General features: G+C 34.7%; 2 protein-coding genes and 1 long non-coding RNA gene across 3 annotated transcripts; 1 reads left to right on the forward strand and 2 right to left on the reverse strand.

Annotated features, from left to right (window-relative positions):
- Nucleotides 1-2,517: 2,517 nt before the first annotated feature.
- On the reverse strand, nucleotides 2,518-31,181 carry Pgls (6-phosphogluconolactonase). Its single transcript, XM_085823179.1, has 5 exons — nucleotides 30,997-31,181; nucleotides 28,705-28,905; nucleotides 13,957-14,105; nucleotides 10,786-10,926; nucleotides 2,518-2,807 (listed from the first exon to the last, which is right to left on the reverse strand). Exons 1-5 carry the CDS (start codon nucleotides 31,154-31,156, stop codon nucleotides 2,697-2,699), a joined length of 762 nt encoding a protein of 253 aa, XP_085679305.1. The 5' UTR covers nucleotides 31,157-31,181; the 3' UTR covers nucleotides 2,518-2,696.
- A 1,196-nt stretch (nucleotides 31,182-32,377) lies between these two features.
- Nucleotides 32,378-80,810, forward strand: Bx42 (Puff-specific protein Bx42). Its single transcript, XM_085823180.1, has 2 exons — nucleotides 32,378-34,149; nucleotides 72,840-80,810. The coding sequence occupies exon 1, from the start codon at nucleotides 32,527-32,529 to the stop codon at nucleotides 34,132-34,134; it is 1,608 nt and encodes a 535-aa protein (XP_085679306.1). The 5' UTR covers nucleotides 32,378-32,526; the 3' UTR covers nucleotides 34,135-34,149; nucleotides 72,840-80,810.
- On the reverse strand, nucleotides 58,019-64,767 carry LOC118202606 (uncharacterized). Its single transcript, XR_004760417.2, has 3 exons — nucleotides 64,654-64,767; nucleotides 58,367-58,444; nucleotides 58,019-58,129 (listed from the first exon to the last, which is right to left on the reverse strand). It is a non-coding gene; the product is annotated as an uncharacterized LOC118202606 (long non-coding RNA).
- Nucleotides 80,811-144,179: the final 63,369 nt, after the last annotated feature.

Here is a 144,179-nt window from a genome sequence, read left to right on the forward strand (position 1 = left end):
TGATAATACATTCTCTTTAATTCTATAAATAGACATAATTTCTTGTTCAGTTACAAAGTTTCGCCGTTCAAGTCCTATACTTGCTGTGTCGAGAATACCGACTAATTTGTGAATCGAAATTTTTTCGTTTTCAATAACCTCTGTTACTTTCTTCGCTATCGGAAGCGAATTATAATGACGAGGAATTTGATTTAAATCATATCAAAGACGGAGTACATCGAGATGAAATACTACATTTAGTAAGGAATTATAAGCCAAATAAAATAAAAACGTCTGCCCTGAAGATAAGGATAGTGCTGACAGATCAACTTCCAATTCATTGCACCGCCGCAGCGTTAAAGATAAACAAAGGATATGCCTTTATCCATTTTTTGTAGCAATTCCACTTTTTGTTTAATGGACTTCGAAACATACTTTCGCTTTGCAGATCCTTTACATATTAGTAAATATATATCAAAAATTCTATTTGACATAATCGAAAGTTCAAGCTTACTTTTATAAAATTGCTCTAACAGTCTGCAAAAAATAATAAGCCGAATCCAATTCGAAGATTAAGGAACAACCCGTCCTTTATACATTAAACGCGCATTCGTAAACGTATTTTGCACACACGCATATTTGCAGCCGTAAAGGTCAGCCTCCGTCAATGCGACGCAAGCGCAGAAAGTTTGTAGCTTTGATATCCGGATTATGGGTGTCCGAATTAATGACTTTTGACTATATGACTTTGACATGTGGAACAAACTGTATGTTTTACTCTGATTTTAAGGATGGAACACATTCCATTATCTGCCACCATGACAAACCAAATGGAGCAAAGTAGCATCTTGGCTGCAAGAGAGCTGAAGTTAAAAGTGCACAATTATCCAATATGGAGGCTCACCAAGAGGAGCTTTTGTTTTAGGTTACAAAGGTTTCAGTTTTCAAAATTGTACATTTAGGTTTCAAATGAGTTACATTATCAGTGTTATGCAAAGATGGAATGATCTAGAAATGATGCAGTCCAGAAAAGTTATGATTTTTAAAACAGTGAGGGGTAATTACAGGGTTAATTTGGATTTACATATTCTTACTTATATATAAGGGCGAGTCAAATGAAAGTGAGCCAATGCGAATATATGACAAACAGAGTACATTATTTAAAGGTAGTCTCCATGAACATTGAGACATTTATCCCATTGACAAATGAGCCGCGTGATCCCCGTCTCATAAAAGTCCTTGGACTGTCGATTCAAAAAGTCTGTAACCGACTCCTTCACGGCGTCGTCCGACACGAATCTGGTACCCTTGAGATGTTTTTTCAGTTTCCCGAAAATGTGAAAGTCGCATGGCGACAAATCTGGGCTGTATGGAGGATGTTGCAGCGTGTCCCACTTGAACTTTTGCCAGTTGTGTCTTAACCACATCAGCGACGTGGGGACGAGCATTGTCGTGTAGCAAGATCACACCATTCGTCAATCTTCCAGGTCGTTTGTTCTTGATTGCGACACGCAGCCGATCCAGCGTTGCACAATATCGCAAACTATTGATATTCTCTCCACGTTTAGCAAATTCAATTAGTAATGGCCCCTGACGATCGAAAAAAAAAAAGTCAATAGCACCTTTCCTGAGGAAATTCCACTGTAAGCTTTGCTGGCGTGTTTCAGGTTCGTAGTGGTGGCACCATGATTCGTCTCCGGTCACAATTGCAGACAAGAAGTCGTCACCCTCATTGTGATACCGTATGAGATGAGTCAAAGCAGCACCGAACCTCTCCATCTTCTGGCGGTCGTTCAAAATCTTGGGCATCCATTGAGCACACAAAAGCCGATAACCGAGATGATCATGAATTATGGTATGAACAGAACCGTGACTTATGTTCACACGCTCTGCCAGTTCATCAATGCTTATCCTCCGTTCTTGTCTAATCAGCTCATCAACCTGTGCAATTGTGTCGGGGGTGATTGCAAGGTGGCTTTTGGCCCGGTCTTGGATCGTCTTTGCAACTTTCACGTCCTTCTCTGAACCGTTTGCTCCAACGCTTCACAGTGGCCAGTGCGATGCAATGTTCACCGTACACAGCAGTCATACGGCGACTAATTTCATGTTGGGAAACACCTTCAGCTGTCAAAAACCTGACCACACCACGCTGTTCCTCTTTTGGAGCGTCCATTATGCCACGCTACCGTCTTCAACATAGTGTAAGAGCGCCTTAAAGAACTTGAACCTCACACTTTCGCGCCACTTTCGTAAATGAAGGCTGTCTCTGTGCTACACGCATGCGCCGCAGATGATGGACCGAACCATTCTTGCTGAGGAGGGGTTGGCTCACTTTCATTTGACTCGCCCTTATATATATAGTCTCATTATACAATATGTATGTAATTGTACAATATATACGTATATGCATATAAAATATAGTTACAACTAATAAATTAGTAAAGTAGTATTGCATTTGTTATGCAAAGCACCATCACTATATTTTTGCATTAAAATTTTACTGGTAGAATTCAAGTACAACATAATAATTACAATACATTTGTTCTAACAATTTTATTGCAATAACATAACAGATTATATTAAAATAAAAAATATAATTTAGTCATCTTTAAAAGTATAAAACTTTATGAATAACCAATATCACAAATTTTAAGGCATGATACCAGAGCCAATGCTCATCTTGAACACGTCAACAAGAATTTAAAGTAAAAAGGAAATCACACAACAAATCTTGCTGTTTCCTTATCAACAATCCAGTGCAGATCCCCTTGTGTAGGACGCACAAGTGCGGCTGGTAAAGGACGAAGACCATTTCCCTCAAGAATTTCCTAAAAGAAACAATTACATAATTTATGGTATTTTAGATAATCTTATATGAGCAGAAAAATTTTGATTACACAACTATATAAATATTAATCGAAGTATAATAGCTTTTAGTATTAATTCAATTTTAATACAATACAGATCATGTTAATAAAATAAAGCCATAAGATTAAGCATCTAGAAATTTTTTGTTGTGCACGTCACCTTTTTATGGCAAAGTTTGGTAAAGAATGAATTTACGTACCACAATATTTCAATACTATTTAATCAGAAATCTAACAAATACAGCTATGAAAATTTATATTTATTTTAGATTTTAAAATTATCAGTCATATTACTATATTGGATACAAGTAATTTCGAATCTAGAATTTAGTGCCCTGCTACATATAAAAATTCTATGAAAGTAAAAATGCATACTAACTTTAACTTGAAACTACAATGTACACTGCGAAAAAAAAGGAGCAGTTCTATATCTCTTCTAAGAAGAGTAATGGGCAATATTGCCTAAGCTCTTTTCCTTCTTTTTATAAAAAGGCTACTCCTATATTTACTGGGCCGATTGACGAAATTCAACTTATGTTTTTTATGTCTCGAAAAATGCGACAAACTGAAAAAATACACCAAGATAAATTTAATTTCTCTGTAAATTTCGCACCAAATTTTACAAAAGATAATATTTAGGCATAATTTAAGTTGTAGAATCGAAATATTGAAAAAAATTGGCATGTCATTTCAGAAGTACGATTTTGTGTCAAAATACCTATATTAGAACAATGCTATATATAAATCTAATATATAGCCTAAGTTGCACTTTTGAGACATAAAAAACACAATGTGAATTTTGTCAATCAGCCCAGTAGAACAGGAGATATAGAACTGTCCTTCCTTTTTTTTTTTTTTTTTGTCATGCAATGTACCTGCACTAGTATTACAATACAGAATATAACAATAAGAAGAATGAAAATAAATGAGGTACAATTAGAATTAAATATGAGATATTTTATGAATTATTAACTTTAAATATAAATTAGTGATGTGATATTTAGATAAATGACAATTGTGATAAGTTGTTGATAGACTTGAAATTCTTCAGATGTCTGCAGAGATTTTTCTGTATCATACAGCAATCATCTTAAGGACATAAAAGTAATTTCCCAGCATTAGTAATGTTAGACATTTGGAGGTCAAAATTATCCAGCAGTTACAGCTGTGTCTAAAGATAAATGTATTAACTGATGAGATAATGTCATGCAGCTTCAAAAAATTTCCATCTGATTTCACAGCCTCCCCTAAAATATAGTGCAAAATTAACGGCTTTATCAATAATCACGGGAGAAAATCCACGATCAAACGCAACTGCTCTCAAATAATTAAGTTCATTGGTAAGCAAAGATTCAGAGGAACAAACTTTAAGCGCGCGGAATACATAATAGTAAAAAGAAGCCATTTTTTGCTTAACAGGGCGGCATGACTTAGCATGGGGTGGTAAATGTTTTTACTATTATGTATTTCGCATGCTTAGTTTGTTCCTCTGAATCTTTGCTTACCAATGAACTTAATTATTTGAGAGCAGTTGCGATTGACCATGGATTTTCTCCCATGATTATTGATAACGCCGTTAAAAAAAATAAATAAATAAATAAAATTTTCAGATTCCCATCAAAGAAGACATTCCACTGTTAGAAATAATATTAATGACCTTGTCGTGCTTCCATTTTATCCTTCTGTTAGCTATAAAATTGCACGGATTCTCCAGAAATTCAATTTTCAAGTCGTTTTCTCCCCTATTAATAAAATTCACCCTTCGATTCTAAAAGATTGCGTTTCTGTCTTAAATTCTTGGGGAATTTATAGTATATCGTGTCAGTGTGGTTTAAGATATATTGGCCAAACAAAAAGAGCATTGAAGTTTTGTATCAAGGAACATGAATCTTATGTCAGAAAAGGCGAAATTAACAAGTCTTCAATAGCGTATCATAGTTGGACATTTAACCATAATTTTGACTTTGGGTCTGCAAAAATTATCCAAAAGGCTTCTTCCATAGGTGAATTGGATTTTCTTGAGGCTTTTCACATTCACAAAGATTTAGCAGGTTTAGTTAATGATTTGAAGTCCAATCCAGTCCGTCCTGATGCCTTTAAAATTCTACTTTCTTAATTCAGTTATTTTTCCCGATAGATGGCGTTACCTCCTCGCGTTTGGTACTACCAGAGGGTATAAAAATCCGTTCAGTGCTTGCTTTCCATTATTTGAAGTTCAGATTTTGAACATGAAGGTGCATTTGCCCCTCGCTCCCTATTTTAACTTCTCTAATTTTTCTTGTCCTTTATGCTTGATCAGATATCCTGGCTCAGTAAAAGTGAGCGGCCAGTGCAACTCTGATTAAAAATCCAATTCTAACCATGTGCAGTGCTGATAAGGACCACATGTTTCTGAGACTCCTTCTCCTTTATTTTCTTCTTTCTAGGTATTTCTTTCTCCTGATAAGGAGGGACCTTTAGCTGCCCTCGAAATCGATTGAGTGTTTCATTATACTTACGCTAAATACAAGGTTGTTTTTACGATTTTGATTGTCACATTAGCGTGTTTCTCTTCTAGTCTATGCTAGGGCTATTTACCTAAGGGAAGCGACACTTTTATGGAGGACTCTTAAAAGCATAATGCATAGCTGCCATGTGCAGTGAACCTTCCGAAAGTTCCTAGATTTTTTCATGGTGCAGCAACATCATTTTAAAAGAATTTCAAATTCTTTTTATAATGCATGATTTAGAAGTTAATTAATTATTTGTATAAAAAAAATATGCTGAAAATCACAAAGAGTGCAGTTTCTTAAATTATTGAATTTAAGAAAGTTTCCATTCCTGCACTCTTTGTGATTTTCAGCATATTTTATAAATTATCATTTATTGCTGGAAAACATTTTCCTTGGTAGTTTTTTCTTAGTAAAGTTAAAAATTAAAAACTGAGAAATTTGGTGACCTATAAGGAGAACAGGAAATTTGATGAAAAACCAGAAGAATTGGCAGCTACCATAATTTACAGATTAGAAGAATTGGCAGCTACTATAATTTACAGATTAAATTTTTGTTCAATAAGAACCACAGTACAGCTTCAGCAGTTAAACTGGACGATTTTTTTCTCAATAAGCTGAGCTTAAAATTTGTCATTTCTTCCCCATCCCAGTCCTTTAAGTTCCATTTTATTCAAATTCATGCATGCTGAAAAAGTTATCCTTTATATTTTCTGAATTCCACAAACACAGTACTGAAACTACTATTGTCAAATTTTCTGCCTTTTCTGATAAAATATACTCAACATCTTAAGCGACCTTTTTTAAAATACCCTCTACATTAATAATTTTAAATATAAATACACATGAATTTAATCTTAGATTTCTTATCACAGAATCATTACACTAATTTTCTTTAAAAGCTAGGAAGTTAGTAAAATTTTTGAGGTTGATTTGTTTAATAAAACTTTAATATTCACTTTTAATTAATTAAATGTAAATTAAAGTTAATGAATTAACTTTATTGCATTAAGAATTAAACATCTGCAACTTAATTTTAACTTACTCGGAGATGAGTGGCAGTCATTTGCATAAGAATCATATAATGATTAATGTTTAATGAAAATATATAAAAATCCAAATATTTCAATAAAAAATCTGATTTTACAGGGATTATTTTTCTATGCTAGGCTTAACTGCAAAATGCACTTTAGTTCAGCACTCCAAAGTCACAAGCACATGGAGGAACCTCGTTCTTCCTGCACCAAGAGCAAAGAGGCTAAAGAACATCCAAAGTGATGTTTTATGAGATTTTGCAGGTAAGAATACCAAAATATTGACATAAAAATAATACAATACTTATTCTGCTTTTTAAAGCGTATCAGATGTCATACGGTAGAGTGCAATTCTGGATTTTTAAGCTATTTAATGTTATTTTATGAAGGATATTTAATTTTAACAGTTTTTTCAACTACTTAAAATATTATCTATCGTATACTAAATTTATAAATGTAATATCTGAAGAAGTATATAGACTGCAGCTATTTCCTCAGAAAGAAATAACTTGTGAATGCGAGTTATCAAATCAATTATTCCAGGAAATTAAATTTTGATTGGATAATATAAATAATAAAATAAAATGAAATGATTGATAAATTCTTTCACAATGCACAATTTTTAAAGTACAGAAAAAATTCCTAATACAAGATTTTAGTTAGACATACATGTTTTTAGTTTGCCAGGTTCTTGCAAGTGTTTTTTTTTTTTTTTTTTTTTTTTTTTTTTTTTTCCCCAAAGTGCAACATCTTTTCATGAACTTCTAATTTTTTTAAAGTTTTTTTTATTTTTATTTTTTTATTATTTATTTATTTATTTTATTTATTTGAGAATTTCTTATATTTGTTTTGAAAATAGTTCCATTTGCACAGTTTAAAAATTGCAAATCTTAAGGGGCATAGCTGTTTGTTAATCTGGATTTTTTTTTTTTTTTTAAGCACATTCATTACTTTAATTATTGAGAAGGACAGAAACACTTATTTTACAATTACTAAATTGTTGACTGATGAAAGGATTTGAAATTCCCCTTCAAGAATCGCTTTAAAATCATTTCATTAGCTACAATTAACTCATTTATGTTAATTATTGTATTTACATAAACTTTCATTTGCCTACATTAATTTTAATCTTGGCCTCACACTTTAAGAATTTGTTTTTCTCACTCCAATTTGACATTTCCATCAAAATTTTTGTGCTGATTATTGTAATTTACTTTATGATATACATACAAATATATATAAATAACTTTTTTTTAAATAAGGGGGGGAAGAGAAACACACACACATGATGTATATCAGTTAAAGTACACCAATGAGTAAGAATTTATTGCTGTAGGTTATTCAATTTTTAAAATACTAAATATTAAATAAATATTTAAATTTCAGTTCTTTTGAGTATACATTTATTAAGCCAATGCCTTGTTAGTGACAGCTTATACTGCAAGCTGTTACTAACAACATAAATTACTTTATTATTGAGAACTAATCAATGCATTTGCAACAAATTTATTTCTGTTCCTATATTACATGACATAAATCCATAAGGAAATAAAAGAACTGATAGTTAGGTGAAATATACAATTGATAATTTGCACATTTATACTATTATTATTACTAAACCAGGGATTATAATTATGTTACGAAGATGCATTGCTATGTACGTTATGCATTTATATCTAGCAGATATAAAAATGGAAAAGTAAGAAGATAGATTAAAACAACAGAACATGTTTATTGTAATTAAGATAGTTTTGGCTGCCTATTCAATAATACATAATTTCTTCAGTAAAACATTCAGGCTGGACTTTAGATTCCCATTTATGTTTTATATATATATATACACTGCTCGACACTGAAAATGCAACACCAAGAAGGAGTGGTCAGAAATGTATGCAAATTTTAGAGTAGACACACATCACCGAGTTATGCGAATGATGTGAAATGCGCAGCTCTCCGATGCACGTGAAGTAAGGGAAGGAACATGCAGAATGGGCAATATTCGTGTCATTATTTCTGCCAGACGAATTATCAAAAAAAGTTGGCTTTTGTCCTGGAGGATACGTGTAATGAGAGTTTGTATTCTTACAAACTCGTTCTGTCATGTAGTATACTTTCACAGTATCTTATCTTAAAAACTCATTATTGCTTTACCTTGCACAGCTCTGTCTGCGGCGCGTCTTCTTGTCTGGCCTAATTCCTAGGCTTGCGGCATCTTGCTTGCCCCCCTTCTGCCTCACCTCATTCTCTTAACTCCTACCACGTCAGACTTCCTACCGTCATGTGCCTACTGGCTCTCCTCATGAGCTGGAAACAGCGCGCTTCGCGTGCTACTCCAGCCATACTTGTTCGGATCGGATACATGTAACAGGAGAAAATGCTAGGCCGCCGTCAATGAAGGCACTTCCAGCAGATAGACGATTTTATGAGGGGTATGGTGATCAGACTGAGAAGGGCGGGTTGGTCCTTACATCAAATCGCAGCTGATACCCACATGGATGCGAGCACAGTGCATCGGCTATGGCGAACACGGTTGAAACAAGGAAATGTGGGAAGAAGGAGGGGTGCAGGTGCAGCCAGAGTGACGTCAGCACACGTGGATCGATGCATATGCCGACAAGCCGTGGCGGTCCCGCAAGTCATTTGTACCATGATTCTGCAGCATGTGCACGATACCATGGATGTTCCTGTGTGGACCAGAACCATTTCCCGTCGATTGGTTGAACGTGGCTTGCACTCATGGCATCCGTTAAGAAGACTGCCATTGACCCCACAGCATAGACGCCAACGTTTAGAATGGTGCCGGACTAGAGCGATGTGTATGACAGAATGGCGAAACGACATGTTCTCAGATGAGTCATGCTTCTGTTTATCCAGTGACAGTCGCCGCATACATGTGTGGCGTCGACGTAGAGACAGATCTAATCCGGCAGTAAACGTGGAATGCCCCACCGCGCGACAACGTGGCATAATGGTTTGGGGCGCTATTGCCTACGATTGCAGGTCACCTCTAGTTTGTATTCAGGGCACTATGGTTTGGTTTGGTTTATTGAGATTATGGCAAAGCACACTAAAGTTATCTGCCTAAGGGGAGGGATGCCTTCGTGGAGGACTTTCTAAGGGGAACTGGCTTATATACACATTACACAAGGGGGTAAACCACAAAAACGCCCATGCAGCCAGCCCGTTCGTGGGATTCGAACCTCGAACCGAGCTACCAGTGTTCAGCGACTTTACCGCTCGGCCGCTGGTGGGCTTCTCAGGGCACTATGACGACCCAATGATAGTTGGATAATGTACTGTGGCCGGTGGCAATCCCCTACCTTCAGAGGCTGCTTAAGGCAATTTTTCAGCAGGATAACATCCGACCACACAATGCTCGCATCTGCCAACATGCTCTGCAAAGTATACAGATGCTTTCCTGGCTACCATATTCTCCTATCCTGTCACCAATCTAACATGTGTGGGATGTGTTTGGACGCCGTTTGCAGAGTCTGCCCCTGCCTAGTTCAGAAGACGATTTGTGGCAAATCGTTGAAAGGGAATGGAGAGCCATCCCTTAGGACACCATCCACACTCTTATTGACTCTATGCCTAGACGTGTTTTTTCGTGCATCGCTGTCCACTGTGGTCCTACATCCTACTGAGGCGATGCCGTTCTCGCTTTGTATTCTGACTATCATTTTGAAATAAAGATCAATTATTGCTACTTGCTGTCGCTGTCTTTTTTCTAAATTTCATCACTTTCTGACCACTCCTTCTTGGTGCTGCATTTTCAATGTTGAGCAGTGTATATATAAAAGATAAAATGTTTACACAGTTAAATCATTTTATTATTATAAATACTGTCTTCTACTCTAACCCAATTAGCCAACAATGGGTTACATCAGTTAAATTCACGATCGAATTTTATACATTATATATTTCACATTTTTTATACATGGTTTTTAAAAATTACAACAGTTTTTGCAATTGTAATATAGAATTTGCACTCGACATCGACTACATATAGCAGTATCTAGCGACCTGAATGCTAGAAAACAATGTGTTATATATTTCATTTTCTAAAAAGTGCTTGCTGTGGATCCAATTCAAAGAATTAATTTCTACACGATACAGTTTACCTGATCACCAAAAAAGTCGCTCACTGGAATTTGTTCAAAATTGAGTCAATTTCATTTATAGGAATACAAGATTTCAGGGTTGTACTACAGACCGTACTGATTACAAAATCTGGTACTTTGTTTTCTGGTTATATTATACAAGTGAACTGAAGTACCAATGAAACATGACCATATTCATTTTTTAAAATCCAACTAGTGTTTATACTGTCATTTAATGTGTATTATAAAGAGTAAAAATCAAATACCAATAATGTTATTCTAAAATATAAATTACTTATAAACTGTATGTACATACTTTAAAAATTTCTGCTTTAGATTCTCCAGTTGTAACAAATACAACACATCTAGCATTGTTCAGTACGGGCAAAGTTAATGTAATGCGGCACGGAGGAGGTTTAGGAGAATCATCGATTGCAGCAACCCATTTCTTTTCTTCCTACAATTAAAGTATATATTGAATTACTTTCTTAAACAATTGCTCCAATTTTTCTTTCAATACTAATCAACACAGGTTACATACTGACTTTCTAATTAAATAATAAACAATTTTTAAACATTAATCTAATTTTCTGTCAGTAGTGGATCTTGAGCTTGGTGCTTTAGCAATGATTTTCAAATGGTATTTTACAGAACTTAGAGCTCTACAATATAAAGTGCCCAAAAAATAATTCAATAATTTAACAAAAAGTATGCAGTAAAATATTTTAAAGGTATGCCGAATATATTTGACTAGGTTACTTTTAGTGCATGATTTGTGCACTAAACTTGTTTTGCGATTGTCATGCAAAACTTGCATTTTACATTGATGATATATTATAACACCTAGGCAACCTGAATGCTAAAAATCGGTATGTTATGGCTGTAATGAGATATTTCACTTTATAAAAAAAGCTTGTTATGGATCCAATTAAGAAAAATCAAAGAATTAATTTCTGAATTATATATTTTACCTGATAACCAAAAAGGTAGCTCAAAATCGAGTAAATCTCACTTACTCATAGATCATCCCTCAGATGTAATTATTACAAGTTATAAATAATTTCTACTTGGCATCTGAATCAGATATCAAATTTAACTTCTTTTTTATCACTTGGGATACAATAGTTGGTCAGCTAACTGGAGGGCTATTGAGAAAAGATATCCAGACAGAGGCAAGAAGAATTTCAAAACTAGATTAGAAAGCGAACATTGCACTGGACCAAAGACAAAGAACACTGCTGATCCTAATAAAAAGGCTAAGTAAAATTTTCTTTCTTTCTTTGAAAATTAATTTAAGTTTTAAATAAATTATGTTTTGAAATAAATAATGGTAAAGCAAGTAATTTGTATTTTAGATTTAATTTTGCTAGGACTCTGGACAGAATTGCAATCTTGTTTAAAATGTTAATTGTGGTTTTAAAGTATTTATAGGTGACCTGTGATTCAGCATGTTGCCTGAAATAAGATAAATTGGTGAGTAAGAGAAGTGCAGTGACAAAGGGCTCGTAAGGTAAACTGTACAAGATATGTGTTTATAAAAGTCATCGGTTCCAGATCGAGTTGACAAAAATGTCAGCGAAGAACTTAATTTCTTAAAAGATAAAATGAAATAAAGTAACAATTGTAAAGGGACTACAATAAGGTTAAAAATTAGGCTGAAAACTTTTCATAAAGTCTGTTTAAGGACCAAGTTTCAAAGTATTTTCCTCGAGAGGGTGCATGTGACAATTTATATATTGTTTTATCCCTCCAAACTTAGTCACAAGCTCATTCTCTCCAGACAGTTATTCAGATTTTGAGAAGAGTGTAGTAATTTAAGCAGTTAACTGGAACTGACAGTCGGTCAATAGGTCAGTAGCCTGCAGTTGCCTTATGTCGGACAGGCCAAGTTCTAAACAGCATCATTCAGTTCTAAACATAATGACAATGAATAACGAAATTTTCAAAGATGTCAAAAGAATACATAAAGTCATTAAACATATAATTAGTCAGCAGAAAAACAGAAATTCACACAGTACAGGACCACAAGTTGTGCAGATTCTAGAGTTTTGTGGATTTTAAGGCATGCCCACTGTCATAAAAATTACACTAAAAGAGAGAGAATAGCATGAAATTAAAGAATGCATATAAAAGCAATTTCTTCATGACACGTTAATTCAGCAAACAAAAAGTGCATAAAAAAGAAAGAAGGATAAAAATTAGCTATTTCGAAAATGGCGATGCACTAAGAATTCTATAAAAGAACAATGAATAAATAAATTTAAAAAAGCAAGAAACATCCAAAATTAAACGCTTACTCTTTTTTTTAAAAAAAAATCCTTATGCAATACTTTTTTGCTGCTTATTCTCTCCCATGTACACAGGATCTGTTTACACTTAAAAAAAAAAAAAAAAAAGAAAAAAAAAGAAAAGAAAAGAAAAGAAAAACGAATTGCACACCTTTTGTTTCAAACATTTATCAAGGTAGATTTGGAAACAGAAGTTTTGTGGTTTCGTGATCATATTAAATGCGAATTTCGTTATTTACATTCGAAAAACTGTATGGAGTTTGGAGGTTAACAAGTTTGTGGTGTTTTACTGTTATTGCAAAGAAATACATGTTGCATTTATAATAAAATATTTTTTCATACTTTTCTTTTTGTTGTTTTATAATGAATCCTTTCTTTTAAAATGTAATTTTTAAGGTACACTACCATACTTCATAAAATATGATTTTTCTATTCATATTTTTCAGCAAAATGGGAACAAAATTGAAAAAAAAGGTATTTTCTGATTATTTGCACCCATATCGAAAAGTTGCAAAAACGTATTCATGTAGCACGTTTGTTTTGGCCAATGTGCAATGCAAGGTTGATGGATGTCGAGTTTGTGCAATTCATTGATGCTATTTGAAGTGAAAACAGGTCATTGTGTATGTTGGGAGAAAAACACAGCACAAAAAAGGCCTTCTTGAAAAAGGTTAATGTTTCTTACTTTGTTACTTTTGTTGATTGGTCACTCTTGCATGGAATTCTTAGTACACTACCATCTTGAAAATGGCTGTTGCCTTCTGAGTATTAGATTGGCAAAATATTAAGTTGACGAGTTCACAAATACTCTGCAAAATAGACTGCAACTTGTTGGAGAGGATGCAGATAATCAAAAAGAAAAGGAAAAACAAAAAGCCTTGATTTTCAGCCTTTTTGTCCCATTTACTTATTTTCATCATGAATGTAACAAAATGTCATTCATCCTTCTCTCACTTTTTTTTTTTTTTCTTTCTTTTCTTTTAAGCAATGAATTCAAAATAACATCTAAAATTAAAAAAGTTTGAAATTTCCTATTTAAGCATACTAAAAGAACATGTATAAATAAGGAAATAGTTCTCTAGGTTTCATTGCACTTACATAATGTTCATGTTTATCATCAATTTCAACCGTATCATAGCTAAGTTATGCCTTCATTTTGATATGATTATTGTCACATGTGTATTTAAAATGTACTTTACCTTTAGGAGTGGGTGATCAGGAAAGAGAGAACATGTGTGACCATCTGGACCAATGCCTAGCAATAAAAGATCAAATTTTGGAATGGCTGATGATGAGATTCTGAATTCTTGTTCAATTTTGTGAGCATAATCTTTTGCAGCTTCTTCCACTTTAAAAAACGAATTATACAAAATTTATATAAAAACATAAAATTATTAATTCATCAGTACAATAATATTTAATAATGCATAGTAATAAAACAGCATTAATTTAATAGTAAAAATAATATGGAATTTGAAACATTATTCTTCCAATAGCAAGCAATGACTAACACTAGACACTAGATTAGGTATAAAAGTTAAGATTCCATTGCAAAATGAAAAATAATGAGACAGAATTTTGTATATTTTGGCAATATATTATAAATCATCATAAAAATAATAAATAAAGGATTATTAAACATATTTTTAAACTTGCATCATAATTACTTTTTTCAGCCTACTTTCGCCTACCTTATTTTCAATTTGTACGAACGACATCCCACACAACCCCCCTCACTACACTAGCATTGTATGCAGATGATACTGCGATCCTCCACCAAAATGCGTCTATGACCACAGTCGTACAAACACTACAAGAACATTTCCATGCATTAGAGTCCTAGATGATTAAATGGAAAATTAAGATCATCAAAAAATCTGAAGCTGTCTATTTCACCATCAGAAGAAACATCAACATAGACATCATTCTAAAAATGTACGAGATCAGCATCCCCTGGGCAAAGCAAGTAAAATACATTGGTGTCATTTTAAACCAACGAATCACTTGGATCCTACACTTACCATATATTTTGAATAAGTTTCGAGGTACTAAAGCATTACTCAACCCTTTAATTGCCCGAAACTTCATTTTATTTCTTCAAAATAAAATTCATGTATACCAATCCATGCTACGTCCCATCATAACATACGCCTGTCCAATTTTGGGTTTTGTATGTGAAAAATTCAGCAGAGTCAGAATATTATGCTGAGAAGAATGGAAAACTGACCCAGGTATATCAGTAACAATGTTATACATAAAGAGATTAATATAGAGAAAATGACTGTATGCATAGCCAAAATTGCCACAAGATTTTTTAGAAATATTGAGAAAGTTGATAACAGTTCGATTCCAAGTATGAATTATGACTATGCAGACAACGGAAATAGGAAAAGACCCGCAGCAGTACTTTGGCACTTAAATGAATTCATTGTTTGAATCAACAGATTGAATTGCAATTTCTTTTACCCCTGAATCGCTTTACTTTGCCCAGTTAACTTGCCTAACTTATATATATATATATATATATAAAACTGCATTATGCAAGTTGTAATACTCTTCAATTTATTTTACTCTCATTCCCCTACAATAGTGTTTACGCCTGCCAAATTATTTCGTTCCTAGATCTTTTTACTGCAGATATTTCATTTTAATATTTTATTCTTTTTATTAAATCTACCTACATAGATACATAAGATTTGCACTTGCCCTTCCCCCTGACCAATGCCTGATTAGCAAGATTGTAACGTCTTAAGCTATTCTATTAATATAGCTGTAACATCTTAAGCTATTTTATCGACCACCACAAAGTTCTGAGAAAAGGAATGACCACCTCGAAAGTTCCCACAGACAGAGTATTTCTTAGCGAATTCTCGGAAAGAGGAAGTGACCAGCAGTCACAAAACAATCCCAGTTCTTTTGTTCCTCTTATAGTTGTTCGAAAGGAGACATTGCTCAGTTCCCTTTCATCAGTTTTTAGGTTCAGTGTCACAGATCCCCCGTTTTGAGACCCCCAGTTTTTTTTTTTTTTATTTATTTATTTTTTTTTATTTAAAGAAAAAGAAATCCTCGTGCACCACAAAGTATCGCACGAGACTTACAAATCGTAAGTGAAAAAGGCAGAATAGTAAGTAATATCATCAGTTTTCAACAATACAATGAAATCATAACAAGGAAAAAAAAAAAACACAAGTAAATACAAAAGTATAAAAATGTATAAAGAAATCATTAACAGTATTTAAAATAAAAGTCAACAAAATCATTGAAAGCTCGGTAGGCCGAAATCGAGGATACAAAATCATAACATTTCGGCGGCCAATGAATTCCAATGAATTTCAATCTACATTTCAAAAGATTTCTTGCTTTATCAAGCAGTGGGCAATCAAAAAGCAAGTGGAAAACACTTTGCTCTATGCTAAGATTGCAATTACACAAATTGGAAGATATCAGCTTAAATCGTTCAAGATAAACATTAAACTTACCATGTCCAGACAAAAATTGCGTAACTTTAAAATTGAGCAACAAGTCCTTACTTTTCAGTCTTTCAAAAATAGTTGGGAAGGATGCTTTTGTAACAGATCCCTTATCAGAAGAGATATAATCACAGTTCCACTGCTCAATCATTTTAGCTTTGAATGTTTTTTTTAAATAAGATTTTGGAATATTTACATCAACGTTAATATCATTTTTAGTTGCATTCTTAGCAAGCCAATCAGCTCTCTCGTTTCCATAATTACCCGAATGATCACGGACAAATGTAAAAAACACTGAAATACCCCTCTTCTCCAGATCTCCGAGAGACTGCTGTATATTGACAATAATATCATTACATAAAGAGGTATTTTTAAGAGATTCCAGGGAAGAGAGTGAATCCGTACAGATTAAGTAGCTGGAACCACATCCATTCTGGCTAATTATCCACTTGATTGCAAAATTAATACACAGAAGTTCAGAAATATATACAGTACATTCATTTCTAATGCGAAATTGGTGACACTCAATTTCAATATCATCTTCAAAAATAACATAAGCAAAACCAACTTTATCATCAATCCTACTACCATCCGTATACAGCACAAATGAGAATGAATTAACATCAGTGTCCGTACTATCCAGAATCTGTACTGGTTGTCTTACAGAAGGATGTGGTAGAACAGACAAGGGCAATAAACGACCAAAGTGAGAATTGGAGTAATTTGCAAGACTATTCTTATAATCTATAAAAGTCAGAATAAACAAATCCAGTGGTGGAAATCCGGCAAGAGAGAAAACAGCATTGTAACTAATAGTTCGGTAACCGCTTATAACTCGCAGCAAAATTCGTCTTTGAACTCGAAGCAGGCGTTTAGAGTTAATTTTCTTTTTTAGAGACAATCCCCAAGCTCTACATCCATATGAAATAAGGGGTACAATGCCTTGTTTATAAATAATTGCGCTAACATTCGATTTAACACCAAAACTATTACAAGCAATTCGATTCAGCCCACGCTGAAGTCTCTCACATTTATTAGAAATGTAGGAAATATGCTTTTTCCAGTTAAATTTGCTGTCCAAAAAAAACACCTAGATATTTAATTTCATTCACCCTCTCAAGGGGATTGTCATTTAAAAGCAATTGATATCCTTCATAAGTAGTATTTTTTCTATCAATAAACATGGCCTTGGATTTTGCATGGTTAAACTTTAACTTAAAATCTATTGACCAATGATAAATGAAATCTATAACATCTTGGGCGAGACGAAAAGCTTTTTGCATTTCTTTTCCTTGAATACAAATCAACAAATCATCTGCAAAGGCAATGACTTCACAACTGAAGAGATCAGAAAGTTTCTGTAAGAGATCATTCATAATAATAATCCAAAACTTGGGACCGGAAACAGAACCTTGTGGACAACCTCTTTGAGGTCGGCGAACACTTGAGGTGCCACCCAAAGTAAGCTCGACCGTCCTGTCTTTCAGCAAATCAGAAACAACATTAAACACATTTTGAGGTATCTTCATTTCTTTTAGTAAATTGAGAATAGCAGGCCACCATGCATTATCAAAAGCTCCTTCAATATCAAGAAAAATTAAAATAGTGTACAAACCTCTCATCTTACCCCTCTGTACAATGTTGCTAAGACGCAGAAGTGCATCCTCAGCACATTTTTGAGCAATGAAACCATATTGGTCAGCACTAAGAATATTTTCTTTATGTAGATGCCAAGTAATTCTGTTAGTAATTAGTTTTTCAAAACATTTACCTAAAGAAGAAAGAAGACAGATACACCTAAGATTATTCACATGTGGAACAGTGATACTTTGTTTCTTGGGTATCACAATAACAAGGGCGTTCTTCCAAGTTCGTGGAAAAGCACCAAGATTCAAACATATATTAAATAATCTATGAAAAACTGCAGGAAAAAGACGATGGAAGTATCTTATGGTTTCATTGGGAATAGAGTCCGGGCCAGGAGACCTGCCAAGCCCTAAATTACGAATTACATCATCAACCTCGGCCTGCGAAAAAGGAGGATCAATCTGAGACGCATAACTACTGCGAGCAGATGAGCGCCACTGAGTATGAAAGTCATTATCAAGTCTCACACAATCAGGAGGAAAAGCTTTATCAAGAATAGCATCGATAGTTTCCTCCAAGGAAGACGTAAAGTTACCGCTTGAAAGCTGAAGGCCCGAGATCTCAATCTTCCTCAAAAAATTTTCTTTAATACCATAAGTGTAAATTTTTTTCCACACATTCTCATTATTGATATCGGAAAGAAACTTCCTCCAAGACTCTAATTTGGCCTCAATAAGCATTTCATTGTATTTTTTCCTTAAATCAAAGTATTTCCGCTTATACAAGTCCCTTATATCATTGCTAGTAGTCCTCTGGAACCTCCGTCTAGCCGCGTTGACTTTCTTTCTCATAATGGAAATTTCCAATGACCACCAAGGTACTTTTCGCCTACCAGTCCTTCTAATAGGCATAGATTTAACACATGCCCGAAAAATAACTGAAGTCATAAAATCTACAATCGCATTAAGTGAGTCAGTGCTCGAGCAAGAATCCAAACCATTAATGATCAAAGAAATATACTGTGAACAATATTTTTCAAAATATCTCCAATTTGCTTTTTTTGTATTAAACAAAATTCTACTGACAGCAATTAAAGAAGCATCAGAAACAGATAAGTTGAATTCAATCATTGCATGATCTGACAATGATTCACAGTCCGAGAGACACCAGCGGGTAACATTTGCTAGCAAATCAGCTCCCATAATTGTGACATCTATATAGCTTGATCCCTGTTCCGAACAAAAGGTAGGGCCACAGTCCTCATTGATCACATATAAGTTATAGGAGCTGACAAAATCTCCAAGCTTGTTTCCTCGAGCATCACTGTGGGGACTAAACCACAGTTCAGACTTACTATTGGAATCCATACCCCAAATAAGCTTTGCAAGATCCTTAGCCTGGAAGACCCGACTTATTTTATGCAAATCAAATTCAATACATCGGGAGGGCTCAAAGTAGTATGAAAATAGAAAATATTTAGTATCTTTAAAAATAATATCAAGAGTCACCATATTATAATCCAAGAATCTCAAATCCAAAAAAGTAGGTAGAAATCCAGCTCGAACAACAATAGCAGCCTTTATGACCTCTGAGTTAAAATCATAGTATAACCTAAAGGAACTTGGAAAGCCAGGCATAAGACCATGATAAGAGTAAGGTTCTTGAATAAAAGCAACAGAAACATTGTTTACCTCCATATTCAAAACAAGTTGCTGAGTAGCAGCCTTACATCTATGTAAATTAATTTGAACAAATTTTAAAATAAAATTATGACTATTATCCATAATTTGTTCTTGCTATATTTTGACTTCTTATAAATTCATGACAAGAGCAACTTTCAGAAAAAGGCAAATGGCACATTTAATTTTTTTTTCTCATCTTTTATTTTTTGATTGCGTCTAATGCAATTGATACAGACTTTCAAATTCTTATGTGGGCAATTTTTACTTTCATGTTCACGTGCACAGAAATAACAAGCACGTAGATTTTTACAGTGTTCAGCACGGTGATTATATCCTAAACAATTAAAACACCGATTAATCACGACAAAATCATCCACCGTACAGATGCTCCAAGAAATTTTTAGTCTACATTCCTGTAAAATACCTCTACGCATGTCTGGATGCACCTCAACAACTAAATGTCTCGTATTTTGAAATTTCCTTAACGTAAATCAAATTCGAGATTCACTCCATTTATTTTCAGAGGCGATAACATCTGGATTTTGATTTTTTAAAACATCGAGAACATCCTCATCCCTTATCTCATTAGGGACATTTTTTATTAAGATCGTAGGATTCCTTCGTTTAGAAGGAAAGGTAGTTAATTCCGGTGATTTTACTTGAATTTCAGTTTGTATCCTTTTTAAATCATTTTCAGAGGGGCATTCTATCAATACCTTGCCATTTCCAATATTTTTTAGATTGAGAATACCCACTTTTTTCTCTACAGGATTAATTTGTAATTTAAGAATCTTCTTAATATCCTCTGACGAACGATTTTCCGAAGAAATGACAAGACCACAACTTAAAGAATTTTGTTTTGCATTCTCCACAGGAGATGGCAACACAGCACTAGCATACGTTGGTTTTACGAAAATGTCTTTAAGACTTTCCCTACAAGCTTCACGGTAACCCAACGACTTAATACGTTCAAAATTCTTAGTAATCAAACACTTTATCTCACACATTGCATGCCTTGCCTCTTCACGAATATTCTGGTTCATATTACACTTTGACTCAATAGCCGTTTCAAGTTTATCATAGCAACATTTAAGCGCACTATAAAACACATCATCGTCTTCGTCCATCTTGGCATTCTTTTACTTCGTAGCACTACTCAAAGAAGTAAACAAATCGTTAAGCTAGGGTTAACCATACCGAAATTTTGCAAGAGCCATAATATTAACAATACTTCTTTTAACTTGAAACAAATTGCACAAATATAAAGCAGAGCACTTGCACAAATAAAATTATACACAATAAATAGTTTACACACATTAATTATCGCAAAATAAAGATGAAAATCAGAGCTCAAGAAAACACACACAGCAATGGTGCGAGCATGCGCAGTTCCATCTGAGAAGTTTTTCCGACACGCCCATGACAACTTGAACAAAATCATGGAACGTAGTTCCAGAGAGAGAGAAAAAAAGTGAGAGTTAGTTGCAGTAAGTAGAGAGATAAACCTTCTCTCAGGTTTTGTAGCTTGACCACGAGCAAATTTTTGCTTTGCTCTGTGTAGAGTGATACTAATATCTCTGCGAGAGATTTACAGCGATGTAGCCGGGTTCGCCGCTACCTTACGAAGAGCATCCTGCTCGGACACAGCTCAGTCCGGCAACCACCGGCTTAGATATTTGATTTATTCAAGACAGCCTCATTTTGAACTATTTCCAAACAAGAACTTTCATCTAAACAGGAACTTATTCACCCTACTGTGAGAACAATATTTTTATTTTTTTGCATATAGCCTAGAAAGAACCGAAATAAAATCAGTTACGCTACCTCTTGTCTTTTGAATTCGTCACAAGATAAAGCACTTACTTTCCCATACTTGCTAACCTATGACACTCAAAAATCAGGAGATTTTTTTTACGAAATCAGGAGATTTTTCACAATGTTAAAAAGACTTTTTAAATGATAAAAATATAGTTTTAATAATGAATTAACTTTAAATAGTTAACAATTCTTAAATGCAAGCAACAAAAAAATACCTTACACAAAAAACATTTTTATTACTTGCATCGTTTAAGGGGGGGAACCCACTTTAATCAGTTTTCGTACAAATATTATGAACAGTGGCAGATTTTCTTTCATTAAGAAAGAAACTTCATAATTTTGTTCATAGTAATTGGCCATATAGGCCTGCTTTCGCTAATAAAAGTTTTTCTAATGTGTCATCACTAATATTAGATCTAAATTTAGTCCTCGTTTTCACAACAACACTGAAAATACTCTTACACTCTGTGTTACTATTTGGAGCTGTCACAATCGCTAACATAATTCTAGACAGTTCACTATATTTTAAAATTCCATCAGCACCTTTCAGTTTTCCAATCAAACTCCACTGGGTGTCCTAGCTGATTTTATAACTTCATCCAAGTTTTCTAATTCTAAACTCCAAAATTGCGACTGCAACATTATCAGTGGCAACATCAATATCATCTTTCATGACTAAATGAAGTAACACAGGAAATCTGTTCAAAAAGTACCTTATATCAGAAAAAGATGCATTTGCTAGAGCAGAAATATCAGCAACTTTAGCATGCAAAATCACTTCATCGTTGACTGGAAATTTATGTAGTATGTAATCACATACTCGACAGTAACTTCTAACATGAAGATAAAACTTATTTTTGTCTTCTTTGAGTTCGTGCTCCAGTGAAAAGGTACGTGACGATTGACTTATCGTGATGTCGCTATTGTGGCTTGTTTGATAGAGCCGGATACGCAGTTCACAGGACTGCATTGCCGACAATAACCTGCCAGTCAGTCAGTAAAACAGCAGACGACACATTCTGCATTAATAACTTTTTGGTCCTTTGTTTCCGAAGAAAAATTTAATTTTCGTTTCTTTCAAAACTACTTCTGTTGTCCTTGTGTTTTTGTGAACGCACATGTTTAAGAACATCCGTCCATCCACCATTCGAAATCGAAAAATTGCTACGACAGACGGTACGCAGCACAAATTTATTACATTTCCTTGAGGAAATAATGGAAGGAAAGTCAACTGTGTATGATTTTTGAAACGTACACGAGTATTTCACCTTTCTCACAGACATAACAAAAGATAATTTCTAAAACTATTTCCCGAAGGCACGTGTACTCACACAACTCAGGACGAGATGAAAGAAATAACAAAACTAAGAACATCCAATTAACAGCCTTGAGCTTGCTTTGTGCTCATTGGCTAATATACACCAGATGACACGCAGTGGAGCTCGATGCTCATTGGAGAACTGGAGAACGACGTTTCTGGATATGTATGCTCTCACTCACAAAGCAGAAATTCTCATCAGATTCGCAAGATTTTGGTTTAGATATAATCTAGAGAAAATTCAATTGCTTTCAGACGATCAAAATCATTTTTTTTTTTTTTTTTTTTTTTCATATAAAAAAGTATTAAGCCAAGTTCCATAAAAATCATGAAAAATTTTAAGAACAAGAAAAAGTCGGGAGAAATATATTGTAAATCGGGTTGGCGGGTGAGCAGTCGAAAATCGGGAGTCTCCCACCTAAATCGGGAGAGTTGGCAACTCCGCTTTCCAGGTACACAATTGGACCACGTGACCCAGTAGCTCCATCCAAGTCACCAGAGAACTTCTACTGTCATCCTTCTTCACCCATTTGGGCGCCAGCCGCCGTAAAGGTAGCTTGCGACATCCAGGATATGCTTTATTGCGACCGTTGCCATGACATTACTGCTTGAAACATCTCGAGACATAGGAAGAAACTGACTTCAAGACACAGGGCTCATCAATGCTTTTCACGAGATTTGTCTCATTTAAGAACTATGCCATGTTATGTTAGGGAAGTCATGTCACTCCTTACGGCATTATACGCAGGTTGAGGCTTAGCCCAGGAGCCTGACACAACGTGCACTGCACCTGAGCTTTCTTTCAGCTCTACTCATATATACGCCCTAAGATCACCAAATGTGGCGATATATATTCTGCGCTGGTATTAAGGATGGTGTTGTTTGTATGGCAACCCTTTTGACGTTGAAACTTAACTCTTTTGCTGCATAGGTTTAATTGCTCATTGGTTTGTGTCGTGCGTGTTTTGAAATGGCCTATGTTGCAATGATACATGTGACGGCAAGATTTCAGTCACGTATTTTAGATTGTGTGGAAAGTAAATTTAGTATTAAAAGGTACGATGTTGGAGTTGTTAACGAGTCTTTTGTTCACGGGTTTATGAGGATCGAAGTGTATTTTTGGAATTTCTGTGGGACTTTTAAATGGAGTCCAAAATGCAGAGCTGCTATGATAACTCGGACAAAGAAGGACGTTTCTGATAGTTCTTGTGTGGATTTGCAGTCAAATGGTTGCTGGTAAAGTATGTGGCTGTCAGCGGAGTTTAAGATTTGGATTGTGGTTTTCATGTGGCAAGTTTCTATCGTTATTTTAGAAATTTTGAATCGCAGAGAGACATGTGATATAGCAAAATTGTTGATTTGTGCACAATGCCTAGATTGTGAAATTCATAAATGTTTTTTTAAGTTTAAACAGGATCCTGTGTACATGGTATGCTTTGAAATTTATCGTTGTCATATTAATTTATTAAAGCGAGCTGTGCGTAGTTCATAGATTCTTTTGCTGCCTAGACTGTGCAATTCATAAAAGTTTTTTTAAGTTAAAACATATTGCTGTGTACATGGATTTTTGTCAAATATTTTTGGTTAGAAACATTACGTTTTTTCTATCTAAATTTTTTGTTTTTGTTTCAGATTTTTAGCTTAAATTGTGTGTTCAAAACGTGGTTTTTGCATGTGCGAAAATTGCATTTTTGGAAACATTTCAGGGTTAAAGTTCGAAATGTAGACAAAAAATTTAGATAATAATATGGCAGCGTGAAATTTCTTCTTTTTCACTGGACATATATAAGAGTAGTCCCCTTCTTGGCTAATCTTTGGAATATGGTAACAGGTAGTTTGGCGACATTTTGGTAAGGCGATAAAGGTTACTAGCTAGGGCTTTAGCGGTGTACATGGATAAAGTCAAGAGCAATGCCATTTTTGTGCAATTCTGGGATTTTTTTTAAGTGAAAATAGGTCGATGTGTACATGGATACCGTGTATGTGCAGTTCTTAAAAACACGGCAAGCAGTGGGCGATTCTGCACTTTCTCCCAATTTCGCACCTAATCTTCGTCATGATTAAGCACTTTTGTTCCATAAAAGTTCTAGCATAAGCGTAATTCAGCTAACAGATTGTTGGAAAAAAATGTTGGGGTAGAGTAGACTTGTATTATGGCGAAGTTGCTTGATTTATCGCCAAGTTGTTGTTTTATTTATGGTAGCCTGAGTAGTTGAATGTTATGGAAAACCTACTGTGACGTAATTGGGTGCATGATTCTGGGAAATTTTGAATCATGGGATGTTTTGTAAGCGTTTTTGTGGTGTGGGTTGGTTTGATTCTTTAGACGGTAGAATGACCGAATGTAGTAAGATTAATTTTAAGTTTCTGTAGAATTTGGAGCAAAAGGGGAAAAGAGCTTTAATTGACTGGTGTGTAAATGAAGGTTTACTTAGTAGCCATTATAAGTGACATGTATGTAGGAAGGATATGCCTTTAGTCGAACGTAAAAACCGTTTTGATGGATTTGAATGGGTTTGTAGGTAGAAAAGTTTAGATGGTCACTATGTGAAGCGTTCGATCAGAAAGAGTACCTGGTTTGAAAAAAGTCATTTGAGTATGATTGATATTTTGATTTTTATGTGGCTCTGGGTGTACGAAGCGAACTCGAAAATCATGGTAAGTGAATATTTGCTTTTGGTAGTGCTTAAATGTATAACATGTTTTTCCTTTTTTATGTTATTTTATTGTTTTGTTTAAAATGTATTTTATTGAGATTATGTATTTTTTGTTTGCCTATATTGTAGAATTTTGTGCTCTTTAACTTTTCAAGTGAAAATATATCGATGTGTACATACAAAGTAAAGGGAGTGCGCAATGCAAGTTTGTGCAATTCTGGGATTTTTTTAAGTGAAAATAGGTCGACGTGTACATGGATAAAGTTAAAAGAGTGTGCAATGCCATTTTTGTACAATTCGGGATTTTTTTAAGTGAAAATAGGTCAACGTGTACATGGATAAAGTCAAAAGAGTTTAAAATGCCATTTTTGTGCAATTCGGGGATTTTTTTTAAGTGAAAATAAGTCGATGTGTACATGGATACCGAGTTTGTGCAATTGTTTGTCTTGTTATTTTGGCTTTGTGTAGCGGCGATTTTTGTTTCAAAAATCGTCGTTTCGCAAGCCAAAAAAATGAGTCAAAGAATTGCACAAAATCGGTATCCATGTACTGCCAAAAATCGCCAAGAGGTACCCTAAACTATACTTTTACCAAATGTTGATTAAAAAAAAGAAGAAAAATGCCTTTTCTTCGTGAAAACAAAATGGCATCCAAAAACAAACTAGCAGGTTGCTGTAGCAGGGTTGGTCACCAAAAATCGCCAAGTTAAAATAATCCAAAGATTAACCCCCATCTTTCCTATTTGGATGTTCATACTAATGCAACTTTCAAGAGAAACAGAAAATAATCGAGCGGCTTTTCTCTCACAATTTCCCTTTCTTTTTAAATGATTGATGTATAAACAATATTTACATATTCGGCTAGAAAATATGACTATTCATACTCTAATTCTTTATATACAGTCAAAAGTTATTAATCCGGACTCGTCGGGACTTTGGCGATTCCAGATTGATTTTCCGGATTATAGATCATCAGTTTAAATCTGGTAAGATGGCATGCAGAAATTATAAAATTAAAAATATGAAACCGTAATTTATGAAATAAAGAACAATTATGGGTTGATCTTTGGAATATGGTAACAGGTAGTTTGGCGACATTTTGGAGGCGATGAAGGTTACTACCTAGGACTTCGGGAATAATGTGAGAAGTACTCAGTTCCGATTACGCATTATTTTGTGTGAGGGAAATGAGAAATCATGAGATATGTCATGTGACATTAATGGACGAATCACTGTTCTTTAATGGGAAAAGGGTGTAAATTTGTTAAAATATCTGCTGTACAGCATTAGTTGCATTCTATGTTCTGTGAAACAGTGTTGTTTAATATTTGGATTCCATGGCCCTATATAAAGTAAATCCGAAATTTTTATTCCATTTATGTGTAATTGAAAAGAATTGCTTAATTGCGGATAAGTATGAATGTCCAACATGTGGGTATGAAATGAGATTGTGTGAAAGGAAGGATATTACAGATAGTTTGAATGGCAATGCAAGAAATCTGGTGAAAATGGATATTTTGTGATCCGCCATGCACTCAAGATTCTGTAGAAGATTAGGTAAGTTAGTATTTTTAATTATTTGAGGATATTACTTTTTATGCTTTGTTCTAAATGTAAGGAGTAAATAAATTAATTTGGTATTATTGGAAAATTGTTATTAGCAATGATTTAGTTTAAAGTAATTAGGATTGTAAGCTAATTTTTATTAATTTGATATATGTGCTTATTTATATTTTAAGTAGTGTTTTTTAATTTAATTATATTTTAATTTAATGATCGTGATTTTGAGAGTTATATGTTTGTAGTATTTTGGAATACGTTTGAGTAGAAGTAAATGTGCATGGAAAGAATTTAAGTATTTGACACTAAGTATTTGGAACCATTTTTAACGTTTGCGTTAGAAATTGGTAGGTGAGGTTTATAATAGATAATTTAGAGGGAAAAGTTTTTGGATATTTTATTTATTTTATATGTGCAAATGTTCATCCTTGGAAAGGGTATGTACTTTTTCGCGATCAGGTAATTTCATATATGTCCTTTTTACCGAATTTAAAGATTTACAAAATTTTCATGTATTTTCGTGAAATTTTTCGAATTTATGAGAAAAAAGCAGTGTACATGGATATAGTGAAGAGTGTGCGCAATGCCATTTTTGTGCAATTCTGGGATTTTTTTTTAAGTAAAAATAAGTCGACGTGTACATGATACATGGTTTAATTATATTTTAATTAAATGATAGTTATTTTGTGAATTATATGCTTGTAGCAATTTGGTAAACGTGTCAGTGGAAGTAAACGTGCATGGAAATAATTTAAATATTTGAGACTAAGTATTTGTAACCATTTTTAATGTTTTGTTATAGATTCGTTGGTGACGTTTATAATAGATAATTTCGAGGTAAAAGTTTTTGGATATTTTATTTATTTTATACGTGCAAATGTTCATCTTTGGAAAGGGTATATACTTTTTCGCGATCAGGTAATTTCATATGTCCTTTTTACCAAATTTAAAGATTCACAAATTTCGTTAAATTTTTCTAATTTATGAGAAAAAAGCAGTGTACATGGATATAGTGAAGAGTGTGCGCAATGCCATTTTTGTGCAATTCTGGGATGTTTTTTTAAGTAAAAATAAGTCGATGTGTACATGGTTACTGTGTATGTGCGATTTTGAAAAACGCGGCAAGGAGTTTGTGTTTCTGCACTTTTTCGCAATTTTGCAGTTAATATTTGTCATGATTAAGCAGTTTTGTTCCATAAAATTTCTAGCATAAGTGTAATTCGGGTAATAGATTGTTGGAAAAAGTGTTGAGTAAATAAAAAGAAAAGAAACATGTCTTTACTTCGTAAAGACAAAATGGTGGCGAAAAAAAAAAAAACAGAAAGTTGCTGTAGCAGAGTTGGTCGCCAAATTTTCGCCAAAATTCGCCAAGTTACCATAATCCAAAGATCAACCCAATTATGATCTAAAGGGTATCAAAATTTACAAAAAGAAAAAGCTTAATATTTGTTTGTTTACTTTATTAAACATTTCTTTTAATGTAAGTTGTTTAAGTTGCTTCTATTCATGTGATAATACTTTCTCTTTAATTCTATTAAACAGACGTAATTTCTTGTTTAGTTACAAAGTTCCACTGCTCAAGTCCTATAATTGCTGTGTCGAGAATACCGACTAATTTGTCAATCGAAATTTTTTCATTTTCAATAACCTCTGTGTCACTTTCTTCATACTATTAACTATCAATACAATTTTAACATTCATAACTTTATTCATGATATTTAGAAAAATATTCGTATACCACTATCATTAAATTATTCATAATAATACATTATGGATAATTTAATGATACTGGTATATACATTTTATTTCCATTTTAAATGACACAAATAAAATAATAATAATAAATACAAACATACCTGGCAAATTTGGATTTATGGTAATAAACTGATCTTCAGAAATAGATAATGATGGCAGAAGATCTCGCTTATAACTCCCAAAAGTACTTTCTTGATGATCAAAGGGAACAAGTCTTTCATCACAGAAAAAAAACTGCCATTTTTGCCATGTGGTGTTTATAGTAGGCAGACCTTTACATAAAAATTTGATCAAACTCCCACCTATTTAAAATAGAGCAAAGAATTTATTATAAGACAGACTGCCAAATAAAATCCTATCAGACTATTTTTGTGTAGGGACTGATATAACACACTCTAGTTATGTTTACGTTTTTAATTATTTCACCAGATAGGAAAAAAAAAAAAATCTACTAAACCTACAGATTTTAACCTTCAACTGCTGTGAGCGGTCTCTCAGACAGCGAGACATTTTCCATTAAATACTTCCACCCCTTAGAATAATTAATGGGTATTGCCATTCCTAGTACCTTCCTAAATCAGTTGTCCAAGGTCACATACCAAGTTGCATTTAGGTAGCTATATTTCTTCTTTCACTTTTTAAAATTTCCCCCCCTCAGCGGTCTGTGGGACCAATCACAGCAGATACGATTCAAATTTCGGCCGATAAAGTTCACTTTTTGTTGTTGTTACATATTTCGCTTTTTTATAAATATTCTTGAAATGGCTTCAAATGTGTGCAGAAAACTTTCTAAATATGTTACCTAAGACCAAATTGAATACATAGTTTGAAACTGGTCTAATTTAGAGTTCTCTGATGAAAGTTCCCATAATGAAATTATTGAGAACGACCACGACACAACTTCAGAAATATCTGCCGATGAAAAGGAAAATCCATGTTCTCCTTCTACAAGAGATCTTTTTATTGGAAAAAATTAATTCAAATGGTCTATTCAAGAGCCCAACAAGGGAGTTCGAACTCGTAGTCACAATATTGTTCTTCGTTCAACCTATTCAACTGCTCGTCGAACCCAACGTTAACCTATGGCAATATTCTTCAGAAACTTGGCTATCTGTGCAACAAATGCATTCGTATTATTTCAATCTTATCCCATTGGCTCCGAAAATGAAACGAAAAGATTTCATTAGCAATTCAATTGGTGCAGTCTCATGTAAAACGGAGGATAACGTCATCATTTTTACCTAAAGAACTGAAACTTACAATAAGAAGATTGTAAGTTTCGGAATAAATGATGATGAAGGAAACATTGCGATTGAAGACGATAAATTAGATAAAAAAAGAACGTGCTATATTTGTCCACCGAGCAAAAAAAGGAAAACAGCTTACAAATATATAGCATGCAAAGAATCAGAGTGTCTACAAAGCAGTAGAAAAGAGTATAAAATGCAGCTCGAATTATAATTTCTAAAATAAAAATTAATTTTCTATATTCTTTTTAAAGCATTCTTATCACAAATTTTAATGCAAAATAAAAAAGTTGAATTTTAAAATTTACTTCTTCCATCCAGATATGTAAGCGAAGGAATTATTATCATAGTACATATTTTATTTTAATGAACTGATTTAAGTATAAAAATTGCTTTATATCTTCATGAAGAAGTTAAATTTATGAAATTAAATAATATTTATTCAAATAAAAAAAAACAATATCTTATTTTGTTTTTATCAAAAGCGGTCTGAGAGACCGCTCACAGTAGTTATGCGACAATTTAAGTCACAGTAGTTAAAGGTTAACGATTTCGTAAAATCAGTTCTATCTAGCAGAACCTTTTAAAACTTCATTAATACAATTTAATCTGTTCCTAAAATAAAATCAAAACACTTCAGGTATAACTGGAAAAAGCAAGACTAGTCATTTCTTTTTTTTAATTTATAATATTTCTTTACAAGCAGTATTAAAATTTTGAAGAACAGCTCTGTAACTACGAACTCGGCGTGCCAAAAATTATTAACAACTAATTTAAGTGCTTTAACAGTTCTACTCTGTGAATTCAACATACATGATTCGCACTCCAAACTTCTTTGCTTCGTTTAAGGTATACAATACGCAATTATTATTATATTTTTAAACTTTTAATAACTGTTTTAAGAGTATAATACAATAATGGTCAACGTTAAGTTAATACTAAAAATTACTGAAGCCTCCACACATCGGTATCTTGAAATTTAAATAATTTAACAGACTACTTAATAATAATGATTTAGAATAATATGAAAAGAGGAAATGCAAGTATCATCTTATACTACGCATTATTTGTAAACAAGTCACTCCTTAATACGGTAATCAATAATAATAATTAATAATATATGAATCTTGGGAACAAAAATCATACCCGATAAACCAACTCTAAAACAATTATTTCTGTGTATGCTTTCAACGGCTTTGCTCTCTATTAGTTTGGACAGCGAAGTTACAACTTCAGATTCGTTGGCGCATACACTCACTTCAACAGGTGCCATGTTTACACAGTTAAGAATTTGATTTTGGGTCATCAAAAACAACTGGATGCAGCCAAGATATCCCGCCTAGGACGGCTCAAAGAAAACTCCGCCCACAACCAAATATGTACGTATGATTTCAAATATGTGTCATATGTCCAGAATTCTGCTGAGTATTTCTGCATTTTTATATTAAAAAAAAAGTATTACATATATAGTTTATTTTCATTCCAAATAATATACCTTTATCGTACTATTCTGTTTCGAGGGCCGTAAAAAAATTGCAGCTTAAATGTACGCGCAAAAGCAGCAAATCTAGCAACGCGCCCATTTACAGTGCGCCAAATCTAGCGTACGCGCTGATTTCAGATTGCGTAAGTTTAATTAGTTCTATATTTCTTAAGACGCCATTGAAATACTAGTTTAATTTTTAAATCCTTTTTTGATATCCTATGGATTTAACAATTTGGGAATTCCCCATGACAAAAAGTCGGCAATAGAATTTTGGGTAAAGTGCAGAATCACCCACTGCTTGACGCGTTTTTAAGAATTGCACATACTCGGTATCCATGTGCACATCGACCTATTTTCACTTAAAAAAATTTTAGAATTGCACAAAAATGGCACTGCGCACACACTTGACTTTATCTATGTACACATCGACCTATTTTCACTTAAAAAGTAAAAGAAAATTGACAAAAATCCAATTGTTTTTACCCTTGTAAAAAGCGGCAAATAAATAAGTGAGCGATTCTGCACTTTACCGAGAATATTTTCAAAGAAAAGGCATCATTCATTACAGAAAATTACGTTTGAACAACCAACGAGATGAAATTATGCTTTAGCGATAAGTCGGTAGCGAAATAGCGATGCAGCCATCCATTCTAACCGAATGGAATTTAGCAATTTTTATATAAATTATAATAATGATCTGAAATAGTTATTTACTCTTATGCTTCCATTTAGTCATGTTTAGACTTTTTCATATAAATTATAATAATAAAAAAGTATTATATGAAATTAACCTTTCATCTAAATTAAAACATCAATTTTAAATAGCTATTTACTATTATACTTCCTTTCTTGCCGCAATTATTAGGGTTGCCGCAATTATTTTTGGCAGCATTGGCATCAACAATAGTTTGGCGATTTTTTACGCCCTCGAAACCGAATAGTACCTATTTTATTTAAAATTCTCTGCAGCAGAAAAATGATTGCGGCAGATATACCTATTCCTTCCATATATCATGACTTTGGCTTCAGCCCCACCCCGCCCCAGGAAGTCGGAAATTATTCATCGCAACTCAACATGGCGGCAATAGAAGTGAAGTGAAGGTATAGTTGAATAAATGGCCATTGTGTTTTTCATGGGTGGAAGGGTTTATTGATTGCATCTTAATGACTGCTGTTTCCTAATAGTTACTATGACTTCTCTAAAATCTATATTACCTGCACCTGCTAGAACATTTGGAGACAGAGATGATATAGAACGTTTTAAGAAACGGAATTCTGCATCCAAACAGTTAGTAATAACATCTCGATCTGCTCCTCCTTATGGAGCTAGGAAAGGTTGGGTTCCCCGATCTGAAGAAGATTATGGTGATGGTGGAGCGTATCCAGAAGTTCACGTGGCTCAATATCCGTTGGGACTTGGAAAAAAGAAAGAGAAAACAACTGCTAATAATTTACCTCTTCAGTTAGATGCACAAGGCAAAATTAAATACGATGTCATCGCGCGTCAAGGACATGGAAAAGATAAAGTAATATACCATAAATTTCAAGATTTGTTACCCACTGAGATCACATCTGAAGATGATCCATCATTACATAAACCATCCGAAGAAGAAGTTAAAGATACTACTGAAGCAACCCGTTTAGCTCTTGAGAAGCTTACCCATACTAAAATATCTGCAGCAATGCCTGTCAGAGCTGCAGAAAAAAGAGCAGCAGTTCAGTATATAAGATATACACCATCTCAACAAGGTTTTGCCTTTAACTCTGGAGCTAAACAGAGAATAATTCGCATGGTTGAAGTTCAGAAAGATCCCATGGAACCTCCTCATTTCAAGATCAATAAGAAAATTCCAAGAGGACCACCATCTCCTCCAGCCCCTGTCATGCATTCACCTACTCGTAAAGTAACAGTTAAAGAACAACAGGAATGGCGAATACCTCCATGCATATCAAACTGGAAAAATGCAAAGGGTTATACTATTCCTTTAGATAAAAGACTGGCTGCCGATGGTCGTGGCTTACAACAAACCCATGTTAATGAAAATTTTGCTAAGCTTGCAGAAGCTCTATATGTTGCTGATCGCAAAGCTCGAGAAGCTGTAGAAATGAGAGCTCAGTTAGAAAAGAAACTTGCTCAGAAGGAGAAAGAAAAGAAAGAGGAACATCTTCGTAAATTAGCTCAGCAAGCCAGAGAACAAAGAGCTGGTATAAGAACAACCACTGCAACTGAGAAGGATGAAGAAGTTCGTGAACGAGAAGCACTCCGTTATGAACGACATAAGGAACGACAGAGAGAGAGAAATATTGCACGGGCTGCTCCAGATAAACGTAGTAAGTTAGAAAAACAACGAGAACGAGACATCAGTGAGCAAATAGCTCTTGGAATGCCTAATCCAAAACAATCTAGTGAACTACAGTTTGATCAGCGATTGTTTAATTCCACTAAAGGCATGGACAGTGGTTTTGGTGAAGATGAAGATTATACTGTATATGATAAACCTTGGAGATCTCAGCAAGTTGTGAGTCAAAATATTTATAGACCAAGGGGTAATCAAGACAAAGATATGTATGGAGAAGATTTTGATAAGCTTATCAAAACTTCACGATTTGTACCTGAAAAAGAATTTGCTGGAACTGATCGTACAGTTAGACGTGAAGGTCCAGTTCAGTTTGAAAAACAAGAAGAGGAAGATCCTTTTGGCTTAGATAAGTTTTTGACCGAGGCCAAAAAAGCAAGTAAACGCCCACAGGATGATAGAGATTATGACAGAGATAGAAGCAAGCGAAGAAAAGATTAGATGAAAATTAATGAAGTAAGTTATTAGGGAGTTTGTTAAATTTTATTAATTTATATACGAGCAAAAAATAAATATAGGTAATGAGCACGGTTGGCAAGTTGCTCATGCAGTGGAAAAACCAGCCAAGAGATTCTTCCACTTAAGGGGCAGAAATCAATTTTCGAACCTACTTCATATCACCCCCCCTCCTTTTTGGCTAATAAATTTGTATATTATTCATGTCTAACACTACTGTATTACTAATTAAAGTACTTTCTTTTTTCAGCATAACTTGATTCGCAAAAGCCTTTTCTTAAGTAAAAGTTGCAGTAAATTTAGTGGCAATATAAATAATGTGAATAAATTTGTAATCATTTCAGAAAATAAAAACTAAAAAACTAGGGCTCAAATGCAGAATCATCTACTTATATGATGCGTATCAATGTATACATAGTGAAGGGAGTGCGCAATGCCAAGTTTGTGCAATTCTCTGATATTTTTTCAAGTGAAAATAGGTCGATATGTACATGGATACCGAGTTTGTGCAATTCTTTGACTTGTTTTTTCAAGTTGGTCGATTTTGACAAACGTGCAAAGCAGTGGATGATTCTGCACTTTCCCCAAAACTGGTACTGTAAAAAAATATTGCCAAAACATAAATAAAGAAAAAGGTAAACCCAAAATATGTGTTGCATACCTTTACACCTTTATTGAAGGGATGGGTGCTATGAGAATATGTAGCAAAAAAGCTATATTTTTTAATTACATAATTAATGGTTCAATAAAGCAAGGCGGTTTTAAACAATCTTACAATTCAAGCAGCAGGAACTAACTGAATTATTTGGCAGTTGGGTTTAGCACTTAATTATACAAATGAAATGTATATAAACTAAAAAAATATTTGCAAAATCTTAAATTGTAATAACTTATTGAATTCATTGGAACCAAAATGTATGAGGAGGGAGAATTCAGTAAAGTGAGTAAGAATTTTGTCATCCTTTTCACTGGATTTTTTTATTTTCAAATAAGTGAAAGTATTATTAGTAAAATTATTCCCTTTAGCATACCCATGCATCATTATTTCATTCTTTCCTTTCCCTCTTATTTTTTCAAATTTCTTCCATGTTCTGATAGAAACCCAACCCTAGTAATAATAAAATTGATAAGAGTTAATTACTGTATTTGCTGGCATATAAGACACACCCTCTTTTTTATACTCATTTTTGAAGAATAAAACTTTATTACTGAACATTATAATGGATTTACAGTATTTTAAATATAAAATAATACAATACAAAGTAACACTTTATGCAAATACCCAGGCTCTAGTGTAGAATAGGGTGCCCCTTTGATTAGCAACAATTTTTTGTAAAATTTTGGCAATGAAATCTCATTTCTGGTTACCATGATAGTTTAACTTTGCTTTAGCTTCCTGATTTTTTTAAAAAGAAAAATAGATTGATGTGTGATCAGTGCGCAATGCCTAGTTAGTGCAATTCTGGGATTTTTTTTAAGTGAAAACAGATCGGTGTGTACATGGATAAGAGCTTATGCAATTCTTTGACTTCTTATTTTGGTTTTGTGTCACGCCCATCTTGAAATTGTGTCTTCCTGGCGCCAATCTTGGCGTCAAAAAGAATCACCAATAAACAAGGGGCACCCAATTGTAAACTTTTACCAATACCCAATATATCTGGGAAAGAACACCTTTTAATCTTCTTCATCAAAACCCACACACTCATGTCCAAAGCTAAATGAAGAGTTACTTGAAACCTCCTTTAAAGCAGCATCTGAGTTGTCATACAACAAATTGTCCTCTGTACAATACAGTGCATTACTAATACAGTCAAAAGTCGTTAATTTAGACACCCATAATCCAGAATGATCTATAATCCGGACCTCAAAGCTACAAACTTTCTGCGCATAGGCGTTTACTTGTGCGTGTAAGACCTTTACGGCTGCGAATATGCGTGTGCGCGTCCGCATATAACGTTTACGCATGCGCGTTTAATGTATAACGGACAGTATAAGCTAAGCTAAAATTATCCAATTCAGTTAATGTTGCAGATTGCATTGTTCCTTAATCTTCGAATTGGATCCGGCTTATTATTTTTTGCAGACTGTTAGAGCAATTTTATAAAAGTAAGCTTGAACTTTCGATTATGTCAAATAGAATTTCCGATATATATTTGCTAATATGTAAAGGATCTAAAGCGAAAGTATGTTTCAAAATCCAAAATCTGTTTATGAATTTCACGCTGCTTGGCGGGGGGAACGCCGCGGCGCGCAATGAAATGGAAGTTGATCCGTCAGCACTATCCTTATCTTCAAGGCAGATGTTTTTATTTTATTTGGCTTATAATTCCTTACTAAATGTAGTATTTCATCTCGATGTACTCCGTCTTTGATATGATTTAAAACAAGTTTCTCCTCATTATAATTCGCTTCCAATAGTGAAGAAAGTGACAAAGGTTATTGAAAACGAAAAAATTTCGATTCACAAATTAGTCGGTATTCTCGACACAGCAATTATAGGACTTGAACAGCGGAACTTTGTAACTAAACAAGAAATTTTGTCTGTTTATTAGAATTAAAGAGAAAGTATTATCACATGAAAAAAAGCAACTTAAACAACTTACATTGAAAGAAATGTTTAATAAAGTAAACAAATATTAAGCTCTTTTTCTTTTTGTAAATTTTGATACCCTTTAGATCATAATTGTTCTTTATTTCATAAATTACGGTTTCATATTTTTAATTTTGTAATTTCTGTGTGCCATCTTACCAGATTTAAACTGATGATCTATAATCCGGAATCGCCGAAGTCCCGACCAGTCCGGATTAATGACTTTTGACTATACCACACTTCTTAAATGATTTAACCACTGCATCTGTTTTCACAGCATCTCATGATGCTTTGACCCATACAAAAACTTGCACTCTCTTCCTTCTTACTGATGGTGTAACCTCAAAATTTGAAGACTGTATCCAACTGTTCCACTTCTTTATAAATCTCTTGTATGGTTTATTAATGCTGACATCTAAAGGTAGAAGCTGACTAGTTAGGCCTCCTGGTAGTATTTTCCTTTTAAAAATCAGTAGTGGGGACAATTTTGTCCCATTAGAGCAGAGCAGGAAAAAACCGGGTAATTAGGTTTTTCAATACCTTTGGAATATAGAGTTTTGTGTGAGGGCACATCAAAATTCAGGTTCAAAATTTTCTCTTTTTCATGCATTAATGATGAATCAATGAAATTCAATAATTTTCCCCTTCATTTTCGTCTGGCATTTTTTGCAATATTTTTGTTTTATTCTGCATGCATAGCTGGTTTCTCTTAATAAATCCTGAACACCATGATGTTGATCCAGTAAAATTAGCAATCTCTGTATCAGTTGCTATTGCTTTCACTTGATGAATAATCATTTTTGTAGAGACTAAAAGTCCCGCTTTTCATTGGTTTAAAATCTAAATATTCAGCTCTACTTCAAGTTCAGACCATTGCGCATTTCCCTTTCGTAGGTTATGTTTACTGTGAGTTGTTTTTTTTTAGATCCTCTTCCTGATTCTGCAAACTTCTTATCATTTTCTCAGTTGGGGGGGTGGTGTGAAATGCCTCTCTGCAGCACTGTTTCCATGTTCTTTAGCATACGCAATCACGCATAGCTTGTTTGCCATGTTATAGTTTAATCTTCGGATTATGGTAACTTGGCGAAAATTTGGCGACCAACCCTGCTACAGCAACCTGCTAGTTTTGTTTTCACAAAGTAAAGGCATGTTTTTTTTTTTTTTTACTCACCATTTTTTCCAACAATCTGCTAGCCGAATCATTCTTATACTGAAACTTTTATAGAACAAAAATGCTTAATCATAATGAAGATTAGATGCGAAATTGGGAGAAAGTGCAGAATCGCAAACTGCTTGCCACGTTTTTAAGAATTGCACATACACTGTATCCATGTACACGTTGACCTATTTTCACTTGAAAAAAATCCCAGAATTGCACAAAAATGGCATTGCACCCACTCTTGACGTTATCCATGTACACCGCTAAAGCCGTAGCTAGTAACCTTTATCGCCTTACCAAAATGTCGCCAAACTACCTGTTACCATATTCCAAAGATTAGCCGTTATAGCAATGCCATTGTTGATTTTGAGCCATAACTTGCCAATAAATTTAAGAAAATTGGAAAGTTTAAACAGAACCAATTGTCGATGACAGCGCAAGTGCATGAACTGTAATAACTAAACTCTATGTAACTGTAATATTTCCACACTCTGCAAGGAAACAATAAAAAAAATGTAGAAAATGTATGTATGTCGAATGTAGAAAATTTCCAGAAATGAATGTAATCAAAAACTGAGTATCGACGTATAAGACACATCCCGTTTTTCAGACGTATTTTCAAAGAAAAAAGTGCATCTTATACGCCGGCAAATACAGTAATCATGTTATTTTAATTGTGGTATTTTATCCAAATTAAAGTTGATCCCTTCATTTTTGTTTAATGTAATGTTATGTGTTGTGAGGGTCACTCTAGTCTCTTCCATCATCAGTGCGCTTCTCTAGATGAATTTTCCAAAGATTAAATGTATGTCTCAAGTTATTCATTTCTTGGAATTGGTGAAAAAAAATGCATTTATAGCCTCAACAATGTCATCTTCGGAATGAAAACGACATCCACGTAAGTTCATTTTTAGATAAAAAAATAGCCAAAATTCATACGTAGTTTGACCGAGTAACTAGGGGTGGATGTTCTTTTGCTTTGATGTGTTTTTGTTCAAGAAACTCAACTGTTAAGTGTGCTGAATGAGAAGATGCATTGTCATGGTGGAGCATGGGTTCTTTAACATTCACTTCTTAAGGAATTTCTGGAAGACATTTAGTGCTGTGACTATGTTCTGTTATTCCAGCTTGATGGCTTTGACCAGTCCTGTACTTCTGAAGAAAACAGCATACTTTACTTTTTCATGGCACATTATCTTTTTACCGTGGTGGGCGTGGGAACATAAAAAAATGGTATTTACGTTTCATCACCAGTTACAATTTTAGAAATAATGCTGGGGCCAACATCTTTTAAGTAATGTAAGGGTTTCTTTACTTACTCTGACACATTCTTCTTTTTAGTGGTCAGTTAAATTATGGGAAACTTGATGGCAAACTACTTTTTTCGTATACATTTCTTTGACTCTGACACATTCTTCTTTTTAGTGGTCAGTTAAATTATGGGAAACTTGATGGCAAACTACTTTTTTCGTATGCATTTCTTTGTGAATAATTTTACGTATGGCCGCAGATCTAATGTTAAGTTCCTTCTGTATCATTTGGTAGGTGTAGTAGCGATTATCATTGATAAACCTTTTCCGTATGGCAGACATATTATCCAAGATCACTGCTGACAACAGCCTTCCTATGTGTTCTTCATCCTGAAGAGAGTTGCAATATCTGTGAGATTCTGTAAACCATCTGAATATAGTAGTATGAGATGGATCTTCTTTTCCAAATGCTAATTGCTAATAATTGTATCTTATCCAAACGCTAATTGTAGATTTGAATACGTTCTTGATTAAACCTACGGCTAATCTTTGGAATATGGTAACAGGTAGTTTGGCGACATTTTGGTAAGGCGATAAAGGTTACTAGCTAGGACTTTAGCAGTGTACATGGATAAAGTTAAGAGTGTGCGCAGTGCCATTTTTGTGCAATTCTGGGATGTTTTTTTAAGTGAAAATAGGTCGTCGTGTACATGGATTATACCATGTATGTGCAATTCTTAAAAACGTGGCAAGCAGTGGGCGATTCTGCACTTTCTCCCAATTCTGAACCTAATCTTCTTCATGATTAAGCACTTTTGTTCTACAAAAATTCTAGAATAAGCGTAATTCGGCTAGCAGATTGTTGGAAAAAAATGTTGAGGAAAAAAAAAAACATGCCTTTACTTCGTGAAAACAAAATGGCATCCAAGAAAAAAACTAGCAGGTTGCTGTAGCAGGGTTGGTCGCCAAAAAATCGCCAAGTTACCATAATCCAAAGATTAACTAAACCCACTTTAAAATCGTAACATGATAATGTTCTCATGCTATGATTCTTCCTTCTACCTAAAATTTATTCTACGCTAAACTGCTAACAATTGGCCAATAAAAAATTATCTGCTATGTTAAAATAGTTCACATTTTCAAATCTAATCAGTAATTTTTTTCTGTCACAGATCATAACTGTGCACATATCTCAAAAATTTCAGTGACCTATGTATAATGATCATAATGTGCTTTTTTTTTTATGAAAGAAAATTATTATAAATTGTTATTTTTTGATATTTTTATCTTACAATTTTTAAGGAAAGTTACATATTTTATTATTGAATTGAACTAAAGCATGATTTGACTTTTCAACAAATGTAAATTTTATAATATATATATGTGTGTAAGACAGTGTTCCCATTCATCTGAAAACTTTTAGAAAGTTAGAGTAAATATAAACTTTTTCAAAAAATTAGTGGTTAAAAAAGACATGTAGATTAATTATCAGATAATAAATAGTTGATGTTTTAATAGTGACCTGTAAAAAAAAAATGTCTTTAAAAGAGAGCAGATGCAGAGTTACTGTAATCTTAGTTTTTCCTACATAAAGTATTTTACGTAGTTTAGATTTGAAATAATTTTATCAATTCATAGCTTTTTGTTTCACTATTTCCAAGAGTTCTTCATGCTTTTTAAAACTATTCTACTGTCTCTTTGTTTTAAGTATAATTACCTTCCAGAAATGAATAATTCAATTTAAAAACTACTTCTCTGCTTGTAAGTTATAATAAATCACTAGTATGTTATATTTTGTACTTCCTTGTTATAGCAGCCCCTAAGATTGAATCGCTAATAAGCCGAGATACTTCGCCACATGTTTTTTTACTAGCATCACGTTTTATTTTAAGATTTTCAAATTCACATTGTTTTTTTAAAACTTTTCTTTTTGTGTGTGTGTGAATATGCAGTTAACAGTCTTTAATTTGTCAAATAAAGAGGTGGATACCATATAATTTTTTCAAGAAAGATATCTTTTACTTGACAAACATGTATACAATAATATCCACCACAGAAAACTACAGAAAGGTGTAATGTTAATAATTGTGAAAAGAAGGGCCTCTATGTTGGAAATTAGTTTAGTGGTTCCAGAATATCATTGGTCACTGCTATCAGATTAATGTATTCTTGAGCAGATGAGCTGACATCTATCAAATAGTGTGACAAACAGCATAATATGTGTGAAAATACTGCAGTTGATTGTAACATTTACCCACAGGAAATGTGTTCTCTGCATCTGATGGAAAGATTCAATGGGGGAGTAGGCAGTTCCAATAAAATAGTTCAGATTGATGACAGTTTTCATGTGACTTAAGAACATCAGCAGCAGAGTACTCCAACAGCAGTTCATTTTCGAAGGACTATGATGGGAAAATGAGAGTGCATTGTTGTTCAGATCTTGTCACCTTGTCTTGTTCAGATCAACACATAATGAATAGATCTTGAAGAAGCTCATTACAGTCACTTTAGTAATTAGTAAAAATATTCTTAGCAAACAGCATCTGGCAATTGTTATTATAATAGGTACTTTTCCGTTTCGCCGACGCAAATCTCGCCAAGCAGACTTTGTTGGCAACAACATACAGTATACGCATAACAAATGTTAATTCTAAGAATTTTTTATTTTGAAGGCATAAACATTTTAATATGGTTTAAAATTTTGTAAAAACCCAATAAATTTGTAAAAAGACATTAATTTAAGAATTTACTATGCTTTCATGGTTGAAAATCCTGATTCTCTGGTTCTTATCACATGACCCCAAGTGATCTCATCTCACGTAAACTACGCTACAAGAATTTTAATTCTCTCAGTAATTATCTGCATTAATTTCAAGTTAAATCTTAATTTGGAATACAAGTTTAAATGCAAAAATTATTTCAGTTCATACAAATAGCTTACGCAGAAATTATGTAAAACTGCAATGCTTTACTTCGCTAGTGCATTCTCATTATAATTGATGAATTTAACACTTGATTTTGCCTTTTCTATGTTTTCAGCTGAGCGGTGTGATTGCATTCTAATTGACTTAATTTCCACGAATTATCTTAGGGAATAAAATTTAATTATCTTGTAAAAATTCTATGTAGTTGTATGGCAGTATTGAAAGAAAGAATCAATCTGATAAGGAATGGCTGCGACTTGTTTTGAAACTGAGGCGTAAAAGGTTACCAGCGAAGATACTCCATTTGGCATCAGTTGTACCATTACTGATGACTTTATCGTTTGCACCAGCAAAAAAGAAAAGTACCTTACAATATATTATGTCATTTTATTTTTACATTAACAGTTCACAGGGTTTGTACAGTCCTTAAAAGTCCTTAGATTTTTTGGAATTGATTTTTGGTTCTTAAAAGTCCTTAACTTGGGCCAAAATCAGCAGAAGGTCCTTAATTTTAATCATCTGAAATTTCTGTCTGTTTTTACGATTGCCATTTTGAGTGTGAATTAGCATTTTGGAGGAATATTTTTGGTGATTTACTGACGTATATATGGTTATCTTTTGAATGGGTTCATGAGTTATAATTTCTTTCTATGTCTTATATAAATGATGAGATACTTGAGTTTCTAAGCAAGAAGTGAAACATAAGCATTTTGAAATTCATTTTTTCTAATAAAGACCTCTTTAATATATTTTCTCTTTTGGGGATGTGAATTCTTTTTTTAAACAGTTCTAAATTTGGCGATTTTGAGATTAGTTTCTATAGAAACTTTAATGCCGAGATCTGAGAATTTTTTAACGATTTTTTTTAAAACATCCTAACATTGATTAATTTCATTAAAATAAAACATTTTTATTTTTCACTGTCATATTATAAAGTTTCATTTTGGCAACTTATTATACAGTATTTTGAATCTGTAAACTTGTCTAACTTTGAAAGAAAAGAAAAAAACTATGTATATAACACGCAAAGATATTACAGAACATAAATTTACTCAATTTTATTGGATTACCAAAGGAGGAAAAAATACTCAGATAACTCTCTTAGAATTCTTAAACGCTAAATTAAGAATAAATTTTATAAAATTTTACTAATAAATACAAGTATTTTAAATAATAAATTTTTCCATCTCTACATATACCACGTTTATCGGAGTGTCGCATTTGACTTTACAATTAAGCTCCGAAATTTCCTTGCTGTAGATTGGATGATTACCAATATACTTACAATCCTAATGTAACCAGGGCCACTATTAGGGATTTTTGCTACTCAGTACATTATCTGTGGCTCCTACCACACGCCACCAGTGGCCGAGTGGTTAAAACTACTGAATACTGGAAGTTCGAACTGGTTTGCGTTCGATGCCAGACGAATCAGCTGGTTGCATTGTTTGTTTTCACCGTGTGTAACATGAATACAAGCCAGTTCCCTTCAGCAATTAGGCCCTCCCGCGGTACAGGAATTAAATCGCTGAACACTGGTAGTTTCGACCTGGATTCGAATCAAGGCTAACGGGCCGGCTGCATGGATGTTTTCATAATTTTCTGTATGTGTAACGTGTATGGGTTGTCAATTTCTCTAAGAAAGTTCAACATGAAGGCATCCTACTGTGCTTTGCCATAATAACCTAATCTAAGCCTTCAGAAAATGACTCCACGAAGGCCTGCCATCTTAAGAAGGTAACCCTCGTGGCTTTGCTACATTCAAAGAGCCTAACGCAGTTCTAGCAAGCGAGCCGCCGAACACTGGTAGTTCATCCGGAGTTCAAGCCTCGATAACGAGTTGGATGCATGACCGATTTTGGTGTTTTCCAAATTCACCTGCTTTGGCGTAATCAAACTCTATAATTCTAAACAAACTGACGTTCGGTTCGGCTCCAACGGCTCTAGCACCACGTTCCAAATTATAATTACAGTTCAACAAATAAATGTCTGGCGTATACATTTGAATAACCTAAGTAAAAAACAAAAGGGGGCTTTTTAATTTCTTCCACAACCAAGCATGCATGCACATAAAGCGAATAAAGAAAAACTTATGGAGTGCAATAGGGTTCTAATCCATAACATATTTAGTTAGTGATCGCCATCATTGGGAGCTATAAATATGCTATATTGACGGGAAGGAGAAAATTTTACTTCCTGAGTGAGCTAATTCAGAACTAGTCATTATTTCGTCTGTCATCTTAAATTTAGGATGTCAAATTACGTGACTAACAAAAACCTAGTATTTATATGAAGCTTGATAAAAATCAAAGTTTTGAAGACGGTATATGTGATCATGTTCGGTTGATTACCATTATGATCAGCAAATAACAACAGCAATTTACTGATGTCTTTCTTATCTTTATATTCAGATGTAGTTTTCAGGGCAACTAGAGAAAATTTATTAATTACTTTTATTATTTTTGATACTTTATACGTACGAAGATACATACTTGTAGGAAGAGAGATATAAATATCATATTTGAACAAATAAAAATAAATCGTGACGTGAAGACCCTAGAGATACGGCTTCTGATTGCTTTTCAAATTTTTACCATATTAGTAACGATATAATCGAATAATCTTTCAAAGGTTATTGTTTACCGATTTTAGGTAACAACTAGAAAACATTTTTTCGAACTTATCCTCAAACAAGTTTGCTATTGGTAATGAATACTGCTGTATCATGAATCAGGTACGGCGCTATGCATTTTGCTGACTTTGTACGCAATAAATTCTGTTGTCAAGTGCCCTTCCCACAAAATTCTAAAATTTTATTGCTTGATGCTTCTCTGAATTTTACAATTTTGCTGTACCTAAATTCTGCCGTACCGGCAGTGATCATGATTTCAAATTCCCCCTCCCCGAGATTTACTGTGTTATCTGAAAAACAGCTCACAAGTTGCTAAAAATAGCTATAAAACTGGTTCCACAGCTTTTAGCAACGGCCTCCCGTTGTGCGTTTGGAAACTCAGCTTTTGAAAGAAAAGGAAGGGGAATAATTTCTCTCTGACTACAGTATAGATGAGGTCCGTGACTTTGTTTGAGCTACTGCAGAATGTTCTGAAGTACACTTTTTTCTGTTTCGGCAACATTCATCTTGAGAATTCAACACTTGTTCATTAGCCCTTAGTAATTGACAGAAATGCTTTTAGAAAGTAGTGGGTTCATTGATACCAACAAAATGGTTGGTATCAATAAACTGGGGATACGTTAGTTTCAGTTGTTGGGTTCAAATGAACCTTTCAAATACTAAAAAAGTCCTTTTGCATAATCGAAAGAATTTCATCTGAGAATAATTTTTCTACTTAAAAATGAGTTTTGCAGTACTTTTTAAATACTACTTGTATTTTTATTTTTTAAAATTTTCATAAATATTGTAATTTATTATTTCCAATTTTAATAACTCGCAGAAAAAACACAATTTTCAAGAAATTTTTTTATTATGATTATTCAAACTTATACTAATATACAGCATCTTTTATATTCCTTATACATTTGACACTGCATGCTTCAACCTGCATGTAAGTTTCTCTTCCTTAGTAACTCCTGACCCAGAGACGTCTGAATGAAAGCCAAATCATGCACAAAATTTTCACCTGAAAAAAAAAAAAAAAAAAAATGATAAAATATTTTTAACACCATATTCTCGACCCCCCTCCCAAAAAAAAGAAATTGCAAGAAATACAAATTTCTAACAGAAAAATGCATTTTCAAACAGCTGAAATTGTTTCACAAATTAATAATGCAGATAGCAAATGTAACATATGGCACTATTGCCACTCAGTGCAAATCTCTGCATATCCTAAATTCTGCTGGCTGATGTCTTCGTAAGTTCTGAACATTTTTTTAAATTTTGCTGCTCAGTGCCCTCTGCTAAATTATAAAATTTTGCTATGCACTATTATCTAAATTCTAAAAATTTTGACTACCACTGGTTGCACAGGCCCTGATCAAAGCAAAGAGGCAAGATGCTACCTGCTATTGATAAACTGCCTTATAAATACCACAAATCTAAATAAATATCAGTTTTATTTCCAAAACAGAATTATCTCACAGCTAAAGCATTGCCTTTGCAGAAAATCTTCTAAATGGAAATAGAATTGCATCCACATTACATGTGCAGAATCCCAATAATTCATTATAAACAGTTCCAAACCATAGTTAGTCTTAGAACTCACAACAGTATTCTTCTTGGAAGTCTTCCTAAGGAAATGGTAGTATATTCAGGGAACATGTGGGCAAAATCATGACAGTATATCACAAGCCTAATTCTTGACCATACATACTAGAAAGATCACAGAAATTCCTCACAGGAAGCTAGATTCATATAACAAAATTTCATGCAAAATATGGCATATGGGAAAAAGCAAGGACATTATAATCACTAGCATAGTTTATACCCAAATGAGTTGCAGATGGTGCACTATGTGCTCACAGCTGATTATCACTAATGCAGATATATATTTACTAATGTTTAGATGATGTCAGAGGAATGATGAAGTATAGCAAAATATACAAAACATTAGTCCTTAAATCCAACACATTTTCTGATTTTCATACCATCTAGAATAATAGATTTGACGTTAGGTACAGTATCAGAATTTTGGGTACATGAAATGTGAAATGGTTTTTTATTTTCAGTCACTGTTTCTAGTAATTTGTTCAAAAGTAACAAATAAGCTGGTTTCAGTCTGTCAATGAAATGTTAACTTGTCTGTCCTTAATTAAGACTTGGAAATATTTATCATATTTTTTCACCACAAAAAAATGGTCCCTCAATAAGCAACTTCAAGTACCTTTTTCACACGATCAGTTCTCACAAACACATGAGAACATGATCTGAAGTGTTTATGCATAAATATTTTATGTTTGTTAGCAGTTGATAAACTGGTGCTGATCCATAAAAGACAGTAAATTTGTTACAAATGGTTCAGGTTTAGTTTTAGTGGTAGGTAGTCGAAAAACTCACATGGTAACCTTATTTGCATAAAATATACCATTTGAGCTACAGAGTGATTAGTATCAGGACATATTGCAACTCTGAATCCTAGAAGGATTTCTGTCCATCTGATGTTGCTGTGAGCCTTTATTGCATTTTTTTAAGTTCTGAGAAACTGCTCAATTTTCCCACTGCAATGTGGGTGGTATGGAGTGGAACGTAAAACTTTAGCACCACATACTTTTGCAAGGCTCTTGAAAGGCTGCGACTCAAACTGTCTTCCTTGATCTGAGATTATGGAACTAGGCACAACAAATCTGCTAAATCCAATGATTGTAAAATGCTTTGACAACCATTTCTCTTGTGATATCTGGTAAAGAAACTACTTCTCCCAACAGGAAAAATGGTCAATAAATGTCAGATAATACGTCCTACCAGCAGATGGTGGTAATGGCCCAATCAGGTCAACTTGCACAATACTTAATCTAGCATGAGATGCTTGGAACTCGGCTATTTTAGATTTTGTATGCCTGTTGACTTTGCTCCTTTGACAATTAACAGGACTTTAAGTCTATTCGTGAATTTCTTTCTTTATATTTGGAAAGATAAATTTTTCAGTCATCTCGTTGACAGTTGTCCTGATACCAGAGGAGCAAAATTATGAATTTGATGAAACATTTGTTGTCTAAATTGCTTTGAAATAAAAGGCCTGATACTGGTTGTTGGGCTGTCACATCTTAATGTTTTCCAAAATGCTAATGTAGATGATTTAAATTTCAGTGAAGCACTACCTGTCATTAAATATTGCAATTCTTCATTATATTCTTGAGCATCTGCTACTGCTTCATAGCCAGTAACTGAGACTACTTCAACTGCAACTAAATTTTCTTTGGCATCAATATGCTGAATATCAGTTGAAAATTCCGATATATACTGAAGTTGGTGTTGTTGTCTGGGTTATGCCTCCCCATTCTTTTGCTTCTATGCATATGACAGTGGCTTGTGATCAGTAAGTATGATGAATTTGCGTCCTTCCGATACATGTTTAAAATGCTTGACAGAAAGATATATTCCTAAGAATTCTCTGTCATAGGTACTATAAACCTTCTGTGCATTATTTAATGTTTTAGAGTAGAACACAATAGGTTTTCAGTCTTGTTCTTGTTCTTCCAATTGCTGCAATACTGATCCTATAGGAAAGTCTGATGCATCTGCACACAAAGGGTAATCCATTGGAAAACACAAAAGGGCACCATTGACTAAATCAGATTTGCACTTCTCAAACTGGTGAATTCCTTCATCTGTGCAGGCCTACCAGCGGCAGAGCGGTAAAATCGCTGAACACTGGTAGTTCGGTCCGAGGTTCGAATCCCGCGAACGGACTGGCTGCATGGGCGTTTTTGTGGTTTTCCCCATGTGTAACGTGTATATGAGCCAGTTTCCCTTAGAAAGTCCTCCACGAAGGCATCCCTTCTCTTAGGCAGATAGCCCTAGTGTGCTTTGCCATAATTAAATACGCTAAAAACCTTCATCTGTGCATGGAACTTTACAATGATCTTTTTTTATCACCCTTTAACATTTCGTGTATGACTCCTTGAGTTTCTGCAGCATTTTTCAAAAAGCATCGATAAAATTTTATCATGCCCATAAATGAACAAAGCTCATGTATTGTCGGTAATTTACATTGCAGATTACTTCAACCTTTTCTGGCAGCGAACAGGAACCTTCTGTAGTTATGAGGTAACCCATAACTTATGTTTAATATGTAATACATAATGTAATATCCCACCACATTACCCATTTCCAATCCTCAGATGTCCAGTGTCTTTTCTCGACACCACTGAAAATGAAGTCTTGCATGTCGGCAGAACTGAGTGATTTTCTTACAGGCACCAAAACTATGCATTCCTATCCCTCTGCAATTCGCTGCGCATAGTTCTAGCTGAAATTTGTTGGGAAGAGCCTTGGTTGACGATTTGTGATAGTTGAATCCGCGTTCTGCCGTACAATTCATCGGAGATACCGCCGATCACTGTCTTTGAAAACTATGCTCGAACTGCAGTTACATTTTTTAGAGAAGGATTCGAAATCGATGCCCCCACTAAATGTGCACCAACAATAAGCCCCTTTTTCAAATGGTGAACGATCTGCCGCCTTTTTTTCCCCATTTTACTTCATTCATCATGAAAAGCACTCTTACACCTTATTTATACTGGCATTTTAACCAAGTATAATCCACATCATAGAAAAAATTTGGATATTTCATCCCTAGCATGCATTCAGATGAAAATCTGAAAGGTTTCTTATTGATTGGCCAGTGTGTGTATTATTATATTATGCAACATGAGGCAGCATTAACATGTGGAGCTGGGAAGGCTTCTAATGATCACCTTTCTCTCTTGTGAGAGCAGGATGCACTGAAATTTGATGTCCTTATTTTTTAGCAGAGTTTTGTAGACAAGTGGATCATTCCACGTTCAAGATATAAGCAATCATCTTTCCACGATACTCAATTTTGTATGTCTTCTTCTCAAATATCATTGTATGGATGTCCTTCCAGCTGAATCAGGAGTCCTGAATTGTGATAGGATTAATGCAAGCCACTTGTTTGGTGTAGCAAAATCTATCTTGATTCTCCTGGGTTGCATCGTTGTCAGTGTACATGTCAGGCTGGGTAAGTAAGAAAGTAAGTTTTAGGCTTCCCTGCTCCGTGAACTAAATCACACTGCAGGCCTACTCCCCCTTTGGGCACGTCGTGGAGGTTCAACCTCCACTATTATCCTCCAAGGGAGCAGCGCACCACCTAGATAAGACACCAGGCAGCACCGGTCGTCTAATGCTCCTACCAGTCGCTTGGGCGAGCCCGTCGCAGCGGGACATTACCCAGCGAACCTGGGGGAAAACCCCCGGGCTACTAGTACCACGCTGCGCTAGGACGTGCCAGACTCCGAGGCCGGCCAATAAGTGACCTTTCCCAGAGCCTTCAGAACCACTAAGTTCATAAATTTTATACCCCCGTGGCCGAGACTGCCTAGGTACAGATCCTAGCCAGTAGCTTCGCAGAGTTCTCTACGTCAACCCCCGGGGGGGGAATGTCAGGCTGGGTACTGGCATTTCTATTTCCATCAGCTTTTTTGCAGCATCAAAAACCTTCATTCTCATGTTAGCAGACACTTTCCTTACTCTTTCTGGCTGGTGACAAATAGTTTTATTTCTTCTTGGCTCATTGCCGGAATCTGAACTTCCGCCGATCGGCTTATAGCAGCTATCATCATTTAAATTTTCTTGCCTGCGGGGTCACCAGATTTTATGACTTTCATCATCCCCAGGTTGCTGTTCAATGCTATCCGCTTGCTGTGAAGAGTTTGGAAACTTTCATCTCTGGATGCTCATTTTTGCTTTTGCAGGAAATCGTTATGAGCAAGCATTTTAAGGTGTTTGAAGAAATCAAGGTCACATTCTTCAGCAGCAGTGAGAGGAACCAGTACTTTCGAATATATATTCCAAGTTTGTGATCTCAGAAACAATAAACTGGAAAAAATTCCTCATTAATAATGCAGAAATCAGTAAAAAATTCAATAAAACCATATGGCACGCTAGGCCTTCCTACAGTGCTCCTAACTGAAGTTGGTGCACCAAACTACTATAGCAGTATCAGGCGAAACACAAAGCGAGGGGAACTAGCAACTTAACGCTCACTGTCTCGGAGTCCTCTCCGCAAACGATATCTATACCCTCTTAAGCAATGTCCTTGCCTTATAAAGCACATGTTGTAGCATACAGGAAAGTCCCTCATGTCCAATAGAATTCCTGTAAATCCAACGTATCTTTTTGCTTTATAAAGCACATGTTGTAGCATACAGGAAATACCCAATGTCCAATAGAATTCCTGTAAATAAAACGTGTCTTTTTACTCAGTACAATTGTAATTTCACTTTCGATGCCAAGTTATTAATTTCCAATACTTTCAAAAATTTCTGAAGCCTATCAGAATACACAATGTAAATAATTGTATTGGAGATCTTTCTTTGTGGAGCTTTTCCTTGGAGAACTGGAGTTATACTGAAATTACTGATGAATGAAACCAAAATATTTCATTGCAGACAATGTTTACATTGAAAAGTATAACACTTGGTGTAGAAAATGCTCACAACAAGTTAGCAGCTATAAATGAAAGCACACAGGAATATTTGGAAGCATAACTGGATGAGGAAACATTCGGAAAGAGATATCTTCTGCAGTGGGAATGAGCACAGGATATGTAATCTTCAAAAGTTGATTACTGAAATAAGGCAGAGTTCATCAGATGCATTTTTTTACAGAAACAGTGACTTTGTGGAGGTCATTACAGAAATGTGGTTATACTTAAATTACTGATGAATAAAACCAAAATACTTCATTGTAGGCACTGTTTACTCTGAGAAAAACATGGTGCAGAAAATGTTCAAGTTAGCAGCTACGGGAAAAGCACACAGGAATATTTAGAAGCAGAAGTGGATGACAAAACATTTGGAAATGAGATCAATTTAATTTTCTGCAATGGCAGTGCAGCACTGGAGATGCTCTCTTCAAACATTGATTACTGAATTATGGTACAGTTATCAGACACATTTTTCTACAGAAGCAGTGACTTTGTGGAGGTCTTTCTTGGAGAAATGGAGTTATACTGGAATTACAGAAGAATGAAACCAAAATACTTCACTGCAGGCATTGTTTTACATTGTGAAGTGTAACACGTGGTGAAGAAAATGTTCACATGTTAGCAGCTATGGAGAAAGCACACAGGAATATTTAGAAGCAGAAATGGATGTGGAAACATTCGGAAAAGAGATCAATTTAATTTTCAGCAATCGCGTGCAGCACTGGAGATGCTCTCTTCAAACATTGGTTACTGAATTATGGTACAGTTATCAGACACATTTTTCTACAGAAGCAGTGACTTTGTGGAGGTCTTCCTTGGAGAAATGGAGTTTTACTGGAATTACAGAAGAATGAAACCAAAATACTTCACTGCAGGCATTGTTTTACATTGTGAAGTATAACACGTGGTGAAGAAAATGTTCACATGTTAGCAGCTATGGAGAAAGCACACAGGAATATTTAGAAGTAGAAGTGGATGTGGAAACATTCGGAAAAGAGATCAATTTAATTTTCAGCAATCGCGTGCAGCACTGGAGATGCTCTCTTCAAACATTGATTACTGAATTATGGTACAGTTATCAGACACATTTTTCTACAGAAGCAGTGACTTTGTGGAGGTCTTCCTTGGAGAAATGGAGTTTTACTGGAATTACAGAAGAATGAAAACAAAATACTTCACTGCAGGCATTGTTTTACATTGTGAAGTATAACACGTGGTGAAGAAAATGTTCACATGTTAGCAGCTATGGAGAAAGCACACAGGAATATTTAGAAGCAGAAGTGGACGTGGAAACATTCGGAAATGAGATCAGTTTAATTTTCAGCAATCGCACTGCAGCACAGGAGATGCTATCTTCAAAAATTGATTACTGAATTAGGGCAGAGTTCATCAGACATATATTTATTTCTTGTATTCAAATTAAGTATATGTAGATGTACATCACTTAATGGCTATCACTGTTTACAAGCAGGTGTATACAGTATGGTGGAGAAAATGTTCACAAAAAGTTAGCAGCTGCACAGAAAATATACAGGAATGTTTAGAGAACAAGCATATCAGGCCACGAGTACTAGAACAAATTCAGAAAAGAAAAGATTTTCATTTTCTGCAACGGTAGGGCAAAAGAAATGATGCTATCTTTAATAATTAGTGGCAGTGCAGCACAGGAGACTATCTTCAAAAAATGACTGCTGAATTATGGCAGAGTTTATCAGACTTGTTTTGCTTTCTACAGAGGCAGTGACTTTATGGAGGTTTTCTTTACAGATATGTGGTTATTCAGAAGTTACTGATGATTGAAACCGAAAAACATCATTACAGGTATTGTTTACATAGCGAAGTATAACATGTGGCGCAGAAAATGTTCACAAGTTAGCAGCTATCGATCAAAGCACACAAGAATACTTAGAAACAGAAGTGGATTCGGAAACGAGATGACTTTAATTTGCTGCAATAGCAGTGCAGCACAGAAGATGTAATCTTCAAAAATTGATTACTGAATTGTCAGAATTCATCAGGCTTATTTTTCTACAGAAGCAGTGACTTTGTGGAGGTTTTCCTTGGAGAAATGGACTTCTATTGGAGTTACACATGATTCAAACCAAAATACTTCTTTACCGCAATTATTTAAGTTCAGAGGTATAACATGTTGTGCAGAAAATATTCTCAACAAGTTATCAGCTATGGATCAAAGCACACAAGAATACTTAGAAACAGAAGTGCATGAGGAAACATTCAGAAAAGAGATGACTTTAATTTTTTCCAATGTTAGTGCAGCACAGGTGATGCTATTTTAAAAAATTATTTATTGAATTATGACAGAGGTCATCAAACTTATTTTCTTTTTCACAGAAACTGTGACTTTATGGAAGTCTTCTTTGCATAAATGTAGTTTTACCAAAGTTACTGATGATTAAAACCAAAATATATGATTGCACGCATTATTTACACTGCAAAATATAACATGTGGTGCAGAAAATGTTCACATTAGAATGAGAAGTGGATGATGAAACATTCAGAAAAGAGATGCAATGGCAGTGCAGCACAGGAGATTCTAGCTTCAAGTATTGATTACAGAATTATGGCAGAATTGATCAGACGTATCTATTACTGAAAGCAGAGACTTTTTGAACATATTTTTTTAGAGAAATGGGGTAATATTCTAATTAGGTATGGATTTAATCATAATGCTTTGTTGCAGGCATAGTTTTTATTCAGACGTAGAAAATGTTACGGTGTGCTGGCTTGGCTTGTTACTGATTACAAATCAAAAATAATTTTTGGTTTCCTGATTCTTTTCTCTCCTGCATTCTTTCTAGGAGATGAAATAATTTTATCTGCTTCTGAAATTTCAATTTCTCTTTTTTCTTGTGTTTGTTTTACAGAAGCAGTGGCCTGTTTTTGTTTCTCATTCTGTGCTCTAGCATCAACAATATACTTCGGTTCTCTAAGAGACATTTTTCTTGGTGCTCTTGGATCAACAAGCTCAGGAAGAATACAATTCACGTAAAATTTTTCGAGTTTTGGAACTAAACTAATCCAGAAAGTTTTGTCTTCGGGTATTCTTAATGTGATTGCATCTTCTCTGCATCATATATATAAATCACACCAATTCCTCTCTGTTATGGCTAACTGCCCTTGAATTTGAAAATAATATTTGTGGCTTTTCGGTAAATAAAGATTATTATCAGCATCCATCCGAAGACCAACAGAATTAGGCTTGCTGAAAAAGTCTGACAAGTCTGCTGAGAATCTGGCTGTATAAGGACATTTTATTTCAAGTAATCCATCTTCGTCTATCAATCCATCTGGCGAAGTACAAAGAAAGGGATATTTAGGATCAATAAAAAGGCCACAACGTCTGATGTTTTTCCCATGTGCTTTTCCTTGTATTGATTTAAGGCTACTGCTTCGTTAGACAAGCCATACTTTAATGCTTTAGTTGAAACGTTATCATTATATATGATACGTTTCACTAAAGCAGCACTGAGTGTTGTTGGACGCCTATCAGCAACATCTTTGAAAAAGGATGATGATATTCTTCTTGATCTTTCGTGACACCATCTTTCAGATGATGACTGTCCACGTGTTACGGCCTCAAGAGAATCTTTTTTTGGAACTTCAATTGATATAAAAAAATTTTTAGCTGCCAATTCATATGCTTCATCTGATAGGTCTGGTTTCTCAGGAAAATCACCATAAGAAATATCCCCACCTTGCTGAATATGTCCTGCTTTCCTCATATTTCTCTTTTTCTTCTCAGTGTCAAAAAGTCTACGTCTCTCAAGGCGTTTTACATGGCGCTTATTTCTGGAAGCTAAGAATTTCAAAGTTGGAGTCCTGGGGCTACTTCCTGTTACAGCTTTTTGTGCATTTTTTTGCCACTGCTGTGCTGGATTTTGATAGGCCATGACAGCAATACTCGCACGCCTGTTCATGCCACCAGCTTTGGAAAAATCAACTCTTTTTCCACCAAATGTTTTACACAGTTGACTCATGAAGCTTTCAGCAGGATTATTTGTGGCATTCCAAATAAGAGTACTGCTACACGATATCAGTACTCTTCCCACTTCTGCTTCAATAGCTTGCAACATACCTGAGGAAAAAATTTCATTGTATGTGCTGTCCAACTCTGCACCTTTCTTTGCACAAAAAGCACTACAAGCATCATGCTTGCCAAATACATGATGTGGCCCATTTCTCAAGTCAGATACTAATGCATCAATAGCTTCTTGTGTGTGCTGATAATGGCTAGGTAAAGCATGAGCTTTTATAGCTACTCTAGCACCTCTGACTAACAGTGGCATTATAATTTTCAGCAATTTACGGGCAACAATTCCTTTAGCCCCGGGGAAGCGCGCAGTATTTTGCTGAAGTTTCTCAAGAGCTCTGCGATATCTTCGAACAGCATGGTTAGCACATTCTACTTTGATCACCCGTCCTCCATATGAAACGCTTTCTTTCACTTTGGCCATTGTGTTAGCATCTCCATCTCCAACAAGTCGAGTACATCGTATTTTGTGAACACACTGGAGATAATTCAGACCTTCCACAATGGCACTGCTTTCCATACCTGTAGAAGGCCCATTCCAATTTCGCCAACAAAGGTGCACTTTATTTGGCATCTTGCCATCTTCAATAGCACTGCATATAAGGCACACTTTGTTGCGAATTCCAACAAACAAAATTTTCTGGTTGACCATGCCTATAATACCAGATATGCCACTTGAAGCATTGTAACCATGCCCATAGCTTCTTTTACACCAACCTCCATCAACAATGACAGTTATACAGTGATAACCATCATTATCTTTATCATTGCGAAGTTCTGCCTGCCTTTTCTCCTCTTCTATAGCAGCACACATAGTTTCCTGTGCACATCCCTGTATTATTTTGCCAGTAGTTCGCTCACAAGAAGCAAAGGTCGAGTTGCTCATATACGGAATTTCCATGATGCTAAACTTTTCCTCCTCTTGTGAAAATCCACTGCCAGTAGATAACGCACCTAATACTGCAAGCTGATTTAGGCTGCTTTTCTCCATATCAGAACAAATTGTTGCCATTTCCCCACATAAAATTTTATCACATACATAGTTATATGTAGTGACAAGACCACGTCGAATCACTTTGTTAAAAATAAATGATCCAAATTTACAATTTAGGGAATGTTGCTCTAATGTCCTAGCCTGCACTATTACAAAAGACATATTGCAAATTGTTCTGCCAGATGGTAATGGATTTGCCTTTCGTTGATCTTCCCTTTCGATAATTAAAGGTGAATCAGGACACAGAAATTCATCATTAAGGTTCTCCTGAAGAGGCTCAGACTCCAAGCTAAAATATATATATATATACACACAATATATATACATATATATAATTAATATATATAAATATTACAAATTAGGTTTAAATTTGGCTTATTTGATGACAGCAAAGCACTTGATCTTCCTAAGAGGAGGAATGCTTTATGGAGGACTTTCTAAGGGAAATGGCTCATATACACGGGGAAAACCATGAAAACGCCCATGCAGGCAGCCCATTCGCAATTAGGTTTAGGAAATTTAGGCAACAGATAGCAAATAAATTAACAATAATAATACACTGGATTACCAGTATATTACTACAAGAAGATGAGTCATCTTCACAACTGCTGCTTCCATGCTCGCAGTGTCATTTGCTCGTGCAATATTAGTCAGTACTTTGTGTGCCGGAGGTTTCACATGAAGGGCCTCTACACCTGAGTATAAAATGTTCATGTTCCAGTAAACACTGAATTCAGAGGGGCAAGAATAACTCTTTCATGGTGGATAACTCAGTTACCAAATGGCTTTCTAAGGCTCTATTCAAGCCGTTGTATAAATGTCATAATTCCCAACTAACAATGCTTTGTAGTCAGACCTTGCTATGTCACAAAAACTAGTTTGGGCATTAAGCTTGAAGTTTTCAACTTTGTGCCGACTTGATATAAGAGTCGGCCATTCAGAGCATATACATAAAACCTATTGAGAGAGAAAGCTGTAGACACATACATGCATGCACAAATTTAGCTTCTCTAATTGGCTATGGCTTAGACCCTCTCTCGCAGGTGTGAATGGAACTCCCACATTTTGTGCCTTATGATTATGCGTCTATGACATTTATACCATCATGTGAACGGAGCCTTAGGATGGCATACTAAGAAGATGCACTGTCTTGTGGGGATAAGCAATTTATACTCCTAAGCCTAAAAAAAAAAACTTGGAAAAAAAAAGATCACGACTTAAATTTGTTGTCTAATTGCTCTAATTTGAGGCACATTACGAGAGGAAAGCAAAGGTAGTAATCAGAATTATTTAAAAAATTTTATCCTTATATTTTTCTTAAAAATTCTGTAAAATAATAAAATTTTTGGTTTTCCTCAAATAAATATATATGGAAAAAATAATAGCCACATAATCACAGATTTCATTTTGTTATATTTTATTAACAAAATTTAAATTATTAAAAATCTCTTTCATGAAGGGAACATAAAACATCATGAAAACAATGAAAAAGAAGCAATATTTAAAAAAGATAGTAGGCTTATTGATGAGGCTCCCATCAAAAGAATCAAACCCCAAAATATTTTCATTTGCTTCAGTGTCCCGTCTGAAAATTTCACTGATTTCAATGAATATATTTTTAAAAAAATCTTTTATTTTCAAGTTCTTTCATGCAAAACGTCCAAATTTGGTACAAATCAAATTCATCCCCCTCTTTTTGATAGCTACAATATTATATTTAACAGTTTCAATAGCTATCAGTATGTAAACAACATAATGTAACACCATAAAAGAAAAACATAAATGATGACATTTTAATTTTGGCATAGAGAAATACATATTTACCCCAAAAGAGAGCTTGTATTTCTACCTTCTACATCAGAGTCAATAACTGAAATGTCCAGATCAGAACTGAGAAGAAAAGAACCATAATTAGTTTAATTAAGATACAATAACACACCGACCAAGTATTAATTTGAGAGTCAAGCAACAAAAATCAGCATCATATTTTGAAATATTCACTATTTGAAAATATAATGCTGATGTTGGTTGCTTGACTTCTAAATTAATACATAATTAGTTAACCATAATTAAGTAACTGTAATATCATGCACAGCTAATATCTATTTTAAAAATAAACCAACTTACCTCAGGAAAGCCTGGTTTATCTTAGGAACATTAGCTGTAACTTCTGGCGTAGAAAAGTCAAATTTTTCACTTCCGGACCTAAGAATGAAAGAAATAAACTGCTATAACATAATTAAAAAAAAAAAAAAAAAAAAAAAACATGAATAAATAAATAACACATAACAAATTTAAGCATTAAGCTATGTATGACTACCACCCATCTCAGACAGTGCGACAGATATTGCTGTATACTGTTTCGCCATATCCTGTGTAGCTATTATATCATGCTGTATAACCACAGTTTAGAAAAATTACAAAATGTGTTATTTATATCTATCTAAAATGGTACATTACTACATGATTTGTAAGAATAAATTAGAGGGCTCTGCGAATGAAATTCCTTCCAATTAAAAAATGTAGGAATAAAGAAAATGCAGAAATGAAAAAGGGATTATATTTTTTGTACAGAATCCAGATGAGATATTTTTCAACATTTTAGAAATTTCAATATTAATTTTAGGGGCATAAAATATTAGGCCCCTAAAAGCAGAATATAGTTTTTAAATGTTCAGATAATCTTCCTATGAGAAGAATTCCTTTGAGAAGTATGGAAATTTCCGGTTATGTTTTTACCACCAATCCTCGAATTCCATATCACAGATTATGTTCTTACTGCATTAATATAATATTAACAAGACATAGTGCACAATAAAAATTAAGCTTTATTTAGGAACTTCGCGCACACTGCCCGACAGCCTGCCTGTTTCGCTCTGCTCGCTACTCGTAAGAAACTTCTCCTCTAGGGTTGCCACACTTATCGGAATGCGCAAGGCGCGCTCCTTATCGCCATCACCACAGAGTTTCCCCCCAGTTCCTTTAATGGCTATTCAAAGGAACGACATAGGTTATGAAATTATCTCAGAGTATCCGTGCTGTCGGGTATTTTTTTTATGATTACAAAATTAGAATATAAAATTAGAAAAGATCAAAATGCAATTCAATATATAACAAGGTATTGACACATATAATAAACATGAAATAACAAGAAATATGTTAAGATATGAATTTTAAAAAAGTGTTTTAAATTGTTACGTAAGAAGCAAGTTTCTTAGGGAAGTGAACATGTCTTCCTGATCTGGTGACAGTTTGTGTCTTAGAGAGTTCGTTTGCAGATTTATTCTGCTGAACTGTCTTTAAGTCTTTATTTGTTTTCAGTTCAGGCAAATTAGAGTCCGAAAGCAAATAGGCTGGTTTCACACGGTCTATAGACACAGTAGATTTCAGACCGTTAACATCTATTGTGAAAGTTTTGTCCGTTCTAGAAAGGACTTTATGCGGACCTGTGTATGGTTGGCACAGAGGTGGCTTTACTCGATCGACACGTAAGTATACATGCGTACACGACTTTAAGGTAGCACTTACGTAACATTTTTCTTGGCAATGTGCAGATGTTGCTATTGGATTCAACTGTTGCATTCTATGCCTAAGATTCGTGATAAATTGTGTGTCATACGGAGATATCTTAGATGACGTTATCATATCACTAGGCAGCTTGAGAGTTGTGCCGTACACCAGTTCAGCACAAGATGACTGTAGATCTTCCTTTACGGCTGTCCGAATACCAAGCATAACAACTGGTAGTGTTTCAGTCCAGTTATTGGTCTCGTGAGCCTTGAGAGAAGATTTTAAATGTCGATGAAATCGTTCAACAATGCCGTTTGACATTGGATGATAGGCTGTTGTTGTGATTCTGTTCGTACCCAAAATGCGCGTGAATTCTGCAAAAAGTGCGGATCTCATTTGAGAACCTTGGTCTGTTGTTATGATCGATGGGCAGCCAAAACGAGATATCCAACAGTTGAAGATGGCTCTGCAAATGGTTTCCGTTTTCATATCCGGGATGGGAATGGCTTCAGGCATTCTGGAGAATCTATCTATTAGAGTCAAAAGGTACACATTGCCTTCTGATGGAAGTAACGGTCCGATGATATCCATATGGATTTCTGAAAAACGTGCATCAGGAAGAGAGAATGTGCCCAGTGGTGCTTTAGTATGCCTAGTAATTTTCGATTTTTGGCAAGATTCACAGGATTTCACCCAATTTTTGATATGACGTTTCATATCGGGCCATACATAACGAGAACAAATAAGCTTCGTAGTAGCTGCAATTCCTGGATGTGACAGATTATGCAGATGGTTAAAGATGAGTCTGCGAAAGGAATTCGGAACAAATGGACGAGGAATGTCTGTTGATATGTCACAAAGAATATTACCATCAGAATATTGGCACGGTTTAAATTCCAGTTTCAAAGATGATGTGTTGTTTTTGAGAAGGTCTTGTACCTCCGGATCATGCCGTTGAGCTTCCGAAAATTTTTTAAAATCCAAAAATGGAGATTTTGTTATGGAATCAATTTCGATTCTTGAAAGAGCGTCAGCAACGATGTTTTTTGAACCTTGCACATGCCTAATATCAGTAGAGTACTCAGAAATAAAATCTAAATGTCGCAATTGTCGAGGTGAACATTTATGAGGGTTCTGTTTAAAAGCGTATATTAACGGTTTTTGATCCGTATAAATTATAAAATTTCTGCCCTCTAACATGTGTCGGAATTTCTTAATTGCAGAATAAATAGAAAATAATTCCCTATCGTACGCGGACCATTTCTGTTGACTTTTATTGAGTTTCATAGAGAAAAATGCTATAGGTTCCCATGTTTGTTGAGACAACTGCATAAGTGTGCCGCCGATTGCGACGTCTGAGGCATCTACCCAGATGCTTAGCTGGGCTCCGGGAATAGGGTGTCTCAAAAGGGTAGCCTGAGCAATGGCATTTTTTGCAGCAATAAAGGCTTGTTCAGCATTCTCGTTCCAATTTAATTGTGGGGATGAATCCTGAACACGAGAACGAGATTTCTTTTCATTAATATAGCCTTCTAACAATTTTATTAAAGGAGAAAGAATATGTGCTGCTTTAGGTATGAAACATCTATAAAAGTTAAACATGCCTAAAAATCGGCGAAGCTGAGTGAGAGTGGTAGGTTGAGGAAAATCTAAAATACATTTGACTTTGTCAGGAAGAGGTTCAATTCCGTTTTCACTAAGGTGAAAACCTAAGAAATCAATAGATGTTTGACCAAAGGTGCATTTTGAAACATTTATGCAAAGTCCATATTCCTGAAGTTTGGAAAATAAAGCTTTCAAATGCCTGCAATGTTCCTCAGAATCTTTAGAGGCTATGAGCAAGTCATCGACAAAAGCGTAAACACCTTCTGAATCCCGCGTGACTTCATCTATAAAACGTTGAAAAGTCGCGGATGCATTGCATAAGCCGAATTGCATACGGATACTTTCGAATAAACCGAATGGTGTGCATATGGCGGTTTTGTGGATGTCGGCTGGGTTAATTGGTATTTGATGGTATGCCTTAATCAGGTCGACATGACTAAAAATTTTAGTACCGTGCAATGCAGCAGTAAAATCGGCTAAACATGGAATAGGGTATTTGTCTTTTATTGTTTGAGCGTTCAATGCTCGATAATCTCCTACAGGTCTCCATTCCAGACTTCCCTTTTTTGGAACCATGTGAAGTGGGGATGCATAATTGCTGCTCGAAGGTCTCAAATGCCCCAATTGCATCATAGTTTGAAATTCTTGTTTTGCTATTTTTAAGCGATCTGGAGCTAACCGACGAGGTTTTGCAACCACAGGTGGACCTTTAGTTATGATATAATGAACGGTGTTGTGTTTAACAGGTTGGTTAGGATCTGGTAATCTAGTAACTGAAGGAAATTCTTTTAAAATTTTGTGATATGGTGTATCACTAAATACAGTTTTTACTGAATAAATGCTTGCATTTTTCACGCAACCGACGGTTTTAAAATGCGTTTTTAAATCTTTGAGACATTTGTTTCTGAGATCAGGCACCAATTCAAAGAAATGGAGAAAATCTGCTCCAAGAATGGGTGTACTAACATTTGCTATAAGAAAAGTCCATGTAAACTGTCGTCTTAATTTGAAATCCAAAGAAAGTGTTTTTTGACCATAAATATGAATAGTAGAAGAATTAGCAGCGAAAAGTGTTTGTTGGGACGAATTCCGTTTTTGAGAATTATTTGCTGGAAGTAAGGACACGTCAGAGCCGGTATCGACCAAGAATGAAAGGTTTGTTCTACGGTCACGAACAAACAGGCGACGTGAAACTTGAGGCAAAGAATAAGTCGCCTCTATTCTTTGCTGGTTTCGTTTCCCTGCCATGAACAAGGTTTTGTACATTTGTCATCTCTACACTTTTTCCCAAAACGTCTATGATACCAGCAAACAGAATAATCTCTCCTTTTGGAATTGCTTCTTTCCTTATTGCGATCTCCGCGATTTGGCGAGCGACCACGAGAAAGAGAAATGCGATCAATATGTTTGTTTAATTTTTCTATTTGTTTAAATAATTTATCCTCAAGAGACTGATCGACTGTGCGAGAAACGGCACAAGTCCCTGGGGTTGGATTTACTTCTAAAATTCTGTCGGCAATTTCTGCAGCTTTATCTACAGTTAAATTGGAAACCGCTGCCAAAATAGACTGAACAATCGAAGGCAAACGTTGAAGGAATAATTCTAACATTAAGTTATCAGGAACATTTAAAGATTCTGCTCGACGTTTCATATTTCTAAGCAAATCGGAAGGTTTTTGAGAACCTAATTCTTCTCCAGATAATAATTGGCGAATTTCTTGCTGAGAAGATTCTCCTGAACGATTTATTAACTCAGTTTTGAGCTTTGTATATGGATCAATAGGGTCTGGTTTCATAAGTAAATCCCGTACTATTGATGCAGTATCTGGAGGAAGATGAGCAACTATATAATTATATTTAGTAATGGATTCTGTGATAGGTTTGGGGATGGCAAGAGCAAAGGTACTTTCACACATAATAAACCATAAAGATGGGTCTGATCGGTTATAAACCGGAATTTGGACGGCATGAACATCAGACATTGTGCAAGGTTTTTAAGCCAAAATAAAAGCAAAAATTTTACTAAAGAAAATGAAATTAAATGATAAGTAGAAAACAGAATTATAAAATGATCTATAATTACTACTCATCTGTGATCCGGAGGACGAAAATCGATGTAATCCATTACTTCTGGTTTGGAGATCTTGAGTGATGGCTTGTAGTCAAAACCGAAAGTGCTTGAGAACTGTTCATACGATTTAACACAGTCCGGGTTACCATTATGGAAATTTCCTGTTATGTTTTTACCACCAATCCTCGAATTCCATATCACAGATTATGTTCTTACTGCATTAATATAATATTAACAAGACATAGTGCACAATAAAAATTAAGCTTTATTTAGGAACTTCGCGCACACTGCCCGACAGCCTGCCTGTTTCACTCTGCTCGCTACTCGTAAGAAACTTCTTCTCTAGGGTTGCCACACTTATCGGAGGGCGCAAGGCGCGCTCCTTATCGCCATCACCACAGAAGTACACATCTGAACCACAATTAAAAAACATATACAAGAAGCTGAGGACTTCTGTTTGCAGAAAGTCTGTCACATAACATATGAAAAGTTTCTTATTGGTAGATTTTTGATCAGACAGATATTTTATTGTTATACAGAGAAAGCATTCACTCCCTTTATACTGGAGATAATTCAATTTGGACAATGGCAAAAAGGCTAAGCAAGCCTGAGCGTATTGGTCCCATTCTTGGCACTAGTTTGGTTTACGCTCAAAATACACAGCAGATATTTTCTAATTACCTGCATCCCAATATCAATTCAATTCAGCTTTTGGTGGAATTTACCATTTGTGACATATTTTTCAAAAACTACACTTCACAACATGCATACATGACAAATACACAGAACCATAAATAAACAAGCAATAATATATATTTATATATAAATTTTACTAAATGATCATAAAATGTTCCAACGCTAAAAGAAAGTTTTAACATCCAAGTAAATGACATAATAAAAAAAAGCAAGTTGAACAGCGAGCACATGAATAAATGTGCATACACCTGTAAAAATATACCATAGGTAACTGACAAAGCATTTCGTAGCAAACATATGACTATAAAATTTCCAATAATACATGTAATGATGGTGAATTCAATTTAGATCGCAAGAACATGCTCATACTTTTGAAAAGATTCAATTATTTCAGCAATACCTTGTGAATTGGAATTTACCCTTTCAATATTTCCCAACAATTTAGTGTGAATGGAGGAATAAATTGTTATAACAGAATTGAACAATTATTAGCATCCCCTCATACACACACATACAAAAAAAAAAAAAAAACTTTGTAAAAAAATCATCCGGGCAATGATTCTCCTTTGACACAGATCCAGTTGTATCAATAATTTCTGACCTTCAATAAAAAAAATACGCATATTTTACTTCGGAATTAACTTAAATCATAAACACGGGGTAGTCGATATAAAGAATAAATTATTTCTCACCTTTCGAAAACATCCGCTTGTTCGGAATCTTCCACGTCTCGGGAATTTAATTTCATATTTTTTTCTTGAGCTCGACGTTTATGCTGAATTCTGGATCTTTTATTAAAACCAGGATGTTTTTTCGGTCGTCCTTAATATTTTCGCATATTTTTTGCAAACTGACCACAGTACAAATAAATGTAAACAAAACGAGTGCGGAATAGCAATGCAATAGGGTTGCCGTAAACGTCATTCTGCTGACAGCTGACAATGTTTAGTGAAAACTGTGTATAAAGGAATATATGAAACGCTTCTAAATATTATTTAGAAAAAAATATGAGGTACTTTTCCGTTTCGCCGGCGCAAATCTCGCCAAGCAGACCAAGCGACAACATACGGTATACACATAAAAAATGTTAGTTCTAAAAGTTCTTTTTTTTTTGAAGGCAAAAACATTTTAATATCGCTTAAAATTTTATAAAAAGCCAATAAATAAAGACAATAAATTTGTAAAAAGACATTAATTTAAGAATTTACTATGCTTTCATGGTTCAACATCCTGATTCGCCGGTTCATATCACGTGAACCCAAGCGATCTCATCTCACGTAAACTACTCTACAAAAATCTAATGCTCTCAGTAATTATCTACATTAATTTCAAGTTAAATCTTAATTTGGAACACAAGTTTAAATGCAAGAAATATTTCAATTCGTACGAATAGCTTACACAGAAATTATGTAAAACTGCAGTGCTTTACTTCGTTAATGCATTCTCATTAGAATTGATGAATTTAACCCTTGACTTTACCTTTTCTATATTTTCGGCTTCGGGTAAGCGCTGTGATTGCATCCTGATTGACTTAATTACCGAAAATGGCCTTAGACATAAAACTGAACTACCTGATAAAAATTCTATGTAATTATATGCTAGTATTGAAAGAAACAATCAATCTGATAAGACAAAGCGGCGACTTGTTTTGAAAATGAGGCGTAAAAGGTTACCAGCGAGAATATTCCGTTTGGCATCGGTTGTACCATTATTGGCGAATTCATCGCTTGCGCCGGCAAAACGGAAAAGTACCAAATATGATTTATAACTGATATCAAAATCAATTACTTCATGAATTTTTGCAGAAATAAGATTACAATGTTAAATTTTAACTCGTAGCGTCATCTATTGATGGCTTTCCAAACTACACATTAAAATTACGTATTTCAAACTAATTTTTTTAAAATATAATATTTAAGTAAATTTCATTTCAAACCTGATTCTAACATTGTGATTCGAAAACTGACCTATTGCTTTATATTTCTGCCAAATTTCACGCAACATAGTTTCTTAATTAGCGATTCTGCGTGTAAAAAAATTTTTAGTATTGTAATGCTGCTGTAGTAGACCACCTTAAAATATTTTTTAAATTCTTCAATGATCTTGCCACAGTTCAAAAAACATAGCATAGATATTTAAAAGGCTGCTTTATTTCAGTGTGATGATGTAAAGTTTAGAGGAAGCAATAGACGCAGATGTTATGGAAGCAGTAAACATCTCTAACCAAAAAGTTGTAATCAGGGCAATTTTTACATCAACTGGTTATCTAACTGATTTCAAATATTGTTGAGCCTCCACTAGGAAGTGATTATCGCAGAGGTTGCCAAAGTATTATAGGGCACATATTGCTAGAAAGACCAGTTTCACCAGCATTAATAAATTTGTTCTGGGGATAACTTTTTATTACTAATGACTGATGAATTTATCTGCATTTTGTTGAGCTACTTCTATAATGGTGGAAGCTTTTTCACCTGAAATTTTAACTGCTTTATGGCACAGCAGTTTTAAATTAACTGGCCTGTCAAACTTGTGTTATTTTTTATTATTATTTTATTTCCTCGATTATTGTGATATGAGCTATTTATTAGCATTGAACTTATCAATGAAATGCTTTTGCTGTGATACTCTTTCACCCACTCAATTCTTACTTTTTGCATTTTTCAGAATGAAGTAAATAATACTGATAATTCAATTTTGTTTGTAGGCAGGGTGGCAAGGGGACACAGCATTCATGGGGTGTCATATGTTACACAATTTTAGAATAAAATATTTTCCATTCTTGGGAAGCAGCAGGGGACATGTAATCTTCAGTTGTCCCCAAGTGCTGAAAACCCTAGCTATGAGTCATCCCTGTAGGTACATATGAAACTTTCTTATAGAAGAAAATAGGTTATTGTTAATAGTAATAGTGGTTAATTGTCATGTTGTCATTTGTAGGTTAAAGTGAAAGTAGGTTGGTGAAATCGTTGTTACCTCTTCGAGGAAGAAGTGAGTACAGCATGATAAACATTTCTGTAACAGGGACTATAAAAAATTACCAAAACATTGATTTCAATGATGCCAAAAATAATTATGGTAACCCCAACATAAGAAAGGAATCATAAGTAAATAACTATCTAAGATGATTATTGTAATTTAGATGAAAGGTTAATTTCATATAAAACGTTTTTTATTAAATGCATAAAAGACAGCTAAGCATAACTGAAATTGAACAGGAGGCATAAAATTTTTTGTCTTCCAACTTTGCAGAGATTTTTTTTTTTTTTTTCCCCAAATGACTCCATATAAATCCAGACAGATAAGAATTGAAGGGCTGTCGAACAGTTGCCCTATGCCATTTATTACACTATTTAGCACTGCCTGACAGCTGCTTTTTTGTGTATGACACCCATTTTCAGGGTTAACAAAATTATAGTTGTGGCTGATTGTAAAACATTTAAAGCGGTATCTCGCAATTCATCTGACTTATATGTTTTCCGGGAATCAGTATAAATAAATGCTGTCTTCTGCAATATTTTCCTTTATAATATTTAATAAGTTTTTGCAGATTGATTTAGAACAGCAACTAAAAACATACATTTCATTCTCCTCACAATCCACCGAAAATCCATTGTGGTTGAAGAACATGTTTAATGTTGTTCTTTCTTCTAGTGAAAAGGCTTTCATCTACATCAATAATCTTGACACATCCGCTGAAAGCCAAGCAATTAAAACTATGGCACATACCTCGCCCGTATAACTGTGCCAGATTACAGTTGTATTGCTGTTCATCTTCAGTGGGACTTCACAAAATTCAGCAGTTGTCATCTCCTGACACCAAAAATATATGAACTTTGCGGCGATAAGGAAGGGGGTTTTTGATCTTTCAAACTAATTTTGAGTTCTTAATCCTTTTTTCTCATTACAGGATTCTTTCCTCCAGTGGTATTTCACTGTTAAGTTATTCCTGAAAATTAGTTTCATTTCGTGGTTGTTTGAGCCTGGAAAGCATATAATTTTTGGCTAGAGTAGAGAGAAGGGTAGCCCTTGTATCATCGTGAAGTTGGTTCATTTATCACCAAGTTGTTTCATTTATGATAGCCTGAGTAGTTGAATGTTATAGAAACCCTATTATATTATAATCAATTGCATGGCAGCAGTAAATTCGTAATGGCTTGTGGTGTGTGTTGGTTAGGAAGTCTATTGCTTGTTTCGTGGTTTAGACAGTAAAATGGCCGAATGTGGTAAGATTAATTTGAAGTTTCTGTACGATTTAAAAGAAAGGGGAAAAGAGCATTACTTGACTGGTGTGTGAATGAAGGTTTATTTAGTAGCCATTATTAGGTGTCCTGTTTGTAGGAAGGAAATGCTTATGGTCGAACAGCGGAAATGCGTGCGGTCGACCGTCGTTACGGAGGATATTTTTTACTTTGTGAATTTATGTGGCGATGCCACTATACAGATTCTAGTTCAGATAATTTTAGGAAGTTTTTGGATACTGCTAAGGAATTTTGTTCGACTGAAGAAGTGTTAATTCGTAAGTAAGGTAAGTGGTTATTTCCTTTGTGTAGTGCAAAGATGATTTTCCTTTTTTATGTTATTTCATTATTTGATTTAAAATATAGTTTATTGAGATTATATATTTTTTTGTTGGCTGCTCCTTTGACTAAATCAAGGGAGTGCGCAATGCCATTTTTGTGGAAATCTGGGATTTTTTTTTAAAGTGAAAATAGGTCGATGTGTACATGGATACCGAGTTTGTACACCACTACACAAGCCAAAATAAGAAGTCAAAAGAATTGCACAAACTTAGTATCCATGTACCGCTAAAAATTGCCAAGTATCATCTAGGGGTACCTGTAAATATACTTTTACCTAATTTTCTATCATAAATGATGCCTTTTCTTTAAAAAATTTCTATCACAGACTTTTCATCATTAATGATTTTTTAAATTGTTAGATCCACAGTGTTATAAAAAAATTAATTTAGTGGCATTTTTGAAATATAGAATTATTTAAATTTATGCCATTGCTGCAGTTTTGTAGAGTTCCTATAACAAAATTTTACCAATAATTACTTGCATGCAATCATTCTAAAATCTGCACAAAGATATAAGATCACTTGTACATAGTGGAAAACCTGTGAAAGCAGCAACTGTTTTTATGCCAAAACTTGAAATTTCAGTGATGAAGTCGAAATGTAGTGAATCCTATAATCCTAATCTTGTTTGTGAAACAATAGGTTTGAAACAGCTTTTGGATCACTTGCAAAACTATTTTATGCCAATGTTATAAAGAGTAAATTTTTGTAATATAAAATTATAGTAACAAATACTCATTAAAATTTATATGTTTGTAAATATATATGCGAGTTGATATAATATATATACTGTATTCACTTGCATATTTTTCTCCCAATTTTTTTTAAACAAGGTTCTGAACACTTTTTAGTATTCATGTTATTTATTCTTTCCCTAAAATGTTCATTGAGTTGATACAATGTAGTGTATTTACTTTTATATTTTTCTCCCAAGCTTTTTTTAAACAAGTTTCTGAAAATTTTTTAGTATTCATGTTATTTCCCTTTCCCTACAATGTTCATAAAGTGAGCTTTTTTAAATTTTAAAATATCGCACAAGGTTCTGAAATTTTTTTCAAGTGTTCACATAATTTTAGAGGCACTCCTTGTAGAGAGCTACCCTAACTTTTAAAACTGATCATTTTCGTTAAACAAATTGATGTGTATACTTACACATTACTGCAGCCACCTTAAAAAAAGTCACCAAATTTTCAGAATGTGCCAAATTCTGGCAACTATGCACATAACATTGCTTTAGTTTAACAATATCGCCATTTTCATATGGATTGTTTTTGTTATATTCTGAGTTCTAAAGGTTTTTATGAACAAACCATGTTATTTTTTGTCTTTAAACTGGACTTTAAAATGAGCATTTCTGGACTTATCAACAGTCCTGATAAATTGACTGGAAGCATGAGCAGTCATGGCTTGATGATAAAGAGGTTTTTAGAATTAAGGACTTTTTTAGAAGATGTAGATAACCCTAATGTTTCACTAACGGAAAGATGGAATGATCTTGCAGAATTGGAAACTCTTCTTTCTACACCATATATAGCCACAAAAAAGCTGCAATCTGAAGAATTGACAGGAAGCGAGAATGGAAGAATGGGATGTTTATTCTGTCTGAAATGGAGGGTTTATTGCAGAAAAAATCATTTCTTCAGTGAAGAAAATAGAAACTAGTTTGCTAGATAGTGAGATCTTGCTGGGTTCAATATGAAGATCCAAACCACCAAATTTTCTTGGATGACAAACAAATTAAAAAGGCAAAGAAAGCCACGTATGAACTTTCATTAAGAATGAAATTTTTCTCAGAACAATTGAAGAATTCGAATCAGGCCAGTCAAACCGCAGACATTGCAATTGAGTCTCTATCATCCTCTTCCAGCTTTTTTGTGGCTACGTATGGTGTAGAAAAAAGAGTTTCCAATTCTGCAAGATCATTCCATCTTTCCGTTAGTGAAACATTTGGGTTATCTACATCTTCTGAAAAAGTCCTTAATTCTAAAAACCTCTTTATCATCAAGCCATGACTGCTGATGCTTCCAGTCAATTTATCAGAACTGCTGATAATATATTCTGAGTTCTATGAGATAATATATTCTGAGCTGATTTTATATTCTGAGTTCTAAAGGTTTTTATGAACAAACCATGTTATTTTTTGTCTTTAAACTGGACTTTAAAATGAGCTTTTTTGGACTATCAGCAGTCCTGATAAATTGACTGAAAGCATGAGCAGTCATGGCTTGGTGATAAAGAGGTTTCTAGAATTAAAGACTTTTTTAGAAGATGTAGATAACCCTAATGTTTCACTAACGGAAAGATGGAATGATCTTGCAGAATTGGAAACTCTTCTTTCTACACCATATATAGCCACAAAAAAGCTGCAATCTGAAGAATTGACAGGAGGCGAGAATGGAAGAATGGGATGTTTGTTCTGTCTGAAATAGAGGGTTTATTGCAGAAGGTATCATTTCTTCAGTGAAGAAAATAGAAACTAGCTTGCTAGATAGTGAGATCTTGCTGGGTTCAATATGAAGATCCAAACCACCGAATTTTCTTGGATGACAAACAAATTAAAAAGGCAAAGAAAGCCACGTATGAACTTTCATTAAGAATGAAATTTTTCTCAGAACAATTGGAGAATTCGAATCAGGACAGTCAAACCGCAGACATTGCAATTGAGTCTCTATCATCCTCTTCCAGTGATGAATTAGATTTTGAGAAGTATTTTTGGATAATATTGAAAGGCTAAAGCAAAGCGAAGGAAAATAAAGAACTGAGAGCCTTTAGATATAAAAATGACAAAATACAAACAAGATTTCTACCCGGCCTTTGAGGAAATAGAGAAATATGATTGCACTTGCAAGACACTTCTTTTAGAACTTACAAAAATCTATCCTGAAAAGTTAAAAGAAGTAGCCTTAACAGTAACAACTCTTCCTCCTACTCAAGTTAGTGTGGAAAGACTCTTTTCAGCTCTGAAGTTTATCAAATCAGATCTATAGCCCTCCAACGAAGAACATCTTGCCGAAGCTATACTGTTTCTTAGAAATAACTAATGCCAGTTTTTCCATTTCATAATAAATGCTAATTAATATAAATAATTTGCTATGCCATCAATTTTTTTGTAGCATCTATTATTTATTTTATATTAAAAAATAAGCTGTAACGTGAGGAAAATACATGAGGAAGTCGGAGTCGGTCATTTTCTCTACCGACTCCACAGCCCTGTCAGCAGTATAAGGAACTGTGGTAAAATTTCTGCAGGAAATACAGAATCCTCGTGCCAAATTTCTAAAGGGAACAACAATTTCTAAAGAGATGCATTTAGTAGATAGGAGATATTTCCAAAGTTTGCACATTGGTGAGTCTCTGCAGTTTCAGACTTTTTTTCATTTTTAAGTGAAAACAAATAATTTGTATTTGGGGAGAAGAATAGCACAAAAAAAATTAGAGAGAGATTTGGAAATGACTGTTAATTTTTCTTTTCGTGTGTTGATAATATTTCTTAATGTATGATAGATATTGATAGTTGGAAATCTTGTCATATGAAAAAGTAGTGTGAACCGCAACTTGCACCTGATATGTAACTTTTAACTTTTCATCTCTAAAACGTCACCAAATTACACCAAAGTGGTTGCATTAATATGTAAGTACCTTGATTTGCTCATGGATTTCGGATGCATGGCCTCTGACTAATGAAGCAATAGAAGTGAAGGCTTCACTACTATTGCTTCATCTTCAAGTTGTATCAGATGACACAAACAACAGTTCCAGCAGCTTTAAATGATTTGAAGTCTAGGAAGTAGCAGTGGACAGAAATAAAAATGAGAGAGAGATTCAGAATACAGGGAAATGAAGCTATCTAATTAGATATTTTGATGTTAATCTTACTATATATTCATAATGGAATAGATTTCTTTTAAATAAATAATAATTGTGTTAACTACCAGTAGTTTATCCATAAATACTTGTGTTCTTATTGTAATCGCGTCCTTTGAAATTAAATTATTTGCATATTCTTCCCATCTTGGTTTTCATATGATAAAATTAGTAAGAGAAAAACCAGGGCGTAATGAGTAAATATAGTATTTGGAGCTGTAAAATTGACTAGTAGTTTAAATTTTTATCTAACTCAATTATATTTTTTATTTTAGGTTTGAATTGTGAATAAATTTCATTTATTCACCTAAAAAATGGTGGGCAAGATTACTTGCCATTTAATGTACTGGTTTGTAAGAATATACACATGAATGATAGAAGTACTGGCAGCAAGTGCCTTGCTGATTCATCAATGTGGTAAAAATGAAAAGGTCATTTTGACATGAACTCTATAACGCAGTGTATACTTTCTTTTCTTCTTCTCTCTCTCTTTTTTTTTTTTTTTTTTTTTTATTCTTCCCAAGAAGTTTTCTTTGAACTGATGTTATATGCTGTTTTGTTATCAGTGCAGGTTATATCAGAAAAGCTGCACTTATTTACAACTTTCTGGTATTTAATTGAGATGTAAATAAAGTTATGTGTTTTATTATTGTGTTGTTGATCATTTAAGTGAATTTCGAAAATTTCCTGTATTTCTTATAAATAAAAGGCAACAGAAGAAGTTACAAGTTTTGGTTACAAGTTTCCTCTGTTGCTAGTAATTTTCAATCTTCTTCTTTTTTTTTTTTTTAATATATATATATATATATATTATTATTATTATTATATATGAATTATAATTTTGGTTCATCTGAAGGAGAGGTTTTTAAAAAATTAATTTTTCCACACCTACAGCTTGCAATATGTAATGAAATACAACATATCTGGCATAAAATCACTCCCTCTTTTTGTTGTTGTTTTAAATTAAAACCAGTAATGTTATTCAAGTTAAAAATTATCTCGTGTTTTTTTTTGGGGGGGAGGGGCTATTTCTGTTGAAATACAAAATTATTTTAACGTACCAAATGTTTTAATTATGGAAAATATTCTGTTGTATGAAACATTAAATGTTTCCAGTTTATTTTGGTGCATGTTTATGATAAATTCTTGCTTCTAACTCAGTTTTGAATAAGAACTTACTGAAGTCACTATAAATAATAAATTTTTTAAATTTTAAATGTTCATCTGCCAAAAATATATTTAAAATGCTTTAAAATACAATATTTTAAAGGATTAATTCTTAGATACAACATTTCAGAATTCTAACAATTATTTTATTGGTACTTTTCTGTTATGCACCTGACATGCATTTTGGCAGGTTTTTTTAATTATAAACAATTTTTAGTTATAAGAATAGTTAATAGATGGCCACATATATTTATTTCGTGTGTAGCATTTGCATAGCAATGTTACATTATTATAGTAGCATTTATTATTGCAAATAATTTATTTCATTCTCAATTACTAAAAAATAAGTCATTTTTACACTAATCTAAAAATTACTACTCAGAAGCTCAAATTTTATTTTAAATCGAATATCAATTTGGTTTCTGTGAATTGGTTTCCAAATGGGCTATTATTAGTTCTTGGCATATGTGTGGCTCTCTTTCACAGGTGCCTAAATGCATGGCAGGTGCATAACGGAAAAATACCCTTTTATTATACAATTGCAATAATGAAAAGGTAAATTAATTATAAAATAAACGGTTTTATTGTAAAATTACTAATATGCAAATATGTTTTTTGTGTCACTTATGTTATTTAATATTTTATTATTAAAGTAGCTACAGTAAGAAATTATTTATTTTGCACTTTCACTGGAGCTATTTATCATTTGTTCAAGTAAATGATTTTTAACTGTGTTAATATTTCTGTAGTAACGAGTTATTTTGATTTTTGCTCATAGTTTATGTTTGTATTGGCTGTTAATTGCGATTGTTTAAGAAAGAGCCAAATGATTTTAGTTTAAGCTACAAATGCAGGATGTGCTCATCTGTCAAATGCGTCAAGTAATGTTACTGTAATGTATTCATTGCAGTAACATTACTGACTATATATACCAGATTACTGTAATGAATTTTTGAATTGAAAAGTGCCCTAAAGTTTTTCTTGTAATGATTGTAAATACATTGGTTTTTAATAATAATGTTGTTAGCAGGTTTGGTAAGTTTTTTCCCTTTAAAATCTTGGAGATATAATTCATTTGTCTGTTTAAAGTTACATTTAGAGTTTCTGTAGTGGTTAAGTGAAGGAAAGAAAAATTAGCATGTGTACGATAAATCTTTGTTAAATTGAGGAAGATTTGATATTTTTCCGAGACTCAAGTTCATGTCCTTAATTATCATTTGTATCAAGCTGTGTTCCAAGCTGTTCTGGAATGTCAAAACTGTTAGAAAGTACATTAACCAGGAGTTCAGCAGTGAAACAGGTTCTGGCTACCTGGCATACATACTTTTAGTTCCATCAGCAGATAATATTGTGGCTTTTTTTTTTTTTTTTTTTTTAAATGCACTTTTTATTTGATTACATTTTTACAACTGCCCAAATTTGTCTAATCCAGGATAACCGCTTATATGATAGTTGCCATTAAGTGGAGGCATATAAAAACTGTTGTTTGGGAAAGTCATATTATTTCTGTAAAATGTTTTGCCTGGAAAGTACTGGTTAGGATCTGTACCTAGCAGTCTCAACCATGGGGGTATAATAACAGACTTCACAGAAAGCCTGAGGGTCCTCGGGACAGAGTAAGGCTCGGCAGGGACCATATGGGTACTGCCTTGTCTGCCCTTGCTCTGTGGGGTCACCACATGGTAGATTGATTTTGTGTGGGGTGGTGCTAATCTGAAAGGCCAATAGCCAGGGCGGAGCTGTCTTGCACTACGAGTTGCATGCATAAGTCACAAAATATAATATTATGTTAATTATATTGCTTTTTTTAAGTTAAACGTAGTATACATATTGCATGTATTGAACTAAAGTAGTAGTACAGTATAAAGTCCAGCCTCGTCAAGACTTTGCCAACTCTGGATTTGGGATTTTTCTGGATATTAGATTGTTTGTTTAAATTTGGTAAGATGACATTTAGAAATTATAAAATTAAAAATATGAAATAGTGGTTTATGAAATAATGAAGCATTTATGACCTTAAGAGAATCAGAATTTACAAAAAGAAGAAAGCGTGATATTTATTTGTGTGCTTTATTAAACATTCCTTTCGGTTGTTTAAATTGCTTCGTTCTTTTTACTAATACTTCTATATTATATAGATAGATATAATTTCTTGCTCAGTTATAAAGTTCCATTATTCAATTCCTGCAATTTCTGTGTTGAGAATTTCCATTAAATTGTCAATGAAATATTTTTAAACCTATATCATCTTCATTTATTACCACTTGTCCATCTTTCTTCTTAAATTCCATCATTTGAAAATTTTTCTTTTTGTTTGCCATGTCCGAAAACCTTCAAATTCATGGCTAAGTTCATCATTAGCATCTATCCATACATACATGCATGCATATATACATTTCTGAATCTGGTTCCAGTAACAGAAGATTACCAATAATTTTTATAGTGTTTGTAACCACTCAGAATTACAGATATTTAAAAATCAGAAGTTTTATTTTGAATATATAATTGCTTAGAAATATTTTTAAAAACAAAGTGAGATTACTTTAATGGTTAAATGTTAATTTTAATGGTTAAAAACTTTAATGGTTTTTTGGTTAATAAAATAGGTTATAATTTAGTTTATTAAATTAATTTTGGTTAGAGCGTTAACATTTTTCAAAAAAGTGTTTTTAATTTATTTGTTAATCTACAGAATTACACGGCAACAAGTTCTCCTTTACAATCATAAACCAGGGGTTCTCAATCGGTGTACACGTACCACTGGTGGTATGCAAAGAAGCAAAGTATTAACTATTAAATTCAAAAATTAAAACCCCAACATTCTGATTGTGTTTTTTCTCTAACACTCGTAAATTTATGTGATCTGAGTTTTGTTCAAGAGTGGTGGTGGGAGTAGTACTTTGTAGTGGTGGTACTAAAGGTTTTCAATTTTTGTTTAGAGGATAGAATAAATTCCTGTATTGAACATTAGTCAAAAGCTTGAGAACTGCTGTCATAAACCATTAATATTAATGTTATACCCTGCACTAAGTAAAAGAAATAGTCCGTAGCTACATTTCTTCTGGTGTTATAAAAAGGCTCAATCAGCTGATAAATGGCATACTCCCCAACAATCTCCTTAACTGATCTGCTTTCATCTTTTCTTAAATAAGGATATCCAATTACAAAGTATTTCATTTTTACATCAGCTAGAAACCAAAACTGTATGCCAAATTTTTCAGGTTTTACAGCATGTACTGAATAAATTGGCATCTTCCCTTCATAGAAACAATTGTTGATTACTAGTAATATTAATATCTGCTTTCTAACACCATAAACAATTATTAATAAAGTTATTCCATACCTTTGAAGCAAGATTAAGTGGATCAGTTTGTTATCTAGTTGAATTCAACTCAAAGTGTAAATATTTCATTATTTCCAAGAATCTATCCCTGGGCATTGTTTCATTGGGTCCCAGGACTAGGACAATAACCTCAAAATAGTAAGCCCTTTGGCAGCCAAAGCACCATAAGCATTTAATAAAGCAATAAATGTGTCTAGCTCATCAAATGACCTTGCCTTCAGTGCATTTCATTGATAAGAGTCTCCATGTGCTGTTTGTGTTCATATCAGTTACTTTTCTCTAAGCAAAAGTAGTTAGCCCACCTGCTTTGTGGAAAGCATTTTGAAGAGGAAGTCTTCTAAGTGAATTTTCTGAAATAATTTCCTTTTTCTGTATTCAACCATCATTTATTGTTTCTTTTTTTTTTTTTTTTTTTTTTCTCTCTCTCTCTTTTTTTTTTTTTTTTTTTTTTATTTTCTTCATTTTCAAAACATCAAATTTGCTTTCTTTGTCATCTTGTACCACTCATTTCCTTTTCCTTGACTACATTTTTGTTTAAGGTTAAATCCTTAAATTGTACAACTACCTTTTGTTAGAATTTTATTTTTGGAAATGATGTAGGAATGCCTTGTTCTTCCTAAAGAGCAGTGGTGAATTATTATGTCATTTTCCTTTTGAAGGAATAACAGAATCGTCATTTTTTGGAACAGATTCACTTTTAGTAGTTGGAATAATCCAGTTGTCATCAGATGAAATAGAATAAATTCCTGTATTGAATTCTTAATAGGAAAATTGTCATTAGATTACTCTTGTAAAACTTTTACCAAGTCTTCTGATAAATATTTTCTTCTAATGGTTCTACCTGCAAGAAGATCAATAGATGGATAAAAAAAAAGTGGGCTGCAGCCTCAAACATCTGGTGCAAATAAATAAATAAATAATAAAGCCCATAGAAATGCGGTCAAGATGCTGCTACACCATGCTGAGTTAGCGTTTTACTAAACAGGGTAGAAAAAATCAAAATGATTGCTAACTGTATCCAGGTATATAGAGTTACATATTAAAAAATAATCATTTTAACACACAGGCCAAATAAATCATTTTTCCTTGGTATACATTTAGGAAAAGTAAAAGAATATTAAAATATTAAAAAATATATGAGCAGTTTAATTTCAGTTGTGGTGAAAATAACTGCTTCTGTAATTCTAGTGTTTTGTCTGGGACATGAGTTTTTCTTCTCAATGGTTACTGCTCTGCTCCTAGTGGGCCTGACTTGATAGAATGTGATAATTTCCAGTTTTTGTAGGCTGCACCATGATGCATTTGTTCAGTTGGAATACTGTAGTTGTGAGATTTTTACAGAACTAGTTGTTTTTTTTTTTTTTTTTTTTTTTTTTTTTTTACAATTGATAGGTGGCAGTTGACTTGTGCTTTTTTTTTTTTGAGGAGCAAATTGATAAATTTGTAAATTAATGGAAGATTAATATCATTAGTTGATTGAGTTTTATTCCAAAAGGATTATCAGTTGACTGTTAGCTGACCATCTTTGAATAGCTTAAACTAGTTGTATTTAAACTTTATGGCAGTGTCACCCCATAAAGATGCAAACGACCCCAAAAGAACTATTTCACAATTCCAATTTCAGATACTGTCAATTCGGAATTTTTAGGATTTTTATCCACATTGTGATTCTACATCCAACTATAAATTTTCACGAGCTCAAACCTATAGGCTATAGGTCAAGACCTGCAGTTTAAATACCATTCATAACACTGTATGATCTACAACTGATGAGCGTAGTTTATTATACTGTACAAAGTCCGTAATCTGAACTTTCTGGATTAGGGGTTTTTCCGGATTATAGATCATCAATTTAAATCTGGTAAGATGGCATGCATAAATTATACAATTAAAAATATGAAATCGTAATTTATGAAATAAAGAACAATTATGATCTAAAGGGTATCAAAATTTACAAAAAAAAGCGTAATATTTATTTGTTTACTTTATTAAACATTTCTTTCAATGTAAGTTGTTTAAGATGCTTCCACAAAAAATTCAAAAAGTTCCTTTTTCTTGTGTCATATATAGTGGACTTTCCAATGCCATACTTCTCGCATAATTTTGAGGTGGATAGGCCTTTATCCATTTTTTTGCAGCAATTCCACTTTTTGTTTAATGGACATTGAAACATGCTTTCGCTTTGTAGATCCTTTGGCAGCTCCAGAATTATGTACGTCCTGAAAAATATGATAGAAATTTATTGTTTATTAATTTCTTCCATTAAAAAACATGCACAGTTAATGACTAGATAAAGATATGCAGGCTGTTGACTAATCACAATTGAAAGGTGCTTTCAGTGAGATTTCTTCCGAAGGCCACAGCTTTTACTCAGTATAAAATTATGTTGAAAATTTCTTGAAGAGGCAATGGACAGCTGAAACTTGAAAAAAATTTATTGATTTAATATTTGTTTTAGTTATTAGCATTTCTATGGAAACATTTTAAATTGATCCCATATATGTACAATGGGTACATACGTACTCTTATAACCATCTTGATAGAAATAGCCAAATTTTCGGAAAGTGCGAAACTGGCAACCTTGTGCATACCCATTCTTCTTCTGATAACCATGCTCATAATAAACATTTCAGTCAAGGAACGTTTTAAAATATGTGCTTATGGAATTCGTGAGCAGGCGGTAATACAGGATTTTGCTGAAATTTTGTAAAGCGAACAGCCAGGAAATGCATTTTCTAGGTAGTCGCTGTTGCCGAAGATTATACAAAGCCGAATCTCCACAATTCTCTGATGTGTTTTAAAGTGAAAACAGATCACTGTGTACTTCGGGAGAACAATAACCGGGGGGGGGGACAAGGGAATTGCAGAAAGATTCGAAGAAGTATGTAAGTGTTTTATTTTTTTAATGTATGTCGTTATTTAATAACTCACATTTGTATTTTAAATTGCTAAAATATGTTTTCTTTTCCTATGTTGATATTGTTTTCCAAACTTATTATAAACATTGATAGTTTGGGAATCTTTTTAAAAGAGAAGGCGTGAAAACCAAAGTAATCCTAAGTAACTTTTGCATTTTTATCCGTAAAAAATCGCCAAGTTGGTTGCCATAGTACTTGAGTATCATAAGATGCTATCTATAAATGTATTTAATCTAAATTAATGCATAAGCATAATTTATAATTAAGTAGAAAGTTTTTTTCATTTCAAGATCTGTTAAGCTAAAAGTTTACTAATGATTTGCTTTTTAAACAAAGGAAATAAGAAACACTACCAATGTCTCATCTTCAGATGTTAGGTAAAGTTTTAAAAAGTTGCAAGAACATTAAAGGTTAAGGGAGTATGCACTAATTTTTTTATTTATGATAACTATCGAAATACTTGAAATGATGAATCCATTTATATAATATTAATAGATAATTTTGTCAATAAAAAAATTGTGTGCATATAAATGTGTTTATACATTTTAAGTTGTTGAAGGAAATTTAATTTTGTTTAATGTAAATTTTAAAATGTTTCGAATGATTTTATAACAAGCATTTCTTTTGTTTTATTATGAAAGTGTAAAGGGCTATATTAGTTTACTATTGTAAATATTTATCAGTGTATAAAGGTTCTGTTTTAGTTAGCTTTTCTCTGTCATAGTTTAAATAATTACTTAATTGTAATTTTAGATTTTTATTTCAAATGTATCTTAAAATATGATTCATGTATTGATGAATAAAAAATATTCTAAATATTTTGACTGAGCAAATTTTTTTGTGATTTCATTGTATTTATTCTAATTTTAAAGGCATCTTCATGTACAAAATTTTATAAATTTAAAAAAAAAAGGATATAAAAGGCAGTCTGAGTATGGTCTTAGGCTTTGACGTGCCTTTTTATGACATAATATTGGCTGCGCCTCTTTCTAAAGACTAGTTATGGTGTAATATGTGGAAAGTTTGAATTATATTTTAACTGAATCGAAATGTTAGGTGTATAATATTACTGAGCGAGATTTATTTTATAATAAATTTACCTTTGTGTGCAACTTTTAACATTTAATGCAACGAGTTACCTCCAAAAAATGTGTTTACAGTACGAAGTCCGTAATCCGGACTCGTCGGGACTTCGGCGATTCAGGATTAGGGGTTTTTCCGGATTATAGATCATCAATTTAAATCTGGTAAGATGTTTGTGGCTTTGAGGTCTGGATTATAGATAATGTTAGTTAAAATAAATATAAACCTTACATTTACCGCTGCCAGAATTTGGTAAACTTGGAAGCAGGTCCTAGAAATGACCTGTTGAAAAAGTTTCCACATTCTGATCTAAAACTCAAGAGCCCCGTTTACATAAAACAAACTGTTTCCTCAAAAATTACAATAATTTCTTTAGATGCATAAAATTATCATATCTTCTTACAGGATCCTTTCTGGTCTTCAGCAATCAATCTTTTCTCTTCCCTCCAGCATCTGGAAGGAATAAGTATCAGTATCGTCTAAATACACTCATGTCCATAAATTAAGGATAATTCGGAGTCACGCGGAAATCGAACTCTAAAGTAAATATATCACCTGTAAAATCACTACACACATCTTCAAGAATCATATGCAAATTTTAGGAAGTAACCACATGACACCGATGGTACGTCACAATAACGAGAGTGTAAGAGAGTGATATATAAGGAATACAGGCAAAGAAGTAAAATTGTTCGCAAGCGCTTTATAAGCATTTCAGTGCAATAACCGAATAGTTATGACACAATGGGCGCATTTGGATGATTTTTTACGTGGTAGAATTATCGGCCGTCTGGAATGTGGGTGTACCCAACTGGAAGTATCAGACGAACTTGGAACTGCCCAGAGTATCATCTCCAGGCTTTGGCAACGATTTCATTTCAAGATGATGGTAATGTAAGTAGACGTTACAGCACATGTCGCCCCAGAGTTACAACGCCGAATGAGGACCGGAATTTGGCAGTTGCTGCCAAAAGAAACAGTTGGAGCACAGCCTCAGACCTGTCTCTTCAACCACTGGTACGTCAATTTCAAGGCAGACCGTGCAAAGACGCTTAGAGCAGATTGGTCTATATGCTCGTAGACCTGTCAGATGCGCTCCACTTACTGCAACTCACTGTCGCCTGCGGTTACCCTGGAGTAGGGAACATGCATTGTGGACACCGCAACAGAGGGCTTGTGTGATGTTTTCCGACGAGTCCAGGTTTAGCTTGCAGTCTGATTCTCGTCGGACTTTCATATAGAGAGCTCCAGGTACCCGTTACCATCAAGAAAGCATCATTGGTAAAAGTGTGATTACACATCACACCGTTACGATGGTGCAGGAGTGCTCGTTTGGGGTGGAATTATTCTGGGTTTCAGAACTGACCTGCATGATAAAATTGGAACCATGACAAGCCAAATCTATCGGGACGTCATTCTGGAACAACATGTACGTTTGTTTCGGGGCGCCATGGGCGCACAATTTGTGTTTATGGATGACAACTCCCATCCTCACCTTGCAAACATCGTAAGCGAATGCCTTCAATCGGAGGATATCACCAGTATGGACTGGCCAGCATTCTCACCGGACTTGAATACAGTAGAGTACGTGTGGGACATGCTTGGCCGACGAGTTGCAGCCCGTCAACCTCCTCTTACATGTCTACCGGAACTTCGGAGAGCATTGCTTTTGGAGTGGTGTAATATCCCCCAAGATGAGATCGAAAATTTGATACTCAGCATGACTAGGCGTTGTAAGGACTGTATTGCATCGTCTGGGAGACATACAATGTATTAACAATCATACTAACCATGTAATATTGTTTTTTTTTTTTTTTTTTTTTTTTTGTAATTTGCTCCAAGGAGAAAAAATCGCTAATTTTTTTTAATATTATCAAACATATGGCATCTTTTTTTTTTTTTTTTTTTTTTTTTTTTTTTTTTTTTTTTTGCTCTTTACCTTTTGTTTAATAAAAAGCTTTACAAATAAGTCAAATTTGTTTTGCTTCTAACTCTTCCTTTGCCTGATTTTGCATTATCCTTAATTTATGGACATGAGTGTACATTATGATTTACACTTTCTTAACACTCGATAAAGTTTTCGTTTTCGATTCTTTTATTTTCCTTAATTAACTGCTTAATTCACATCCATTCAATTATTCAAACATGAATTTAACTTTACCCTGGTTCTCCACCATGTATGGTGTCAAACGAGAATCTTCGTGTTTTTGCATTACAACACTTCCCCTAACCACAATGATTTGTTAGAATTCCAACAACGAAATATGACACACCTTAATCGACATACTGAAACTCGATGAGCTATATTTAAGATTCTTAAAATTCAAGTGTAGGTGGAGAACCCTACAAAACGCATTCATTCTAAATTCCCCCTCATTCATCTTTAGACGTGCAGGCTTTCGCTCTAAAGCATGATTTTATCTACAGTTTAATACTTAAATTCATTTCTTTTGAGCATTTACTTTTAGCATCTAATATTTTATGCTTCTAGACTAAATTCTACTTTTACATAACTTTCAAGTATGTACCTATATTTACGAGATTCTAATACATATGATTTTTACAATTTACTATAAAATGAATAAGTTAAAAATAAAATTTTACTTCACGCTTTCTTCGCCAAGCTGGCGGCACTGAAACTAAATTTCTTATTAATACAAGAATACGAAGTTATTTTTATCTTCGGCCAAATTTTGGCTTTAACATAACAGAATTAGTCTTTCGACCAACAGAAACTTCTTGTTCTCAGATTTTATACTTAAAGAAAATAATACTTTTGCCTTAGCTAAATAAAGTAAAACAAAACTAAGTCTCAACCGAGACAAATTGACTTCCGTCAAAACATAGAACTTCGTATTTACGCATAACATTTCGGAACAAAAGAAAAACATTTTATAGAAGATTTTAACTTATCTTTGAGTTTTCGATTATTGGAACTCCGACATCCTCTTCTGTCAGAACTACTCCCACGATATGGAATTCATCGACGTCAGTCGTCTCCTTTGTGTCCTTCGAGTGTCGTCCATGTTGATATTTCTTTTTCGCCCTCTGCATGCTGGCCTCTTGGAGTGGTAGTCGTCGGGTTGCTGTCTTTTCCGTTTGGCCCCTGGACGACTGGTCTTGGCAGCTTCCGGTCTGGAATCTTGCTTGAATGTTTTCTGTTGGTGGCAATCTTTTCGTTCCTTCTTCTGTCTTTTTCTTCTCGTGAACGGCGGCCTTGTTGCTCCTGACTATCTGGTCCTGGAAGTGGTTTCCTCGACTCAGATTTTCTACTGGGGGACGTTGTAACTGGTCTGTTCCTATTTACGAAAGATTCTTTACGCGGCGGCGTTGATTTCCTGCATTTCTTGAATGCTGGAGTCTGACCATTTTCCTTCCTTCTTTTGGGGACCCTAGAATGACTCGTAGAAGGGCTAGGTTCCTCTTCTGTTCTCTGCTTCTTGGGTGGTGGAGCGGGTGGCGTTAATTCTGGCATTTCCACTTCTTTTGCGCTTGAGTCCTGCAAGAAACTTTTAAGCATTTCAAAATCATTTTGATTATAATATTTTTTCACCTGGTCGGGACTTGCTTTACAGATTCTCCCCTCTCTCGTTCTTAAGGTACAATACGACTCCTTTGATTTCTTGTATTACATAGGTGTATGGTGTTGGTGTATTTAAGTATGGCAAAGCACACTAGGGCTATCTGCCTAAGGGGAGGGATGCCTTCGTGGAGGACTTTCTAAGGGAAGCTGGCTCGTATACACGTTACACATGGGGAAAACCAATGTATTACATAGGGGACTTCAAATTTTGGAGACAATTTTGCAGTGATATTATCTGGGGCACTTGATAAAGAAAATTTCCGCTTTAACACTTTATCCCCAACTTTAAAATCTGCTTCACGGCGTTTTCTATCATAGTAAAGTTTCTGTCTATTTCTTGCCGTATCCGAACTTTTAACCGCCTGATCAATGAGTTTCTGTATATCTTTTTGTTTGAATTCTTCCTCTCTTTGTTGCACAAAGAATAATTTATCTAGTGGCGTAATTAACTTCCGTCCTAAAAATAATTCTGCTGGAGTTTTTCCCGTAGTATCATGATTTGCTGTTCTTAAAGCATAAGCTAACTCATTTATGTAGCCATCCCAGCGCTTGTGATGTGTGCTAACATAACTTCGAATTATTTTTACAATATTTTTATTATTAACTCTTTCTGCGATGTTTGCCTGTGGTCTATACGAAACCATTTTGGTATGGCGTATGCCAAGTCCAGTGCAAATGTTTTCAAATATATGGCTAACGAATTGTTTACCGTTATCGCTAATGTCTTTTATCGGTGCACCGTAATTTAAAATGTATCTCTGTAAGAATGCATCGGCGACTGTTTTGGCTGACGCGCGTTTAAGTGGAACAATTTCTGTCCATTTTGAAAAATGATCTACAATTACTAAAAACGATTTTTATTTAACTCACTCTGGGGGAAAGGACCAAGAAGATCTATGCCTAAAATTTCATTCGGAAATGTAGCGCGAATGCTATTTAAGTACCCGGCCGGGCTGTAATTAATATCATTTATTAACTGACATTGATTGCAGGACCTGACATACGCAGTTACTATTTTGTATAATTGCGGGAAATATACCGCCTCGCGTACCCTTTTTAAAGTCTTTCTGACCCCTAAATGACCCGCTGTTTTCGCGTCGTGTAATTCCTTCAAAATGCTTAATCGAAGCGAGGCTGGAATGACTGGTCTATATTCGAAATTTTCGTTTGTTGCTTTCGTATAAAACAATAAATTATCTATTATTTCATAGTGTTCTGCTCTACTTCTTATTGCATCGATGTCTGTGTGTTCAAAGCTTTCGAGGTCTTTCAAATACGCATAGATACTTTCAAATTCAGGATCAGCTTTCAATTCAGCAATAATTGTTTCTCTAGAATCTAAGATTTTTGAAGTCAACACGGCGCATTTGAGTTCATTGCCTTCATCGTCCAGTTTTATTCGAGATAGTGCGTCAGCAACATTGTTTTCTTTACCCGGTTTATATTTAATTATTAGGTTATACTCTTGAAGTTTTAAAGCCCGTCTTATTAACCTGGGCGTTAGGTTTTTCCCCGAGTAAAGTCTATTAACAGCCGCATGATCCTAAAAGACTGCTACTGGCGCTTTGCCGAAATAAACTCGAAATTTGTGTACAGCCATTAATACGGCTAATGTTTCTCTCTCTGTAGCTGTATAATTCCTTTGCGTAGAGTTTAAAGTTTTACTAAAAAATTGCAAAAGGATGGCCATTCTGCATGAGAACCGCACCTACGGCATAGTCCGACGCATCTGCTGCAATTTCCAGGTTTTCGTCCCCTTCCGGGAATATCAAAACAGGGGCATTGATGAGTGCTTCTTTTAACCTTTCAAATGCAGTATTTGCTTCTGCTGTCCACGTAAACTTACTTTTCTTTCTTTTAATTGCTAACAACGGTTCAACAATGTTCGCGAAATCTTTTATGAACGACCGATAATAAGAACATAACCCAAGGAAAGAAGAAAGTTTCTTGGCGGTATTGGAAGGTGGGAAAGTCTTAATGGCTTTTATTTTTGAATCCTGAGTTTCTATACCCTTTTGCGAAATTTTATAACCCAGATATTTAAGTTCTTTAATCGCGAACTTGCATTTTGATGCGTTAATTGTAAGACCGGCCTCTTTTAATAATTTAAAAACCTCTTCCAAGTCTTTAATGTGTTGTTCCAACGTACTACTCGTTATAATTATATCATCTAGATAGATTAAAGTCGATTTTCCTAGGACAGGCTTTAGAACAATGTCCAAAACTCTGGAATGTTGACGGGGCCCCACACAACCCAAAGGGCATGCGTAAAAAAGCATAAGTGCCCGATTTTGTTATAAACGCGGTTTTATGTATGTCTTCGGGTCTCATAGCTGTTTGATAGTAGCCAGACGTTAAGTCCAACGTAGTCATGTATCTCGTAGACTTAATCTTTCTAATAATTTCCTCTATAACCGGCAAAGGGTAAACTGGGAACTTAGTAACTCTATTAAGCTTTCTTAATCGATAGCAAACCTCCAAGCCCTTTTATCCGAAGGAGGGAAATCATTCTTTTTCCTACATAGTATGACTGGACTCACGTAGTCACTATTTATGGGCGTTATTATCTGGTTCTTCAACATTTCCTGAATGTGTTCTTCAATTATTTGTTCTTTCTGTTTATCATACCGGTAAGGTTTAGTCCTACAGGGTTTGTCGGCAGTTAATTGTATATCATGCGTAACAATTTGACAATTACCAGGCCTTTCTGAAAACAAGTTCGAAAAAGTACTCTCCACTTGCTGGATGGCTTTTCTTTCATGGTCATTCAAATGGCTAAGGTCCACTTGCGGTTGTTTCACTGGCTCCACCACCCTCCGATCCATTTCCAGCATAATCGAATTCTCTTGAAAATTTAGCTTGGCTTTCGCGGCCTTTAAAAACTCCATGCCTAAGATGACTGGATTCTGCAAATTTTTCACCACAAAGATTAATACTTTGAGGCTTTCATCTTTTACCTGTGTGACGAACCTGCATTTATCCATGGCGGCCCGTAGAGCAATCACAAAACATCCGATGGTTCAGTTTTCTAATGCTATTTATTATTCGTTATATTTACATATTTACAACTGTCCTATTGTTAGGTGGACTACCTTCACAGAAATCATGTTGCCTAATCAAACGACATTTCGTTTCTACTTATATGCATTACGCTACTGCCAAGCAGCGCCCTCTACTTCTTTCTTTACAACACTCCCCACCTGTGAACTCTTTAAGTTCACACAAACCGAATACAAAATAAACCATAATTTCTAAATCAAGCACAACATTTGAATACTATATAAACTACATCAAATTACAAATAACAATTAAGTAATGTTTAAACACGTTAAATCAACTTATAAAGTAATTACTAAATAAAAAACATTATACTAAATCAAAATTCGCAATAATTATATAAAGTAAACTACATTTAGCAAAAATCAATAAAGATATTCAGAAGATGATATATGTGCAAACAACAAATTAGATTATTACATTGTAACTCTTTACTACTAATTATGCACTTCAAGGTTGTACAGCAATTGTACTGGTCTCTTTAGATTACCTGTTTGAGTTTATATTAGACAAGAGCGAACCTGACCATCTCTGCCAGGATAAGTTTCTATTATCTTATCTAGTGTCCACAAATTCCTAGGTAAACGGTCGTCATGTACAAGGACTACATCATTAACATTAAAGTAACCAGACACTTTAGTAGGTGGACATAAATTCACAGATCTTAAAGAAAGCAAGTAATCCTTCCTCCACCTATTCCAAAAGTGGTTTAACAAGGTTTGTTGATGTTTATACCTTTTGATCAAGGAATATCTAGACCCAATCAAGTCTTCTCTGCACACACTTGTAACTGGAAGAGAAAGTAAACGTTTACCAATTAAAAAATGAGCAGGAGTTAGCGGTGAGGGTTCTGAAGGGTCATTGTACACATACGTTATGGGTCTTGAATTAATTATGGCTTCGATTTCTACGAAGACTGTTTCTAGCTCATTCAAACAGAGACTAGAACGTCCAACTATTTTCCTTAAACAAGTTTTGATCGTTCTAAAATGCCTTTCCCAGAACCCTCCCCACCATGCTCCTTTTTCCACAATAAACTTCCATGTTATACCGTGGGAAGAAAACAAATTTTCTACAGATGGATGTTGAATACACTTCCAAATTTTTCGCAACTCGAGATCAGCACATTTGAATATCTTGGCATTGTCAGAATATCGTTGAACACAATCCACGACGAGAAATAAACCTGCGAAACGCAAGCATGAAATTCTCCATGCTCATAGAAGGGACAAGTTCTAGATGTAAAGCTCGAGTTGTAGCACATGTAAACAAAAGCAGATAATGTTTATTCTTGCTGTCCTTTGTAAAAAAGGGACCAGCATAATCCAGCCCTGTTACAGAAAATGGAGATGATTGAAGAACACGATCAGGTGGTAAAGGAGCGGTTTCCTGTGTACCGGCACGCACCTTGTATCGTTTACACAAAAAGCACTTACTTAACGTGGACTTGACGAATTGGCGTCCTTTTATGATCCAAAACTTTTCTCTAATATCGGCTAAGGTAGCTTCGACTCCAGCATGAAACAATTTGTTATGAGACTCAAAAATTACTAGCTCACTGTATCTATCTTTATAAGGTTACAGCCATGGGTGTTTTTCTTCGAAAGCAAAGTCTGAGAATTGAAGTCTGCCCTTTAAACGCAGAAGACCATGGGTATCCAATTCTGGGTTAAGTGAATAAATCGACGATGTGTTTTCTAAGCATTTTCCACTTGATAGATGTAGAATCTCTTTCGCAAAGTATTTTCGCTGTGTAACTTTTACCCAATAGAGCTCAGCTCGCGAAATTTCAACAGAGCTTAATGGACCTTTGACTTTCACTGAATTTCGTTTTATATTGTTGGCAAACCGCATAACATAAGCCGTAATTCGATACACCTTCAGCAGCCTGCTGAATCGCGTTAACTGTAGTAATGCCGAAGATTCTACGTCTTGAACAGAAACATGAAGAGATGTTTGCACCCTTGCTTCGTTCTGAACGCTCTCCTCGTCGATGTTGGTCTGTTGATTTACTGGCCAAACACTTTCAGGGTGAGACAGCCAGCTAGGTCCCTGTAACCAAAGGGAACTTCTCACAAGATTAAAGGCATTTTCTCCTCGAGATAAAAGGTCAGCAGGGTTTTCACTCCCACTGCAGTGAAACCAGCATTCAGGATCCGTGAGTGACTGAATATCAGAAACTCGATTTGATACAAAGGGTTTCCAATTTCTTGCACATCCCTTTATCCAGTAGATAGTTATTTGGCTATCACTCCAAAGAAACTTTTGATGACACAGTTCAGGAAACAGCTTTGTCAAATACATAGACAATTTGGCGGCTACTAAAGCAGCCATCAACTCCAAACGAGGTAAAGTCATAGTCTTGAGTGGAGCTACGCGACCCTTTGCGGTAATGAAACTGGTGCAAATAATGTTTTCTGAATCAAGGTATCTAAAGTATGCTACTGCGCCGTACGCTTTAGGGCTAGCGTCAGCAAATACATGAAGACTAACATTAGATTTTTCACTACTACCAAAATATTTTCTCGGAAGAGAAAAATCCTCCAACACCTGTAATTCAGCTTGCCAGCGACTCCAGTCCTTAACTATTTCTAATGGAAGGGTATCATCCCAGTCCACACCTAATGTCCAAATTTTTTGTAACAGAATTTTCATTTTCATCACAAAGGGTTGAAACACACCAATTGGATCGTAAACTTTGGCCACCCTTTGGAGAATAGTCCTTTTTGTGGCCTCAGCACTGTCATGGGATAAATTTCCTAAAAATTCGAAATTCAACATGATCTTATCTGCTTCAGAGTTCCAGATCATGCCCAAAAACCTTGGACTTAACATGAGTCGTACGATTGCTACAAAAACTCTATGAATTGATGATGGGTGTCTTGATCTGTGACCTTCTTTATTATCTCTCTTACCCTTTAATTCCTATTGGGTATCTTTCCAGATGCTCTGTCTCTAAGGAGGAGAGGGAGGGCGGGAACAGACGTGTTCTGTCTGGCGCTGTTAAAGGGCAGGTCTTTATATAATGAGCTGCGTCCGCGAGGCTTCCGCTAGTGCCGCAGGCACATCTAACTTTCTTCTTGTGGAATCTTACTAAGTATGCTGGGAAGTTACCGTGATTGCTTAGCGCTTGATTTTCGTAGTAATTACTCTTTAGTCTTGTTGTTGAGACTTTGGGGAAAATCTTATGTGTCATTCGACCTGTTGTACCCTCTTCCCATCTTGCCTGCCATTGTGATAGAGCTTCTTTGTGAAGTCTGTTCTTTGCTACTTCCTCTGAGAGAGAAACATGCACGTCTACTACGCTCTTTCATTACCTAGCGTCCCTTGGTGGGCTTTCACCCAATTGAGGGACACTTTGTGCGTTGAATGGAGCGTGTTATGGATCTCTCTTAAGCTTTGTATGCATCTCTTTGAAATTTTGCCGCTGTTAAGGCTATGTAATGTACTCTGACTATCCGTGAAGAACGTAATCATGTTGGAGAAACTTGCGTTCTGTACAATCCAAAGCAGCGAGCTTCTGAGGGCGTGAACTTCCGCTTGAAATACTGTGGCGTCATCATTTAGGCGTATCCTTTCTTTGTGGATTTCCTGTCTGTCTTTAAAGATTACCCATGCGGCCCCTACTTTGTTGTTCATTTTGGAACCGTCTGTAAAGACTTCTGTGTGTCTGTTCATTGATGGGTCCTTTCCCCATTTAATTCTTTTTGCTTCGGCTGGATGGTTTTGTATTGTGAAGAGCCTATCCTCTATCTCATTGTTCCAAATTGTGGTATCACCCATACATATGTTTTCTTTGTAGTGGATCGCTCTGTAAAATTGAGCCTCCATGTCTGCTTTGATATCCAGAGGGATAGTCCCTGCGAGTATCTGAAGTCCTGCCGTCGGGGATGTTGTAAAGGCCTTTATGATACACAAAAGAGCTATCCTTTGTATTTGGTTTAATTTGGTGTTTACTCTTTCGGTGCCGGTGTACTAAATCGGGCACCCGTATAATATCATCCTTTCTATTGCCCTTATGTAAAGAGACTTTAGCAGGTTCCCTTTAAGGTTCCATCTGTGCGAAACCATTCTATTCAGATTATTGATTAGTTTGAGTGTTTTGTCCTTTATTTCTGTCAGATGGGGAATCCATGTTAGTTTTTGGTCTAGTGTGAAACCTAAGTATTTTAGGTGTTCACATCTAGGGATCGCTATGTTTTCCCATTTGATTCTTGGTGCGGACCTCTGTAATTTATTCCCTTTTGGAAATAGAATTAGCTTTGTTTTCTCGATGCTAAAATTAAGCTTGTATGAGTTGCTCCATTCCTTTATTGTACTGAGAGCTCGGTGCGCTTTTCGTTCTATTACTAGCCGGTTCCCTCCTGCTATTATTATTATGAAGTCGTCGGCATATGCTTGTATGCTTACTTGTTCTTCAAATTCTAAGTTTAGGGCGGTGTCTGCTATTAGATTCCATAAGATTGGTCCTAGATTGTACCTTGGGGAGCTCCTTTGTAATACTTATGGGTCACGCAGACCCCATCTCTATTATATGTAACTATTATATCCTGTAGGTAGCTTTGAATTAGCCCAAATATATTAGAGGGGCATTTTATTTCTTGTAGTCTTGCTAGTATCCCTGGCCACCGCAAATTATTAATTGCGGAAGCCACATCAAGGGATATCACGCAGGTATGAAGATTGTTCCTGTTGTTCTCTTGGATTTGCGTGACTAGACTTCTTAGCGCATCTATTGTGCTTGTATCTGGTGTGAACCCGAACTGCTTTGTATTGAGTATTTTATTCTTAATTAGGAAGAATGTTAACCTCTTTGCTAAGAGCTTGTCTTGGATTTTGCCCCAGGCTGAAAGAAGGCAAATCGGCCTGTAGGCTCCTGGTGTCTCTCTGTCCTTACCCTCTTTATGTAAGAGAACTAGATTAGCTTCTTTCCATTGTCGGGGAAAATAGCCTCTTTTGAGACATTCATTAAGTATTCTTATAAAGAACTCCTCATTTGTGAGAAATTGTTCTTCTACTATATACAAGGATAATTCATCCTTACCCGGGGCTTTTCCCTTTTTGTGCTCTTTATTAGGTGCAGTACTTCTTCTATTGTGAACTCTGGGTCGTCTCCCGAAACGGGGGTTGCCTGCTTTATTTCGTATAATTGTGTGGATCTCGCTGTCATCCTCCACCCTCTCCTGTGGGAAGTGATGTTCTAAGATTGCCTTTATGGTGTCTTCTAGATTTGAGGTCCAGACTCCCGGACTTTTCTTTATTCTAGAGATCTTAAGGGGGGAGTATGCCTTGCCCTTCACTATATCGTAAAATGTTCCAAATGGGGAGTTTATCCTTAGACTTTCCCAGAAGTTTTCCAAAGAGTCTAATTTAGCTTTGAAAATTTTCCTTCTGTAGAGTGCCGCCTCTTTGTTAAAGTCTTTCTTTTTATGTTTCCTTTGTTCCCCCCCCTTGAGTTCTGATATTCTTTTCTTAATCGCCTAACTTTTGTTCTCTGTTCTGTGAGGTCTTGTGTCCACCACGTTTTACTTTTGATAGCCCTTGGGGATGTTAGCCTTTGTCCCTGTGCGTTTCTTAGGGAGGGCTTTAGGTATTTGAGATATGCTTCTCTTAATTAATCCGTGATTAAGTTTATATTGCTATCTATGTCCTCATTCTGAGTGATTGGGATATTTTCTTTAAATATCCTATTGATAATTGTTCTTAATTTGAGCCAGTCGGTGTTTAACATTTTCATCCTAAGTCCTTTTGGGGGGCTTTCTATCGTTAAATTTATTTCAAAGTTAACCGCTCTGTGGTCACTTAGTGTTTCTCTCTCATCTACTTCCCAATTTGCTTATGGAAAGGGTACTTGTGTTCCTGGCGAGTGTGATGTCAATCCAAGAATTGCCTCGGGCTCCTACAAAGGTTGGGGAGCTATCTGACTTGTTTAGCATTTTGGCATTAATTGAGGCTGAGAATTCAGCTACTTTGTTCCCCTTGGGTCTGTTGGTCCTGGGCCCCATATCGTGCTTTTTGGGTTGAAGTGCCCGTAAATTATGGAGGGGAGTTCGTCTTTTTGTTGAATTAAATGGGCTATTTGCACTAATATTTCATCTATTTCGTTGTAGGGGGAACAATAAACTGTTATTAATATGAAGGGGGAGGCCCCATCGATTTGTATTGCCACTATCTCTGGTGACGAGACTATCTCTAAGATAGAAAGTCCTGAGTCTTTGATTATGATGGCCGTCTTGGCTCCTTTGTCGCTTTTAAAGATTCTATACTTTAGTGGGAATCCGCAGATCTTGTCCTTTATAAGGAACGGTTCTTGAACACACGCGATTTTAATATGATCTCTATTTTCTAAGTCTTGCCTTAGTTGTATGCTGGCACTCCTTGAGTGCTGTAGGTTTAATTGGGTTATAAGAACTTTATCCATAATTTATTTTCTGTTTTATTAACTCAAGTTCTCTTTGTTTGCACGGACAATTCTTATCATAACTTGTATGATGAGTGTTTAAATTTAAATTAAACTCTTGGTTAGCCTTTCGGCAGTTAGCACACCTTTCTTTGCTATTGGGACATTCTTTCTTTGTATGCCCTGTTTTGCTGCATTTTGTGCATCTCTGGGGTTCTTTACACGTTCTCTTCGTATGGCCTAACCCTAGGCAGTTTACGCATTGGGTGACTTTGATAAATTCCCTTAAATTTTTTCTAATCCCATTTATGTTAACTTTTCTAGTTTTCATAATCTTTTGAAAGGCTTGGGGGTCTAAAGAGAGAACCCAATTCGTCCCATATTTTCCCTTCATGTTAAATTTGATTTCAATGTATGCTTCTTCTAGCTCATAGTTTTGGGTCATTAAAATTTTCTTTAAGGAATCCCCGTCTATGTCTTCGTTTACGTTATATATTATAATCCGAGGATTAATCATTTTGGGCCTTTGAGGCGCCACTAAGTCCCTTAATTTCTCGTTCTCTTTGAGTGCGTCTTTTAAGATTTTTAAGTCATCTTCTTTGACTGTTTCTATGACTACACATCCCTTTCTTATGTTTCTTACATTTTTTACTCATATTTTTAATGAGTTAGGGTTCAAATTTTCCATTAATTTATCTTTAACTTCTGATGAGGTTGCCCCATCATCCTTAGGATATACTAACAGGACGTGTTCCTTTTTCTTTACGGATTTAAATCTGGATCTTTGTCCTTTACTTAGATTCTGATTATGCGATTTCTTTAATTTATCTGCATATGTATCTTTGTTCATTTTGGTATCAATTAAACCTGCTATATAGTCCTCTACATTTTGAGTTTGCTCAAGTTGTCCTTCTAATTTAGCAATTTTAAGATTTGCTTAGTTAGGACTTTCAAAATATTTACAAATTGTTCTTTTATTTCTTTGCTCACTCTCTTAGAGATTTTCTCTTTATTTAATAGTCCGTCTAGATTTTCTAGACAATTATGAGCTTCACTTAAGAAGTCTTCTGAACAAAAAGTGTCCTCACATGTCTGTGATTCACTACACTGTCTTTGAGCCGGGACCTTCCGGTACCCTGGACTTTCGGTCTCTCTTGCTCGTGTTCTCCTGTTGCAGTCATAGCACTTTGTAATTGTTAAACGTGCTATGAGCGTGTGGGGGATGGAAGCCCTATTCGGAAGCCACTGCGTGCACCGTTAGGGGTGCAACAAGTGCAGTGGTTGCTCTTCGCGGTGACCGGTACCCTGGGGTTCTCACCGATCACCACTACTAAGCTGTGGAATTAGTTGGACCCTCTTTCGAGGGAGCCCCCAGACCACGGCAAGGTCAATTCCACTGGAAAGCGATTTAGCAAATAGATCACCCGTCGACGACGTTTAAACTCAGATAGTACTGGACGGCACCCGACGTTCTTTCTGAGATGCGTCAACAGGCTCAAAAACTTCAACGTTTCCGTTTCAATCAAAACTACTATAATCGCTTCCCCCTGGGGGATGAAAAGGGCAAGTAATGCTTGCTATATCTGTGATGTCAGCACTTTCATCAGCTTCTTTTGAGAATTCTGTAGAATTTATATATTTTTCTTTTAATTGCAATCATAAAACAATAGCGATTTCGGAAAAGTCTTTCGCTAACATGATGGCTGACAAATTAACATTTTACTTGCTTGGCAGAACAAAAACGTTCAGAGACTTAATTGAACAATATTTAATACTAGAAAGACTGAAACTTAGTATATACCTAAATTGCCCCAAAGCAGTCAAAATGACTGCATTGTGAAAGAATAACTAATGTGTAAAGAAATTTGTTTTAAATTAATTTTTAATATTTTTTATATTATTTACTTATTAGTAAGTATTAACAACAAAAAAATGTACTTCACTTGAAAAAAAAAATTATGCATTATTTGTACATTTTAAGCAAATGAAAGTGGAAATCGTTTTATGTGTACGTCTTCCGCAAACATACTCTTGACATTTTTCACGTATATTATTTGTTTTGTTATTCTTTGTAAAGGATCCAAGCATTTATAGCAGCCACAACTGCAACTTATCATGTATATGCCCAAATCGACAATTTATCATGAACTTGTATGTTATCATGTGACGGTAATAAAAAAAAATATACATATAAACTTTTATTCCAATTCAGAGCCGAACTGGGCATATAAGAAATTTTCCAAGTAGTCAAAATGACTGCTTTTGGGCAATACAGGTATAACACACATATATATATATGTATATACAGGAAATGAAGGAGGGGAGAGGCAAGTACAATGATTAATAAACGCATTTATATGTTGTACAAAAAGTCACAAAATTATAAGTAGCCGTGTCATTGTATACATAATTATTTTTCTAATTGAAATTAAAAAGCAGTCGAAATGACTTCCTTAGGCAATCTAGTGTTGAGGAATTCACCATCAATAAAAACGAAGTAATTTCAGCGACGTCGAGTTGCTACTAGCGTGTGTTAATTGCCAGTAGGTAGTCCAGAAGACGTCATCTGGATGACTTCACTCGGGGTCACATCAATGGGAAATCAGACGATCGAAGAGTGACTAGTGTGGTGGAGGATTTCGGGATCACCGATCACTCAAAATTTTCATTTCACGAGCCTGAAGAGCATTTCAAATGACGGAAACAGCTGCTCGGGAGTTCATCAATCGTCATTGACGAGAAACTGCGGTGGCGGACTACCGGTATATTCACCTACAGACGACAAACAACGGGAGAAATTGCAGGGCATATGCAACAAATTACTGGACGTTTGATATCACGTTTTACAATGGCCGGGAAGCTGCGCAAACGTGGTCTATATTCACGGCGACTTGTGTAATGTATTCCATTAATGCCTGCTTATATGAAATACCGTTTTCTGTGGTGCCCGGAGCATAAGAGGAGTAGAATCGAGTGAACGAGAGCCGATTTAGTCTGACGAGCGATTCTAGACGTGTACCCATATGTAGAGACAGAAGGGAACACGCAATCACCCCTCCAATATCATCGAAAGTGACCGTTTTGGAGGTACCAGAGGTCTCGCTCGGTGTGGTATCATTCTTGATTGCCTTACTAACTTCTAGATCTTCCAAGTAGGTTCTGTCCCAGTTGTGTCCGCTACTGTACTGAGGTTCTCTTACCTCACGTGTGTCTGTTAAAAGATGCTGTGGTTCCGAATTTCCTTTTCATGGAAGACAACACTTAGTGACTGTCGCAGAGCTATTGGAGTGTGAAAATACTCAGTGCACATGGATTATGTAAAGTCCCCGGACTTAAATCCAATGTAACACGTATAGGACTTATCGGGAGACGGTTGGCAGCACATGTCTCAGCAGCTCCATGACAACTTTGTACTTAGCATGAGCAGTTGTAATTCCTGCAACGCCGTCAAAATCCCCTTTTAAAGACTGATTTTTCTTGCTAGGCCCCTGATACATAGAGGTTTCTATCTTCTCTCTCCAATTGAAGACTTGGCTAATTTTCAATAAACTGCATGTTTGGATAATTTTGCTTACTTGTCCTACATTTTTAGACCTTGAGAATCTTATGGTATGATGTAGAGCACTTCTGCACTACATTGCATTCGAAAAGCCATCTCGTGCTTAAATTTTACACACTAGTGTAGTTCTGATAGTTTTGTAATGATCTGCGCTAATTTGCTTGAACTGCTGCTTCAGTGAAGAAAAGAATGTTGTTTTGTAAGCCAGATTTCAGGCACTAGCTTTTCTTTAATTTGCCTTCCAAGATTTCAAATTTCACTTCATGATTCGTTTCATTATGGTAACATAGATACCATTCTTTTGGAATTAGCATTCCTTAATTGAAAATAAAAATAATTTTATTGCGCAGAACTCAAGAAAAGTACATAATTTTCCATCTGTCTTGAAAAACACGTGGTAAGTTCCCCACTTGATATGCGATACGCTCTTCAACTGTCTCAAAAACCTATTCACTCATTCTGAACGAGCGATCGGTCATTCGACCAAAAAATATTCCTTCGAGAGCTTTTCTTAGGAGCATACCCCAAGAAAGTTTGATTCTTATTTTAATCCCTCTCATCCAGGGGGTTAGTTCTTAGATTGAGTCGATTGTTCAGATCGTACTTCTCCCTCGATTCTTTTCACTCTTGGCTCCATCATCGCATATTGCTCTTGATGATTTCTTGTTTCTGATCTAATTCATCAAGTGGTGAGTCGTAAAAAGACATGATTCTGTTCAGTGGGCGAAGGGTTCCGATCTGATCCCATAAAAGTGCGGCTTTGATTCACGTGGCTTGACATAAAAGTATGTGGTATATCATAAAATTATGAGGTGTTATGTCCAACATCATTCTTTGTATATCTATATTGCTTTTAATCCTGTTTTCATTAAGTGCGTAATTATAAGATTAACAAAATTCCAGTTAATTTACTGTGCTGTTTCCTTTATCGTCTGCTCTAATAGCGACTCTCTGACAGGAAAGAGGCTCACTCTGGGCGAAAGGATACGACCGCTGACTATCGGTAATTCGACCCAATCCTGAAACCTCGCAAAGAGACTAATTATATGGGCGTTTCTTCATATGTAATAAAATTCGAGGCAGTTTGCCTTAAAATGTTCCCCGCAAAGTCATCCCTTCCTTTTGCGTAGTCCCCCTTGCGTTTCGCCCTAGTCATCAATTAATTAACGAACGGTATGAAAGATTGTCTTCATTATCATAAACTCATACATAGATGTATATATATAATTTATGATTTGGAATATGCAAAGTAAAATTATCTTTAAGTTGTAAAAACCCTTTAATTGCTTTTTTAATTTTGTCATTTCCTCTGTCTAGTGTAAAAATAGTAATATGCTTTTAATAAATCTTTCTGAACTGTGTCATTTGAAAGGTAATCTCTGTCATATGGTTTTTATATAACGCAAATATTTGCGTAATGGTACAACCGAGGCCTTCTATCCAATAACAAGATAAATGTGACACCCAAATCGTTTAGTATAGAAATAGAATGGAGCCATGACTTTGCTACTCCTAATTTAATATCAGTACCGTAATCTTCGTATTGTTGTCTCGTCTACTTGTGTCCTGCTAACATGTAGTTCCATCCGCCTCTTTTTCTTACTCTAGTCCTGAATGCTGAATTTCTTACTTAAATTATCTATGGGAATACATAAAATCCACGTAAAAGCACGCAAGTGACGCTACTGAATAATGGACGCTCTAATTTAGCTGTGCACGTTTACTTCAAGAATTTCCAAAAATAAAAAACTGTATTAACTGGTCATGACTGCACTTACATCTTTTATGCATCAGTCTTGTCATCATCATGTTCTTTGTCACCGCATAAAATTGTCATTATATAGGGTGGGGCAAAGTAACCCGGAAAACAGAGTAACTCCAAGCCACTTTTATTTGCCCACCCCTTGCTGCACTGTTAATCGCCTTTATCAAATTATATTTTAGTAAAAATTTAAAAGGAAGAAAGGGTCGATGGAAACCAAATATAACTGATAAAAAATAGACTCGGAGATTGCGCCGATTTAGTTGCGTTTGCATTAAAAATGTTTGTTTACATCGCTTTGTCATGAAATAAAAATTGTTCAACTGGCAGTGTACTGCGAAATCTGTATGTTCCATGCTATCATAATCTAAATTATACGTATGTAAGAAATAAAATATGTAAATAAAAATTATAACTTTAATTTGCAATAGCCCCTCAACCCTCTTTTAATTTGGCTATTTTTCCTTTTCTGTCCTGAAAATAGTAACTGCTAATAATAAATCTTTCTAAACTGCGTCAGTTCAAATTTAATCTGTGTCAAATGATTCATGAATAACCCTCGTGACGCAGATAATTACATAACGTTTCAGCCAATGATAATTTCAGAAACCAATCATTAAAGCTAAACGAAATCATTATGAAGAGGGCTTTTATCTTACATATGTCGCATTCGCTTTCTGCTCCTGTAGCTAGTCAGAGGTGGGTGACGTATGATCGAACATAACCATCCTTGTTGGCCATCACATTTTTTGAGAGGCTGGCAAGTTGCCAGATTTTAGCTATGCTGAAAAGTTGTCATTCGTTCAAGTTTTGCAGCAAAGTTAAAAACTGTATGGATTTTCTTATCTCTGTACATGACGCCCCGGAGATTAGACGAAGAAACTTATTTCATATGATCTGAACTTTCCCGATATCTTTTTTAGTAGCACTTGCCCAGGGTCGGTTGATCGAGGTATTGATCTTCTCACTTGGTTTTCTGAATAGGTTTAGCGAAGAGTTCTTATGTAGGGTTGTCTTAAGTTTAAAGATAAACCCTGCGTCTACTTTCATTTAAATATGAAGTTTTTATGTAATTCAAATTCAAGATTTTCCGAACAATGTAAGATTATTATTTAATTTCTCGCAATATGTCTATCGCCTTATAATGTAAAAGGTACGATTTGTCAAAACTAATGTTGTTTTTCGCATTTCTTACGCCACTCCTCGACTGGGAGAGCGATGATTTTTTCTTGGATTCTTTTAGTAAAATCCGAAACTCTGGACTTAGCAATAAGTGCATAGCAGGCTAGGGGCTAATTCTGATCATGTCTATCATTAGAAAATCATGCACGAAAATTAGATGTGCGATAGGGTCCGATAATGAGCTTTGTAGTACTCAAACATTGATTGAGAACTTTCCAGAATTTCAAAGTCCTTGCCGTAAATAAAATTTCCTATTTTCCAAGAAAGAGTTGATATACTCACGCTCAGAGCCCATCGCAATGAGTTTGTGAATAATTTTCTCATAAGAGACTTTAAAATGAGAAATTTACTAAATTTATAGTGCTGCCATCTATTGGTTAACTTGGTAATTGAAGCGAAGCATTGTAAGTCAGTTTGTTTAGTACCTGCCGGAAAGACAATTTTGAACCATTTCGTTGAATAATATGATTCTAAAACAACGTATGAATTTGATGTAAATTAGTATTTATTACATTATTATATGTAATATAAATACATTCTTCACGAAACGTATTACAAATCAAATTGGAAAAGTCACACGCCAATGAAAAATAAAAAAAGTAGGCAAAAGAGCACGTACCAGACTGTCGTACATCTTGAAAATTCTATCGATTTCATGAGTGATCAGACGTAGTGCCCTTTTCTTCAAGTATAAAATAATTTTAGTTCTGAAAAAGAAGGACATTTATCTGAACGCCCTTGAAATTGATACAGATTTATTTAAAATTTACGGCAACCTGAGGCTGCTTTTTAAGCTACCTTATAAAGTATCTCGGGAATTGATGATACATTAATTAGCTCGGTTATATGAATTAGGATTACGCTTATCAGAAAAAAACCCTACAGAGTAAATTTTTCCTCTGTGTCGGAAGTAACTAATAAATATTTCTATTCATTAAGTAATTTGCTAATTTCAGATTTAATGCCTTTTACAAAACTGCAGTATTATCAGAAATTCAACCGCATACGTTTAAAAAAATCGGTTTAAAGCACGCTAAATACTGACAAGTTCTTTCTTACTGAAAGAAATGTCTACAGATTACTGTACTGTTTACAAGTTAACAATAAAATGAATTAACCTGATTAATAAAAGAATTTATATGAGTTACAATCACTTTTATCACAGAACAATTATGATGTAAACTATTTTTGTTTTGAAGGAATGATAATATTTACTTATTATTGAAAACATGTGTAAGTAATGTAAATTTAATATGTAAAAAATATTTAGAATCATTTTAGGAAATTGTATATAAAATTTCACAATTACTTTTGCTAACGCAAGCTTCCAGTTTAGTTTTTTAAATCGAGGAGTGTGTGCTGCCATCTGGTGGAAATAGGTTTAGGTAACAAACTGTAATTTTAATTAAAGTAATATTTCTGAAGCTACGTGGTAAACTGAAATACTATGTAAATAATTTACGTTCTGACTGACGTTTTAAGCTATAAATAACAATATAATGATTACTGCCGAGGTACTACAATAAATGCAGTGAAACCAGCACAAGAAAACTGACTGACTATCCATGATTCCAGATGTGTTTGTTCTTTTCTGAAGGTGGTCGTTTTAGAGATAGATATATTTCAATACCGAGATTTATTTTTGTGAAGCTTTCTTCCGCAGGAAGTGGTTGCAACGAGAGTGATATATTTCACTATAATATTTTTTAATTCAAATAAAAAAACGCTGCTTATTGCTACAAAATGTTTTGTTTATTTGCTACTGTTAGATTTAATTTTTAAGGTAGGAGAATTAAAAAGAGCTCCTATAGTTTAGGTACATATAGTCTTATCAAATAATTTTTCTTAATAACATTAACAATATAAATAATTAAACATAACTTTTGACAACAATAATTCTTCTTTTTTTTTTCAAATAACAATTAAATTACTTCATGAAAGTTGCAGTTCAGTCAGCACTGCCGTTTTTTTTAACCGAGCAGTGTTTTATTTGTATATTGTGAATAACATATCTTTCGGAGCAAAGGACAAAAATACTTTCCAGAAAAATTTTATTATAAAGTAGTGTTACAAGCAATTACTCAGCCTGTTTAGAAAGGGAAACTCTTTTGAAAAGAATTTCAAGCTTATTATTTTAAAATATTAAACAGCTATTCAGAATGAACATGACAACCTTAATAAATTTATAAAGATAGTGTTTTGGGCAATGTAATTCGGTATCTGGGTAATTATTTCGTTATTTGGGAGCCTACGCTCTTATTATGCGCTATCTGAAATTTTAGATGAATTTTGTAGAGAAAGTTATTTAATCTCTTGGGCTCATGAAATTATATGATGAATTAAATTTCTTCTTTTTGTTCATTAATTATTTTATAAGTTTTATATAAAAGCTTATTTAATAAAAACCCTTTTTTTTTACCTTATTATATTTTTATATTTTTAGTCTCGGTGATGTTGCCAGTTAAATTGTTCAGTTGTTACGTCAAATGGCCAAAAATATCTTGCGATTTCCGAAAATTAGTCAAAAAAATCAGAAATTTCGCTAAAAATTTCATGTAAACTTCATTTAAAAGATTTTTTTCTAGCTCTATGACATCGGTCAAAGAGAAAAATTCTGAAAGTTTTAGCTTGTTCATTAATCGAAAATACGTGCGAAAAATCATTTCAAGTCGAATTTCGAAATTCAAATCGTTGCATTACATTTTGTTGTCATCCATATGTATATGCAAAATTTGAGCTGGATAGCATTTGGGGAAATAATTTATAAAAAGACCATGGCACAGATTTTGGCCGAAGCGACAAACACCATGAGCGAGTGAAAAAAAAAAAAAGTTTTATAAAAATGTGTCTTGTTAAAAATAATAAAGTTTTTTTTTAATCATTCTCGTTTTAAAAGAAATTTAAAGTTTGTTTTATAACGTTTAAAAATTTTCGATCTTTATAATAGATAAAGATTGAAATTAATAGATAAATTTTTGAATGTTAGGATTTTAAAGCCCCAGAAAAGAATGTTAATACATTCTAAAGCAAGGGTTCTCAACCGGTGGTACGCAAAGAAGCAAAATATTTTTAACTGTTAAATTAAAAAATTAAAACCCCAACATCCTGATTGAGTTTTTTCTCTAACACTCGTAAATTTATGCGATCTGAAGCTTTGTTCAAGAGTGGTGGTGGTAGTAGTACTTAGTAGTGGTGGTATAAAAGTTTTCAATTTTTGTTTAAATGGGTACGGATTAGTCAAAAGATTGAGAACCTTTGTTCTACAGCATTAAAAGGGATGCACCAAGAGGATATATCCTAATGGGACTAAAATAGGTAGATGTGACGTACACTGCGAAAAAAATGGGACAATTCTATATCTCCCGTTCTACTCGGCCGATTGACGAAATTCAGCTTGGTCTCAAAGGCGCGACTTAGGATATGTATTAGATTTATATATAGCATTGTTCTATGGAGAAGCATGAAGACAAGCAGTAGAAAGGCGTGTCTTGTGCAAAGAGGTGTTATCTTCTTGGAATATAAGCCAAGGGCTGAAATGCAAAACAAGGGCGTAAAACCTCGTCAATGTACCGCCGTTCTGTAGGAGTGTCACAGATTTGACAATCAAGTGAAACAAAACCGACAGGTCCGACTATCAAATGAAATGGCGTATGTAGCATAAATCTTCGTTATCGAGATGTGTGGCGAACGTGAATATCGCATCGCTGTCCTGGAAGTCTTCAGACACATCCTCGCTGGTCATTAGGTCTCATTTCGAAATGGGACTCATCGCTGAAAACAATTTTGTTCCAGTCCGTGAGGTGCCAAGTTGAATGCATCTAGCATCAGTGTAAAAGTGCCTGGCGGTCACACGGGGAGGGGCAATCGGCGCAATGCGACCATCACTCTGTGACCTCAGCACCCGTTCACTGAGTCCACTATCATTAGAGTCATTGGCGCCCCGGCTACATGTTGGATCGTTAATAAAGAAGAATCAGAGGGTGTGAGCACGGATCGGACGATGACTCTGTTCTCGCATTCTGTCTTCGCTCTGGGTCGAACGATACTTTCCTGACGGTCTGTATGGTCATGGTTCACGTATGCCTGCCAACATCGTCGAATCGTAACATCGCTCCGACTTAAATGTCCATCGATCCTGCGATTTGACGATTCTGCTTCATTTAGACTAATTTCATGTCCTCTCTCAAGTGATGATAACGGCTCATAGTGTTCGCGAGCCCATATATGAGGTATTGGTACGTTCCACGTTGTTCGACGAAACAACATTCGCATGGAAGTTATACCTTAGCAATGGAATGTCTTCTGTTTATAAACCCTCCGGATACTCCGTTGCAATGCCCTGAAGCTCCACCTAGATAATGAATTGCAGCCAAAAGTTAATCGTCTGCATATTCTATCCTAAAGTATGGGCATACTCAGTTTCGTCTTATTTGGTTGACTCTTTCTTGGTGTGTCGCTTTTTATAGAGTGTACTGGAATAATATTAATAAAATCAACTTTTAACCTGAAATCACGAGACAAATGAATATAAATTTATGAAATTCAAAAATTAAAAACCGCCCAATAGAATTCATGCCATATGATTTTTAAACATTAATCAAGGGTCTAGTTCTTTTCGCCTTGGCCGTTTCGCCGTCAAGACATATTTTTCTTTACATGACTGTATTTTATCTTGCCGTATTATACTCGCATTAAATTTATTTAGTATAATAATTATATTTACCTTTTGTGTACTTAATAAAAGTTATTTATGAGATATAAAGAAATTACACATAGTTGGAAAATTATGTCAGTATCAAACAGAAATGGGGCTAAACTTCTGACATAACAGAAGTTATGTTATCGATTTTAAAATTATGCGGGTACAATATTTGCATGATTCGTCAAAATTTCTTGAAATTTGAATCGGCTAGTTCAGAGAAATCATTCATACAAGCAGGAAATTCACATTTTTATGAAATCTGAATGGAAAACGGAATTACTTTGGAATCTTGTGAGCATCTTACTCTCTTAAAATTAATATGTAACGTTTTATTTGTATAAAACTGTCCACAAAAAAGTTTTATATACTATTTTATATAAAATGCTTATCAAATTAAATTATTAAACTAAACGGAGCTATTAGTTTAAGTCAACTTACTATAATACGACAAGCTATAATATAGTCATGTAAAGAAAAATATGTCTTGACGGCGAAACGTCACGAAGGCGAAATGTCCCGACGACGAAACAACCCGACGTCGAAACGGCCACGGCGAAATGGCCACGCCAAATAGTCCCATTCTCTGGTGAGAATGGTATAGATCTAATATAAAATTCTTAAGACTTCTGTGGCAATTGATAAAGATAATTTTTATTCCCATACTGGCACATTAAAATCTTGCAAGAGGATGCTGAAGCACAAATGTAATTCAAAATACATGCGTTTACTAGGTTTTAGAATTTCAGTCATCCGATAAAAGTATTCCTAAATAAAACTTGTTACTTAACCAACATTATTGGACATTTCCATCTTCTTACCTAGTGGAAGCAGGATTTAGTCAAGACAATAATTTACGACAGAAAATAAGAAACAGGTTGAATATTCTTGAATGAAATGACTTGAAAATTACGTTAAGCATATCCAAATATATATATATAAAAAAAAAAAAAAAGTTGCATCGATACACCAAGCGCACACACCACATTAATTAAAATTGAATTTTTGTGCAATTTGTGTTTAGAAAACTTGTTTATATTTGTAAAATTTAAAATAATGCAAAATATTTTTTCCCAATGGCGGGCACTTGCCTCTAACGGCATTGACCACTACTAGGTTCAGAAGTGGTGGCCATTTCATTGTGGAGACACCTAAATAGGCAGCTACAAAATATAACAGGGGGGCCGGAAAGTAATATCGTTTCTGCGCATGTCGACAACAACATGCTAAGGGCAGAAGTTTAAGCAAATTCATGTCAAACACTCTTAACCAACCTTGGTCGACCATCCAAGAACATTTAAAGCAGAATGGAAAAATAAGAAAAGCAGGTGTTTGAGTCCCCCATAATCTGTCCGAAAAGAAAAAAGCCAACCTATCCATCCCATGCAACGTATTGCTTCAACGGCACCCTACAGAACCGTTTTATGATCGTTTGATGAGTGGAGACAAAAAAATAAGTCCTATATGATAATCCAAAATTCATAAGGCAGTTTTAATAGGAGTTACAAAGGGCTTACATCCCGAAAAGGCGCTTCTGGGTGTTTGATGGAGTATTCGCGGAGTTGTTCATTTTGAATTGCTGAAACCTGGAAAAACTGTTAATGTAGACCTTTTATTGTGAACAATTGGATCTAGTGAACCAATCTTTAAAATCGAAAAATATCTGGCGATTGTCAAGGGAAAAGACGTCATTCTGCAACACGACAATGCAAGACGAACAATGGAAAAATATAATGAATTGGGGTGGGAGGTACTGCCTCACCCACGCTATTCACCCGATATCGCACCCTCGGATTTCCATTTATTCCGATCCCTACAACATTTTCTTAGTGACAAAAAATTTGAAAATTTGGATGATGTCCAAAATGCCATCTCGAGATATTTTACTCAAAAACCAATTGATTTTTATCGGTCTGGGATTGAAATCGGCATACTAGATGGCAAAAGGTTGCTGATAACGAGGATGATTATATTATTGATTAAAAATAAAAACTTGTTACAAATTTATTCCTTTGAATTTAATGTAAGAAAGCGACATTACTTTCCGGTCCCCCTATTAATAAAGCTTAAATCTGATAGATTATTTTTTAAAACTTTTGTTCATATTCTTAATGTAATTGCTATCTTTAAGTCATTTATGTGCAATTATTTATATTGTGATTTTACTGTTTATTATAAAAAGAAAATGTAGGGGTTCAACGAAGAAAAGCATTTTTTAAAAGGCGTTGATGCCAAAAAAATGCTGGGAGTTCTTGCATAATGCAGGAATCTAAGATTTTTATGTATCTAATAATCTAAGATTATTATAAATTTACAATCTAGTATGATAGAGTTACTTCATGATCCGATGGATTGAAACGAACACCGAGATTGACGAATTGGCTGATGAAACTATTAGTATTGATTTGAGATTAGAATGAAGTTATTTTTACCCAAACTGACGTTTACCTGGCAAATTTTGAATGCCCAAGTTTATTCAGTGGTAGGCAATCAGAAGCTAATTTATTAGATTTTATTTTTTAAATATTGTGTTTCGATTTCTATTATTACAAGTTTTAATTCCTTTTCTCTTCTCTGCTCTGAAAGCAGTTTGTTAGAACCCTTTTCATGCTTCAATGATAACTCAGTGTAGATGTGCTAGAAAGCTATCTGTGGAACATTCTGAACCTTGGCCGATCGAGATAAAAGCTGTAATTCTGTGCATTCTGTGAAGAGATGATTGAATGCGGTCAGAAATCAAATACGACGCGTCGATTTATAGAATGATATCGAATGATAAGTAAGGGTAAAAGCATTTTGATGCGATAAAAAAAAACATACTCCTGGAAAACACATCTTACAGCTTCGTTTACGACGAACAATTCAAAAGCCTGTTAATTAAATTCCTACCAGCAAAAACGAAAATTTACAGTAAGTAATTAAGAGAACTGTAAGTCGAAACGATTAAGAAAACGTTTTAATTTAGAACATCATAAATTAAAGTTTAAATTAATGAACCCGAAAAATTAAGTTCTTCATCAACGTTTCTGGATGGATAAAACCATAAACTTTCAAGAAAGTTTTATGGAGTATCAAAGAGATTTTACATACAATATTTATTCTAATTTATGGTAAATTGAATAAATTTTTTGGAAAAATTAAAAGATATGTCTGTTAAGTATCTGCTTGCCTATTAAGTATCTATCTGTCAATGTAAGTTTTGATTGTAATTACTGTTAACAAAAGTAGTTACCAGATTAGTGGATCTGGGCTTGAATTTTGAGAAAATGCTTGGCATCGTCGTGCTATACTGAAATGGAACATGTAAAATCGGTTTGATTGGCGGTAAAAGAATACATCCGGATAGTATTCGTATCGAAACTGAAACCGAAAGAAAAATCGTCTGCTGTTACCATTAGTTTTTTCTAATAATCTTTGCTAAAAATCAATAAACATTCTCAAAAATGTTTTTAAATGGGATTAATGAAATGTATAAATACAAACTCGAGTTAAATTTTAATTTATTGAAAACAACCTGGAGCTGCTAGATGGTTTTATAATACTTCGAGTTAAAAAATAACGCGATTTAATTAAATTAAAGTTAATAATTTCAGCATTTTAAATTAATTAAAATTAATAAAAGTAGAGAGCTGGTAATTTTTATTTCGATTTTACTAATTAAGATGTAAGGATTTAGTCAGCAAATGAAAGATCCATAGTTCGAAATTTTAACGAAATCTCTGCTGACTTTTCTTGTTTTTTGATCGAAAGGCCTCGTAGTCTCTACAGAAAATACAGAAAAAGAAAAATTATTTATTCTGTTTCCAGTTTCTAGTCGCGTTAACTTTGTTCATGTGACTTTTGCACTTTTTTAATTCATTTTGTTTTGTTTACAGAATTTACATTTGAAATAAATCATTTTTATTTGATTTTCTTGTTTATTATTGTCGATAAGAAGTGCCGAACATATTTTATGCTTTATATTTAATCGCAAACAATTATTATTTGAGCAAAAGTAACATGTTTCTAATACCCGAAAAATGTAGAAAGACTTTAAATTACTGATTTTCTTAATTCTATATGAAGGGAGGGCCCCCCAGCCGGTATAGCGGTTAGTTACCCTGACTGCTGTAGCAGAGTGAAAACTTCCACAGTGGGACGGTGTTTCTGGACACCTAGGTACCTAGGCTAAAAAACCTTACCCCGTGTAGAACATTAATTATCTTAATTCAGAAGTCAAACAATAAAAATCAGCGTTAATTTACAAAATTTTCACAGGACTAGTTTCGATGGTTTTACCGAACCATCATCTTCAGCTGCAAAACCGCAAATGAACAAGATAGGAAATAATGTTTAGATAAGATAAGAAAGCCTGGACAAGAATAAGCAAGTGGCGCCATCTGTTGGCGAAACCAGAACTAAAACATAATTTCTCTAAAAGCCGAAGGCAAATTTGGATTGGAATTAGGATCGTTAACTAGAACAGAAAGATTTTTATGAATGTGAAATGCCTCTAGAAAATCCAGTTCTCCAATCGAAGATGTTTTTTGAATAATTTTGGCAGCAGAAAAATTGAAAGTGTGATTTTCGGACCAACAATGTTGAGCAACAGAAGACTTCTGTGTTTCCTTTTTTCTAACATATGCCTCATGTTCTTTGACGCGAAATTTTAAGGCTCTCTTAGTTTGACAGGGGCTTTTCACCCAACATTATTAATCAAGCAGTTAAAAAATTCTCATCTCAACACACTAAAAGCCACACTCTTATTTTAGGAGATTATAAAAATTCTGTTGTCATTCCCTTCTTTCCATCAATTAGCTATAAACTTGCACATATTTTGCAGAAATTTAACTTTCGGGTTGTTTACTCTCCCATCAATAAAATTCCAACTTCTATACTCAAGGACCCCATTCCGGATATGAAATCCTGGGGTATTTATAGGATTCCTTGCCAGTACGGTTTAATTTACATTGGCCAAACTAAGAGAGCCTTAAAATTTCGCGTCAAAGAACATGAGGCATATGTTAGAAAAAAGGAAACACAGAAGTCTTCTGTTGCTCAACATTGTTGGTCCGAAAATCACACTTTCAATTTTTCTGCTGCCAAAATTATTCAAAAAACATCTTCCATTGGAGAACTGGATTTTCTAGAGGCATTTCACATTCATAAAAATCTTTCTGTTCTAGTTAACGATCCTAATTCCAATCCAAATTTGCCTTCGGCTTTTAGAGAAATTATGTTTTAGTTCTGGTTTCGCCAACAGATGGCGCCACTTGCTTATTCTTGTCCAGGCTTTCTTATCTTATCTAAACATTATTTCCTATCTTGTTCATTTGCGGTTTTGCAGCTGAAGATGATGGTTCGGTAAAACCATCGAAACTAGTCCTGTGAAAATTTTGTAAATTAACGCTGATTTTTGTTGTTTGACTTCTGAATTAGTATTTATTCGGCGTGTTATTGTGTCTTAATTAATTATCTTTTCGAACATTATTAGTGAATAACAGGTAAAAGGTTAAGTTTTTTAATTATTTAATTTAAGATAAGTTTTTTAATTATATATATATATATATATATATATATATATATATATATATATATTTGTATTATTAAATATTTTCATAACTTTTTTTATGTAAGGTTAAGTGTGAGTAATGGCATCTCGAATCCATGATAACAAATATAAGAGATTAAAGGAAATATTACACAATTGTTATACAAGCATAGTTAGAAAAAAAAGTTTCGGCAGAAGTACAGAGGCATGGGTTACAATATAAAATAAATTATAACATTTATTTTATACTGCAACCCTTGCCTCTGTACTCCAGGGGTTGGGGATGGCCAAAGGACGGTTAATGTTAGCAAGATCATTGGGGTTGTAGTTGGCAATTTTAATAGCAGAGTTGTTAATGGTTTTCTGTTTGGCATAAAATTTCTTGGCAATTTTATAGTAATGGGATCTAAGTTGGCAGATCCTTAGCTCTTCGTGAATGCGTTGATTTCTAATGTACCATTGTGCATTTGTAATTTGTCTCAGTGTGCTATTTTGAGCAGTTTGCAATCTTTTTCTACCGTTACTATTAGAGTATGCCCATACAGGGCAAGCATAACAAAGTAATGGTCACAATACGGATTTATAAATGAGCAACTTGTTATCTATAGACGAAACGCAGTTTCGAGCAATTAAGGGGAAGAGCTCGAAACTTCTGTATAATAGCTGTGATGTGCGGGGTCTATGAGAGAGTTTTAGTGAGGGTCACCCCAAGATAAGAGACTTGCTTGGCCCAGGGGATTGAAGTTCCATAGAATGAGACATTTTTCTTGAATTTCTGTTTCCTTGTGAACATGATGGCCTGCGTTTTGTCCACATTTACTTGGATTTTCCACTTAACGAGCCAAGTCTTTAGTAAGTGTATGTAACTTTGTAACCGTTGCATGACTGAACCAGCAAATACACTTTGGGCAAGGATCGCTGTATCATCTCCATACATTGCAATGGTTGTGTCATGTGTTGTAGGGATGTCGTTCACATAGATATTAAAGTAGGTGGGCTCTAAAAGGGACCCTTGTGGAACACCGTAGGCCAGGTAGGACTTGGTGATGTTTGTGATGTAGTCTGGGAATCCCAGACTGTGTAATTTGTAAACGAGGGCATCCAGCCACACCCTGTCGAAAGCCTTGGATATGCCAATGAAGATTCCTCCTGTGATGATGCTTTTGTGGGTTCTTTCAGAGATTGTCTCTACCACTCTATATAGCTGGTTGGTGGTACCCGAATTGGTGAAGAGCAATCAGGTTGCTGTTGTCCAGGTGGCTATTAATTCTCTTGAGTAGAACTGCTTCAAAGATCTTGCTTAGGGATGATAGCAAGCTGATTGGCCTGTAGGAGTCAGGTTGGGATGGAGATTTATCATGCTTGGGCACAGGGATGACCTTTGCTGTCTTCCATGGCTCCGGGAAGTGCTGAAATTTAAGCATCACATTGGAGATCTTGGTGATGAGAAAGATCAGTTTGAGTGGAAACTTTTTTAACATTGAGTTGGTAATGCCGTCCAGCCCAGGACTTTTCTTGTTCTTAAGTCGTTTAATATAGCCAGAGACTTCCTATGGTATGACAGGATCTATGTTGTCAGTGTATGTATTTGTTATGAAAGTGGAGTAAAAGTTACTAACAAGGTTTTCTGTTGTAGTGTCATGTATGTTGTTAGTGCAAAACTGAGCTTCCAGTAGCTGGGCTAAAAGTTTGGCCTTCTTAGTTTCGGTGTAGTGGATCCTTTGGGGGCCTCTAAGGGGCGGAATTCTGTTGTGGCATTTGGTATATCTAGAAATAGCTCTCCACAGAGAGTTATCATCTACAGAGAGTATATTCAGGTGGTTGGTCTAGTCTTGTTGTGCTTGTAAGTTAGTGAGAGACTTGACTGCGTTCGAAAGTCTGTTGAGAAGTTACTTATCCTCCCTGCATCTGGAGCGCTGGAATTGCCGCCTGGCGGCGTTTCTTCGCTTGATGAGAGTAGCAAGTTCTTTATTTCTTTTCATTTTTTGCACTTCTTCTTCATATCTCCTTCTGTGCATTTTTGTATGCAGAGGTGATGTGCTCAATAAAATCCTGAATGTAACTATCAATGTCATCCCCCGAGTGTATCGTGGGAAGTGAGTAGTGAATGTTGTTGAGAGCATTTACAAATTGTTGCCAGTCAGGGCGAAAGGCTCTGTTGTCTGGTGTGGTATAACTACTGATGGCCAGGATCATCCTGACCGTATTATGGTCAGAAGAGAGTTCATCCAGCACAGAAACACTCAGTGGAACACTGGTATTTCTGAGCAGGAAGAAATCCAAGATCCCTGTGGAACCGGTAGCATACCGTGTTGGGGTTTTAGGAGCTGCTATGTGTAATCCAGCCGTATTGGCTAAGTTGAATATTACACGTCCATTGTCATTTGAGTTGTAGCAGTTCCATGCGCGGTGTCGAGCGTTGAGGTCTCCATCTATGATAATGTGTTTTCCAAGTGAAAGTAATATCTGTAAGTCAGCCAGGACTGCAGGAGCATTACGTCCTGGAGGTATGTAGGTGGAGACAAAAATGTAGGTAGTGGATGTGTTTTTAATGAGTGCAACAGCTGAGGCCTCAACGACTAAAAGCTGTGGTGTTGTGACTGAGTAGTGGGGGATGCAGCGTCTGATCAGGAGTGCAGTGCTTCCACCTCTTGGATGATGAGCAGTAGGAGGCCTGTTGAATCTATGGACTGCATAATTTTAAACAAATATTGGAGAAGAGGGCCCAAGCTTGTGTTCTTGTAGGAACATAAGATCTGGGTCGCGCTCATTTATAAAATCCCGCAGTTCATTGATCATACGGGACAATCCATCTGCGTTCCATGTTCTTGTTCTTAAGTCATGTTATGTTAACATAGTTATTTACATTACTCATTTTTTGCATTTTCAGATGAACCAAACATTTCTTCAAAAATATCAAATACAACAAATAGTTTATCTATAGGATTTTCAGTAGCCTGGAGTGCAGGCAATTTAACAGATATTTTTTTGAAAATAGACATTAGTGAGATACCTTTGAACAGATTTGATATCTCTTTGAAAAACTTAATAATTTCAAATAGTCCATAAGTCCTGAATCATTACTATTGTTGTTAGAATTATTAATACCATTAGAGTTACTGGGAGTAACTATTCTACTCTCAGGCTTACGTGAAGGTTTTTGATTTTTAACACTGTTAGCATATGATACACATTCTTTTGGCGTGTTTGTGGATTTCCCACTGTCCCTCTGTGAGACAGGAGAAGGTTTGTTTACATTAGTGACAGATTTAACACCAGTAATATCAACATTAACCGTAGTATTAGCATTATCAACATTAGTATTTCTATTGTCATTACGAGGAAATTTAGGGCACCCACGGTAATTCGCTGGGTGACCTGCTAGTTGACAGTTACAACAGCGAACAACTTCTACACGTTTACTCGAACAGTCAGCCGTCCGGTGCGGTCCCGCACACTTCACGCACCTGGGCTTTAGCTTACAGGTATCGAAAGAGTGATGGAAGTGTTGGCGTTGTGACACTGCACAACACTTCCATTTACAATATATTTTTTAACAGTAACATAGAAATCTAAGAATTTTGTAACATCATAAATTTTTTCAACCCCTGAGATGTTCTCCAGTTGAATCTGAAATAGGGGCATAGGAGCCCTAGTTTTGACCCTATGCATTGCGCCACACGACGAACTTTATAACCAAGCCTATGGAGTTCTTCATGTATTTCCCCTGATGGGTGGTCTATGGGTAAACCCTTAATAACAACCTTAATCGGATTTTTCATTTTTGTAAGCAAAACATAATGGTCAACTTTTTTTGCGATCCAAGTATTCAGTAATTGCACGGTGATCATTTTCCGTGCCGGGAAATATCTTTAAAAATTCTCCATTGATTTTTCCAGCAAATTCACATTTAACATCTTTACGAAGGACTTTCATAAAGTCACTGTATTTTACATCAGGTTTGACCATTACGGGTCTAACTTTTTTAACAGGTATTTGCACAGTATCAATGGTATCCATGGCATTTTCGCCTAGGATCACTGCTGTAGCAATGGAGAAGGCATGGTTATAACTGTCCGTCTCTCCTTAGGAGGCAACAGTGGCCGCCTATTAGGTGCTTCCATAATAAAATGGCGACCACTTCCGGCCGTTGAGTTAGTTTTGGTTCTCAAAGCATTTTGATTGCATAGTTAATATTGCTGTAAAATTATTATTGGCTGCTTGAGTTTTAGTTCAGTTTATATCACCAGAATTATGTATATGACATATGACATAGATATATTACTACTATGACTATGACATAGAGTCATATGACATAGATTTTTCTCGAAATGACGCAGTGCAAATAGATGTTGCTATTTTTAGAATAGAGAGGGGAAATTACGCTGCTAATTTAATCTTTTGCATATTCTTTAGTTTTCTTACACGTATACGAATTAAATATTTCTGTTCTAACAATACGAAAGATAAAAGTAATTGAATAAAAAGCGGTGATGTTCCGGGTCATAATGAAAAGATTGGCGACCACTGTTTGTCCACCTCTAGCAGAGAATTTAAACTGGGTCATTTGTCATCCAGTGCGTTCATTTTAAAACAGGTACGAAACAAAATTATTATATAAGTCTCGTTTTTCTGTTATTTCATTTTATAGTTCAGCTTTTCCAATTGTTACAGTTTTTGGAGAAAGGGAAGAGTAGAAAATTAGGTATAGGCGAGAAATACAGAGTATTTGTAACGTACACGTGTGACAATGAACAAAACTAAACGATCAAGTCAGAAAACAGAAATATAAGTGTCAAATAATGATTTTATTCTTAACTTGTTTTAAAATGAACGCACTGTAGAAATGAATATATTAGGCATTAAATCTGTAATCAATTTTAGTTTCTGCTGCCATCAGTCGGGATCTTGAAGAAGATGATGTAAACTGTAGACAAACCTTAAAGTTAATAAACTACTTTACCTACATTCACAGCAATAACATTCTGCTGTAGAAATAGCAATTACACTTCTCAAATCTAGGATAATAGCGAGCGTTCATATTCGAATTAAAATGGTAAAAATGAAATTTAGTATTTCAATTAAGGTCATTCAACAAAATTTTGGTATTAGCTAATTTAGCTATTTGAAACACAGAGCTAATTCTCGGAGCAAGAACCTGCCAAGCATTTTCGGGTCTTTTAAAGACTGAAGACCGTCAAATATTGTCCCTTATGCAAACTAAATAGCTCGCAATCGAAATAGCAAGTGTTATCACCTGCTGTCTCAAATCGAACGGGTTCTATCTCCGAGTTCACTTTTCCATCAACTATCATCTTTAACCTTCCGCAACACCACTCGTAAGTCAGCGAGGTGTTGTCAGCTCTGTCTGACCTCTGACACTGCGCGAGAAGAGGATCCGCACTTGTGTTTATACATCGGGACATGTTCCAGACCGATTTTTGAAAGTAAATACGTGACGGAGTACTACGATAAATATAACTTTTATGATTTATGGTCATGATGTCACAAAAATGAGTTGCTGAACCTTTCCCCTCTTTTTTCTTTTCATTTCTTATATTGCGCAAAACTTGCATGCTGCGGAAGGCTTGCGTTGCCAACGTATGCTTTAGAAAAACCGACTTCCTGTTTAGTATCTTGCCGTATTACACACGGTTTCTGTTGGAATATAATATGAAAAATGAAAAAATGCTTTGTGCACTGTACGGTAAGGTCCTCACAGTTTTTTAATAATGTATTTCTGAATCAGATTGAGCAAATAAACTAGGCATTAAAGCTTTTGACATAAATACAGCGTATCTTATCGAAACATAGATGCACAAATAAACATACGAACACAGTTCTTGAAGAACTCAAAACAAACTTTCTATGTTGTCGTCATTGGCGAGGTTTTATATATATATATATATATATATATTATTCTGATATTAGTCTTTGTTTTATGTTGAATTTTACGATTTACATGTACGTACATGCAATTGGTTAAAACGCTGTTACAACAGTAAAGTATAATTACAGTATAAATTTTTTATGATATATCATTGTATCATTTTTAGGTATCTGAATTTTGTTTAAAGATTTTTATAAAAAATGCGTTTTATTCTTTATATAAGCATTTTTACTGTAAATTTTTCAAGTAGATGGTCTCTTATGGGAGTAATAGTGAAATTTCGTAACAGAAAAGTTATATTAAAGTTAAACCATCAATGTTTTAGGCAATATATACACGGCACGTATACAATTTTTACATATTTCTAGTTCAGGTGTTCACCAAGTAACTTTTCTCACATCTTTCTTCTTAACCAATAATTTTTTATTTGTTCTCGATTGCAATAAATTCTTCAGTTATTTCGAGTAGTTCTTCCTGATTATGAGTTATTCTTAATTTGTCGCTGAGCTTACAGGTAGTTCTTTTCATTCTATTGCATAGTCCGTCGACTTTGTGCACATTTTTAGATACGAAAATTTACTTCCATATTGAAGACAAAAATCGTTTATTTTAAATAGGATGTACCGATGGTCGCTCAGCGACTCTTCTTCACAAATCTTCAATTTGCAGTTGTTAGCATTTATATTTTTTGACCCTATGACTAAATCAGTCCATCCACATCCGACAGATGAGTAAAAAGTGGGAACTGAATTAAAATCCTTAAAAAGCATTAAATCATTGGCAACGATAAAATCAAAAACTAAAACACCTCTTGGATCCTATCGACCAGCCCCTCAGCTAAAATGTTTGGAATTAAAATCACCGAAAATTAAAAACGTAGAATACGAGTCAAAAATATTCTCTAATCTGTACAGATGGTAAGCAATGTTGGCTCTAGGTACTGTTGTTTTATCACAATGCGAGAAATATACGTATGCAGATTCTTCATTATTTAACTTCTTTAAATATAACATAGGCCAGTGGTGCCCAACCTTTGGCCTATCGCGAGCACATTTCCAAAACATCAGCATTTTAGTTAAACATATTTCCAATCTTATGTGATACATCTGAAATATTAATTTCGGCAAATGGGTTTGAGATGAATAATAATATTGGTTGAACTTTATGGAAATCAGAGAAGCGGAGTTCAAAATTATTTTTCAGTGCATTTAGTTTTTCCGAGTATTTCTCTGTTTCAATTTCCTTATGGTTATTAATGTGGCTTGATAAATTCTGAAAATGGGTGAAAGGTTTTTCTTTCATCTGACTTATCCACAAATTTAACTTTATCTGAAAAGCAGTTACACTCCCAGTCAATTCAAAGAGGTTTTTTTTTTTTTTTTTTTTTTTTTTTTTTTTCTTTTCCCCAGAGATCTTCGTTCAGTTTGTTCAGTTTAGCTGTTATATCCGTGAGAAAATACAGATCACATAACCAATTATTATCGTTCAATTCTTTATAACTTTCGTTTCCGGATTCCCAAAACTGCTTTATTGGCGAAAGTCTACAAATCGTTGTTCTACAAAAGTTCTACAAATCGTTGAAGTACTTTATCCCTGTTGAGCTATCTAACATCGGTGTTGGGAATGGCATCACTAAGCCAACGAATCAAAAGCTAGATAGAGACTGACGTCATGGGACGCCAGAGGAAAACGAACAGTTCCGGTTTAGTTAGCTAAGAACGATGTTTGCATGATGTGGCTAGATAGATATTGTAGCTAGATAAATATTTTATATTCTTTTAACTTGTATTTATGTGTAAATAAAGCCTTTTGCTTAAGTTTAAATGAAGTACTCCATTTATGACAAGATAGCTGTTAATTCATCGGGTAGATGACTTACGAATCCCTTCTGAGCTAGCCATTGTTCGAACGTAACGCCTTACGTAACATAACATTGTGGCGCCAAGACGTGGGGCGCGATAACAGCTAAAATAAATTGAAAATGGAGCTTACACAGCTGAAAACCGAAAGAAAATGTCTAAGAACTTCCTTTACCACATGTGCAAACAAAATTGATGCAGAACTGAAATCAGATATTCCTGATTTGAAGCTACTTTCGATTCTGGAACAACAGCTTAGAGACAAGTTTAATCGACTTGAAATTTGCCAAAAGGAAGTAACGTCACTAATTCTACAATCTAAAGAAGCTGAAAAGCTATATGAAGAAGATTTTATTTCGTCTGAGCCTTATAGAGATAAATATTTTGAACTGTGTTCTCAAATCGAAAAGCTGTCGAAGAATCCTTTAGCTACTGAATTACCAGAGAAGCGGAAATTTAAACTGCCGAAGATCGAACTAAAGAAATTCAACGGCGAAGCAAAAGAATTTTTGACGTTTTGGAGCCAGGTTTCGAAGATCCATGAAGATCCGACGATTCCAGATGAAGATAAATTCCAGTACCTCCTGCAAGCAGTTGTTCCTCAGTCCAAAGCCGCACGGGTAGTGGAGAGCTTTCCGGCAACGGCCTCGAATTATCCGAAAGCAATCGCTCAGCTTCGAGAGAGGTTTGGAAGAGAAGACTTACTTGTGCAGATATACGTCAGAGATCTTCTAAGCATGGTTATGCGTAATGCAAGCAGTGGACGTGTGAAGACAGATCTTCCCACTCTCTACGATGGTTTAGAAACCAAGATTAAAGCTTTAGAAAGTCTTGGAAGAACGCAAGAAAAGTATGGTGATTTCTTAACGCCTTTAGTTGAATCCTGCCTGCCCGAAGAAGTATTAATTGCTTGGGAGAGAAACAGAAATTTAAAAGAAGCACCTCAGCCTGATGACTGATGCCTTGAAAATTTGATGAATTTTCTGAAACAAGAAGTGAAAGGAGAAGAGATGGTCGTGTTAGCCCGCACTGGGTTTGGTTCTAATCATATTTCTAAGAAAAAGGATACACTAAATAAAAATTTAGATTTCGCCACCGCAGCTGCGTTAGTAAGTACATCAAATTCTGAGAGCCCAGGTAAGCGCAATTTTAACTGTCTCTTTTGTGAAAAACGGCACCCAACTAAAGAATGTTTTTCTGCTAGAAATATGACATTAGAAGCTAAGAAAAATATATTAATTAAAAGAGGGGCCTGTTTTGGATGTTTCAGATTTGGACACACTTTTAAAACATGTCGAGTAAAAAATTCTTGCATGTACTGTAATAAAAATCACCATTCTTTAATGTGTCCCAATCGCCAAGAAAAAAGAGCAAATGAAAAGTCTAAAAGGGACGTAACTGAAACCAGTACATTAACTAATAACTGTAAAATAGAAAATGTTTATTTAATGACTCTAATAGTTAAAATTAAATTTAAGAATGTTGAGCTTAAAGTACGCACATTACTGGATACAGGTTCTCAGCATTCGTATGTCAGTAAAAAATTAGTAGAGAATTTAAATTTAAAACCATTAAGGCAAATTAAATTGAAGCATTCGTTATTCGGTGGAAGAGAAACGCGAACGCAGATTCACGATGTTTATAATTTGTTGATTTCGGCATTAGATGAAACTTTCTCCTTTCAAATCGAAGCACTTTCCGAGAGCAAAATTTGTGGCACAGTGCCAAAAGTGAACGATAGTAAAATTCTTAATGAACTGAAAGATAGAGGCGTAAGTTTGTCTGATTTGGGTTCTTCTGATCGTGAGATCGGTCTGCTTTTGGGAGCAGATATTGTGGGCAGTTTATTTACTAATAAATCTGTTCGGTTGGAGTCAGGGTTATTTTTGATTGACACTTGTTTAGGACATGTGTTAACTGGGAAACATGAGTCATTTGGAGATAGCAATGATGATACCGTTTTGAATGCAATTTCGTTGTATGTTAGTAATTATTCGATAAAAGATTTGTGGTCTTTAGAATCCATAGGTATTTCAGATCCCATTGAAAATAATAGAAAGAATTTAGAACATTCTAGAGTTTTGGAAGAGTTTAAAAATAATGTGAAAATTCTTTCAGACGGTAGATATGAACTTTGTTTACCTTTTAAATCTGATGTGGCCGATTTGCCGACAAATAAAGATTTAACTTGGAAGCGGCATAAAAGGATGTGCCAGCGAGCACAAGATAAAGCATTTTTAGAAGAATATACTACGATTTTCCGGGAATGGGAAAAATTGAATATAATTGAAAAGGTAACTGATAATATTGAGACGGGACATTTTTTACCTCATCGGCCAGTAATTAAGGACAGTACCACTACAAAAATCAGACCTGTCTTTGACGCGTCAGCCCGAGAAAGTGGTAAATGCTCTTTGAATGACCTTTTGTATAAGGGTCCGAACTTACTAGAAATAATTCCAGAGATACTTGATAGGTTTCGAATTCATCCAATAGGATTATCTTCAGATATTGAGAAAGCATTTCTGATGCTAAGTATAGCCCCTCAACATAGAGATTTCTTGCGGTTTTTTTATCCGTCCGAGAGTGATCAGATTGTTTACCGACATCGCAGAGTAGTATTTGGGTTAAAGTCGAGTCCATTTTTATTGGCAGCCTCAATTACACATTTATTAGATAATGTACCATCTGAATTTAATGCTATAGCACAAAAACTGAAACATTCTTTTTACGTAGATAATTGTGTTTGTGGTGTTGCAAATATTGAGGAGCAGGAAGATTTTATTGTAAATGCAAAAGATATTTTGTCACGGGGTTGCTTTAATTTAAGAAACTGGGAGAGTAATGTAAAATGTAAGTATGTTTCTAATAGTACTGGTGTCACGAAAGTATTGGGAATTTTGTGGGATTTTGATAAGGACACTCTTAAGTGTAATTTAAACTTTAATCTTGTAAGTGAAGATCAAAATTTTACTAAGAGAATCATTTTAGCTACAGTTCACAAAATATATGATCCAATAGGTCTGTTGAGTCCTGCAATCTTACCACCTAAGCTTTTACTGCAGGAAACGTGGAATTTAAATCTAAAGTGGGATACTCCCTTACCAGATAGTATTCAAATGTCTTTTAAAAGATGGTTTAGAGAAATAGATGCATTAAGAGATATCGAAATCTCACGTTATGTTGAAATAAATTATTCCACTGAGATGCATGTTTTCGTAGACGCGTGCAAAGAGGCATATGCCACCTGTATTTTTTTTAGAACGAGAACCTCTCAAGGGGTAAAAATTTACTTTGTTAGAGCAAAAACCAGAGTTGCACCTTTGAAGAAAGTAACGATCCCTAGGTTAGAGTTAATGGCTTGCTGCATTGGTGCCAGGTTGGCATATTCAGTGAAGCAGGCTTTAAATGCCCATGAGATTAAAACAATATTTTGGAGCGACTCTAGGGTAGCTTTATACTGGTTAAAAGAGCGTGGTGATTGGACAGTTTTTGTCTCGAACAGAGTAAAAGAAATAAATAATCTGTTTCCTAATAATGAATGGCGACATGTGCCAGGGAAAATGAATCCCGCTGATCTGATTTCGCGAGGGTGTTCCCCTAAGAAATTGTTAGAATCCTGCTGGTGGAAAGGCCCGGCATGGTTGTTGCAAGCAAGAGACAACTGGCTTGACACCGAAATATTGATAACGGAAACACCCGAAATAACACTTGAAAGGAGAAAGGTTAGGTTATGTAATATTAATTTGTCAGAAGAGAGAGTCCCGTGGTATGCCATTAAATTCTCAAATTTCCATTCAATAGTTAGAATGGTTGCATGGATATTGAGATTTATCAGTAATGTAAGATCGCATCATGATACTAGACGGGGGGGGGGAGAACTTCTAACGCAGGAGATTGAAAATGCTGAAATTCTGCTTATTCGTAATGTGCAAGCTCAATTTTTTCCTAATGAAACCTCTTTTCGGAACTTGTGTGTTTTCAAAGATGTGAACGGAATTATCAGAGTTAAAACTCGAATTACTGAACGCATAGATAAGCCTTTCTTCATTTCACCTATTCTTCTTCCTGATAAATGTATCTTTACTCAAAGACTGATTGAATATTTTCACCGAGAAAACTGTCATGCTGGAACCCAGATATTACTAAGCATATTGCGTGAAAAGTACTGGATTACAAGAGGAAGAAGAGCGATACGTACTGTTCTGAAGGACTGTATTAAATGTCGACGATACAAAACTAAATCTCATCATTCAGAAATTTCTGGGTCACCCCGATCTCCGGACCCCACTGATGTTTCCGATGTATGTGACAGTTCTAAGACTATAAAGACACGAGCTGGTAGAACTGTTAAGATGCCACTAAGACTGAACTTGATAGACTTAAATGTTTTGAGTAGCTATCCAGCAACTCAAAGAGGGGAGGATGTTGGGAATGGCATCACTAAGCCAACGAATCAAAAGCTAGATAGAGACTGACGTCATGGGACGCCAGAGGAAAACGAACAGTTCCGGTTTAGTTAGCTAAGAACGATGTTTGCATGATGTGGCTAGATAGATATTGTAGCTAGATAAATATTTTATATTCTTTTAACTTGTCTTTATGTGTAAATAAAGCCTTTTGCTTAAGTTTAAATGAAGTACTCCATTTATGACAAGATAGCTGTTAATTCATCGGGTAGATGACTTACGAATCCCTTCTGAGCTAGCCATTGTTCGAACGTAACGCCTTACGTAACATAACAATCGGAATGAAGCAATAAGATTCCATGTTCGCTATCAAGTTCATTAGTCAGCAATCAATTATTTTATAACGTCTTGCAGGATATCTCTTGTGACTATAAATGCTTACCATATTTTAACAATTAAGAAATATAAATGAATGGTTATTTTAAAAATATTTTTTGTTCATAATACCTAATCGGGCTGGCGAGCACATACAAAACGATAGCCGAGCACACTTGTGCTTGCGAGCACAAAGTTGAGCACCGCTGACATAAGCCATAGGGCGATAATATTTTGTGGCAACAATATAGATAGCTCGAGATAGCCCTCGAGTGCTTTGCCGTAATCTAATAAACCAAATCAAACCCTCTTTGTCTATTCCAGGCGTACTGAGTACCTTTTAGGCTTGCTAAAAATAAAATAGCACTTTTTGCATCGCTTTCTCGTCTTCCTCGCGGATTCTTCGCATGAATTTAAAAAATGTTTTTTCTTTTCTGATTTTCTTACTTCACTAGGCAGATTCACAAAACGGACGGACCCCGAAACGGACCGCAAATTCACTCACCGCCGCACGAAAACAAAACAATGAATATTTGCGCCGCCGTCAACGTGTTAATTTAGTTATTGTTAACTGATAGTAAATTAGTTTGTTCCCCTTGACAAGTCAATTAATCTGCGATCAATTTAACAATTTAATATTTGGAATTTTTACGGTCAAAGGATTTTTTCTTTACAGATTTTTAATGGTTTTCACTGCAGTAAAGATCTAGATAATACTAATTAAAAATACTATTTAAAGTACTGACTAATTTTTTTATAATAATTCAAGATTTTTAAGGAATTTCTGTTCCTTGGGATAAACGTTTTCTAACAATAAATTATATATAAAAACACAATAAATTATATATGAATAAAGAAAGCGAGGAAAGCAAATGCAGACCTCGTAATACAAAACTTGTTACGAGGACCACTTCTCAAATTCAATCTATTGTGAAAGAGATAAGCGATTTCGAGGAATTAAACAAGCATTCGTATTGATAATTATTTTCTGTATGACGATCACTGCAAATTAAGATCAAATTCATTTGGTTCGTGGTTGGCCATTCTAAAGAAAATTGTGAATTCTTTTGGATATATAAATGAAGGATATTACTTTTACGAGTTCCTTCGAGCAGTATTTCGTGTCTTCAGTGTATTGCTGAAACTAGAAAAAACTGCACAGATATCGCTTCTCAGTTAAATTCAACAGCCCTTTAAAAACAAGTTGCAACTTGTTTATAAAATGTTACTGATTTTAATTTTTTAGTGTCTGAAATCACTAATCAAATATTTAAACAGTATTTATTTACTGATTAGAAAATCTTACTTATTAAAAATACAGCTCATTGAAAGATCAAAATTACATATCCATGGACGATATCAAAATTTAAAAATAATGAAATACACAGATGCTTTTCAATGTACAAGCACTAAAGAGTACTTAGACCTATTATATATTATTTAGATTATGACTCATTATGACTCAAAATAAAATTTTAAAACTGTTCTAGAATTCCAGTAACCTTTACGCAATCCCCTAGTGAGCAATTAATCGTGCTTGACTCACGAAAACTAATGTGTAGAACTCAACTTTGCTATTGTTACATTTTAGCATCTTGTCAAGTCTCACCTCAGGGCCGTTATAGATATCGAACGCTGAATTTGTTTATTGATATACAGTTCAAAAGACAACGCACGAGTAAGCCACGCGAAAACTTCACAAAGAACATCCCTCCGGACGAGAAGCTACTCTCTTTGCTTTTTGTCTTAATCCCCACCCTTGACCTTAGAATCTTCCCAAGAGAGAGTGTTGAAGAAGCAAGCGCTACGTGCGGGATAAAAATCAAGTACAAAGTTCTTCCATTTTTGACCACATATTAAATAGCCGGATTTACGTAACCTTGTGAAGGGCGCTTCCATTCAGGACACGGTCAAATCGCAATCAAGTGAGAACTCTCGGATCGCATTTAAACAGAAATAATGAAAATGTGACTTAAAGGATTCCATAATGCTCCGTTCTTGTCCGCAGTGGAAGACACAGGGTACAAGCACTATTAAGGTTGTAAAAGGATATGAGAAAGAAGGAATTGATATCAATTGCAAAATTATTCGATGCAGGTCTTGCGCGTTTAGAATATGTTTAAATAATCGAAAGCAAAACCGTCTTCGTAATATGTATCATAATGCTCTCAAAAAGCTATGTAATTTCTTACACTGACATCAAGTCCCCCCCCGAACACACGTAGTCATCCACCCGAACATGTGCACCTGAGAGCCTGAATTTTGAATGTCGAATTTGTTTTTTAATTTATTTCATATTTCATACAGATTCAATGAATTTTTTTATCAGCAAGCTTAGAGATTTGCAAGCGAGCAGTGGCACGCACCACTGTTCGAAATAAAACATTTGTATATCCAGCGCGCGAGACTTGGCATTCGGAGAAATGTTAAATTATTCGTCAAATGTTTGGGAAAATATTTTAGTTTATTTTATTGCACGCTTGTGAGCAAGTGCATGATCTTGTGTATAACAACGTGCAATATTTACACATATCGTTTCTGTGGCTATTTTCTCCAAGGAAGGTTTATTTGGCAGGAGAGTCCTGCGCTGATGAAAGATAGCTGAAAGTTCTTTGTGACGAATCGTGCTGGTTCAGTTACTAGCAGGTGTGGTATCTGGTCAGATGAAATTCAGGATCTTAGCTTCTGGCTGGAAGTAAGAAGAGTGATAAAAATAATAAAGACGTTATTGGGTGGTCGGGGGGGGGACTCTTTACAGAATACTATACAATTTTGAACGGATAGCCGAATAAGTGTGGAAAAGGAAATTAGAGATTATCCAAGAAAAACGATAAAAAAGCGTTAAATCAAGGGGTTGAAAATGGTATAATTAAAAGTTAAGCATCAGAATTTTAATGTTTAGTCTGAGTATTGACAAGTTTCATTCATGATTTAAAACAGGATGTACATTCTGTCTTCTGGGTCCTCGCAATTTCTGAATTTAGGCATTGATTTTTTTTAATGGTTTGGATCATGAAAATGATTTGGTTTTTTTTTTTTTTTTTTTTTTTTTTTTTTTGCTTATCATGTCACTGATTTCTTTCATACAATTAAATAGTTCCATAAATTCTTATATGTTCGTTTCATTACTGTAAAGTGTATTGGTATAGTAGAGTTGGTGTTAGCTTTGTGAGCAGGAGTATTTTGCTTTTCATCTGGAATATTTTTCGAGCTAGGATTGGAAGTCTGGATTTTGAGGGCTTAGGAGTAATTGAAACCTGGTTTGGTTAATTTATCTAGTTTATTTTAGGAAAATTTAGAGTATCCACGATAGGATACAGGATGACAAGATTGGCAGTTTCTGCATTTGGGTTTTCCTAATTTTTAGGCCCAATGGGCGTTAGCCCAGAAGGGTGTTAGTGTCGAAACGGCATTTTGCGTCGAATAACTATAAAAGCTATATCACTTTTCAAATTGTTGCCACCCAATATTATCGCCTTGTATTATATTTAAAGAAAATAATGAAGAGTATGCATAAATGTATGTATATTTCTGACATAGGGATAAAACGACTGAACCTAGAGCCATCAAATTCTGAATAACGTACTTCTAGACCCGAATATGGGCATTTGGAAGCCCGACTTTGAAATTTGTTTTATTATCTATTTCATATTTTGTAACCTTCAACGAATTTTTGATTAAAAAACTGAATAATTTCAAAGCCAGCAGTGGCAACAGTGTAAGAAATCAAACTTTTTCATCTTCAGCGCGTGAGACTGTCTATCGGAAATCCAAAATATATGCCGTTTTTAAACATTTTTAGCCCAATGTGGCGTTAGCCCAAATGCTCTGAAAGCTTTTAGATATTATTATTATTTATTATGTGAGCAATCTATTGTTTTTTGAGGTAAAGAGCATTTAATGCAATGGGCTTGAAGTAGCAGTTTTCGGAGAAGTGGTTCCACCTCTGACAATTATAACATTGTGGGAATGAGTTTTTGGTGATATATTTTTACGCATTGACTGAAAATATCATTAATATATTATTTTTCAATTTGAACAAACTCGGTTATTTGAAAGCAATGAGTTGCACTGCCAGCCCCCGCGCCAGCGTGTTGCTATTCAACAAAGCTTTAGTTATTTAATTTTCAAATTTTATTTGGAAAATTACTGAGTAAAAAACTAAGTGATTCAAAAGCAGCAAACACAGCTCTTAATATGTTTTCTGTTTCATTAAGAAATTTCAATAAAATACATTAAAATCGTGAAACATCTAATTAGAATTATTAAATATTTTTATGAAATTAAACTTTTTTATGATAACTATTTTAGGCGGTTGGTTGGGCACACGGCTAGTTTAAAAAAATAATATAGTGAATATTTTAAAAAAATGTATGGTCACACTTAGCACTGTAACGTTAATTCTAAAGTTATGTTGTTTTAAAATTTTGCTTTCGAATTTTATGTGCGAAAGGGGGATAATTAATAAATGAAGTTAAAAGCACAAAACAGTTAGTAACAAACAGACAAAAAGAGTTGTGTATGTTATCTTAATGTTTATGTTGCTCCGCTGATTGGATATCCTGTAAAATCAATGCTGTTGGAAACATATTACCTGAAAATGCATTACTCAATGCAATACAATTATTCAATGATGTAACTAATCACGTTTTCAAGGGTTGGTGCCTTTAAATGTGATTGTGCAAGACTTGCTTTTAAAGACCAAATGACGTATATTGCTTTGCAGTCAAATGCATCATTTGACATGCACTATCTATGCATTACATTATGCCGAAATGGAGAATGCATTTTAAAATTTACTTACCGTATTCATTAGTACACAAAGATCACCAATCTGCCACTCTCTCCAGGTCCAGTTGTGCCTAAAGAATTTCTTCTTCCTTATCGCCTGATTTTGTGGAGGAATTGCGCGTACGACTAGCATCGAAAGGTCAGCTTCGATGCACGCACGACTAGCTTGGAAAGGTTCGGAGTTCGAATTTAGATGAAGGCATCGCTGATTTTTCACATTTCCCGATGTATATGTATATATATACACATATATAAGTATAAATGACTACACAAGTGGCACCCGAAGTAAAATAGGGCGGACGATAATTCGTCAGCACTTAGAATTAGCGAATGGTTCCCTCTTCCCCAGTCGACACATAAGTGAAGATGAATATAAGAAGTTTCTTCTTCCTTACCGTGTGAACAATACTCATTTTACAAACACTGTATGTTAGAACCATCAACAAACATTGACGCGATAATCTAACTCTTGCCAAGACTGTAGCTGCTAGTTGTTCAATTTTCCTTTGCAATTCTATAACATCACCTGAAAGATGAGGAACATAAACAAAGTCCTTCACATAACCCCAATGAAAAGAAATCAAAAGGGTTGATATTCGGGGACCTAGGAGGCCATTTCAGCAGACTTTTTTCTATCGCTCCCCCACGACCATTCCAACGATTAGGTAGCTCTGTGTTCAGTCATGTCCTAACATCACGGTGAAAGTGTGAAGGTGCACCATCTAACTGAAGACGAAGTTCTCTGATTCAGTTTGCAACAAGCATTAACTAGGTCTGCAACATCTGAAGGAAGGACTCTCCAGTAACAGTTCGTTCTTCAAAGGAGAGAGGCCCATAAAGCATCTTGTGAAACATGGCTAAAAAAACATTGACCTTTGGAGAATCTCCCACGTGTTCAACAATGTTATGCGGGTTTTCTGTTCCCAAAATTCTAAAATTGTGTCTGTTTACCTTCCCATTTGTATAGGATTTTGTCTCGTCCGAAAACATTATTGAATTCACAAAAGCATCGTCTTTGTCCTGCAAGGCACAGCAAAACTGGAATCGTTGGTCTTTGTCTTTAGGTTATAACCTTTGCACTAATTGTAGTCTGTATAGTTTCACGTTTACATTTTTATGCAAAACACGCCACACAGTCGTTGTTGACATTTCTAACTCATGCGAATCTAGGAAGACATTTTCTGTCCTGTGTGGCAGGAGTTATCACGTCGACGTTTTTACGATCACACATGGTTCCCACATACAGTGTTTGTAAAATGAGTATTGTTGAAAAAACTTTCTCTAAAATGATGTACTTCGTTACTGCGTAATGCTACTCGCTTGGCTTTTTAAAATTTTTTAAAGTGTTTCAGGACTTGAAATACGCTGTACTTTAGCTAAATAAATTGTACAAGGGCATTAAAAGTAAAGCATAGCAATCCAATACCCACTCAAAGGACGAGTCGTTTGTCACGTTGCGTACTTATTAAACGGAAGCATTCAAAATAATAAACATGGAGTGCGATCAATAAATAATTTTTTAATCAATAAATGACCTCAAAACAATAATGGACAACAAAGCAAAAACAATAATATTGTAGCATGAGTTAATCTTGAAATCATTTGTGGTATTTAATGATCGAGTACAAATCTAGCCACACGAGCTGTTTCAAAATGCCTGCCAAACAAGGTGTTGCGTTTTTCTTTTCTAACACCAGTTGTTACGTTATTTTCTTCCTTCACGTTCGTACGGGGTTCGCAGATTTGGAGTGAATAGCGAAGACACTTGATAAAGCATCGAAACACACTTTATTGGCCGGTATTAATCAGGGCAGCTCCAAAATCACTTTTACAGTCGTCGAACTGTTATAAACACGCTGACACGATCAGCGACACAGCCTTCACACTGTCAGGCAATAACGGTGGTGACAGCTTCACTGCAAAGCACCCGAGTATAGCTCCCAACTCTGCTTAGTTGTTCTCGGAACTCCACGTACTCTCGAGACTCTAAACGCAATGCACTCGACGATACACAGTCTAAGACAAAACTCGACGATGCACTAAAAGACTCTCTCGCTGACCACCTCGGTGCTAGACTTTGAGACACTCGCTCAATGACTGACTATCAGCTCGCTAGACAAGGCACACACACACACTGACTGCAGACCAGCAGGGTTTATATAGCTTTTGGCTTGTGTTCGAGAACATTCTGGGCTAAACCGGTAAGAATTCGTTCCAGAAGGTTCTCCATTCACCCATGGGGTATCGCCAATTTTGTCGCGAAATGTCGCCAAATGGGCGATTTCTCGCTAAATGTGGCAACCCTGCTTTTCCTTGCTCTTTTATGGCAACCCTTAAACTACTTTGCGGGGAAGCCATCTTACCGCGCCTTGACATTTTGTAACAAAGGCAATGCCCGAATAAAATTGACGTAGCCCATTTAATTATGTTTGTGCACTATTTTTTCGCTCACATAGCCTAAGAACCATACGAATCTCTGGTGAGAATCGTTGCCCTAAATCAAATTATCGGTAAATCTACTAGCTCACAGTATTTTAGCATGAAGAGCTAAATTTCAGATTTAATAATTAAAAAATAATTGTAAGTTTATTTTTATATATGGAATACTTTTCTATTGATTAATTTATTTTAACTATATTAAGAGAGATCGTGGTTTTATGAACAGTTAATTCCTCTTCACCACTGGCTTAAAATTATTTTCATAAATTTTATTATACTGGAGCTAATGAAATAGGGAATATGCAAGATGTGCTTTTCCCAACTGAAAACTAAGCACGACGCCTAAATCAGTCCTACTTCGAGAAGAAAATGTTAAATATTCTGTCTTTAAAATCAGTGCCTTTCTTTACTTTTCATAATTTGCAACACCAGGAGCGTCTATAAAAGGGATGGCCGAACATGATATCGGCGTACTAAACTTCAGAAACATCCAAATAATGAAAACATATCTTTTAAAATCGCAACCGTACAGTTTTGTCATTTAAAAGTAATAAAGTACTTTTTAAAAGTAGAAATTGTTTCAAGCAAATTAAGAAGGATTTTACAGTTTCAAACTTAAAGTACTTTTTATGAATAAGTAATTCTTTCTGTTTTTTCCTTTATATTTAGTAAAACGTGTCTCCAAGAAATAGAAGTTTTCAGCTTTTATACGATATACTTATTGTTCGAGTGCTTTTTCTCGTACGTAGGAAACCAATCATTTCCATCTGATTTTCAACTCCGCTTTCCCCGGATAATTGGCAAATGATTTTAACAGGCGTAAGCGTATATCGGAGAAGTACATAGTTGCCTTTGAATTTTTTTATTTATGTAAAGAAGAACGAACTAATTTTTAAGATGAGCCTTGCAAGTTTTCTTTATTCACAACACCAAAATGATAAAAACAAGTGCCTCAAAACAACGCATTCTAACGAGAAATTTCATAAGAATTAAACTAAGCAGTCTTAAAATTGTTTTGAATTATTACATCCATAATAAGATTAAAAAAATTAAGTTACTAATTATTAGGAAAATGTGCCACAGCGGACAATATATGCTTTAAATTTTTATTACATTTCAAAATAAAAATGATACTTGTTACATTGCGAATCTCATTTAACGGGCCAAAGAGCCGCACTTTGGCAACTACGTCCATAGCATAGTCACAATTTTGTCACTATTACATTACGTTACGATGCGATGCTATTTAACATTTAAGCGGCCTGGCAAGTTTTGCTTTTCCGAGGAATTTAATATTTTTCATACTGTAATACAGGCCTTCAAGCAACTTACAATTTGAGTATTTTGATCGATTTGACGGCTGAAAAATTAATTTAGTTAGATTTTGACAATTTCATCGTTTACGTTCTTTTATAAAGATATTATTTTTCTATAGTTATCTCCAAAGACATTACATATAATAAATGTTTGAAGATATTTTTTTTAATTGAGATAAACAATCAGCACAATTTCTACTAGTATTTTAAAAAAGTAAAGTTTTCAGCAGCTGAAATTTTTTTGAAAAGTTTTTTTTTAACTGCACCCAGTTTTATGGGAAAAAATGCTTATATTACACTTTAGTATAAAATTAAGTTCTGTGCGAACTTCGTCTACAATTATTAACATTTTAACGCACTAATAAATATTTCAGGACAGTGAAAGTAACAACTGAATTTCTAGAAATGAGCCTATCATCTACACGTCAGGACGTAATATAAGGCGTCTGTTATTACTTGTTTTCACTGGCAATGTAGCTTTAATTTACAAGTTGATCAAAGATGGCGTCCGTGGTCTTTCAGTGTCCCAGGCTGAGCAGGGAAAAATCGTGTTCCGTGATTTAAGATAATCGGCAGATTATCGTCTAGACGACGTGCCCAGAGAGTAAAATCCGTATCTCCTGCGGGTGTATATAATATCCAAAATAAACTTCCAGAAAGAGGTGATGACAGGGTAGAAAGAACCATCTCCTAAGAAAGAACTCCTTGTAAATGTTCAGTTCGATTCACTGGAGACAGAGAACGTCTCATTCGAGTGAGTGGGTGGATAGTGTCGGATCAGGGGGGAAAAAATTATCTTGCTAGCATTTCGAAAAATCGACGGAGAAGACACATTTTGATTTCGAAGCCAAAAGACAATGTTTTTTTATAGAAAATAAGTTCATCAAGTAATGATGATGTTCTTCAAGTAATGAAACTTCAAGTAATGATTTACTTATTATTTTTTCTTTCTGTAGTTGAAATTTTGCTGTTTCATTAACTGCCCTCAGGTAGCAGATCCTGGTTATCCGTAAACTAATGGCTGCAATTAATCCCAACCAAGAGCTTATGTGGTGCACTCTCGAAGGGAAACTGGCTCATATTTACACTACACATGGGCAAGCAACAAAAAACTTCGTTTCACTTCCATTAAATGATACAGAACGAATAGCAGAAGTGCCTCGTATATGCGAGTACTACATTTCAAGACTCCTTACTTCTAAACATCGAACGTTATAAATATCAAGATGTTCGAATAACGTTCATTTAAAATTACTTGCTAAATAATGCAAATACAACATTACAAATATGAAATAATGTAATAAGGTATTCTGCACAATACAATGCATTATTGACTATATTATTATTAAATATAAAAATGTATAATGGGTTATGCTTTCTGGTATTTATGAAATAAGGAATTCCGGTATCTTAATTTAAGTAACAAAAATCAAGTGAAAAATAAGGAAAGGTATTTTTTGAACTGCACATCATAAGATACCATTTCAAAAGGTGATAGAAATAAAAATCATTCAGTACACCTCCGAGTAACCGGGGTAATACCGGTACGACGTCCGCGGTTAACCCGAAGGAAAGAGGAATAACCCATATTACAATTAACAGAAAAAACGATTAACTAAGATTTTTATATTTACTTATATTTTTAAGCAGTTTAATTTGGAGAATAAGTTAATCTGGTTACGCAAATTAAGTAATCAATATTCAAAACCAAAACACACTTCAAAACAGAATTATTTTTTTCTTAACACTATTCTTGTTCTTCTATAAAAGTCAATAAGAAACAGAACAACAGTACATGTAATTTATTTTTGTGATTTAGAAATTTATTTTTAAGGGATTTTTGAACAATATATATACATCACAGATTATGTACAATAAAATTACACAATGTTGTGGCTAAAAACTATTTCTAAATAATATGGCGTCATCTGTTATCAATTAATTTTGTTCTGTTGATTTAGTAATTCGTCCATTTTTGTGCAATAAACAAGCTTAACCTTTTTACTTCCTTGTACGAAGTAAAAAGGAAGTATTGTAATCGCGCCTTGTGTTCTCTGCGACGTTTTCGGCTGTAACCATTGTGAACTAGCCTTATGTCCGGGGAGTCAAGATATGTAGGACCCTACGCATGAAATGTCGAACCAGCGTATCGCAAACACATAAAATATACGGATATTACACTACAGAAACCTTGCTTCTGATACGCTGGCTGAAGCAATAAGATTCAAGCTGCAGCCGCTAGAATTAAAACACATAAAGGACTATTTTTGTCAACTGAATTATTCGGTCTCAGCAATCTTGGCATTATTTAACTTCTAGAGAGGTGATTATCTCTGAATTTGACCAGTCTGATAATTCCCAAAACTATATAAGAAAACTCGGAAATAAAGTGAAAATTCATCAAAATTTGTTGTCAAGTGATTTTTTTTCCTCCCTTTCACTAAAATTGAATTCTCTTCGTACCTTTCCCGATTTATTTGAATAGAAACGGTGTGCACATAAATTACAGTCTGATTGAATTTTCAGATCAAAATGGTATCAAAAAGAGTTCTCCTGGTCTGAAATTCGGTTCGAATTCGAAAACCACGCATATTCAAACCTGCATAACGCCTTTTAAAATAGCATCTCAGATATAACCAGTGGTAGTGCGTTCTTTTGTATTGTACGTTCTCATCCATCAAGTTTCAAAGAAAGGAAACAAAACCAAAACCTCGCGCACACATATTTTTTATTTTCCCGCTTCCTTTCTTCACTTCATTTCAGCGGCGCCCAGCAGGGAGGCGACTGGTTCAGGTCACGTCTGCTACTGTTTCCCGCGGCCTGTCACAAAGCGGCTGCGATCAGAACGCTAATGCCGGTGGTGACAACTCGAATCTCCTCTTCTGACAACACACGTCGGAGACTACTGGAAAGTCTTGAGAAGGACTGTCTAGAGAATCAACTCGCGGTGGGTCTTTCAGAACGACGGACGGACGCTTTGTTTTTAGATGGACAGCGTTTCATTAAAAAATAGTCATCGTGAGCAGCACGTTGAATGAAACTCCGTAACCCTTTCGGGTTTGTTATTCTTGCAAATATTTTTCATCTGCGAGAATGAAGGTTTGAGAAATTGAATGCATTGAAAATTAAGATTAATTTGGAATTAATTAAGTGATTACTACTAGTTCTTTAATGAGATTGATTTCAAATTAGCTGCGCTATCTAAGATACAAACTATTAGTGAAGGTCAACAGGGCGGTTATACAGACAGATAGAATTTATAGCATAAAATTAAATACATTTAATACATTAATATTATTAATAGTAACTATTTAAAGCGAACCAGAACTGCTTTATTCACGTTGATTAATAAGTAAACAGCTGAAAATGACATCAAAATACATTACAAGAGCCTGATTACTGCTTATAGTTCACCTTAAGATCAGGTTAAGGTTTCTACTTATGGTCAGGTTTATCATCTGATTTTACTGCTTATGGTTCCTATTTCACGTCCATCTTTCGATGTAATAAATTGAAAATAATGGCGATGTAAAGAAAATGAGTGTGTCTGTAGCTCTTACTATCGAGATTTGAAATATTTCTTTTTATCCACTTTTCTGAATTTTCCCCAGAAATAAAGCGCTAAAATTTGGAGTGTTTGTTGAGATGTATGATATACTCGATATATCCCAAATACATACATATAAATGCATGATGTGTATCCTAATGCATAATATATCATAATACATACATACATTGTGATGTTGTAGTTTTGGCGGGAAGATAGTTTGAAGATGTTGCGTAGATGGGAAGATATAGCTGCAGACAAACGGGCCGAGTTCAAGACAAAATTTATTAATTTCTTAGGATATAACTTTGATTAATGCAACACTGGAGTTTATATATGCGATTTTAAACACGCAATACCACAATTTTACACACGCAGCTTACATTTTAGACAGCAGAAAGATAAGCTTATCGAAGAGATGCGGCTTTCCTAAGCAAGCAGTAAAGGAAAATGCGCACAGGGTAGCTGAAGTATTTATAGGTCGGTAAGGCAAGAAATTTTGTAATGCTTAACAGTGGAGATGCGAAGGGGGTTGTATTTGTATTTTAAATCAGAAATTTAAAGGTCTATTATCAAAATTTTATTAGTGATTTTCTTTAATATTATATATTTATTTGTAAAAAAAAAAAAAAAAAAAAAAAAAAAAATACGATGGCTATGCTCTTCGCGAACACACAACCTTCAATTAATTTTCTGCAATTCAGGATCTTCCCCCTAGACTAGTACCTTCCAGAACATTCGCGCCTATTACAAAATTGCTAATATAAATACTGAGTGCGCGCCATTTTGCGTCAGAAGCTTCTCTTTCCCTGTGCTGCTAGGACCTATGCTGCTATACTTCTCATCTTTCTTTCTTTGTTAGAATGTTATGACGCAGAAAGTAAAAATTTAATCGTACTTAGTAACTCATTATTGAATATGTAATTTGGAGAACTTCGTCGGAAATTGAAATTGATCTTCTATTTGAATTAAATAAATATGTGCAATTAAAAGTGAAATTCCTCTGTGTGTCTTCATTGGATTTTTCCTTGTCACTCTGCAAAAGCCATGCCTGAACTTTGATGCCAATCTTCACCACGACTGTTAAAATATCACAGCTAATGTCTTATTATATCATACCATTATTTATATTGAATTGTATCGTAATGTTTTGTATTGAATTTTTAAACTATTTTCAAGTATGTCAATGCATTGTTAATGGACGATGAGAAGAATGAAGGCACATAATACATTATTTATAAATTGTATATATTCTAAGTTTTATATGAAAAAAAATTTAAATATCTTCTATTCAAAAATTATTATTGAATCATATTTATTGGAAAATGTGCATAATATTTGTGAACTTAGCCCGCAAGATGAAAATGAACTGACTTACTGGCCTTAAGAGACTTTAAAAAAGTATTTCATTTAATTAAAAAAAAGTTTTAAAAAATGAATAGATGTAAAGAGACTTATAATCTATATTTTACTACAAAAACTCATTGTAATCACTGCATCTTAACACGTTAGCGTTCGCGATAGCATTCACAAATATAGAGTTATTATTATTTTTTTTTTTCGGTTGACTAATTATTAGGTACTGAAAGCTTATTTTAGTGCATACACTAATACATAAAATAACATTTGTTGCGAAGAAAGGGCATTTTAAATGATCATCTTCTTAAGTTCTACCATGCAAAATATTTCTAAAGCACTAAAGAGAAATGTGGTATCGTATGGGTCCATTGGCAAAAGCAATCCATTTACAGCGCAGAGGATTTTATTGCAAAGTAAAAATGATAAATACATAGAAGGTATATTTTTTCGACTAATTTAATCATTTTTTGAAATCAATGGTTTATCTGAGATATTAAGAATAATAAGTTTGAGAAACCGAAATATTTTGACTATTATGAAAATCGCTCTTTCTTCATGTTCAGCCTATACGACAATTAAAAAACAATAAAATAAAATTCCTGCATTTTTAATAATTTTAAGAAATTTAAATTAATTTCATCATTAAATATACATTATATTTAAAGCACACATATTATACGTTTCATACATTATACTTTTCTAAGCTAGAAACTCGAATCTTTAATTAAGACTTTTTTAAAATATTTTTGTACGTATGAAATAAATTTGATGTAAAAAAAAAAGTTTAAATGCGTACACAAGCTACTCAAAATTTCAATGACAGAGAATTTCATTTATTTTGAATATTTATTTCCTTTCCTTTAATCGCTATTTAAATTTAAAAAAAAATTACTGAAAAGTTCCTTTCATAATTATCAATGCAGAATATTACTTTTCTTGAAACTTCTTTCATCAAATCTACAGAAGTCAAATAAAATCTTGCATTTTGGTATAAGATTTTTTGTCTCTGAATGTACATTTTACATCAAATAATTATGATCTCAGACAACGAAAAGAATTAATGTTATAAAAGACTTAAATTTGATTTAAATTTAAATTTGAGCTATTAGCAAAAACCAGTTTATACGGATAAAAATAGAAAGGATACTTTTCTGTCAGTGTGCAGGAAATGAAATAAGTGAAAAGAAGCTGCAAAAGTGACTGATTGCTTCTGGTGACGCAAACAATTCATTAAAGTACAGAACGATGAAATCCATAATAAAAACAGCATTAATTCTGCGGCTTGATTTCATTCCAGAAATTCAAGTGAATTGGAGAACACTACCTTTCGAGAAATTTTAGGCTTGAGTGTAGGACAGTGGTTGACTGGTTGCTTATAAATTTTGAAGCGTTAATACATAAGCAAAGATGGGAGGAGTTTCTAAAGCGAGACTGTTTTATTTCCTTGTCTCATGGGAAAATCCACAAAAAGGCCATGCAGCCGGTCCGTTTACCGCTAACAGTACCTTTGGCATATTTCACAAGTGCACATCAGCGTAGCCACTGAGGGAAGAGTTTCGAAAATGGACCAATGAGCTTCTATTGCTCTTGTGACGCTAAATTATCGTGCATGCGAGCGTATGTTATTAAAGTTTTAATTTGTATTTGTTTCGCAGTTATAAATGTATGGCTTAATAGTAGAATATCTCGTAGTGATTTTGTTTTATGAGATTAATTAATTGCCGACATTTCACTTTCGCGATTTTTATCACGCATTGATATTTGGCATATGTTATGATATATTGATGCTCATGGCATATTATAGCTCTTTACATCCAGAAAATGAACAAAGCTACAGTTAGTCTCGAATATTATGCATTTACTAACACCTGTGGATTAAAAGAGAATTCAAGTATATAGTTTTTTTTATTACTGAGCTAAGAAGGACTGGAAGTGTTACAATGAATCTAGTGTTTTCTTATTTCAGTGCTCGCATTCTTTTGATTTTGAAAGTGTAAGATTCAGAATACATATTGTGTATGATCTAATTATATCCACTGTTAACATCAAAAGTTATATGTGAATAAATTGAATATATTCGTTGTGAATAAGATAAATTCATTCTGTTTAATGATTATTACTTGTGTAGACAGTACATTTTAAGAGTGAGCAGTTATTAAATGTGAAATTTAATACACTAAATGCATACAAATGCAGATTGGTAAAGTTTACTTTGAATAAAATTCTGCATTAGCTATTATTATAGAACATCTTTCATCTTTTTCATATAGATTGCAATAAAAATTGCTGACTTCTATTTACATATATGATTGGTGTAAATATTTTTCTCATATGCATAGTTTATTAAAGATAGCATTTGGGCCCAGATGTTTATCACGTACTTTTTTCTTCATCTTATTTACCACTTACTAAGTAATATTTCACATGGATATATTTGCGAAGTATCCAACATGTGTTTGTATTTATTTCAAATTTTTCCAACCAGGTAGTGAAATCCTCACAATTGGTTATATTTGATCTAACTTCGCAATGAAAATTTTCAGAAGAAATCGACGGTGCTTTAATTATTTTGTACAGAAAACTGCGTGGCAAAATATTTTCAACCATCTTGCCTAAATCTTAAAGCGCGCGACATGACATGTGACATGACAGAAATATTACTGGATGCCCATTGGTCCATCCTAGAAGCCACTCCCTCAGTGGCTACACAGATGTGCACTTGTGAAATAGGTGTACCGTTGACGTATCCAGCAGTCTTACACAATTAGCTACTGATTGTCTATAATGTTACGGGGAAAAAAGAATAGACTTTAAACTCTACTTGAAATCTCGTGTAAAACACTCGCAATTACAACATTTCCTAGTTCATCTGAAATGGGGAGATTACAAAAATGCTTACATCACTAAAAATTTTATATTGTTGTTGTAAATCATCAGCGAAATTCTGCGGCACGTTTAATGAAAATTTTACTTTGATATCAAAGTACAGTTCTTATACTTACGTTGTTTATCAGTTGGCCTTTGAAGATTTTCCCTTATTCGTATGATTTCTGAAACGAACGTTTGAAATACTGTTCTGAGGTCGCTGGTTCTACTATATATTAAAGACAACTTTACAAAAACAACAACGAATTTTATTTTGTGGACTGTAATATAACTAAAAATCTAAATCAAAATAATGAATGCCCGACCAGATTCGGTGGCCATAAGTTTAACGGAAGTGTTGGATGTAAGGTTCGGAGGTAAAAATGTGAATGCTGAGCTGTAGAATATTCAAATAAATAAGTGTCGATCACCAAGGTGGTGTGAAGAAGGATGTGGGTAATAATAAAGGAAAAGCAAGTGCCCTAAAAAATTAGCCAAGTTGTTTAAACTGGAAAAGGATAATGAAGGTCAAAAAATCAATCACCCCCAAAATAAGGAAAAATCCTCTCAAGTGCAGTTGAATACAGTCTGGGGTTGCTGATACGCAGGCAAGTTATTAACGAAATTCTCTCAACGGCATTATTGGACATCAGGGCGCAGTGTAGTTTCTGGGCTGAAAACATTTTTTTTTTTAACGTTAAGTAAGATTAGATTTCCTAAAAGAAGTGGGAGCTTTTGCTAAATATAAAATGAAGTCTATACGCTATTATAAAGCGGAGACTGGAGATAAAGACTGTCCGGGTCAAGATTTTACAATCACGAGCTTCTATATAAAAGTTCTGCCGCCGCAGAAGCAAAATTGCCTGGATCCGGTAAGCTCTTTGCTTAGTGACAACTTTGGTTTGAAGAGCATGTAGTCACAGATGAGATAGGTAACATAGGAAATTTCCCTAAAAATGCTATACATATTGTTACGAAATCTCCAGCCGCGGTAAGATAGCTTCCCAGGAAAGCAGGTTTAGAGTTGCCAGAGAATGGCACAGAAAGGCAAAGTTGCCATATTTGGCGCGAAATCACCCATTTGGCCGATTTCACTTCATTATAAAATCGAACAGGTATTGTCCCAGTACAATAATGAGTTTGATACTACCCACAAGTCGCATAAGGTTCGGTGGAATGGAAGTTGGAAGAAACTAAACCGCGGGACGCATGCTACTTCAAGCGGATCGGGGGTAAAATGCTTGATAGAAAAATTGCAATTGACTGCATATTCTTTCTCTTGAGGACACTGGAGCAACGTTGCCAGAAAATTTTCAGCTAAAGTAGCAAAAGCAGACTTAAAAAGTCGCAATTGACGTCAGAGATCACGTGATTTTGTGACGTCATAGTTACGCGTGCTCACATGACCTCTGACGTCATCACAAATTTACTGTCTATTGTTTCCGTAAGTTATAGACTGTATTCGATTCTTAGTTGTTTTAATTACGTATCTTAGCTTTAACGAAAATTGTAAAACAATATTTCTCATTCATTGTTGTGCATTTATAACATTGTGCTGTTATTTAGAAAAATGCTGTTACTTTGATTTTTAAGTCATTGCCATTGCTTAGTCCTTAGTAATATTATAATCAGGAGAATAAATTTCGTTTCTTTCTCTGTTTGATTACCCAATATATGTTTCATTTCTTTCTCTGTTTGGGTACCCAAGCTGCAAGTTCTTTTGTTCGATTCGTTATCATCATAGAACTGGACTTAAAAACAAAACTTAAACTGAATTGACTTAAAAGCAAAACACACAGGAGGGGAGGGGGAAGATGAGAGGTCCCGAAGCAGTTTTTTTCCTTTCTTTCCCACTCCCCCCCTTTCCTCGTCTCGTTATACTGAGGTCAGGCTATACAGCCTTAAAGGAAAGCCTACATGTAAATTGGATTGCCAGATGCCAACTTCTTTTTAAGCCTAAATGAACTCTTTTTTCTAATGTAAATTATTTTTAACTGATACATTAGTTTAACATTTAAGCATTTTACGATATATTAAAAAAAATCTTTGAAGTCGCAAAAAGTAGCATAAGGAAATGATGGAGGTCGCAAAAATTTCGCAAAATCGGTAATACTAAAATTTTAGTAGCACAAGTTTGTCAAAGGTCACAAATTTTTGCAAAATCGCACGATGTGGCAACACTGTACTAGAGTTGTATACAGAGTTTATATATTTAAACATAAACAGTTTGACACAAAATTTCATAACACAAACTGTTCGTATACTCAGTACAATACTGGATTACGTAAATACAACAGAGGTAATACTTTGGTGATCGTTGCACTGAAATATTTATATTTAAAAATAAAAGGGTTTTAATATTAAATTAGGGAAAGTCGATCTTTCACGTCAGATATGCAAATGATTAAATATTCAAAGCCGTTAATTATTAACTTCTGTCATAGCACGCTTTTTTACTGCATAACTAGTATCCTAGAAAATAGGTAACATTTAAGGACGGTTTATTTTTCTCGTTTTCGGCTTTGAAATTCTCTGGAGACCAATAATGCCTTTACAACGTTGTCGAAGACTCTACAGACAACAGGATGACTTCGAACATGGTCGCATGAAACGTGCAGGTCATACCGAGCAACAGGCCACCATCTTCATCGTACGGACATGGCTGTGCAAAGGTGCTGGCAACAATGATTGCTGGAAAAGATACTCAGTGAAATCAAGGCTCCCGATGGCGAAGGTGCACGAACGCTAGGCAGTGGAACAGGTTCGAACTGCGCCAAAGGTATCATTGTTCGCTATCCAATGTGCTGCAGCATCTTCACTATCTCATGTGTAATGTGCTACAGCCCGTTACACTTTCAAACATCTCACGACGCTTGGCTGAGGCGGAGTTGTGCTCACAGCGAGTTTTAAGACGTCTGCGTTTAAATCACAACATCGACAGAGTAATCTCGAATAGTGTCAGAGCTTAGCATCATGCGTTACCAGTCGAATGGAACCCGATAATGTTCAGCATTAAATCCCGCTTCAACCTGGGAGTAGATGACCATCGAGTGCGTACGTCTAGGCCAGGGCCAACGTTCGCTATCAGCCTTGTTTTACAAATGCACACAGACATTATCCCCTGGTGTGATATGGGCGGCTGTCTCTTACAATAGCATGCCAATCCTAGTCTTATTGTATACAACTTTAACAGTGAACGATAACCATTAGCGTCTTCAAAATGGCAAGCTATCTTGAAGCCATTTTCCAATAGGATAGTGGATTACGATCTCATATGATTCGTATATCTCTGGACTGTATTTGAGCAATGGATCCTGTTCTTCTACCAACAAAGTCCCCAGACTATTCTGGTCTGGATTTTGCCGATGGAACATGTATGGGATATAGCAGGCCTCCGAATTCGGGCATTCCAAAGTGTCGCAGATCTGAAACAACATTTGAAGAATGTATCACAGAATGAGATAAGAAATCTTACCTGAACATTTGCAAGTATGCATCTCTGCCACAGGAGGTTTCTTATCAATCTGAACATTCAATGGGCTGCTGCTAGCCATTGATTGGTTCTATGGCCTTGAATTTTTAATCACTTTAGTACATGTAATATGAGCTTTACGCATATTTAATTTTAATTAATTTGAACGAAAACAGTCGTGTTTTTTTTTCATAGTTTTTTTTTTTTTTTTTTTTTTCAAAAGAGTGCATTTATTATTAAAGAAAGATGACGTATCTGAAATAACATTCGAGGGATGTCAGATTTAGTTTTGTGATATAACACTTTTATCGTAGCTTAGACCTTTATAATGCAAGACAGATGTAAAAGGTAATGTCAAAGCAGGTAAAGATGTGCCTTAGTGAAGTGTTTTCTGGGGAAAACAACTCATATTTATTTATTTTAGCCGCAGTTAAAAATACCGGCATAATCTTGCATATTTCTTCCAGAAACCAAGATCTGAAGGAAGTCTGGATAGTGGTTGGTAAATTTGAGGTTGGTGTTATGACAAATATTCGAACGAAGTGCCCAAAGAAGTTTTTCTGAAAGGAACTAGCTCCTGTTCAAGCTATTACACATGAAGAAAATAAATGTTTCACCATCATAGTACATTTCACGTCAGAATAAGTCCCAGACTTTGGTAAAATTAATTAGCTTTAGTGGCTTTAACTTCTCCGTCACTGGTTGACAAACATTGAACTAGAAGTCGATATTTAGTGATTTTAATCTTTGGATTCAAAGGTAAGGAACAGTTCATTTTTTTACATCATTTATTTTGTGTTTACTCAGGTGATTAAGATTTACAAAAACAATTTTCTAAGGAATCTTTGGCCCACCAGTGGCGGAGCGGTAAAGTCGCTGAATACTGGTAGTTCGGTCTGAGGTTCGAATCCCGCGAACGGGCTGGCTGCATGGGCGTTTTCGTGGTTTTCCCCATGTGTAGCGTGTATACGAGCCAGTTTCCCTTAGAAAGTCCTCCACGAAGGCACCCT

Source organism: Stegodyphus dumicola, chromosome 9 (assembly GCF_044657685.1).
Source record: "Stegodyphus dumicola isolate Sdum_Otavi_A_Nest chromosome 9, ASM4465768v1".
NCBI lineage: Eukaryota > Metazoa > Arthropoda > Arachnida > Araneae > Eresidae > Stegodyphus > Stegodyphus dumicola.

Coding starts and splice junctions, on each gene's coding strand:
- Pgls (XM_085823179.1), bottom strand. CDS start 31,156: ATGACCCAAAATCAAATTCTTAACTGTGTAAACATGGCACCTGTTGAA. Junction 10,927..13,956: donor CTGATCACCCACTCCTAAAG/GTAAAGTACATT, acceptor CTTTAATTGTAG/GAAGAAAAGAAATGGGTTGC. Junction 2,808..10,785: donor CTAAAGCAGAAATTTTTAAA/GTATGTACATAC, acceptor TGTTTCTTTTAG/GAAATTCTTGAGGGAAATGG.
- Bx42 (XM_085823180.1), top strand. CDS start 32,527: ATGACTTCTCTAAAATCTATATTACCTGCACCTGCTAGAACATTTGGA.